Source organism: Leptinotarsa decemlineata, unplaced genomic scaffold (genome assembly GCF_025532065.1).
Source record: "Leptinotarsa decemlineata unplaced genomic scaffold, Ldec_3_MD MMD2_tig00003736_RagTag_RagTag, whole genome shotgun sequence".
Classification (NCBI taxonomy): domain Eukaryota; kingdom Metazoa; phylum Arthropoda; class Insecta; order Coleoptera; family Chrysomelidae; genus Leptinotarsa; species Leptinotarsa decemlineata.
This window is the reverse complement of record NW_027412593.1, coordinates 5969963-6098322: the sequence shown is the minus strand read 5'-3', so window position 1 is coordinate 6098322 and position 128360 is coordinate 5969963. Positions and strand designations below refer to the sequence as shown.

General features: G+C 33.6%; 6 protein-coding genes across 7 annotated transcripts; 4 read left to right on the top strand and 2 right to left on the bottom strand.

The window, feature by feature from the left end:
- The first annotated feature begins 322 nt into the window (after positions 1-322).
- Positions 323-2307, top strand: LOC141483603 (uncharacterized). The gene is made up of 2 exons (XM_074178358.1): positions 323-895; positions 2033-2307. The coding sequence occupies exons 1-2, from the start codon at positions 563-565 to the stop codon at positions 2183-2185; spliced, it is 486 nt and encodes a 161-aa protein (XP_074034459.1). The 5' UTR covers positions 323-562; the 3' UTR covers positions 2186-2307.
- Positions 2308-8953: 6646 nt separating this feature from the next.
- On the top strand, positions 8954-28261 carry Swt1 (Swt1 RNA endoribonuclease). Its single transcript, XM_023156719.2, has 6 exons — positions 8954-11085; positions 13077-13263; positions 17522-17677; positions 19690-19793; positions 22865-23216; positions 28010-28261. The coding sequence occupies exons 1-6, from the start codon at positions 9412-9414 to the stop codon at positions 28141-28143; spliced, it is 2607 nt and encodes an 868-aa protein (XP_023012487.2). The 5' UTR covers positions 8954-9411; the 3' UTR covers positions 28144-28261.
- On the bottom strand, positions 28246-49043 carry Nulp1 (Nuclear localized protein 1). The gene is made up of 8 exons (XM_023156721.2): positions 48772-49043; positions 48544-48714; positions 39280-39479; positions 34086-34502; positions 32698-33111; positions 31943-32192; positions 31723-31886; positions 28246-28542 (listed from the first exon to the last, which is right to left on the bottom strand). The coding sequence occupies exons 1-8, from the start codon at positions 48907-48909 to the stop codon at positions 28350-28352; spliced, it is 1947 nt and encodes a 648-aa protein (XP_023012489.1). The 5' UTR covers positions 48910-49043; the 3' UTR covers positions 28246-28349.
- A 758-nt stretch (positions 49044-49801) lies between these two features.
- On the top strand, positions 49802-67791 carry LOC111503597 (uncharacterized). The gene is made up of 3 exons (XM_074178356.1): positions 49802-50218; positions 61399-61703; positions 62568-67791. Exons 1-3 carry the CDS (start codon positions 49949-49951, stop codon positions 63820-63822), a joined length of 1830 nt encoding a protein of 609 aa, XP_074034457.1. The 5' UTR covers positions 49802-49948; the 3' UTR covers positions 63823-67791.
- Positions 67792-71982: 4191 nt separating this feature from the next.
- Syx7 (Syntaxin 7) lies at positions 71983-102386 on the bottom strand. Of its 2 annotated transcripts, XR_012466185.1 has the most exons (6): positions 102085-102385; positions 101961-102030; positions 94174-94421; positions 89630-89754; positions 83300-83599; positions 71983-74272 (listed from the first exon to the last, which is right to left on the bottom strand). XR_012466185.1 is itself a non-coding variant. In XM_074178357.1 (5 exons), the coding sequence occupies exons 1-5, from the start codon at positions 102191-102193 to the stop codon at positions 83351-83353; spliced, it is 801 nt and encodes a 266-aa protein (XP_074034458.1). In that variant the 5' UTR covers positions 102194-102386; the 3' UTR covers positions 83299-83350. The 2 variants fall into 2 exon arrangements, 1 of the variants encoding a protein (XP_074034458.1); XM_074178357.1 differs by lacking the exon at positions 71983-74272 and having other exon boundaries at positions 83299-83599; positions 102085-102386.
- A 6042-nt stretch (positions 102387-108428) lies between these two features.
- On the top strand, positions 108429-122961 carry Arp3 (Actin-related protein 3). The gene is made up of 6 exons (XM_023157944.2): positions 108429-108612; positions 108667-108847; positions 108907-109221; positions 114710-115246; positions 122642-122725; positions 122777-122961. The coding sequence occupies exons 1-6, from the start codon at positions 108569-108571 to the stop codon at positions 122870-122872; spliced, it is 1257 nt and encodes a 418-aa protein (XP_023013712.1). The 5' UTR covers positions 108429-108568; the 3' UTR covers positions 122873-122961.
- Positions 122962-128360: the final 5399 nt, after the last annotated feature.

Sequence of the window (128360 nt, the reverse complement as noted above, 5' to 3'; positions counted from 1 at the left end):
GATGTGCCTCCGTAGCCGATGTCATGGAACACATATGGAATGACGAGACAAGTGTGCTGTCGTCAGCAAAACAATATATTGGATTCTTGTTTTTTTCCAATAAGTCGTTGATATACAATAAAAAGAGGGTTGGAGACAATATGGATCCCTGGGGAATACCAGCGTTGATAGTGAAAGTATTCGAGAGATATCCATCGACGGCCATTTGCAGTTAACGTTCTTTCAGGAAGCTGAAGAGCCATACAAAAAATGATCCGACAAGCCATAGCATCGAAGTTTGGCCAGCAAACCCTCATGCCGCACATGGTCAAAGGCCTTAAGGCGCGTACACATCTGGCGAACACATGTGGCCGAAGCCTTTCGACCGAACGCCTTCGGTAAGTGTGTACGCCCCAACAAACGCTAATCAACGCATGCGTTTGCCTTCGCGAGAGTTCGCTCGTCGGGCGGTACATCAAAAGAAAATTGAAGAACGAATTCTTTCGTCTGGGTTTAGTGTGTACGCTTCTCATACAAGTGTCGAACGTCGTCGCGATTTTGCTTTCATTTCTATTTTGCGATAATGGAGTGGACTAATTCTGCTTGTTTAAAATTGATTAATTTATATCGAGAGCGGGAAGTTTTATGGAATCCAGTGCATAATGATTACAAAAATAAAATAAAGAAACTTGATGCCTGGAACGACATCAGCAAAATTATGAAAGGCGATACAGGGGAGGTTAAAAAGAAAATGGAATCATTATTAACGTCATTTCGACGTGAGAGACAAAAACAAGACAACTCTTTTAAAACTGGCTCAGGAACCGACACAATTTTTAAATCTAGCTGGTTCGCTTTCAAAGATATGCTTTTCTTGATGGATAAGTTTATACCAAAAGAAACTAAAAACACTGAGGTAAGTCAAAATATTTATTCTTTTATGAACTGAAATATTCCTACATATGCAAATATTATGACGTATTGTATACAGTACGACCGAAAAAAATCTCCCTTTTCTTCGTTTGAACATAAATGAGATATAAACTTGAAAAAATGAGAATTTAACTCCATACTTAGGTATTATTGGAAAAAAAATAGGGAGGGCATTTTTAAGACCGCAGTGTCTAGGCAGTAATAAGATGGAAGTTTATTATTATTCGTCGAATAATATTTATGCATATGTATTCTGCCAACTCACGCTACCTTCGCACATAAAATATGAAGCAAATTTATTTCTAATTGCTTCACAATTTACCGAACTTTTTCGTCCTATCTTAGGTATTGGAAGAAAGGACTCTGCATTTCTATTTTCGTTTCCCTGCCTCCAGAGTCCAGGAATGATCTTTCCATCTTTTTCCTCATCAAATGTCCCTGGTGGTGTGTAATTCTTGCGGGAATGTTTACTCTTTCGTAAGAAGTTGTGTAAATAGACGCAAGCTAAAACTACCAAAGTTGCTTTTTCAGGTGATAGTAGCATCACTTTTCTCAAAACTCTAAAAACAGCTGACATGATGCCGAAAACATTTTCAACAATACGCCTTGCTCTACTGAGTCTATAGTTAAAAATACGTTTCTTAGAACCTTTTTTCTGTTCTACTGGATACCCTTTCATTAAATGCTCACTAAGGCTAAAAGCATCATCTCCTACAAATACATAAGGAACTTTCACATCTCCATTAGGTAGAATGTCATCAGGTGGTAGATGAAGCTCATAGTTTTGAAGTTTTTTCCAGAACATGGAGTTTTTTAGTACACCTCCATCAGAAATCCTGCCTTGGCAGCCAACATCAGCAAACAAAAAGCAATAGTTTAGATCAGCAACTCCCAACAAAACTATACTTAAATTTGATTTATAATTAAAATAGTCACTGCCACTGTGTATTGGGGCCTGTAGTATGCAGTGTCTACCATCTATGGCACCAAGGCAGTGAGGAAAATTCCATTGAGCTTCATAATTTTCCGCAATATATCGCCATTCTTCTTCAGTTGTAGGCATCTAAAAATAAAAACAAAAACAATAGTGTAAAAAATTCTAAAACCAAAAACTTTCCAGGAGATGGTTCGACCAAGGAGTCAACATCCAGTAGAAGAGGAGGAGAAGGAAGAGACGGAAGAGGAAGAAGATACTGCTAGTAACGCAAATAATAATGACACACAAGAAACAGAAGTACCAGAACGAACAACGCTAAAAAAAAACAGATTTTAAATCTCCCAAGAAAGTCAAACGAGTACTACCTGTGTCTTCTGGGGAACGTGGGACAAGCAGTGGGACAGCTACCTCTAGAGGGCAGGAAGCATATCAAATATTACAAGAAACTATTGCAAGTAGAAAACCGAGAGACGATAGCACAATTTTTGGAGAGCATGTGGCGGCGAAGCATAGAAAATACAGCGTTCATACACAAAGCGAGGTGGAACATCTAATTGGAGATATTCTGTATAAGGCGGATAAAGGTCTTTATGAGCATCACGTGTCCCCGATCAGTTCCATTGGTCATAAACAATATTATTTCCTTCAACCCAATCAACAAACTTATACGAGTATCACGCCTAGCACAACACCCAATCCATATAATCAATATTCTTCAGACACTCAAAGCACCAGTACTCCTTTCGCATCACCTTCAGCATCAATTGGCCCATTTTCTCCTGAAAATGAGTCCGTTTTTCTGGCGAGCCCATCAAACCTGACGCTGCAGCAAACAGATAATTCGCAGACGTCCATTACACGCTTTATAAATTCATTTACAGATAGTACTTAGGGCACTTTTTGATGTTTTTTATGTAAACTCGAGACGTTTCCAATAAATACGTAAAGCATTTTAGATAACTATTTCACTTACCTTTACATATTCTTTAAGAGCCTCAATTATAGCAGAGCAAACTTCTGGTATTATTCTTGAAATGAGTTGCTTTGAAATTTTAAAGGTATACATCAAACTTGTATATGAGTCACCAGTAGCTAAATATCGCATGGTTACCATTAACCTTTCTGCCGGCGGTATCGCTTCTCTGAACTTTGTATCTTCTTTCGAGATTTTTGGACCGATTTCATGTAATAACCATTCAAAATCAGTTAAATTCATTCTACAAAAATTTTGAAACATTCCGTATTCCATTTCAGCTTTTAGATCATTAATTAAGTCTATTCCTCTGTACCGACTTCTGCTCTTGAACAATGATGTTGTCCACCAGCGCCGTTTCCGTCGTTTTTTGGGGGGTTCTTCCGCTGCTTCGGCCTCCGCCTCACTAATAATAATATACATCGCACTTGCTATAATGATATCCTCATCAGACGCCATTCTTATAACTTACATCAAACAAATAACTTTCGCGCCACGAATCGCCAACAATACCTGCGAAACTGAACGAATGACTGCAAACGAATTTGTTCGCCGTAATGTGGACGGCAGAGCAAATTTTCCGTCGAACGCCGGAATTATCGAATGAATTCGGTCGTCGAAAGGCTTCGGCCACATGTGTTCGCCAGATGTGTACGCGCCTTTAGAAATATCAAGCGCACCAGCTTTTGGTTCTCCATGTTTTTCGATTGCGTTATTCCAAATATAGGTGACATACGATAGAAGGTCGCCTGTTATTCTTTGTTCGCTCAAGATGTGAAGCCTACCAAATATTTGAGGATACCAACATTATTAAAAATACGTAGGACATTGATGGTATCAATATCTGACGCGCTCGAGTATGTCCATGCAACAGTTTTTTTTTACATATTTAATAATCTATAGCAGCTTCCCCCACCGATGAAAAGGTATATATTATATAACATTTTTTTCTTCTTATCATCTAAGCTTTGCAACCTAATAGGTCTCTATAACGCTCGAGTAAATCCCCATTTTGCATCGTGGGCTCCCCTGCTATTAGGTATAGATTCAGAAGATTAGCATATTCTCCATCACGGTCAGGAATCCTGGTTGGCTCATTTATAATCTGAGTAAGTCCGCTGCTGATTGCAAAAGCCTCAGCTTTGTGACCTCGTTCGTCGTTGATATTTGAAAATTTGAGCCATTTGATATTGTAGACATTGAAGTAACCGAATATGTGAATTTCGGCACTGGGATGATTGATTTGCAGAAATTTAATGGTGGTTGCAGGTGAAAAGAATAGTGCCCTATATTGTGTATCGCTAGGTGACCGAGAAACGCAGCATACGAATTTGGTGCTCTTCTGTGATATTATTTTGAACCACATAACATCAAAGTTTCCGGGTTCCAGCATTTCCTCTCGTTGATAGAAGAGATCGCATCTGATAAAAAGGGATATTCCAAAGTTACGTCTGAATCGTGAGTGGAAGTCATAGCCGGGATATAGAAAATTGACGGAGTTTGTTGAAGCACCGACTTTGATTTCTGTGAGTGTAAGAATATGAGGACTATTATATTGCAGATGTTGGTGTACAGAGTTTATATTTCAGTTGAGTATTCTGATGTTGCAGAAATCGATTTTGAAGTTGCTAGTGGGTCTCTTAGCAACTGCAGTTACCATACTATTTCCCTGTGGACTAATATTAGGAAGACCCTGCTGACTGTCAGAAATAGTGGTTTTCGAATAACTTCTGCAGGATGATGCTCTTGAATCAGCCCCCACCTGGAGATCGGATTGGGGAGCTATTTTACCTCTGGAGTATTTTGACCCTAGGAGCGCCATCATGCATTTTTCCTTATATTCCCACCCTTGAAACCGGAAACAATGGCACAACAACGAAACGTTAGCATCTCATATATTTAGTATCAGCATTGCACCCGTGTGGAGCCGGGGCGAGTCGCTAGTATTACATAAGTCATACCTCCTGCAGAAAGGCTGGCGGGTAGATATGCTGACAAATTAATTCACTAATTTTTTACACTCACCTGTGAACCTTAACTATTCAATAGGTGTGAGTGCTATTAGGTAAAAAATATATAAAACAACTTTCCAGTTGTAATAATTTATTATTGAAATAAAATGACAGCTAACAGAAGATAAACCATCAGCATGAAAATGTGCCGTACAAATATAAATGCTCAATGCGAAGGTTCTTGCAAATATTCGGATAAGATTGAACGAGCCTGTAAGTTGAAGCTATTTTGCCCAATTTTCGTAAATCAAAACTTCCTGGTGTACAGAATGCTGCACCACCACACAGGACCTTGCAAAGAAAATGAAATTCCACAAATTTCAAAAAATGTTGGACATCTTATTTCATCTTTAACGTCTCAAGACGGAAACAAAATAACTTATGAATCATAAAAATTGTTTTTAAACACGTCAATTCTAAAACATTCTTCATTTCAATTCACAACTTCAACACTGATTCGAAACACATCGTTTATAATTTGTAATGCATAGTCTAGATGCGGCTGTACCTGCCGGTCACCTTTACTCCCATGTGCCCCTCATAGTCTTTACGCCGGAAGATGAGTGAAATTCGAATTAAAACATGGGGATCTCGGAAAAGGTAAGAATTACATAAATGATAAATAGAAGGCATATTAGCTCAGTATAAGTTTTGCAACAACTGGGTCCATTTATTGTATATTAAAACGTAATATTTTGTAATTATATTTAAATATATTCATGAGGTGTATTTGTAGCAGATAGAAATTATGTATTTTCATTCATGTATTTTCATAAATAAATGAATTATTCATATAAATGGTTTTGTTCTTATTTGTAGCACATTTTCTGGATAGCATTAACCAAACAAAAAATGTATAAATACTCATTTTCAAAAATAGTCAGATTATCGGAAGATTTTATCATTTTATTTTTTTGATATGTAGTCATTGAATTATTTTTTAAACGTAATCAAAGATTTATCAAAAAAACATATATCGAATATTCTTGCATTAACTACTATCAAAAATAAAATAATTTCTCCAAGTGTTGATACAGTCTTGAATCGATAACAGTAGCTTTGAAAATACTCATAATATTCAGAGCGACAAACGTGGGATAAATGAAGTGAGAAGTGTAACGAGAGCTGTCGTTGAGAAAACTGATAACAGTTCATATATCATTTGTAGTGCAATAAAATAGTTGAAGCTTCCCAACTCTTTTACACTCATCTCCATTTTCTGTAAAGTACTTTATTGATTAATGGTATGGTATACTGTTACCTTCAAAATTTTGATTATTATTGTCATACTCTGACACCAAGCTCAGATATCTTTTGAGAAATCGTTTAGAATAGAGACAGGAATAGAATACAGGCCAAACCGGTATAGAAATTTTGATGTATGAACATATTCAAGAATCAAAACACGAGATAAGTAAAGATAACCTCAAAATCCTACGCCTATGTAATGACGGGAAAAAAATGAATTTTTTGGAAGCCATGGAAATCATAACAAATCAATTGAAAACCTGAAATATATACCCCTCGATTTATGTAGATCTCCACTCTTGAATTTATTTATTTAACAACCCATATAATCTTTAGTATTGAATTTTATAGTTCGTGGTTCGTTTAATTACCTGTCCTGCTATCTTACCTAAAAACTCCCGATATAACCGAGTTTTTAAATTTCACATTTTAGTTTATACTTGATACTGGAGTTAAACCCGAAACCGGCCGTGTAAATAAAATTAACTGGTGGAAATTAGACAAAAGTGTTTTTATTCATTTCATTAGTCTTTTAGAAACGATAGTTGTTGCCGACCGGTGTTTAATCCATTTTTAGTCCCCATGTAAGCTGTTACGGCAAACAACTGTCAGATCAACTACTCCCCTTTCTCGTGACATGACGGGTATTGAATTATATCAGAAGCATCCTTACGCAATGTTCCTCAAAGAACAGAAATCAAGTTACAAAGTTAAAACTAACTAGAATTTTGGCACCTATTTGTGCAATGTTCTTCAATGAGAAGATTTTTGCAGTGGTACTTGTAAAAAAGCAATGATATTCTTTATTTAGTTGAGAATAACCACCTGCGTATATGTATGTTCCAATGTTGCATCTCGAAATGACCGGCTGGGTTGGACAAGCAAACCAATTCTTTTCATTCGTTTGAAACTCTCCGACACGCTTTCTAAACTTTGTTCGATTTTATACGTTTTATATTATTTATACAGTATGCAAGAATATTGCATTTTATTCAGTTGAAAATCCCTTTAGCTTCTCGGTAACTTATTTTCAAATCGATTTCAAAATTTGAACCAGACAAGGAGCGACTTAAAACGTGGAACACTTTGAATACAAAATTTAAAGTGTTTCATAATATTCTACATTACAACAAAACACAAAAACACCCATTCATTTTCCATGAAATTTGTTTTACTGACGAGCAGTTAATATCTTATTTATTATTCAGCAGTGCATGAAATGTCAAATGCTGACAAATAATTATGGATGCGCAGAAGTCCTAAAAATTAAAATTATGAGACCCAAACATCGAAGGTTCCGACAAGGGTAAAATTACTGCTTCTTTTATACTCGTTTCGAGAGTTTCTGACAAAATATTTTACATGGAAAAGGGCATAAGAGATTCTCACAAGGGATATTCTATGAATCTCGTTGTTGGGCCTTTTTGTTGATGTCAATGTAAGCGATTATAGGTATTGTAATGAATCTGAAGCCTGCCCTGACCGGTGTCCCAGTCAGCAAACGCATGACGCATCGCGAAATACCGCGAAAACTCCGGATAGGTCCCGAAATCCGCAGAGGGATCCGGAACGTTCGTTGACGATATAAAAACGTCACTCTTCGTCCCGAAGGGTAGTCTGTACCAAGAAAGCGAATCGAGCGGTTAACAAACGGTGAAGATAAATTAAGCGTTAGTTACTGAGTGGTGTAAATAAATTAGTTGTGATAGTGAAGTATTGTTAAAATAAATTTGTTTAAGATAGTTAATTCTTTAATTCGTTACAGTATTTACATATTTTGTACATTGAAATCAACCAGACATGATAAGAGCTTTTTAAATTGATGCCTTAATACACATTCATACACTCACGGACACACTCACAATGGTGTGAGATGGTCTGGATACTCCCGGGGCCCAATGCAAATCAGTCGTATTCGAATCCTATTCGGATGCAATTTTAGAAAACTAGAAACAATGATCTTTTTATTCTCCCTAATTACTATTCTCACTATGGATACTTCTCATCCATGTCAAGATTTATGCGAGAAGCCAACCGTCTTGATTGTGACATTACAGGAATTTCACTGAATACCTTTAAAAAACAGTGTAGCAATAGAATTCATTAGTTAACCAACTGGGATGTTGATGCTAATTTTGAGTTTATATATTATTTGAATTTTAGATATTTACATTGATATATGTCTACATTTATGCATAGATTAAGGTCAAGTTAGTTTTAAGGTAATACTATTGTGGAATTAACCGCGGTGGTAGTGCGCCCGACTCAAGATCGGAAGATCGTGAGTTCGATTCCCGCCTCGACCAAATATTTTTCTCGAGAGAATTTATCTGGTTGAAGCTGGAATGATTCTGCAACCGTGTTAGGAATCACACGTTAAAAGGTAAGACGTCGTTAGTCCTTAGCTCGCACAAGTTTCTCAACTTCTGAGAGTTGTCGTTCGTATGGGGGCGACAGCTGATTAACGAAAAAACAGATTTTAAACAGATTTTTTAAACTGTATTTGTATATACATACCTGCATTTTTCGTCACATATTTAACTTTTAGAACCTGTTTAATGATGACCATTCCTCCGGAAAGAATGAACGTAATTAGCGTCGTTAATTTACCTATAGCTTGAGACTTCATTTCATAATAACTTTTATTATTATACTCAGTATATCGAACATATTACTATACAGAATACTTATAACAAGACACATTCATCTGGCGGAACTTTGATGTTGATGCTTCAAGTTTCTGTGAGCTATATTTTCTGTTTGACATTTTAAAAGTAAAAAGTATCCCTTCTGTGTATTGTGTAATATTACCTAAAGTTTCCTATATAGTGTCGAGGTTCGGTGTTTTGTTTACGGATATAATAATTGTACCCGTAAACAAAACACTATTGTGTTGGGATCTATCAAAGTTTTCAATATCAAAAGAAAATAACAGCAGACAACAAACTATTCCCATGAAAGAATATGTTGAACCAGTATGGACGCTCGGTGCGGTGGTATTTTGTATGAAGAAGACGTTAACCTTCGACTGTGGTTTAATATTCTCGCCTTTGACCCAAAAGAAATTCAGAATAATGAAGAATAATTGACAGATGACTCTGTCTGTAATTGAAAGGAGCAAAGACTATGGGAAAGAGAGAGAGAGAGATCATTATTGAAGGTTATGTCTTAGTTAAACGTCTATTGGTTATGTTTACATATTTTTTTCGAAATATTTGGAGGTACATTTTTTAAAAACATTGGAAATTTGTATTTGGGTTGATTTTCATCGCTCAATAAAATCCCCTTCTAATTTTGTATTCCCTTATGTACTGGAATCATCTGAAAAGATGTCTTCTCTTCCTGAAGACGGTAGACCAAAGCTGAAAGCAAAACGATTCAACAAATTCCACTCATCAGTGGAAACTTCAGTAACCGATACTTCAAGTCATACTGGTCAAGACCGACAAGGATTGAAAAGAAAAAATGAGGAGTCATTTCAGATACCATCACAACCTAAAAAGAAATATGAACAATCAGCTATCAAGCCCCCAATTACACAAAATTTGGCAAATAAGAGGTTACAAAACTTGAAACGATATTTAAAGAGTGATGTGAAACATGGAAATTCCAGAATTGAAGATAGATCACAGGAAGAGAAAAACCAACACAGTTCATTTCAGAGGAGAGATATTAATTCTGTGAGTGTTTCTCAAGATACTTCCTGCAATATTTATAAAAATCTCAGTCAGTGGGCAAGCCCTCCACTGGAGAGAAAAATGTCTCTTCATGAATATGACAAAGGGATCAATTCCAACAATGCAGAACAGAGTAGATCTGCTCAAGGAAAGCAAGAGTATGGCAGTTTCACTAAGCAAGTTAGACAACTTATCCATTCAGACTGTACCAATCCACAAAGTCTACCTAATAATGATACAAAATATGGAAGTGAACCTCAAAAAATGTACACTGTACATCATACCCAAGAAGATAGAAGTATTGTTCTTTCGAAACATAGCAACTCGACTAGTCCTGTTATGAACTTTAAAGATTTCAGGGAATCTAAGAGATGTGAACAAACCATCAATGATGAAAAAGAGCAAGCTGTTACTGAAGGTAGGAGTAGCAGTATTTATAAAAATCTTGGCAAGTGGGCAACCCCACCAAATACTATACCTCAAAAAAACTTAGCTGGTAGTAGGTTACAAAAACTTAAAAGTGTTCTTAAAGATGCGAAACCTGTAGTTGGAGACAAATCAACTAATTGTTCAACTGCAAACTCTCCCACTGTTGAAAATTCTGAAGAAAAATATCGATCTCCTTTACTTAGAGAAAAATACCGATCTCCTTTGTTCAAGGACACAGGTATTTCTAACAAAAGACACATAACTGATGATTTTGTTTCCGAATGTAGTCCTGCAAAAAAAATTGTTGTCAATCCTTCATTTTCAAGTCTTAGTAGATCTTATTCAAAAAATAATTCGAATGAAATAAGAGATAGAAGCACATCATCTGAAAATTTGAATAAAGATGCTGTAAATGTTTCTCAGCGAACAGTTAGAGACAATGTATCTTTAAATGAATCTAATTGTTCCACATCGTTTCAAAATATCAATTCAACAGTGGTACTGAATGACTTTCATAGGGAAAATAATGAAATACACAATTCTCCTTCAACACCGATTTCAAAGAGATTGAATTTTATTAGAAACAAACCAGACAAAAGTTACAACTTGTCAACAAATGCAAAGCCTTCTGTTTCTAATTTCAATACACCTTCCAAACTATCTCAGCCCCAAAAAGAAAATCCAACAGAATGCCTGGTCCTATCTACTGAGAATACAGATAATTTCAGTGAAAAGATGGCTATGACTGCTTTCTGGGTAAGCAATCTTAATAATGAAAACCTAACACAATCTCCGATAGAATTGAATTGCAAACAAGGTATAAACGTAGTAGAAGAAGTTAACAATAAAATTCAAGAAACTCCAGAGGATAATTCCATGGAGATGGAATGGACAAATGTAAGTAATTGATGATAAGCAATTTCCTGTTTTTTCTTTTTATTTACTTAGGTAGATTCTGATCTCAGATTTTCTTATCACATTGACTTTGTTGACGAACATTGAGCAGCCTCTAAACATTCAAACTAAAGTTGTTATCTTATGTATAAATTGAATGCTTCATCTTATAATGTTATCCAGATTGGTGTTGAAGAGGCAATAAGACAAGTGTCTTATTCTGAAACATAGATGTCCTCCTCTGAGGATATCAATGTTCCAATGAGTGACATTTTGTATCTCTTTCATATATTATATTGTGTAGCATTACTGTGAATGGTATCTGATTCAATTCCATAATGATTGGAGAATAGAAAAAAGTATTTTTGTTTAATTCAATGTCATATTAAAGTAGTTGTTTTGAAAGTATGTTTTCTTTCGTTTAATTCAATGTTAGTTAATATAAAAGTAGTTGTTTCCAGACAGGCTTTTCTCCTAGTTTGTATCTGAAAGTAACTTCTATGCATGATCTTCACATCTTTGTCAAGAGTTTATTTTGAAATTGATTTTTTCCTTCCATTGAAAGTTTCCCACATTTTTTGTATAAAGATTCTACAGAAGAAGAGAGCCAAAAACGTTCTTTTCCAAAAACTAATCTCTCCTGAAAATATACCCATTTCATCAGTTTGGACTTCCATTGTCTAATATAGTATAAATTGATTGGAAATCTCTGAAAGAATCTGTAAAAGTTAAAAAAGATTATCCGAAAAAATAACAATTTTATTAAACAAAAAACATAATAACATTCAAAAATGATATCAATTCTTTAATGCTACTCGTATTTTTGTACAATATGTTTCGTTAGTCAATGTTTAGCTAACAAAAGCAAACTGGTTGGTTTGCCCACTCGAGAGCATGCCACGTGTAATTGTGTGTGTGAAAAACATGGTGTGCTCTAATCCAAGCCACAAAAGGACATTGTTTGCCCTTGGAACTCATTAATAGTCATTACAAATGCCAATCTAATTGGAAATTGCACACTTTTAAAATTATTTGGCACATCTGTATGTATAAAAGTCTTCGGTCATACATTATTGTATGGTAAATTATTCGAGCTGGTAATGCCCATTTATAGCGAGGAAAATACTATACTTTTTCTATGGCTTACAACAGAAATATTTTCAAAAATATCAAGTTTTCAAGGATATGCCAAATGAGAGATTGTTGAAAAATGTGTTTTTCATTAACCAGCTGTCGCCCTCCAGAAGTTGAATACAATACAACTAGCCCATTAATGTTTAATGTGTACCTGAGTTTGTAATGAATGAAATGACCTGAGCTTATGTACCAGTTTCCACATTTGAAAAAATATTTAGTAATGTGGAGTTATTTAATTCTAATTGGTCATTCAGTAAATTACCAAAATTCTTTAATCTATTTATTTCTAAACATTATAAAAGACTTCAAACTTTTCTCTTCTGAATGTAACACGTCATAATCATTATTGAACTCATGTCCTTGTACTAAAAGATGGTTTGCAAATGTGACTTCAAACTTTTCTCTTCTGAATTTAACACATCATAATCATTATTGAACTCATGTCCTTGTACTAAAAGATGGTTTGCAAATGTGGAATTGGTATTTTCATTCAAGAAAATAATTCTGTGCTCTTTAATTCTTTGGGAAAAGGTTCTCCCTGTTTGACCAATATAAAGTTTTGAGCAAGAGCAAGTTATAAACGTCTCTGAGCGAGTTTATAACTCCAAGATGACACAGTGTGTCGAAACAGCTATTAGCATTAAATGTTAGTGTTGTGTGTAAATTGTGAAATATTGTTTTCACCCTACAGGTTCAATTAAAATAAATTTACACATTAGATAACAAAACTGTAGAACATGATTTTATCATTTCAACTGGTTGGATGAATGAGCAATTTCTGCCAATAAAAACATTTATCATTATTATTATTATAAATTAGTCCAATTAGTGAAGTTCAAGTGAATTATTACTTCTAGGCTGAACCAGATAATGAGATAGTACAAAATAATCATAACGAAGAAGAGACAGATAGTAATACTGTTGAACAACCAGAAACTAAAAATCAGCCAAGTAAATCAAATGATTTATGTATTGTGGTAGATACGAATATTTTTATACATGGACTATCGAAAATCAAGGACATCATCAACATGAAAATTTCAGGTGAGGCATGTTATTCACGGATATGTACTTTCATAGAAATTCTCTCACATTTGGATTATCTTTTGAAAAGTGGTAATGTCCTTTATGAAACCAATAACCCTTATCAATAAATAAATATTTTATTTTTAAAATATGAAGTCATTTGAGGAAAAACAATTTTTGAATTCTCACCTATCAATTATTTTTAAGAAAAAATTATGAGATTAAGCAAAGCAAAGCAATATATTCTAAGGAAAAAATAAGAAGTTGAGAGTGAATAAAACAAAAAAAAATAAGCAAAAAGGTCAAAGTTGAAGAGGAAAGTTTGCTCATGCTTAAAGGAGCAATGAAGCATTTTCATATACTTTCTATTATATTGAGGGCTCATTCAATAAAACATCCTTAGAGCAATACAAGCTGCTGGTAAAACATTTTTGATGAGTATGATGGGAGTGCATTCTTCTGCATCATGTAAAAATTTATTCATAAGCGTTGACATCCTAACCCTATTAGGATATCCATAACTAGAATACCAGAAATGAGGATGAGATATATCTAATCATTTTCAAGAATGACTTCAGGACACATGAATTCTTGAAGACTAAATACTATATTGAATATTTAGAGATATGTTCAGATCCAGAAAATATGAATAAATTGAAACACTTGTTTTATGCCTTCTTAAAACAATGAAAATTTTATTTTTGTATAACTGTCATTAAAAATAACATTTTCAATGGTTGTCAAGAGTATTAAATATGATGTTTACAAAGTAGCATGTTGAAAATATTTTAACAGTAGTGTTGAAAGTATTTTTAACACGATTTTTTTCGATCAAATAGCCATAAACAAAACATAATTATTAAATTTTCAAGAAAGTTTTATTATAAACAATATATATAGATACAATTAATTTCTGTTACAAATGTATTATATGCATCAATTACATTATTATCTCTTAAATGAAATGAATAAAAACACTTTTGTCTAAATACCACTGGAAAATTTTATTTTATGACTGGTTTCGGGTTTGATCCCATTATCAAGTATAAAATTGATAATATTAATAATACTTGATAATGGGATCAAACCTGAAACCGGTCATGAAATAAAATTTTCCAGTGGTATTTAGACAAAAGTGTTTTTATTCATTTCATTAAAGTGATCATGAATTACCATAAAGTAAACAAGTCATCAATCACACTTATTACATTATTATCATTATTTATGAACATTAATATGAAAAGTACAATTAGAACAACTGCTGATATTATTACCTTGCGATGTTGAGGAGGCTTGTAATACATTTGAGCTATCTGAGTTAACAATTTCATGGGCATTAACATTTAATTCTTGAAGTAAAGACGACAATGCTGTAACGCTGGAGCATTGGGATTAATCTTTCAGCAATAGTCTGATAAGAATATTATAAGAAATAGATTGATCGATGTAACCCTCAGCTATTGTTGTAGACTTCCATCCTCCATGCTTCTTAGTATCTGTTATATTTGCTCCCGATTCTGCTATCAAAGAAGTAGAAGATCTTCTGAAACAGTGACCTATATATCTTTTGGTTCCAGGACGTTCAGAAACTCAGCAATGATAGAGGGCATTTCCTCAAATATGTTTATACCAACTGGGTTGGCACTCCATTTATAATTTGAGTATTTCAGAAAAAATCGTTGATTGATAACAGAAGGGCATAATGCAACGTATTAAATAAAATAGTCAATGCAAAAAGAACGACCTATTTTCGTTTTTGTATTTGGAGTTTGAACAATCAATGATTTATCCATTAATTTAATGTCAGGCTTCATATATTCCGATAATATTTATCATCAAATATTTTTCATCTGACCCCTCATTTATAAACCTCTGGACTTGTTCAAACGTAAGAATTTTTAATTTTTTGGGCCAATAACTTTCATTTTTTCGCTTTAAATGCCCTTACCTTGATATTTGCTTGTATTAACACCATTTTTAACGAGCGCAGCAGATGGTTTCGCTTTTAAGTCTACACCAGCTAAGAAAATTAGAATATGCGATGTCGTTCTGCTGAGCCGATTTTTTTTTATTCAATTGAAGCTCTTTTTGCAACCTCTTCAATGTCGTCAGGAACACACAATTCTTCACTATTGTTCTTCATTATGCAAGACATTAAACACCAGCAAGAACTTTAAATAAAACGCTTGAGCTGTAAACAATACTGTTTGTTGGTAACCAGGTGATTCGGCGTCACCTGACACGGCCACTTCACAGCAAATGCGATAACATGAAAACAGTTAACTGACAATAGATGTCAAAATGTGTTTTTATAGAAATATTACATTTATCTATTTTGTTATGAAAACAGGACAGTTGTACAAAAAACTTTGTATGATATTTGTGTTAAAAGTAAGTTTTATTTTGTTTGTGAAATTGCTCAACTCGCTACGCTCGTTTCGCAAACTTTTTCACTCACAAAATTAAAAACCCTACTTTTAACACTCATATCATAAATAGATATTTCTGGATCTGCAAGCATAAGCGCATTCCAGTGATGAAACCTTTGTTCCCCTTCTGAGATTTCTAAATTTAATTTTAACAGCGAGTATTCAAGAAACACTTTATTGTGAGATTTTCACTAAACATTTTTACAAAAACGCAACACGTCTTTCGGTATACAACAGCATTTTCAGGCGTGTCTTTACTAACTGAAATCTACATATTCAATCCTTTATACGTTTTTACAATTTGAAGTAGGTACCTATAAGTACCTGAGTTTTACCTAGCCAGTTAATGTTAAATGTGTACCTGAGTTTGGGAATAAATCAATAAAGCTTAACTTGGTCATTCAGTAAATGATCTGAATTCTTAAATTTATTTATTTCTAAATATTCTAAAAGATTAAGTATCAAACTTTTCTCTTTTAAATGTAACACATCACTGTCATGATTGAACTCATGTCCTTCTGCTAAAAGATGGTTTGCAAATGTGGAATTGGTTTTTCCATTCGAAAACCCACGTTTATGCTCTTTAATTCTTCGGGAAAAAGTTTTCCTCGTTTGGCCAATATAAAGTTTTGGGCAAGAGCCACAAGTCAACTTATATACTCCTGATCTATCCGACACTGAAGTTTTGTCTTTTTTGTTTTTAACATATTTACTTCAACTTTTATTTTTTTCTATAAGCCACGTCCAAGCATTCCTTTTTTTTTTAAACGAACAATGTTATTTGTGGGTTCACCAAAATATGAAAATGTCCTAAAGCAGGCGCTATCGTTTCTTGAATTCGGGTAGACCTGGTCTATGGCTTGTTTTTGTAGTTTTTTCGAAAGAATGGAGTCGATAATATCTACTTTGTAACCGTTGTTCACAGCGATTTGTTTGATGAAACTCTGCTCTCTCTGAAAATTACTTTCCGACAGTGGAATATTCAATAGTCTGTGAAGCATACTATTGAATACAACTACTTTATGCTGGTAGGGGTGTGTGGAGGAATTATGTATGACAACGTCTGTGTAAGATGTTTTTTGAAAAATTGCAAAATCATGTTTATTATTGATTTTTGTTATAGTCAAGTCAAGGTGAATTATTGAATTATTTATCTCCCTTTCAGTGAGTGCCCCATTTTAATCTATTGTTTTTGAATGGATGTGAAATAAAGTACAATATTTTTGTTTTTTAGATTCAGTGCTGAGTAGTCACATAAACATCTATATCAGTATTGCTATGAATTGTATTTAGATAGATAAATAGTTTTATTAATCTCCATAAATCATTTACATGACATGAGATAAGTCCAGTGGTAGTCATAAAGATAAGATAAATATAATAGTTTGAATAGTCAGGTATTTACACATAATAACATCAAGTAATTGATGGTGCATACAATATACAAATATAAGTCCATGTTTTTCAAGTGTGTCAGAAAGTAGATATTTATTCAACACCATTGACTGAATGTATTAAAAAAAGAGACGAAAAACATCAAGTTTGCGAAGAAATTTTTACTCATTTGAAATTTGCTTTTTGTTCAATATTACGTTATATGTATATTTTCTATATTCAACATTTTTATCCCAAAACTGTATATTATGTTTGCAAATCATCAAACACTCACTTGAAATTCGTTATTATTTTTTTCTTTTAAATATTCCATGAATGTATTACTATTACGATATGTATATATTTCCTATATTCAACACTTTCATCCCAACATGTGTGGAATACATGTTGGGTCAAATTTTAAATTATTTATATTATAAATTCGTGAATAATATTAAATTACCAATTTTCAGGGCCTATTCAACTGGTATTATATATTCCTTGGATGGTTATAACAGAACTGGATTACATGAAGCATGATTGCTCACTAGACAGTCTTAAAAGAAAAGTAACCAATTCAGTAAAATTCATCAATTCACATCTGGAGGAACAAAATCCAAGATTAGTTGGTGAGTTTCAATTGAATATTATTCATTGTATGAGTATATTTTAATATTGTTAAATCTAGTAAAACAGTTTCATAAGTTCACTCACTAGGATCCATTCCAATGGATTTGGAATTTCCCCCAGACTCTATTTTTCAACAAAATCAAGAAATTGTGGTCTTTTGTGAATTTTTATCTCTAGATTCTACTGGGCTGATTAAAAAAATGTTTCTTCTAGACTTTTACACCAAGTGCAAATATATTATAACTTTTTTTTAGTAATAATTACACTAGTAACAAACTATTTCCGTTATTCAAAAATACAACTTACACACTTATACTTCACTTGTTTGCTATCGCCTGCTAATGCTATCTGAACTATATTGAAACTCTTAGCAACTTACCCATAAATTTATACAATGAAAGGCTCAAAGCTGCTCTCGCACTTTTGATCCAATCGCAGTTGACCAGGTTTACTGTCTTCGAATCCTGAACACAGATGACTGTTATTCAACCCGTGACAAATGTGGACATTACTCGTGAGAATGGAGTTTGTCAACGCGAGCTGTAGGCAAGTGTGGTACATTATTCGAGCTAGTAATGCCCATTTATGGCGAGAAAAATACAATACTTTTTCTATGGCTCATAACAAGAATGTTTTAAATAAGATCCCGAATGAGAGATTGTTGAAAAATGTGTTTTTAATTAACCAGCTGTCGCGATAGTAATATCATTAAATATCATAACAAAAAGCTTTTATTGACTGAAAAAATCTATAATCATATTTTGAACAATGTCGATGGACAGAATCATTTTTTGTTAATAAAATTAATGATGAAACTCGAACAGTTGGAAATCGTAATAGATATTAACGAGGATTCTATATCCACATAACTGGTACTGGTTGACTGTTTCATCGAATTTAAGATTTTTTTTGTAGTAACATTATTTTTCATCGAATTATCTATATATCTTTCCGCTACAGATGTTGACTTCCACCCTCCATGCCTCTTTAAAACAGTGATGCATTCACCTGTATCCACTAGCAGGATAGCATATTTATGATCTTTGAAACCAATGTCCAGTATAAATTTCTGGATTTGGAAGTTTTGAAAATGTTGCGATCTGTTTACCGATACCTCCGAGCTTATTGATTCCAATTCTTTGATTGGTGCAAATACCTTACTGATACTACAGAAAAAATGAATCTTTCAATACATTACTTGGTCGCAACTTGATATGTTAAATACAAATATGATATAAATGCTCTGTTATTATAAACTTCTGAACTATTTTCGTGTGTGATTTGACCTAGGACGCTAGCGTGCCTGTCTGGAGACCTAGCTTCTACTCCACATAAACCACCTCACAAATTGTGGTGACATAAAGCTATTTGAGTTTCTGTTTCTAAGTACTCTTATTTCATCAACCAGTGCCAAATAGAAATACATTTTCTGAAAATGAATCAATATTCTTGTTCTTTCGCCAATCCATGACAATTGTATATGAATTTTCACATTTTCTTCTTGATTTATTTGATAAAGGACATGTAGTCGTTATTTTTACCATATTACTAATTTCAGAAGGAGTACACTTGTTTTTATTTTCCAAATCCATAAAAACAATATTTTTTAAAGCAAGAATTGTTAATTCAATGATCAAATTTGACATATTAGAACAATTTTGAAGCAGGTAAATTCTCAAGGCTTACTTTGTGAATGAAATTAATTCAAACACAACTGTAAAGTTATAAATTTGCTCTATTCTGCGATTGGTCTTTAGGTAGATGAATCTGGTCAACTAGAAATTGTTCAAAGGTGAGAGTTATCTGTCTTTTTGGATATAAATACGTCAAGAAAAAGTAGCAAAATTATAGTTTTTATATAATAGTCATAAAAAAAATTATTAAAAAAAATCATACATTGATGAATACATTTTTGAAGACATCTCAGTTGAGATATAGTGTGAAAATAACCAACTTTGAACAAATTGACATAGTGAATTTTTGGAAAAATTCTTGCTTAATAATGTTTCAGGTCAAACGGTATATGAAATGGAAAAACAAAAATTTATTGGTAAAAGTCCTGATGATAAAATAATCTCTTGCTGTTTACAAGCTGCAGAAAAATATGAAACTGTGGTAAGAACTTCATTAACTTTTTCAGATCAAAAACGTTACACATTTTTTTCTATAAACATACAAATAATTAACAGTGTATAAATACCGGCAGTGAAATACAGTGACTTTATAATAGATACAACCAAAGTTTAATAATCATGGAGATATCCACAAGCTATTTTGAAATAAAGAGAGATAAGTTGTTGTTTCCAAAGAAGCTAACATAAAATTGGTACTTACCTTGGGTGTAACTTCAAAATCCTCATATAAATGGAATAACCTATCAACCCAAAATGGAAGAGGAATTCAGTAACCAAAGTAGCCATTTGAAAGACATTTTTTGTGAAGACGTCAATGTTACTTGCGGTTTTTTGTCTAACTAACCTTCTACAATCTGAAAAGTAAAGAAAGCTAAATGGAAAAAAATAAAATTAATTCTCATACTTTTTTAGATGGCTAACGTTTCATAAAGTAATCCCTTTTCGTTCCCAAAACCCAAAAATTCACTTGTAAAAATACCTGTCGAAAACAGGTATATTTCCTTTGACAAACATTAAAAAAATAAAATGTCCCAATATCATATTCGAGACTACATGAATACACATGAAGGATGTTTTTTCAAGAATCAAGTTAAGATCATGCCTCAGCAATGGACACCAGGTACGATCCATAGTTTATTCAATTTGTAGGCAAAATTTGTGAATACAAGTTACTGATTAATTGAACTCTTCAGTGTTTCATATTATGTAGTGATTTTTTGGTATGAACTTTTGAGTTTACCCTTTATTACACTTTAGCAGATTCTCCATTGATTTAGCTTTGTTTATTTTTCCGATTGTGGAAGATTAAATGCTCCAAAAAAGCAAGAACAAGTAGTTACTTTATAAACTTGTTTCTAAATGAATTATCCTATGGCCGGTTCATAATTAATATAAAAATGAATGTAAGATTTCCAAAAGTAAGCATGGATCATTTTCTCTTTCATCTTCTATGAAATCAACAGAAGGTTCAAACTATGAATAATCACCATAAATGAGGCTCTCAAAGACGGTTTGTTGCAAAGCCACGTTCCCAACATCGAACGCCAAATGAGATTTTGTCTTCTGCCAACAGGGACTTCCGAACTTTGACAATTGATAACGGTCATCTTGATTCTTCTACATCTGTCAAATTAGTAGTAATTCATTCAGTCTGTTCTGCCAAATCACCATGGACAGATGTACCATTCAACAACACATGCAAATAAAATAATTGTTTTATCAAATTGGGTTTTCTGTTCAGTTGATACATTTGAGTCCACTGGTTCAGTTAACACCCGTATGTAGACGAAATGCATGATCTTCCGAAAACATCGCGGTTATCTGCGGCGAGTGCATGAGAATCTGAATCAGTCGATTTCGCGTCGCTCGCAAGAACTCTTCCGCAAACCACAACTTGGCGAGTTATACGTCGTGACTTGGGCCTGCACCCGTACAAAATTCAACTGACCCTGGAACTGAAGATAAACGACTATAGACAACAACGTGTTCGCTGAATAGGCTCTGGAGCAGTTAGCAACTGACCCTAATGTTCATCGAAAAATCATCTTCAACGATGAGGCCCATTTCTGGATGAATGGGTACGGGAACAAACAAAATTGTCAAATTTGAGACGATACCGATCCACATGAGATCCAAAAGCGTCCAATGCCTCTGTTTGGTGTGGATTTTGGACTGGCGGCGTCATCGGTCCATATTTCTTTCAGAACGACTGTCAATGACGAGCACTATACGTCGACGATTACCAACTTCTTTTGGCCTGAATTGGATAATCTGGACACCAACATGCCACCATGACACCAGCTCATGCCACATTGAATATTTTGCACGTGCGATTTGACCCCGTTAAACTTTTTCTAGTAGGGTTTTTTCAAGTCCAACTTTGGGATCAATCAGCCGTATATTGGTTAGAAAAATGACCATTGATATTTTCCGATTCCAGAGAGGGAGCCTGAAAATCAGCTACCAAGCCCAAGGCAGTAGGCGCGCAAAGGAGGGTTATAAATGAGGCAGCAGGCGCGCGTGATAATAAAAAAAAACTTTCTTCAAATGAAGAAATACATGTAAAGTCAGTTCGAATTATATCAAGGAGGTTACGTACAGCGCCATCTGCCAGCGAATAGATCAAGCAATAATATCGATATATCAAGGGACTACGTACAGCACCATCTGCCCGCGAACAGATCAAGCAATAATGTCGATAATCCTGAAGTTACAAACTGACAAACAAACAAACATACATACGTACAGGTGAAACTAATAAAGGCATGTTAAAAATATATTGTGGGTTAACCCTAAGAGATAGACATATACCATCGCCTTTTTTTTGTAGACCTTTTCAAAGTGTACAATACTGTAGTACATCTATCTTGTAGGATTCAGTTAGCATTTGCAAATTATCAATGTTTCTCTACTATAAACATATAAACTTTCCTTTTGAATCACTCTATCTATCAAAAAAACCCGCATCAAAATCTGTTGCGTAGTTTTAAAGATCTAAGCATACATAAGGACTTTGTTTTATACTATGTAGTGATATAATTCCATCATGATAAATTGATTTCTATCCAAAATTAGATTTGAAATTACAAACTGATAATAATTTTGTTTGTCATCTGTTATGAATATTATTGATTTCTATGAAATTAATGTTTGAAATTTTTGATTTATTTGTTATTGAATGAATGAAACAACAAATGTTTTGTTTGTATTTTGTATACAAGATAAAGAAAATACTTTTGTCTATTTTATGATTTGTTATGACCGGTTTTGGTTTGTTATAATAGCTGTGTTAACAGAGTCATTTTTATCAAGTACTTTTCTTGGTTATTCACATTTTGCCTTCATTCGAGGACCGCCTGCCCGGTACTGACGATGCCCAATAGGCGATCTCGTAGAAAGATTAATTTTAATAAAATAAAAATGATGATTATAAAAAGTAGTAAATAAGGAAACAAACCAAAAGTAACAGTCACGTTTCCATGTTTCTTCAAACTTTCAATTAATGAAATTTTTTGAGTCTGTTTTCTCAAAAGAAAGTCTGACTTTTTTCAGATATTACTTTCAAATGATCTGAATTTGAAAAGTAAAGCCATGATAAACCACCTAACTGCATGTTCAGAACACGATATAATAATGAAGATTTTATCCATTACCAAGAATACTAAGGCCCAGAAGATAATGCAAAAAATGAGTATATTGTGCTCTTCTGTGATTTGTGAATTTGCCAAAGAAACTTATGGAGAGGTATGGTCGAAAATGAGTATGTTGTCCAATCCACCATGGTCGTTAGCGGAATGTTTGAAGCGCTTCAAGAAATATTGGGGGACAATATTCAAAGATAAACTCTTAAAACAGTTTACAAAAACCATAGATGATTTACTGCAGCTCTTCAATGAAAATAAATGTAAGTCATTTAATTAGTATCTGAACATATAATTAGACAATTGCCCCATAAACCATTCTTCTGTATTATAGAATAAAAGCACTTCAAAACGATAGGATTTCAAACTTAACAACTTGTATGGTTTGATATTACAGTAGAATCTCACTAATCCGGAAATATTAAAAACCAGCAGGAATATTGGAATGTTTGGATTACTGGATTATAGAGAAAAAAATATGATAAATAAAATAGTGTCTTGTGTTTCTGTTTACTTGACATTTCTAACTACACACTATTCTCACTTCAAAACATTAGGTAAATACGAACACACGTGCACATGATAAGTTTTGAGGTTGGACTGCTAAACGACGAGCGCTTAGGCATAGAGGGAGAAAGCGTGGTCAGAGGGTGCTGTTAAAATAGACGTATCAGTCTATTGCAGTGCCGGATTGGTGAGATTCTACTGTATTTTATTTTATTTTTATTCAGCTCCATTAGTTTCGATGGTTCTCTGAACTATGAAGCGGCAAAACACTTGGCTTTGTTTCTCAAACTATACAAACAGTTGTAGGTTCCCTTCAACACTGAAACCCCAAGTACGCCTTGATCAGTTGTCATGTGGTATTAGGATCAAAACCAGCACTATTGATCTAGTTCAAATAATTTTTTTATTTTTCAATTGAATCTTCAAAGTTATAACTCAAACCAATTTTAAAACTTTTATGGTCTTTAATTTTTCTATAAGTTTGGTATTTTGTAATCATTTCTTCTATAACTAGATCCTCAACCCAATAGAGAAAGAGCCACATTGTATAATTCTCTGTATTTAGCTGGACCTGTGCTTCTCAACTTGCTAAGCCTTTTTCAGTCATCTTCAATAATTTTTGAATGTGTATTCTATATTTTCTGTAAATACCATAATCGATGATTCATTAAATTTACAGTGTGAAGAAAAATTCATGCTGATGATATTATAATATGTTGGGAAACTAAGGTTTGAGGTTTCTTTTTCTCCATCTCTATACAAAAAAAAGTGAATGATGTAGTACAAACTGAATAGGAAAAAGTGTTTTTGTATAATTCAATGATCATATTAAAGTAGTTTTTTTGAAAGTATTTTTTCTTTCGTGTAATTGAAAGTAGTTGTTTCGAGAGGGTTTTTTCTTCCAGTTTGTGTCTGAAAGTTACTTCTTTGCATGAACTACACGTCTTTGTTTAGAGTTTATTTTGGAATTAATTGCTTTCTTCCTTTCTTTGAAAAATGTCCACATTTTTTTGAATAAAGAAGACAAGTGGATAGCCAAAACTTTTCTTTCCCAAAAATTGTTATCTCCTAAAAATACACTCCTTTCAATTTGAACAAGATGCGTATGGCTGGGATTAATTCAAATAAGCAAATGAAATGTCATTACATACTGTCATCTATGACATAAGTAGATTTAACTCATTCGTGACATAAAGTCATAATTTTATGAATGAATCGAGTACTTCATCTGTGATGTTAACGAGATTGGTGCTGAAGAGGCAAATGTCTTATTCCAAAACATCGAATGTCCACCATTGAGAATGACAGTGTACCATGTAACTGAAATTGTAGCTTTTTCATTTAACATTGTGCAGCAATCCTGTGAATGATATCTAATTTCGGTTTCATAACGAATGTTCAGAGTACAAAGGAGAAACCAGCAAATCTGGAATAGCAGAGCATGTTTGGACTTACCAACATAACATCAAGTGGTCCCAAGCTGAGATCATCCTTAGGTAGGAACACTGGTTTAGGAGGAAATTCAAAGAAGTTGTATATATGTTGTCTATCGACGCATTCAGTTAAGCTAGCGTAGAGATACGCAACATATAGAAACCCATAATTAAGCGGAAAACGGTCAATTTCCGCTAAACGGTTAACTCCCGCTAAACCGGAGATAGGTGAAAAACTCGAATGACCTATAAATAGTCATCTCTCGGAGATAGTTCAGTATCACCCGAAGACGATTGGATCGTGAAGTAACTTGGCTTGAAATCTTTTAGTTTTCAGTTCATTTTAGTTAATTTTTTATTTTTTGCTTAGTTTTCATTTTATTGTAATTTCATTTCAAGGTCAAGGTCATTCACTTTAATTTTCAATTTCATTTGTTCTTTCAAGGATTTCAAATCATATTATAATATATTAGACAATGAAAATCTGAACTAATGAAATTTACCATGAAACATTGTCAACCACCTTCAAACATAATTCATCTTGCCTTTACCAATCAAAATACCTACAATAAAAGTTAATAGTAAATTTAAAATTTGTTAAACTATAACAATTGATAGGCATCACAAATGTTCATCACTTTTCTTATAAGATATATGTAAATTTAAATTTTAGTAAAATATCTTGAGATGTTATATTTTTCTATTATACCGTCACGATTAAGCTATGATATTCTAGAACTCGATTATTTATATACAGAATTACTCATTCATATTTTCAAATACAGAAAATAAATTATTCATATGACACAAGAACAAAAATATTTGAACAATAAAGAATAAATTGAATAGGGGAGTAGATACGAGGAATTTTACATGCACTATATTAGGTTGTTTTTATTAGTCTACTTTAAACTATAATATTTCAGTGAATACTTATTCAATTTAATCAAAATAAGCGCCATTTGAATCAGTACACTTTTACAAATGTAACACAAGTCAATTAATTCCGTCAGAATAAAAATTGGTTGCTCGGTGTTCGATAAAGTCGACGAAGGCCTTTTGCCTGATCCTGATTGGCGAAAGTTCTACCGATGAGAAGGTTATCGAAGTTCTTGAGAAGATGATAGTCGGTTGGCGAGAGGTCTGGGGAGTATGAGGATAGGAAGTGAGGTAGAACTTCAACGTTCAATTTCTTTTAATTTTTGATCGGCGATTTGTGAAACGTGGGGATTTGTGTTGTGGAGCAGGATCGGCCATAATATTAGGTACATTCCGTCGATTTTCTCACAATAAAACTTTGCTGTGATGGTTTGGCCCAGTTGCAAAAAGTTATAGTGAATTACACCAGCCGCTGACCACCATACAGTAACCGTGGTCTTTTTTTAGTACATTCTCGCCTTTAGGAAGTGTCTGGGTGGTTCATTGGTGTCCAACGACTGTCTTGAACGTCTTTTGTTCTCGTAGAGAGTCCACTTTTCATCACACGTGACGATCCGATCGAAAAAATGATCGTTTTGGTTGGTTAAAAGCAAAGAACAGACTTCAAAACGTAACAATTTCTGTTGATTTTCAAATCGTAGGGATCCCACTTTTTAAGCTTTCTGACATTTCTAATACGTTTTAAACCATCAAAAACCGCATGAGAGCTGACGCCCAGTTTTTCCGTCATTCCACACATCGTTTGTGATGGGTCTGTTTCCACCAGAAGCCTCAAATCGTCGTCCTAGATTACTGTAGCTCGACTACGTTGGGGCTCATCTACGAGGCTAAAATTTACAGAACGAAATTTCACAAGCAAACCAACGTCGAACAGCGCATTGCTTCAATTTGAGAAAAATGTAGAGGTAATAAGCTGAAAAAAAGCAAAAAATTTCAAATTTCGAAAAAAAAAATTTACAGCATCAATATATAGAGTACATTGATGCTATCAAGCAGTACATATCACGACACAGTAAAATAAATATTTATTGAGCTACGGCGCTACAAAAAAATATTGCATTAAAACGGACAAAACTTATGAAATAAAATATATGATGTAATGCCAGATCATATTAAGGCAACCAAATCCTTTTTTTTCCTCATGAAAATGAATTGAACTAATGGATAATAAAAACCAATCGATTTTAATTTAAAAAGATAATTTTTTTATGAAAGATTATTTCTTGGGAAAAACGCTTATTGGCTTTTTTCTTCTCCATATTCATACAAAAATAGTGGAAAACTTGCAAAGGAAGAAAGAAAACAGTCAAGTTCAAAATAAATTCTTTATAAAGACGTATAGATCATACATAGAAGTTACTTTCAGATACAAACTGGAAGAAAAATCCATCTTGAAAAAACTATATCAATATCAATAACTTGAAAATCACTTTCCCATTCAGTTTATGCTACGAACATTTGTTTTGTAATATCAACAGATATCATTCATGGGGGCAACACAATGTAATATATGTCTTGATATAAAATGTCACAATGAACACTATCGTACTCAATGATATACTTTGGAGTTTTGGGACAAGACACTTGTCTTTTCACCTCATCAGCAACATATTTCAATATCAAAAATAAAGAATATTACTGGAGTTTCTTTCCCAACACCAAATCGTTATTTTTAACACCTCGACACGTGTTTCGATCACCAAGTGATCATCTTCAAGAGGAAGATTAAACTGCAGTTTAATCTTCCTCCAGTAATATTCATTACTACACCAAAGTTTCCAAACAATGCACCATAAGTATCAAAAATAAAGTTCAACTTCTCTACAAATGAATATTTTGTAGAACTAATTTTTGCGTTCATTCATGAATGAATTTATTATATTATTAATCTTGGTGTTCCTATTACACTAATGTTTGGTCTAAAAGATTTTCTGAAGCAAAAGTGCAATAGTTCAAACACAAGTGTATAGGCATCTCGGTCTCAATAATTATAATTCCAAAACTTGAGTAGACAATTATTGTTCATCATTTTACATCTTCAAACCATTTCTTTGATAATTCTCAAAATGTGTCATCGTTATACTTCAAATTTTGTATTAATATAAATTAGGAATATAGACACTAATTGTAATTAAGGCTTTGTTGATAAATGAAATTAAATTTTCATTTCCTTTCAGATTTTCCTGACGATTCAGAAGATTACATCCGTTTTGTCAAATTATGCATTAATATGTGTATATTCCTGAAGGATATTGAAGAAATCAGAGGATCAGTAGAGAATGTATTAACCGATATTAAAAAATTTGGATGAATATTCATTTGTTTTTTACCCAATCGCTGTTTTTTGTTATTCTGTTATAAATTATATTTTTGTATGAAATAGTGTATATAAAAAAATAATAAATTCAGTTCCTAATGTTTGACTTGGATATATAAAGATTTTTATTTCCTGTTACATAATCTAAACAAGTTAACAAGGTAGTGTGAATGTCACCATTAATACTGATGACACAAAATTCACGTCAAATCATCGTCGTCCACAGAATCATCGTTTCCTTCTGCGTCTGCATCATTAGGTACTTCAGGCCTAATATTATTTAATAAATCTCGCATAGCATCTACTAAAGACGCAACACTACTTCTTAAATCGCCTCCCTCATTGTTTTCTCCATCTTCAGGTAAGGCTCTAGCACCCTCTTCTTCTCTATCGCTGCAACATTTAATTGAATGAATATTTGAATATAGTTTTTGTCAAAGGAAAATCAACATTCATTAATGCTAGGCATGAAGCCTTTGAAGTATACTAATCACGTTAGAGATACTGAAAACAACATTCAGATATGTATATTCTGTTTATATTCTATTGTGGTATATGTCCAGTTTTATATCCACTTAAATTTTTTATCCAATGAACAAACTTTTGTGACTTGCTACAAATATGCAACTGTATATAAAGTGGTTAAATAAAGTACTAAAAAAAAATGATGAACATTTCAAAAAGTATGTAAACAAAATATTATATAATCGACTGCACTTTAGCTTAAAATAGTATTTCACTGATAATTTTGAATTACATTTTTAAAGTTTTTATATTACATCCAAGTGTATTTTACTTGTTAGTTATTTTTGTGCTTATGTTCTTTAATTTGTATTTGTGTCACCGTGGGTGGTACATTGTAATATCCACTTTATTTACTTTGTCTACAAGATGTTGAACATTCTTCATATTCAATAAAGTATATGATTGATTGATTGAACCAAATGTCTCTTGCAGTGCATTAAACTCAAAAGAAACATTTAATAGTTCCTAAAAGTTTCATTTGTATTTATTGAACACACTTGATCATGGTGTATAGGCTTTCAAGGCCGGTGTCTAACAAATTGTTCGATGTTTATTAGCCGTGGTCTATAGGTTATTATACCTGACGTTTTGTCTGCCGCAGTAGCAGTAGAAGACAAATGTCTGCCGCAAGAGCAGTAGAGGACAAATGTCTTCCACAGGAGCAGACGAAATGTCAGGTATTAAAACCTGCAGACCACATTTGTCTTCTGCTACTGCGCAGTGGCAGACGAAACGTCAGGTATAACATCCTGCAGACCATGGCTAATAAACTCGGAAACATTGGATAATTTGAAAACACTTTTCATCATCAGATGTTTAGTCATGTGGATGCTTAAATAGCGAAACACTATTTTGCTCAATGCAGAGAAAGTATTTTCATTAGATTCATTTCATGTCAAAGGTTCCAATGTATAAAGTTGTTCTTTATTTATTTTAACTATAATAATACACAGAATGTAATAATTATTCAAACCATCCTAAAAATCAATAAGTCAATAAAAAATTTCAACTTTTTGATCTGAGCAATAGATCAATCATCAGTGGATTTATGTTAAGTCAAAAGAGACATGGTGAAGGGTTTGTAGGGCCCAAAAAAATCTACTGGATATATGTGATGAATGCCAGACCAATTGTTAAGAACAATTGCCTGCCTGTACAGTAAAGGATTCAGACGAAGTTCTTTGGTGTTCAGAGATAGGCTTCCCAAGCCATAAGTACCACAATCCTTCAAGACCTACTTTTCTACATCTATCTGGAGAGGCTAGATTAACAATGCACAGAATTGTGCATATTGCCAATTGCACAAAACAGGCTTGTGAAGAGTGTAGCTGTCGTTTTAAAGTCACAGCATTCTGGGATTGACCTCTGATTTGATGCCTTCAACTGACAACTAGCTCTACCTTAAACAGTCCTAATCCCGAGTAGAGAAGATTGGATTATCGGAGATGAGGCCAGACAGCTGTTGGTTCACAGATGATAATGTCGAATGGTTCATTGCCTATTATTTCTTATGAATCAATCGATTTGGACAATATGAAGCACTTAATATATTTCTTCACAGCACATTGTCCGGCAGATTCTACAAATTCATTGACTCTGAATAATTTGTCAACCTATTGTTCGGAACCTCTCATATAATTGATATATTCTAGACAGACTAGTATGCAAGAATATCGAATTCACCTATGATTTGCTGGAGTATATAAATTCAGAGCATTTATACCAAAACGAACTTTGAGGAAAAAGAAATTTGTTGAATTGACAAAATTAATTCTATGTTTCAGTATAATTAAATGTGTTTTAATAAAATATCACTGACAATGAAAGTCTGAACTATGGCGAATTATATTTTCAACTAACTTCAGAAACAACGTTTGGTAAGTTTGGCTTTCTACTTCTTCATCGTTGAACAAAAAATGTGGAAAACTTACAAAACAAGGGAGAATGGAAGTAATTACAATAAAAACAATTCACAAAGATGTTTAGATCATGCATTAGATACAAACTAAAAATAAAAAACCCTTTCGGAACAATTAACTACTTTCACTTGAACATTAAACACAGAAAAACAAAAAAAAAAGAGGAACTTTTAAAAGAACTACTTTCGTAGTAATATATATGATATTAGTATGAAATTTCACTTAAATGAAACAGTATCATCTTTAATAGTGTAGTTCACAGTTTTAGGACAAGATACTAGTCTTATTTCCTCATCAGCTCTGCTCTTGTCATGACAGTTCGTATACGGTTAATTAATTCAATTCCAACCATAGGAATTTTGTTTGCATTGAAAAGAGAATATTTTTAGCAGATATTAGATTTTGGGAAAAACGTTTTTGGTTTTCTACTTTTAGAAACATTTCCTTTTCAATTCAAATGAAATTCCTATGGTTGTGATTAAATTGATTAACCGTATGTTAATACGGATTGTCATCGTGACAAGAGCAGAGTTGTCTCTTCTGGTGACAAAGTCGTAATGTTATTTAAAAAAAATAATTGATTCGTCTTCCAATGTTTTAATGTAATTCAATGTTTATGTGAAGGTAGTTTTTTTGAAAAGGTTTTTTCTTCCAGTTCATATCTGAATGAATAAACTTACATTTTTTCCCTTTTTTGTGAAGAGTTATTAATTTTTTTTCTTCCTTCCTTTGGAAGTTTCCCACATTTTTGTTCAATGATGGAGAAGAAGAAAACTAAAAAGCTATTTCCCAAAAAAATATTTGTTGAATATTTGAAAATACCAAAATCACGAATTTTCTGTAATACTAAAGATTTTTCAACACTAAAAGTCTTTCAGTAATTAATTTCATATTTGTTTATACTCTTCTAGTAGTCCTTTATGAAATATAACTGTATGTAATGAAATTATTTCCATTTATATTGATACCTTTTCTAATTTCTAGTGAAATTATTTACCCAATTATATAATTATTTTTCAATCTCCAACACACATCCAATATATTGACAGAAACTGAAAATATACAAAAGATCTGTGGAAGTGACTGCATACTCTGAAGAACGCACTACTGAAAAAAAAACTATACTTACACTTCTAATAAATTTGCATTAAAAGATGGTAGGATAGATCTAAAAAATATTCCTAAAGGGTTCGCGTTACTATTTGCTAGCACAGGCCTTCTTGTTCTCGTATAAAGATTGATAGAATCTTTGGGGGGTAAGGGGTCGAAACTCATAACAGGTCCACTGTTTTCCTGAGAAAAAAAGTGCAAGTTACTTCACTTTAAAATAAGATAAGTTCTTAACCTACATCAGTCAGGGGAGATACACCTTTTAAATCGGACAGTAATATATGGCGAGATACATTTTGTGGAAGGGGTCCCGAAAACCTTTTCATTCTTTTTGTTTCACATTCCTTAACAATTACATCATTTTTTTCTACCCTATCTAGAACTTCGTGCACATTTTTCTCCAACCAAGGTAAAAGATCACTGTCTTTCCATATATGGTAACTTCTGTTTATATATAACAGAATCAGCTGGTTGAGAGCCGGCGGTTGCCTACAACAAAAAATAGTTGAAAATTTTGATGTTTTGCTAAAATACAAATGTTACCAACTCATAAAAACTATAAAATTTGAGATTTTAGAATTTTCAAATATCTACTAAAAACGTTAATAGTATAAAGTAGACGAGCAGCACGGTTTCTCAAGAGAACACTTTTGATTTCAATTGAGATATATAATAATGTAATCAACAAATCTTCATGTCGTGATGAAGTACTTTAATATCAGCAGTCAATGCACAGTCTCGCAGATAAAAAGTTTTATTCATTAATGAAGACCTGGAGGAAAATTTATAATAGCTTAGGGCAAAAGTAACCATACAGAATCAATTCCAAAAAATCCTAGAAGTCAGTTTTCTGTAGGAAAGTAAATGCGGCAGTAAATGCAATTTATAGCAAAAAATAAAAGTAGTTTAGTAAATCAATTTAGTCAAAGTATTATAATGTATTTAGTAACTCAATTAAAAATGTATCCTATTTGGATTGTATTCATCAACTTACCTCTTTTGATCATCTGCCGTAACAAAGTAAGTATGATTAGCAACTCTATTGTCCATTTGCACTGTACACTTCTCAAGAAGAGGTAATAGTACTCCAGGGAACATAAGCAAAGCATCCTGCAGCAAAAGATCTGCTTTTGCACTATCACCTAAGTAAAAATAAGTAACGGCTAGAGAATAAGCAAAATTAGGTAACTGTAAAAGATTTTTAGTACTGTCCCACTCTGCAACGAAATCAATAAACCATTGATACTCTCTTGAGCGAAGAGCATAAAAATCGATGGCAAGTATCACTCCTAGAGGATCTCCATCTGGGTCAAGAGCCAAGAGTAATTTGCAAAATTCCAACGATGTTCGATAACACGCCTTCCCACCAAGGAATAGTAAATGCTTGAACATCGTTATGTACAAGGCCCTGAAAAAATTAATTTGTATCACAAGATTCAATTGCATTTAATTTAATATTCAAAAACTTTTGAAAAGGTCTTTGGCATGGCGAACCTTGGATAACTAGTAAATATGCTGGAAAATTATGACGTTTGAAGTGCGGGATATGAAATCATTGTCGCGACCTGGTATTGTAATGTTGGTGATTTAAATTAAGCAGATTAAGCAGACTGTCGTATTGAAGAAAAGTTCGTTGTGTTCTAGAGGAAAAGAACATTTCCAAACATAGACAATTAATTTTTATTACTATCAATATTATGGCACATAAGTTTTGATTTGTGTCTAGACTGGATGAAACAACTGTTAGAACTAGAATTAATATCAGAAATAGAATGAATATCAGCTGTACATTGAATCATGCTAAATGCTTCCAGTAAACTTCTCCTACTTTATTTAGTCAAGGCAGAGCCACGAAATCTTGATTTTATGGTCGTATGATCATTCTTAGGACGTGTGGTCTTATTGATCGAAAAGAATACTGGAATTAGATACTTGAATGCTTTTATTAACTCATCTATGGGTAACCTCGTACACATATTTTATAAGTCAACATTATTACTGATTAATTCCAATTAGCTATTAACGTATTAATAGAACGGATTCAAAAAAACACTTTATTGTGAGATTTTCACTTAACGATTTTACGTTGTGAAATCGTTGAGTGAAAATCTCAAAAGTGTTTTTTTGAGTATGTTAGTTATGGATTTTCATCAAGTATCGGCCAATTCCATCATATGTATCAATAGAAACTTTAAACATTTAATGTCTTTATCCTGTAATTTGCCTGCAAATTTTTATGGAGTACTTTTACTGGATACTCAAGTATTTATGTTTGACTCTGCTATGTTTGACTCTAGAAAAAGTGTAATACTACTAGGAGAGATTACTTTTTGTATAGTGTTCGTAAATATCGATAAAAGCGTGATTGTTTCCTGGTCTTACCTATTTTCTTGTCTCCTGTAGTCTAGTCTGCAGTTGCCTTGTGCTACATTGAACAGTGGATGATAAGCATATTCCAAGATATACAAGGCACGCTCTATCAAGTCAGCCGCCATTGCTAAATCTTCGCTCAACTTACATAAATCGGAAAGCTGAATCAATGCATCTACATGGCACTGATGGTCATTTATGATGGCAACAATGTTATCTGGATTCAAACTTTCAACTGCATCTAAAAATTTATTCTGTACTTGTCTGTAGCTCTGGCTGTGTTCGTAGCTGAAATACTGGATTCCATTTTTGTTTTCGATATAGTTCATAGATAGACCCGACTTCCCAGCATTTGGGTAACTGTCTCTACAGTTTACCATTGTTATCGGTTTGGCGTGACCTCTACCGCCAGATCTGTTTTTACGTTTGCTGGAAATTTAAACTGAATCAGTGTTTTGAGAAACCTCACTTGTCTACAAACTAAAACTTGGGGCAAAACCAAAAGATGTTTCAAATCCTGAAAAATGTTAATAACAAGAACATTCTCAGGTTTGCAATGCTTTCTTAGCCAAAACAGTTAGAGTAAGTAGATCTGCATTAACATTATACAACATAATTAAAAAAAATAAAAATCGATTTTTTTCGGACAAGAGGTGTTTCTCAAACAACTGATTCATTTTTCGTACCTAACAAGTTCCTAAAATTATACAGCTTATCACAAAGTTTATCAACAATTTTTCGGAAAATATATATAATAGTAATATTATAAGTGAAAACAAATATATCTTCTCTAGATAAATCATCAAAATCTGATTTATACACACATCGGAAAAGTCTAGGGATATTTTTATAACATACTAAATATCATAAAAATAAATGCATGAGGTCGTTTAATTTCGATTAAATTGGTACACTCGACCACCCTGTAGATTTCTATGGGTTGAACAAAGCCTGCAAAAACGGCAACTAATCTTTTATCAAGTTTTTTACAAACTGTAGGTTTTCGGCTAAAATGAATAATCTGAAAGTGTCGAGTTTGTACATTCTATTCAGTTCTTGCTCAGCAATTAAACTGGAAATATTGTGCTTTAACATGGAACGCCATCACTTACCATTGGCTGAGATGAATAGAGCTGTAGGGCTTCTTCAAAGTGGCATGCGACAAAATGATGTAGCTCTTCGTTTGGGGGTCTCCCAAAGTGTAATCAGTCGATTGTGGCGGCGTTTCCGTGAAACTGGCAGTCCAGCCGAACAACATCCAGGGCGAGGACGCGCTACAACTGCAGTTCAAGACCGATGTTTGGTCTTAACCGCAAGAAGACAACCGACAATCACAGCACCTGAGTTGGTTAACGTGTTGCAGCAGACGCACCAGGTAACCATTGGTCGTGATACTGTCAGAAATCGACTGCATGAAGCAGATCTCCACAACAGAAGGCCACTTAGATGTCCACCTTTGTCGAGAGGCAATCGCGGTAGAAGATTAGAGTGGTGTCAAGAACATCAAAACTGGGATGCAAATGATTGGGCCACAGTTTTGTTTGCAGACGAATCCAGATTTGGATTTCATCCAGATTCTCGTCGAGTAAGACTGTGGAGACGACCTGGAAATAATGAACGTTTGAGACACGTCCAGGAAGTCCACACATACAGAGGTGGTACAGTAATGCTATGGGGCGGAATCATGATCGGCGGCAGAACCGATCTCGTTTTTCCAAATCGCTCCCTCATAGCTCGACAGTACCTCGACACCATTCTTCTACCTATCGTCCGTCCGTTTGATGGTGCTGTTGGTGAAATCTTCCACCTAATGCACGATAATGCTCGTCCACATGTCGCGCGTCTAGTGACTGACTGGCTCACCAACGAAGGAGTTGATGTATTGCCATGGCCAGCACAATCACCGTACCTGAATCCCATCGAGCATGTGTGGGACATGCTTCAACGAAGAATTACTCCGCATATGGGGAACATTCACACAACATTTCAATTGAGAGAGCTTTTAATCGCTGAATGGGCAAATGTACCTCTACAAGACATTGACAATCTCATTTTGTCGATGCACGATAGATGTAGGGCCGTAATAAACCAGCGTGGAGGCCATACTTTGTACTGATTCCAATTTTTTTTGTATTATGATTTTTTTTCAGGGTGCCAAAGAAGAGCCATATTTTTTTTTAGTTTTGCTTATATGCGCACTCAGTATTTTTGACCATTTAATAAATTTTGTTGTAAGTTACATTCGTTTAATAATCACCCGTCAACTTTATTTTCCCTAAAGCGACCTAAAAAAAAATTATTACCATTTTTAAAAATATCCCTAGACTTTTCCGATGTGTATATATTAGTATTGAAGAACTTTTGATAAGTTTTTGTCAAACATACAATGTGTCCTAGGTAGGTAGGGCCTGCATAGGAAAATATGAAACTTTAAGAGTTACAAAGTCGGTTGAATAAGGAAGCTTATGCAAATAACTTTTTTAAACGATTATAGTGATCAGTGAAGTTGTCGGCAAAAGAGCTATTTACTATTTTGTCTAGACCACGAAACATCAGATTACAAATCTGTGAATGCCATCATCATTAATTGACAAGATGGCTGCCGATAATGCACCTATGTTCCTGATTAAAATTTGGAACATAATGAAAAATCAAGTGAAAATATAAATTGATGGATGTAGCTGTTACTACGTGGTAGGAAATCATAATGGAGAAAAAAAGAATTAAAACTTTCTATGTTTTTTACCACTTTTATTTGTAACTAACGTTATTGTAGTTTCATCCTATAAGGACATTTTCAAACTTATACATTTAATGATCACTGGATTATATGGTTCACAGCATTTGCCAACTAGTCTGTTATATTCCTGTATGTAGTGTACCCTTATCACCCAGAAAAATTTTTGTAGAACAAAAAAGAAAGTTGTGAAAGCGGTGAATTTCAGAAAACATACTTGCCCTATTTTCTTTGAAATGGAGTATCTACTGACACTTGCATCTATCTACATGATATTGCATGTCCATGAGAATATAAATAAACTAGTAGTTCTGAAATTCATGAAATAGAAATCAGAAAAAAAGGTTTGTTACGTTCACCAAAGATTAAAATGTCAATAACAAACCACCAAACAGAATATCTTCCATTAAAAATATACAACAGCCTACCAACATAATGAAGATTCCATTGTGGTAAAAAATAAAGCTAAAGTAAAACGTCCGTTGATAAACCAGGCCTTCTATGACATTATTGATGTGTTTCAACATGATTCATTAGTTGAATTGTGAATTGTTTACATATCGGATTGTATGAACAGAAATATGTTATGTACCTAAGATTTTATGCATGCATCTTTGCATTAATTTATATTTTTGATATGCCTACCCAAATTATGTCGCTTCTTTAATAGAAATTTGTATTTGAAGGTAAATGAAAGCGGCAATGAGAAAGTGTTTTTTGTTTTATAATATCTTCATAAATAATGCCAGAAAAAATTGTAACAATATTGGTGAATTTTATTCTTTTCCAATATCTCCAGAACTGATTGTAATTTCCTAAATTTCTATATGCCCTTCAAATAAGTTCTGAAATGGGTGCCTTTTAAGCTACTTCCTATCTCTCATGATTTCCGATTTTCCCATGTTGGCCCTTTCTAGATTGGACACAGAGTAGATCAATGTTTATCCTGATCACAGTCATCTAAAGAAATTCCTGTTTTTAAATCTGATTAAATTTTACCATCAACATATAAAGGTATAGCTTTTGAAATTAAGTTTTAATATTAAATTGCCCAACTCAAAAACTTTTACAAAACTAATACATTTAACAGTCATACAAACAAGAGACTACACACACACACACATTCTAAAAGTATTATTAGATGCTTTCCCAGTTTTCAATTTGAGTATAGATAATGAAATATTTCCAATAAGACAAAAAATAATAAATTGATGAATGTAGCTGTCACTACGTGGTAAGGGATCATCGTGAAAAATAAGAAATAAAACTTTCTATAGAAACATGGAAAGTTTCAATTCTCTTTTCTTCATTATGTAATTTGTAATTGCTACATCCATCAATTTATTGAAAACTTTCTATGTTTTTTTACCACTTTCATTTTTAACTAAAGTTACTGCAGTTTCTTCCTATAAAGACATTTTCAAATGTTTCTAACTTTTATTATATTCGTTAGAAATGTGGAATAAAACATAAGAAACTTAAATTCTCATTTTTCACGAAAAATAATGTTGGTTAGATTTTTATACTATATTCAAATTAATCAACTAGTTACTAATAAAATGACCGAAAAACTAGTAGGCTAAGAAAGTCCACAATACAAACAGAAATCAGAAACAGATTAATACATCTTGATATGCTTTTCTGCAGATAAAATCACGAACTCTACCATGGTGAAAAATCAACCAACTGAAATTCTATTTGATTTCATCATCATAAATGCTTTCACAAAAAGTATAAATTTCTACTGATATGTAAAAAGATCATCCTGTTAGGAATAAACAAAATTCCTGTCTTTGAGTATATGTGGTTGGTTTCTATATGACTTTTTCTGTCAGATGGATTTTGATGTTTGTGGTCATTTGGTAGTAAAATAGTGACAAGTGAGCGTGACAATTTCTCTTATGAGAAGGCCATCTATGGGATCAATAAAAAACTCAAATTTAGCATATTTAAGGAGAATAAAACACTTGGAATTTTTGACCTGGCCTCACAAAAGAGATCGTAACTTTTAGAGAGTTTGAAGATTTTATTTTAACTTTTATACCACGTAAAAATAAAACTGGCATGGATTTTTTATTTCAGCCTGGGATGACACAATTACAAATCTAGAAAAGAGTAACAAACTTTTTTTGTGGGGGACTCAATATTTTCTACTGTTTTTTGGGGTTTATAGCCTACCACAATCTGAAAAAATTAAAGCTAACTTTTCAGTTTGCTTATATTTTCACTTCAGCAGATTCTCTATCGATTTAACTTTAATTTTTTCAGATTGTGGAAGGTAATAAACCCAAAAAAACAGTAGAAAATTACAACATATTCGGAAACAGATCGGTTATAGAAAAATAGGGATTAGAAGAATAGGGGTCGAATCAACTTTTAGTACAGGACTTTTACTGCTGAAGAAATTGCTGCCAGATTTGCTCCGGCAAATACGAATAAATCGGAGTTATTTAAATCAGGTAAACTCACTGGTCAGTTGGAATTACTTTAGATCCAAATATTCTCTTCAGCTCGTTGTTTGGGTTGAGGTGCTTATGTTGAACAGATAAAGTGTTTTTACGATAACTTGTTTTATCCTGTTTCACATTTGTGTGGGAGGTAACTTTAGGTACATAATTCTCGCCTAGCAGCCTATTCACTTCTCGCACTGATCTCTCAACTTCATCAATCTGAAAAATTAAAATTATTCAAAGGCTTGTAAATTACAGAATTAAAGTTATATCTGAGAAAGATTCTCATTATTATCGTTTTTCAAACATAATCAAGTTGTTAACAATATGCAGGGTGTCCAAAAGTCAATGATTAAACAAGATGGGGAGATAGAGGTGGCCTTATCTGATCTATAACAACTCATGACATTAACCCTATTTTTAAACCACTCAACTCCAAAAGTCAAAGTTGTCAACTGTGTAATTCACATTTATAGATGAACTAACCATATTTATATCCTTCAAATTATTTGATTTTCACTATTGAACACTTACATCATCATTATTTCCATTAATAATTTAGTACAAACTTAAAGAACACACTGGCATCATTACCCACATTCCTGCAGTAAGTAATAATTGGATCCGAAAGTCATGCATGTGCTCTTAACATATCTAACAATCCGAAAAACAATGTGCAACAATCCTGCAAACTAGAGTGAAACAAGAGCTCATTCTACTCAAACCTCCAATTGATCAGAACTATCATTCTTTTAGAATGTTAATATTATTAATATTCCTGACAATGTTGTCATTCAAACTCTCTAAGAAGTTCCTACACATTGCACATTGGCGTTATTGGAAACTTATTATCGTACTGCTATTATTGTTAGTACTATCATTATCACTTTCATCTGTTTGTCCATTATCAGAAATTATGGATTTTTCCCAATATTTTGGAAGGTACGTTAACCCTTCAGAAAAACTTTGATTTTCTAAAAATCAAGATTTTTTCTTCTGATCCAGTTTGTTAGGTGTAAATGAAAATATTAACGTGATTTTTGCTATAGATATGTCTAGAGAGTGATCCCTATAGGGACCAGTAATCATTAATGTCATAGAATGTCATATACGATTATAATGAAGACTACTTGTGAAGTCCAGGAAAAACTGTATTGTTTTTACAAATATCTCATTCATTTATCATGGGATGGTTTGAAACATAAAACACAAAGTTCAATATCGCTCTGAGAATACATCATTATCGTCCCTTTGACAGTTTTTGGTGCCACAATATGCAGCACTTTAGTGCATATGAAATATTGAAGATCTTCTGCTTCGACAAGTTTGTCTTCTATTTCATGGATACCATCTTTTTCAACAGTTTCTCTATATTCCTCTAAGTTAGTTTCTATATTCAGAAGGACGCTGAACTTGCTGTTCTAATGAAGGACAAAATGTTGGATCATCTGAATCTTCCTGATTATCATAAAGTTCATCTTCATTTTGGAACAAGAAATAGATATGTTCATGAAAGAGCTTTGCCTTTAAAAAAAAAGTGAACAAATTAAACTTAATAATAATAAAGCCATCCCTAATGCATATGTTTCTGGAACCTGTAATACATCTGTGGAGCAAAGAATCATGAATCCAGATCATAGAATCCCTAAAAATAATATAAATCTTGTTTTAACAGATGATGCCCTCAACAAACCCAAACCAAAAATTGTAACCATCGCAGGGTACCATGGTAGAGACCTTGCTATCCTTGCTATCAACGATGTCGAATAATTTTGTGGTTGAGGCAATAATGAAACCAAATGCAACTGATACTGAATTAGTGAAAACTGCACTTGAGAATTCCACAAACCTAGCCATGCAAGACTTTGTTGTTTTATGGCCAAGTAAACCACATGTGAAGTTGATTGAGGAAGTTATTCAAAAGCTAATGCATACGGTCCCAGTAGTTCTCACAGATCTTATCTCTATTTTAAAAAAACTTCATGCGAGAGTCATACATTTTAGACATGTTATAGATTGCAATCAGGTACTAGGCAGAGGTGTTTTTGACAGATATGGTCGTATAAATAATAAAGGAAAAATAATCTTAGCATCAGCTCTATACAAACATTTTCAAGAATATACAATTATCACTAATTATGAAGACGAAAGTACAGTTAAACTTGTCCAATCCGCTTCTAAGTTAGAAGTAGCCAAGGTAGTGAAAAGCTTATCAACTCCAACTCCTTCTCTTGAAAGTTCTTTTTTATGAATAATAACGGATCTAGCTTCACCTTTTCTAAAATTTCCATATATCATCAGAACATCCGATGTTTAGGTAATAAGAACTTACAATTATATTTAATTTTTGACAAAGACTATAGTTGTGATTTTCTTCTTATGTCTGAACATTGGTAAAATGAGGATGACTTGATGTTTTAAAGATGAATAATTTTTCAATCTGTACAGCTTATTGTAGAAAAACATTAGCTCGTGGTGGCGTAGCTTTGTATAAAAATGATAAGTTTGCCTCAACTTATGAAGTTTTAGATTTAACCGCATTTTGTGTTGAACATGTTCTGGAATGTTGTGGTATATGGGGCTTTAGTTTTTTCTTAATATCTTGAAAAATTTTCAAAATTTTGGAAATTTTAAAAAAGATTTGAAAAGATCAATGAATTTGCGTAAAAAAAGTCCAGACTCCCGAAACTGTATCTCGATTATTTATAATTTTTACAGAGCTCTGAAAATAGAGCCAAAAGCGGGTAGTCTGGCTTCCGCGCGCCTTTCGTCACTCTGACATAAAAACAAAAAAAATTATTTAAACATATTAAATGTAAATATTAAGGAATGAAAAAACTCATGTAATGTTGGGATACATCAATAAACAATAATCCGCAGTCAAAAAATGTTTATCCCAATTTTAACGTTAATTATAAATTTGTTAATTAATAACTTTTTCTGAATTTAAAGTTAATATAAAAATCCCTATAATTATTAAACTAAAACCCTGGCATTTTTTTTCTTTGAGGAAGTTATCCTTAATAGGCAATAAAATAGATTACCGTTGCCAAAATAAAAAAATTATAATTTTATAAAAAATACATTACAATTTTTTTTCTATTTTCTTATTGTTTCAATGTCTCATGGCTAAAAACTAATTAATATTTTTTTTTTAATTTTTATAGCTATTGTTAATAAATTTATTATAAACAAATACATTGTTTATAAGCAATTCGAAATTTTTTTTTTGCATTATGGTAATGGAAAAAATCATGATTTTTAGAAAAAAAAAATGGTTTAAAAAAAAATTATATGTTGCTAAAAAATGCGTTTGTTAATTAACAATCGTTTTTTGCAACTAAATATTGAAATTAAGGAACCGTTTTTTTTTAATCATAAATTCTATTGTTCTTTAAGGTTTTGAAAAAACACTTTTTGTCTTTTTTTAATTGATTTGAAAAAAATTGTTAAAAACAAATTTTTTTTATTTTATTTTTTTCAATACTTTGTTCTATAATAAAAGTAACTATGTGTTTTTTTTAATTTATTCTATTTTTTTTAAAACTTTCAATATTGTGACACAATTGTGAAAAATCAAAATCCTCGGAGCCACGTGGGATGTATCCCAACATTACATGAATTTTTTCAATGTCTCATGGCTAAAAACTAATTAATATTTTTTTTTCAATTTTTTATAGCTATTGTTAATAAATTTATTATAAACAAATACATTGTTTATAAGCAATTCGAAAATTTTTTTTTTGCATTATGTTAATGGAAAAAATCATGATTTTTAGAAAAAAAAAAGGTTTTAAAAAAAATTATATGTTGCTAAAAAATGCGTTTGTTAATTAAAAATCGTTTTTTGCAACTAAATATTGAAATTAAGGAACCGTTTTTTTTTAATCATAAATTCTATTGTTCTTTAAGGTTTTGAAAAAACACTTTTTGTCTTTTTTTAATTGATTTGAAAAAAATTGTTATAAACGATTTTTTTTTATTTTTTTCAATACTTTGTTCTATAATAAAAGTAACTATGTGTTTTTTTAATTTATTCTATTTTTTTTAAAACTTTCAATATTGTGACACAATTGTGAAAAATCAAAATCCTCGGAGCCACGTGGGATGTATCCCAACATTACATGAATTTTTTCATTCCTTAATATTTACATTTGATATGTTTGAATAATTTTTTTTGTTTTTATGTCAGAGTGACGAAAGGCGCGCGGAAGCCAGACTACCCGCTTTTGGCTCTATTTTCAGGGCTCTGTAAAAATTATAAATAATCGAGATACAGTTTCGGGAGTCAATACTTTTTTTACGCAAATTCATTGATCTTTTCAAATCTTTTTTCAAATTTTCCGAGATATTATGAAAAAACTAAAGCCCCATTTTTTTTTCACTTAATTGTTTATAACTTTTGTAATTTTTATCGGCGCGGTTTCCTTAAACTTTCTAGGCAAAAATACGAATCGAATGACACCTTGGTCGTAATTTTTGAATAGGGCTGAAAAATGTCACCAAAAAGAGCTAACCAGTCTAATATAGAGATATCAGCCAGCAATTAACAAAAAGATACAGGCAACAATTGCATGATTGGATACCTAATAATATTATCGAGTAATGTAGTCATGAACTAAGTTTTCTCCTGGCTTATCTAATAAATTTGTCAGTAGAAAAGGGGATTTTCCCAGACAAACTCAAGGCTGGGCTTATAAACCCAGTATATAAAAAAGGTGACCTCCCACTCAACTGAAAACTATAGAGAAATAAGTATTTTATCAAGCTTTAGCAAGCTTCATCAGTTGAATATAAGAAATCAACTGCTTTCATTTTTAACTATGAATAAGCTGCTATCTTCAAGTCAGCATGGTTTCACGAATGGCAGAAGTACTGAAACTGCTTTATATAGTTTTCAAGAAAATGTAATAACAGCCTTGGATGGAAAAGTCCAGATTTGTGGGCTATATATTGACTTTTCTCGGGCCTTTGATTGTGTTAATCATGGCCTCTTATTAATTAAGCTTGAGCGTTATGGTATAAGGGATGTAGCCTTAAATTTATTGAAATCATACTTAACTGATCGATCCCAGAGTGTAATCATCAACACATCTCAGAACCAATCTCTCATTGCTAAGCAGGGCTCAAGGCTCAATTCTTGGACCTTTGTTATTTTTAATCTATGCTAATGATCGCATTAATTTTCTTCTTGACATCTCTAAAGTCCAAGTAATATCATATGCTGATGATACAAATCTACTCATAACTGGTGAAGACACTACTGAACTTGTGATAACATCAGAAATGATATACAATAAAGTAATGGAGTGGTCCGAAATGAATCTTCTAACGGTAAATGTATCTAAAACCTCTTGATGAAATTAACTTTGAGGGGAACTATGGAACAGTTTCAAATTTTTAAGGACAATGACATGAATGTATATGCTAGTGAAATGACTAAGTTGCTTGGACTAACAATCGACTATAAATTGTGTTGGGAACCACACGTCGATATACTTTGTAAAAAGTTAAGAAAAAATTGTTATGCGTTAAAGTTCTTATCAAATCATTGTCACGAAAACATGCTTTTAATCGTTTATTATGCAAACATCAACTGTCATCTGCGATATGGTATTGTTAACTGGAGTACTTGTACCTCTTGGTCACGTGTTTTCGCTCTGCAAAAATTTGCTGTGAGAATTGCTGCAGGACTAAATTGGAGGCAGTCATGTAGAGAGGCTCTTAAGCGACTAAAGATCTTAACTTTGACAGGCTTGTATCTGTATATATATATACAAACATAAAGATACATTTTTCAATAGAACAGATCATCAATATGGCACTAGATCCAGAAATCTTCTTGGCCTGCTTGGCACAGAACTAACCTATATCCAAAAAGTCATTTATATTTGGGATGCAAAGTTTTCAATCACATGTCTCTATCCAAACATTTCCAAATATTATTATTTTTAAATTCAGACTTAAATTATTACTTATTGAGAAAAACTGTTACAGTATTAGTGAATTTATGACATAATACTATATTTTATAACGATGTTTTATTTTTAACAATTAAATGTTTCATTTGTGCTGTTGTTTTGAAATAACATTTGTTATTCGTACTATGATACTTTTAACCTGTTTCTAATATGTTCTTGTTGTGTCTTTTTTAATTTAATTTTTTAATAACTTAAGACTGTGTTCATATCATTCGAATTATTTTCTATATTAATTATGACGTTTTTGTCAGTTACTGCTTGAATGTATTTATACACTTATGCTTTTTAACTGAAAAATAAAGATTTTTTTATTATTATTATTATTATTTTGGTTTCAAATCATATTCTAAATTATAAAAGAAATACAAGACCTCTTATTAATGTGAGAAACTAAACCGACAGTCTCAAGACTGGCTCAAGCCAGTTTTTTATAGTTTGGTTCTCGATAGGAACAGCAAATTCGAAGTGTGTCTTCTAGGTGAGCCTCTGTTAATCTCGAACAATATTTGTATGTATGTTGAGCCAAACACAGTGGCCAAATTGATAGCTAGTCTTTTACAATTTTCATATTTTTCTTGGACATGTTTGCCCCAAAATTCTTCAGTGGATACCGTACTATACATTTGCAAAGACACATCTTTTTGCAAACCAATTATTTCCATTTGAAGTGACGGCTTTGACAGATTAAACAACTTGGCAGTCACATCTGTCCATTTTGCCGCTGCATCAATTTCAAATGGAGATTTAAGAAACAGTTTAGCTTACCTATCTCTGCAGTCTTACAATCTTATAGCAAATTCGTTCTTAAGATCGGCCAGAAATTTTACAAACTCTGCAATGTATTCTTCGGAGGTCTCCTTTTTAAAGTCAAGAATTGTCGGAAAATTAATAAATTCTTGTTTAATGATATCTTCATCAAAGATATCCAGCTTACGAGGAAAAGCAGACACGCTTTGTATCAGATCACATATTAATTTTCCATTTACTTGTAACTCTGTATTGACCGCATTCAAATATTTTAAAATATCTTTCAGAAAAGCCACAACCAGCATATTGAATTTTTTTTTATAAAATCAAAGTGCTTTCTGCCTCCCTGTGTATCCAAGTTTTGCAAGAAGGGGGATACTTGTTCTTTTATTAACCAGAAACGTTCAATAACTTGATCTTTACTTAGCCAACGAACATTGTTGTGTTGTAGTAAGTCAGAAAACGCAGAATCTTATTCAGAAAGGAACTCTTTGAAATGCCGGTGCTGAAAAGCAGAATGGGATCTCATAAAATTAATCAACGTAACCAAGTTGTCTATCACTTCGTTGAGTGTAGCACTAAGTTTTCCACAAAGGGCCGCCTGGTGAATTATGCACTGATACGATATTAGACCTAAATTTTTATCTCTGATTCCCATTACTACACCTTTTTCTTTGCCAATCATTGCTGAAGCCCCGTCAGTTGAAAGCGAAACCATTTTATATTAACTGATGTTATATTTCGTAAAAAAATCATCAATGGCCTTGAATAAGTCTTCTCCTCGAGTGTTAACCTTCCAAGGGCAATATTGCTAGCAACTCTTCCCTAAAAATCTGACACTCAATGTCAAAAAATCTTACGAAAATTGATATTTGTTCATCATCAACAATGTCACATGATTCATCAATTGCTATGGCTTAGCAAGGTGCCTTTTGCAGGAGTTCAAGAAGAGTATTTTTAATGTCCGCAGCTAAAATTTCAGTTCTTCGTGTATTACTTCTCGCTGACAATAGAATACTTTGAATTGCAGAGACATTTTTTTTTTCTTCAAAAAGTGACGTAACTACTGCCAACATACATTCCTTCACTATCTCAGAATCTGAAAATGGTTTCTGGTGTTTATTAAGTGTCCAGCACACTCGTAACGCTGCTTCACTAGTAAGTTTGTACTCTTTTCGTAAGAACTGAGATATGCCTGAATTTTTTCTTTACGAGCCTAACTGCCAAGAGGAAAGTTTTTGTGGAATGCTGATAACTTGTTTCGTAGTGTCATTTCAAATTTCGACTTTTAACAATAGCGACAGTTTTATTGCATATAAGGCACCCTGGAACTGCTTGAGGCCTATCAGGCAGCGTAAAACCATATTGTTCAATCTATTCTGTGACATTTTTGACTAACAACTCTTATAAAAAATATATATTCCAAATAAGTTATGTGTTTATAATATATTTTTAGGGCAATTAACTTTCATAAATTACTTATAGCACATTGCAAATAAGGGAGATTTGAATAAAATATTGGTTGTTGGTAGGTGAAAACATTGTTCAGTTCTACCACTGATTCTTAGCACAATATAAAAAAATCTACAACATTCAAATCAATTGCACAAAATTAATAGCGACCAACATGCTCATTTAACCAGAGTCTCAAAGATTCTCTGAATTTGAAGATCTTATATCAATCTGAGGACTTTTTCAATAGGTGCTTATTTACAATGACTGTTGGGATTATTGAATTTTTTTGGTTACTGTTCAATAGACGATATTGAAGAAATATTTCATTTGGAGCACATTTCTGATTCTCTATTTAATCATTTTTGTGTCAGCTATCAGCAACGTTTGTAGTATTCATTTTTGAGATTTACTTGTGGTTAAAAGTCATTTTCCAATAAAAACACCATATAAATGATTATTTTGTTAGCAGCACACATATTTTTTTCTGAATTGTCTACTCAACTCTGTGTATTTGTCATGAGTGGCAGTTGTCATATATGAAGTTGATGTTTATTTTATTCATTTCTGAGTATTATTTAAGTACTGTTTTCATTGTAATTATTTTCCAATTAGTATTCTTATTTGGTGGATATCGATATCATCTATTGATATAGTGAAAAAATACAGGGATATTTTCAATCCTTTATTCAAACACAAGTTCAAGCGGATCAAAGATGTTAGTTAAATGTAACCAATGATTTGCCTTTGTTCAAGGGCAGCACACCCTATACAACAATGTATTCAACAAAAAACTAATGTGATTAAATCCAGATGGGCAAGGGTCAAATGAAAATATTTTTTAAATTGAAAGGGGTATATTTTTTGAGGGATTAATTTTTGGGAAAGAAAGGTTTTAAAATCGATTCCCACATTTTTCTATATAAAGATGGAGAATTAGAAAACCTTTCTTTCCTGAAAGTAGTTATTTAATGTGAAACTTATTGCTTATTCTATGCTAGTTCTGGCCTGAGAAAGAAGATTAGCAGATACATTTCTAGCAATCAATCTACTTTTTTGTAATTTAATGCTAAGGGAATTAATAAAAAGAGTATAATACTCACATCAGCATTGTCTTCACTGCTTCGTTGAGTACTGACATGTTTGCCAGATTTTTTCTTCTTTTTCTTCTTTTTTCTCTTGATCTCATGAGGTTCTCCTTCACAAGACTTAGCAGCCTCTGTTTCATTATCGTCTTCCTTCACTTCACTTTCTGAATGAGACTGTTGATTCAACTGAAAAACAAAATATCAACATAAGTTAACATAGTTATATGACTAAATCAAATATACCAAATCATAACGATTGATATTCAGTTGCTTTTTTCGAGCACCTCCTGTAACAGGAGTATCTGTCTCAGTATCTGACACCTCCTCAGCAAATTCTTTTTCTTTGTCTCCTTGAAGTTTTCTTAACACTCTAGATGACATATCGATGCAAAGTTCGGAACTAAACAATACAATTCAATTACTCAATTTACGATTACAAATAATCGGCATTAGTACTTAAAAAATATTTAAATGACATATTATGAGTTTTGACGTTTTAGTTCAGATTGAAAAGAAACAAAAGATTATTTGACATTGACATAAAACATATGGGCATTAAAATTCTGTGATTGCTTGCGCCCATCAGCTTTCAGCTAAAAATATGGGAGTTCAAAAATTCAAAAGGAATTTTCTGATTGCGTCAACCAGTAGGAACGCCCTAACTTTTCGAATGAATCAATTGATGAATTCATCAGATCAATAAGTGGACTCGTCGATGAATTAAAGAATTGGTCTAATGTGGTAGACTCTAATTGTTGAATCCAAACTAGGTTCAGACACTAGATAATAATTGGAACAGTAATCTAAGATAGTGTCTAAATATTGAAGACGATATCTAAGAGAACACCTCTTACAATTAGAAAACAAAAAGTTTGATTTTTATTTTTATAAGACCACCCTTCATTCGTTACATGTTTAAATTTAATAATTTAGTTGTTTGGGGGGCAAATTTAAACAAATCATACAATTTTGCTTTCATTTCGAAAAAACTTCTTAAAAGTATCTTTTACTGACAAATTGAACATCTTATTCTCCGAAAAAGTGAAAACTTTAAAAGAATGTTAAAGAAATATACATTTATTTCAAAAATAAAATAAAAACCGGAGCGACAATTAATTTTTATTGTTGTTTTTATGTTAAAATATTTGTTGATGTTTGCTATAATTTTTCATGTTCCATGTTTGTTTCATGTTCCGTGTCTGTTCCATGTTCCGTGTTTGTTCCATGTTCCGTGTTTGTTCCATGTTCCATGTCAGCAAAATCTAGGCATTCCGAATTTTGATTAAAAAATGACAGACGACGTAACCTAACTATAATTTTAATAATTTTATTCAGTCTTCTTGTTTACATTAATTTGTATCAGTAATTCTATTAGGATTTGGAATGAAATTTTTTTGTTCCTAACACATATTTTAGAATCATGAGGCTAAAACATAAAAAAAGAAGGATGATGAGAATCGAAAATAAAATATCCTCTTGTGAAAAGGAAGATGTAAATGTAACTGAAGAAACAGAAGAAATGAAACCTGAAGCTTCCACGAGTGAACATGGTGAATCCGTAGAAGGTGAATGTGTCGAAATAGCAGAAAAACAAATAAAAATATGCAGACTTTGTCTTGTCTTTATTGATGATAGTTTCACCCCATTGGATAATATTCTTGCCATGCTTCAAATTGTACTTCCAGAAGTGGTATGTATTACATTCATTTGATCAAATATCGAAACTAGAAATTAGGTACAAACAATTTACTCGTTACTAAACTCAAAGATGAAGTTGCAAGAAATTACATGATGTATGAATTGAAGAGGTTATTTTGTATAATGTTTACTGAAGAGCCTTGGGACAAGTGTCTTAAGGCGAAACATCTATGTATACCAGTGAGGATGACAGTGTTCCATGTAAGTGCAATTTGTTACCATTTATTTAAAGTAGAACTCATGTGAATGATATCTGATTTTTATTCCACAACGAATGTTTGAAATACAAATTGAGTAGAGAAAAGTATCTTCTGTATAATTCAGTGTTCATATAGAAGTATTTGTTTTGAAAGAATTTTTTTCTTTCGTATAATTCAATGTTTATATGAAAGTAGCTGTTTCAGGAGGACTTTCTTTCAGTTTGTGTCTGAAAGTTACTTCTTTGCATGATCTACACATCCATGTATAGAGTTACTTATTTTCAAATTGATTACTTCCTTCCTTTCTTTGGAAGATTCCCTCATCCTTTTTTTTTGCATCAAGATGAAGTAGTAGAAAGTCAAAAACTTTCTTTCCCAAAAATACATGATGTTTATTTTATTTGAATGATGCAACTAATTTTCCTTTATTTTCACTATTTTAATATTAATGTAAGTCACAAAAAGGATTTGAAGCTTTATAACTTCTATTTAATTATATGCGAGCGCTTTCGACAGCTGGTCGTGCTATCATCATCTAGGCTCTACTCAAACTGAAAGTGTCATCCTATTGTATGTCCTTTTATACGGTCCGAACGCCTCAATGCAGGTACTCCAGGTTCTTTAGGTAAATTTGCCTGTATTAGATAAATTAGAAAACAGAATCAAACAAAAAATACGGAACAAGGATCAAGCCACCCCAACAGACAAAACAACACATGATGGACAGCATTTACGTACGTAGGATACCAAATCAAAAAACTAACAAACGTCTTCAAGCCATTGAACATCAACAAGCCAAACACGAAAATAACACAAAAAATAAACAGCTATGAAAAAGAAGAAGACAAAAACCAAAACGGGGTATACAGCATACAATGCTCAGACTGCAACAAATTCTATATCGACCAAACCAAGAAAAAATGATCCAAAGGTACGATGAGCACAAAAAGGCATACATAAACCCAATAGTATATAAATCAAACCTCGCAAACAAAACGAACATAATTTCCCCCCACCAGAGAACATAAAACTCATAAAACAAGTCAATAAGGGAAACCGTATGGACATTTGGGAAAAGTTAAACATCCAGAAATTTAACAGTCATAAATCACTTATCGAGGAACAAGTACAAATCAAAACACAACAAGACCTAACATTCAATGTATTAAACAAATCAATACACACTCCTAGAAACAGTAAACCTAGAGAAGATCCAACACAAAGAATAGTACCTGATGTAACCCAAATACAGGCAAATTTACCTAAAGAACCTGGAGTACCTGCATTGAGGCGTTCGGACCGTAGATAGATAGATCTTTATTTAAAAATAGGTAACCCTAATATACATATATATCCCAATTAAATCAACGGTGTATATATACAACATTAGACAAACACAAAAAAAGAAATACAATGCAACAATAATATACGAAAATCACAATTTTAAAAATAGAATTAATAGAATTAGTAGAATTACAAAAATTACAAGAATTGCTTTCAGTACGATATCTATTTCATCTTAATAAGTTCTTTCAATTGTTTTTTAAACAAATTCAACGATGATGTTTTAATGAAGTCTGGTAGTTTATTAAATTCTTGGAAACCTTTGAAAAATAAAGAGTTCATAGTACTGCGATAAGCAGTGCTGCTAATGTGAATGTCATTTTTACCCCGAGTGTTATAAGTGTGAATGTCTCTATTCAATATTATTAATGTATGAAAGTAAGCAGGAGCCAGGTTATTCAATATTTTATATACAAAAATCATTGTGAAATAATACAATCTTTTTTCGACTGAGAACCAATCAAGCGTTGCTAACATAGATCTTATGGGGGTGAGACGATTAGTTCTCAGAATTATTCTCATGCCACGATTTTGAAGTTTTTGTAGCATATTCAGCTTAGTAAGATCAAACAAAAACAGGGCTGATGAGCAATAATCAAAATGCGGCTGAATAATTGAATTATATACCGTGATTTTTGTTTCGGTTGATAATTCCTGGGCTATACGAGAGAAAAAATAAAGTTTTTTTGAAATTTTTTTATGAATATAATTGAAATGGGTATTGAAGTTCAGAAAGTTATCCAACTGGAAGCCCAAATACTTGATATTCGATACAATTTCAATTTGTTCATTATTGATGTTTAGGTTAAGGCTATTAATATTAATGGTATCATATCTGTATTTACTTGTGAATATCATAGCCTGACTTTTAGACACATTCAATTTCAATTTATTCAAACTCAAATACTTGCTAATTGATTGTAAAACATTATTCATTTTTTGAATAGCCGTATCTAGGCAGACGTCACTACAAGCAATTAAGGTATCATCAGCAAAGAGGTTAATGAATTCGCATTCCACAAAGAGGTTAATATCATTAATGTATAATAGAAACAATAATGGGCCCAAAACACTTCCCTGTGGAATGCCAACATCATTATCTAACTCAGACGAAACTTCAGACTTGAAATGTACCCTTTGGCTACGTTGCTGGAGGTAGTTATTTAGCCATTGGTATACCTTGCCCCTTATCCCATATTGCTTGAGTTTATTCAACAATATTTTACGATCAATGGTTTCGAATGCTCTCTTCAGATCAAGGAACACAGTAATTACATATTTCTTATTATCCAATTGAGTTTTTATATGGCATAAAGTTAATTGTAACGCGGACTCGCATGAAAACTGTTTTCGAAATCCTGACTGATTATTCATTAAAATACAATTTGACTCAACATGATGTAATAACTGATCGTATACAGCCACTTCGAGTAATTTTTCGATAGGTGGTAATGTATTGATTGGGCGAAATTCATCAGCTTTATTGGTATTAGGAACTTTTTGAATTGGTACAATAGTGCTAATTTTCAAACTTTGTGGAATTTCACCAGTAGTTAACGATGTATTAACGAAATTTAGAATAGCATGTCCTATAGTTTCAAATATCTCCTTTAACATCCTACAGTTCAATATTTCATGAATAGAAAATTTATTGTTCATGCCGCGGATTATTTTTCGTAAGTGAGGCATTGTGAGTACTTCAAATTTATCGAATGGCATGTATAAATTATTATTTAAGTTGGTCCAGTCTTCATTAATATTTATACTATGAACTATACTGTGAATGCTTTCAATAAAGTAGTGATTAAAACTTTGTGCTATTTCTAAGTTGTCTTTTATAGTTTTTTGCCCATCTGATGTATCAAAAATTATATTGAGTGGAGTGTTCAGATCATTTTTATTAACTATTTTTTTTAGTGTTTTCCACATTTCTTTTGGATTGTTTCTGAATATATCAATCTTATCAAAATAGTACTGCCTTTTCTTTACTTTCAGAAGGTTTGTCACCTCATTTCTAAACCGTTTGAAAATTTGCCATTTACTTTGAGTTTCATTATTAGAGTTATTTCGGAAATCTCTGTAAGCTCTGTCCCTTAATTGAATTTTATCAAATACTTCATAATCGAACCATGGAATATTTGACTTATATCGACACTGTTCTATAGGCGCCATATCGTTGATTACTTTTTCACATTTTTCCAAGAGATCACGATAAATAATTTCAACATTAGCGGAGTCCAAATTGAAAGTTTGCATCATAAGACTAATTTTAATATTATCTAAATTTTTAACATTAAGTTTTCTGAATTGCTTCACATCAACTTCAAATTTGATGCTATTAATTGAATTGACTGATATTATCGAGTGATCAGTGATTTTGGGGCAATTATGAACTTCAGTTTTTAAATTATTAATATTACTCAAGACATAATCAACTAGTGTTTCGCTAGTATTTGTAACTCGGGTGGGATCATTTACACATTGTTCAATTCCATATGATAGTAGAAGGTTTTTCATTTTCTCACCATAAAAAGAATTAGTAAGCAGATCTATATTAAAATCTCCAACTACAATGCAATTTTTATTCGAAGTAAACAGACTATCGCAAATAGATTCCAAATCCTCAATAAATTTTGCATTAGAACTTGGTGGTGAATGATACAAACATCCAACAAAATAAATTTTCGTAATGAAATCAATTCTTAATATTGTGCACCAATAGTTATCTTGTAGTTTGAATGTTTTGAATACAGAATAATGAATGTCATTTCTAATATACAAAATAACACCACCCGTAAATCTACTATTAGAGTCACAGCGAACATAATTATAATTATTAATGCAAATTTCGTTATCTTCAATATCTATGGTAGTTCTGGTTTCACTCAGTAAAATGAGCTTAGGATAGTAGCACGCAATACATTCTTGAATTTGATCACGATTTTTTACAATGCTTTGAGCATTAAAATAGATAATATCTGAATTATATAGTATATTAGGGCTTACTGACCATTTTTTAGATCCTGTTTATCCACAATAGTTGGTTTATTGTTTATAAATTTAATTGTTTTATTATTGTAACCATTTTCAATCATATTTTTCAGATTTTCCTTAATAAGTTGAAAATATGCACGCTGTGCCTTAGTTTGATCCCCATATATTCTGATACTGGGAATATCACAAAAATGTTTATTTTTCAAGATGAACTTTGCATCATCTGATGATTTTAAAATAACTTTTATGGGTCTAATTTTATTAGCAGTATACTTTCCCAGCCTGAACATTTTCAACTGGCTCTTATCAATATTGTTATAATTTTTCAGAACATTTTCCACAGATTTGATATCTTCAGACATTCTTTCCGGTTGAGTTTTCAATTTTGATTCATTAATATTGAAGATAATAATGTTTGAAGTGCGCGATTGTCGGTCCACCATCTCACAAATCCAGTCTTCTCTACTTTGCATTTCTTCCGTAACAGGTTTTACTGAAACTGCTGAATTTTTCAATTTCTCTATCTTAGCTTCCAAGTTGTCTATTTTAACAATTAATTTGGGAATGAGTCGAATTCCGTTTTGACAATCCTCTCAGTAGAACTTGAGAATTCTTTTACCCTTTAGGTCCATCACCTTCATCTCACTAGCGTTCAGGCCCGAACATTCTCTATGAGTGGGTCTTTGACAGCTATCACATGCTAGAGTCGGTTCAGCAGAAGTTTCTTTACAGGTGACACATTCCATAATTTATAGTTAAAATAATCCTAAAGCACCTGGACTATGAAATTCGTCCGTATAAAAAAATGGAAGATAAGCGAATAACTTTTTATTTTGAATACTTATCACAATTGTCCTTTTTTTTATACACTTTTTGTAGGCACTGCAATAAATTAAATGTTAATGCAGTTCATTTAAACTCTTTTAGCAAACTTCATCCACTAGTTTCAAATAAACAGCATAAAATTCTGTATCATTTAATATTAAATATTGTATTCTTCCTTCACTTTGAACTACACTTTGAAGAGAAAATCACATACGGCATCACATACACAAGGTTAACCTTAGCGTAAAAGACATTTAATAGTATAAAAGGACATACAACAGGATGACACGTTCAGTTTGAGTAGAGCCTAAATGATGATAGCAAAACCAGCTGTCGAAAGCGCTCGCATATAATTAAATAGAAGTTATATAGCTTCAAATCCTTTTTGTGACTTACATTACTAATAAAATATGTATATTTGAATTTATGAAATGTTTGGAACATATTACAATTCAAAAAATTAATATCAGTTAAAATAATAAAAATGGTTAATTTTTCCATTTTCATAACAATGATCTGTATCTGTAGAGTAGGAAGGGTGAGTGTAGGCCCGCAGCACTTAGGCCACATGTGACCAATTGTACATCCTCCCAAGGAGGATGTACAATTGGTCACATGGAAGTAATATTGCGTTTTATTAGTATTCAATTAATTTATTATTTGTCAGCCATCTATTAGCATTCGATTCTGCTACTTTCGTTTCTTTAACTATAGCCTCGTAATTTGTATTTTGGAGCGTTAATGTCATCATTTTTTTTGTTTATACTCAATTCATTACAATCAACGAAATCCCAATTCTGACCCAGAGGGGTCAGACCAGTAATTAATTCCATTGCGCGGTTGGTGTTGTTCTCATGGCTCATGTGATGTTTAAATGAATCAATCGCTGTATTTGATATAATTTTTAGATAGCCCTTGCTTGTAGAACTTTCGGTCCCCATGCAATGGCTCCGTACGTTAACAGACGGGGTGAAATACCCCATGGGCGTCCCATTGTCCTCCGACATTGCTCATAAGCCACATATGCTCTTTTTGCTCCACTCTGTGGGTGAGAGTTCCATGTTAGCTTCCTGTCGAGGATAGTACCAAGGTATTTCACCTCTTCAGAGAAGTTTAGTTTGCTTTTGAAGATTTCGGAAGGATTTAAGCCTGATGAACTTCTTTTCCTGGTGAAAAGGACCATCTCAGTCTTCTTGGGATTGATCAACAATGAGTGTTCCTTACACCATGTTTCTATAAATTTGAGCCAATCCTGCGCTCTATCGCACAGTGTGTTCACAAATTTGCTGGTATGCATGATAACTATGTCATCTACATATGCAATGGGCTCATTTACCAAATTTTTCATTTCATTATTTGAAAGTTTATACTTCAAATAATACATCTGCAAAAAATCCGAATTTTCACTCTTTATCTTCCCCTTCAAATTAATAGTTGAATGTGGCGTTCACCGAAGCGGTGCGTGGTCAAACTTGACGTCACATCAGCCGCCAGTGCTGGCGGATAAGCGAAATACATACGTATACTGAAGCCGTAGAGAGCAAGTTGTGTGTTGTTTACTGCAGTGTATCAGCTGCGTGAATATGTAACAGTGGTGTTTTCAAACCAGTCAGCAAATGAAACAAAATCCGACGATGGCAGCGATTCATAATCTCCTACTAAAGGCCCGATTGCCACCGCTCGAAGCTCATTGCTTGTTGTGACGTCAGGATGTACCGCGGGCGATATCACATTTTCAATTGCTCTTGCTCAGTTGTTAATTGACATAAAAACCGGAAAATTTTGTGGGATATTTGGGAGATGATTTACTTTTATAATATATAATTTTCAATAAATAACTAAATTAGCCTGAATGAGCCCATTGTGTAGTATCCATTATTGTTAAAGTGATTAATCAGGGTATCCAGAACTATATTCCAAAGAAGGGGTTATAAGACCCCTCCCTGTGGACATCCCCTCATGACCAGTCCTCTCACTGTGATGTTTTCTACATTGATACTTATTGCTCTACTAGAGAGTATCTTGAGTATCCATTCTCCTACTACCAGAGATACATTCCTGGAGTGTAGTTGCTGGGTAATTGTTGGAAAGGTTGTTTTATCAAACGCTCCCTCGATATCTATGAATATACCCAGGGTGGATAACATTTGATAAATAACTTACCTACTAAATTTTAACTCTGAATTTCATTCAGTTGAAGGTTTTAAAGAGTTCTTGTGTCGATAGGACGTGCCAGGAAATGCACGTGAGAGGTGAGACTTCGTTAATCCTCTTCTTGCACAATTTTCGACTTTTGAAGGTTGTTATTCGTAGGGGGAGACAGCTGGTTAATGGTAAAACAGATTTTTTTTAACAAATAGTTTTATTTTTTTCAATAGTTGGTCTGTTTTCTAGTTTTTAAATTTTTCTTGAAGTATTTTTGCGAAGAACAGTGAAGTAGTTTATACTTCTGGTATAATGTTCTGTTTCCTGAACTATGTTGAGGATATCTTAATCTATTTAAAATATCTTTCCGTTAAGCAGCTGAACAACAACTCTCAAAAGTCAAAACTTGTGCGAGCTAAGGACTAACTAAGTCTTATCTTTTAACGTGTGATTCCCAACACGGAATATAATTTGTAAAATTATAAAAATATATCTGGATTACAAGGAATAGTTTTTGTAGATGTTTCAGCTTGAACTGAGATGCTTTCAGAATTCCTTTTCATCCAATGATCTGGGAGTTATCAAACTTTCATGAAGGATAATTTGGGCTCGTCATTGGAGAAAGCTTCTAGTACATTAAACAAGATGTTTTACTGACCTCAAATTTTTCAAAAGGTTTACATAAGACCAAGTTATTGTTTGTCACTCTATTTTAATCTTTTATTTGCAAAACATAATTTGGGATACTAGTTTTCTCTGAGGTTTCTGGCAATCTTTCACAACAATTATTATATTATACAGTATTTTGTTTCTCACTTCAAGTTATTTGAGAATATTTCAATAGATAACATCATAGCGCCGCATTTTGAAAGGAAATGATCATTTGTATTATATTGTTTGAAAAGATAATTTCATATCCTGTTAAATGGTCTAAAAATATGCAGGTTTCTTTCAAATACTTGAGTTTATTTTTGGTTAAAGAGGAAAAGGTATTCATTAGAAATATCAGTTAGAAGGAACTATATATTCGTACCAAATTTCAAATTTCTCACCCCAGAAAAAACTGAATGGCGCGGCATACAATGAATTTTTGTTGTACCCAATATAAATACTTGGTAATATAATGAGATCATTATTTTGAAAATATGTTCTACATGAAACTCTGGGCTTGATGAGTATTGCCGACTGTATAACATTTTAGGATAATTGAGAATAAATAAGGACATATTAAACGCTAAGCAATTATGAGATATAGATGGTACTTCCTGTTCACATTTTTGAGATAAAATCAATATTGGTTTTTCAGCTCACATTTGAAACCAAATATGATTCCAATAAAAATTTGGTCGTTTCAGACAAACTGATCACATCCTTATAAATTTTTATATGAAATAAAGCATTTATTACATTTATAGGTCATGTAGAAAATTGCATACATACTGATTTAGCGTTATTTAGAATCAAAGAGTTTTTAGCATACCATTCGCTAAATTCTTCAGATGATATACTTGAGTAATTTTAGTTGAATTTCCATCGATAGCTTGTTGTATAATCCACGTAAAGTGTAATATTTAATTTAATCAGATGTAGTGGTAGTTCATTAATGATTAATAAAAATATGGGAAGACCAAGGATCAAGCCCTGAGGAACTTTTGTATTATTATTGTATTGTAAGCGTAGTTGGTGAAAATGATTTTTTCAAAATCAAAAATTGATTCTATGATCTGAATAAAGAAAAACGATTTTTTGGATTTTTAAATGAATTATGTAATAACTAATTCTGTATTTTTCCAATAATTTTTTAAGATTATATTGCTTTCGTAACTTTCAATTATCCATTTTGTTTGGCAACAAAAATAACTTATTGATTCTGAAGTCTGATCGAGAGATATAAAATAGGTAGGAAATTAAATTATATAAAATAATTATTTCGTTCTCCTGATACAACAAATCCTGTTTCAAATTTGTTGTATTTTTTTTTTGTAGATGTTGACTGTAGTCATATGGTTGTGTCTTCCAACCAATTTTCATCAGTTTTTCTACTTTAGAATCTGTTTTTCCGTTAACCAGCTGTCGCAACCCTACGAACGACAACCCTCAAAGGTCGAAACTTGTTCGAGCTAAGGATTAACGAGGTCTTACCTTTTGACGTGTGATTCCTAACACGGGTTGGACGATAGCAAGTTAAAATCGATAGTTCAGACTAGGGCTTGAACCACCGACCAACACGGCAGTCAATTCGAGTGAGTGAACAAAGCACCCGCGTCGAACCGCCTGGCCACCGACCGACCTTTGAAGTTGATTATCTTGATAACATGGTTTTGAACGGTATCCATAGCTTCTTGAGATGAAAATCCCTCTTTGTTTGACGTAGGAAAAAGGTCATTAGGCGTTATGAAAGCCTTTATCATGATGAAGGGTAATATGACATTTTGATTGAAGGTGATTGACAATGTTTCGTGATGAATTTCACTAGTTCGGACTTCCATTGTCTACTATATAAAATGATTTGAAATCCCTGAAACAAGTAAAAAAGAATAATTAAAAAAAGAATAGTTGAAAATAACAATTATATTAAGCAACAATAAACCTGAAATGAAATGGTAGTGAAATAACCTACAAGTAAAAATATAATAATTGAATAAATAAAAATTGAAGGAATGAAAAAAGAAAATAATAAAAATAAAAAATGTAGAGATTCCAAGTCACGTTAGTTCACGACGTTTCGATTGTTGGTATTTACAATCGTCTTCGGGTGATGACTGGACTGATTCCTTCAACTTTTATTTATTCAATTATTATATTTTTACTTGTAGGTTATTTCACTATCATTTCATTTCAGGTTTATTGTTGCTTAATATAATTGTTATTTTCAACTATTCTTTTTTTAATTATTCTTTTTTACTTGTTTCAGGGATTTCAAATCATTTTATATAGTAGACAATGGAAGTCCGAACTAGTGAAATTCATGACATTTTGAGTTGTATTCTCAAATTTTTTTGAATCCAGTTGGCAAACAAATTGGTTTATACCTTTCAACATTACCTGTTTTTTGATTCTCCAAAGGATTGTTGGTGACATTTCCAATGGAGTCAAAAAAAAGCCATGATCTTTTCATTAGAAGTACTTCATGAAAAAAACTTGTGGATATCGGTTCAACCTAAAAATCCCCAAACTATTCAACTGTTTACATTCATTTTCATCATCATCACTAAATATATTGTGCTTGAGTTAAAATTCAATCACTCTTTCATAAAAAGTGTTTTCTAAGAGTTTACAGAGAGAAGATAACATGGAAATGGATTTATAGATATTTATAATACCAGGGTCACCTTTTTTTCTAAAGTGGTAAAACTTCAGCTGTTTCAAATATCTTTGAAAATATTTATTGATGAGTAAAGTTAATGGTTTGATTATGAAATAAATAACAAGTATCCGCATAATACAGCTGATTTGGTCGTTTCTGCAAGAGTTAATTTTCAGGTCGATTGTTGCAGCCTTATTTGTGAGCCTTGGAAAACCTTTTTTGGTCAACATTCTTGATTATGGCATTAACGAGTACCACAAAATTTGTTTTCATCATTACATACTTGAGTTTAAGTTTCAGATTCTGCAATTGAGGAAAGTCATGTCGAAACAAATATATTTTTAATTTTGTTTCTAGGATCCGAAAATTACCAAAGAACCAGTTGTGTGTCAAATGTGCTTCAACTTTCTAGAAAAAGCCTCCACCTTCATGGTGAACAGTTTGAATGTCGAACAGAAAATTAAAAATTACTATGAGGAAACAAAATCAGAAGATCAAATTGATCTGTTCAACGTTTTGGAATTTGCTTTTCCAAAAATAGAAATGGATGGTGAAGTCAATGGAGACCATAATGAAGATATGGGTAATTCCGATTTTGTACCTACTGATTTACTTGAATTGAATCAGCCTAAAGAAGTTGTGGAACAGAAGAAACCTTTAACGTAAGTAATATTTTGCAAAGGCAATTTTGGATTGAAAAATGAGAATTGAAACTTTCTTTGTTTTATAACGCTTTTATTTGTAACTAACATTTTCAAACTTATACATTAAACAAAAAATAATTGAAAACATTAGCACTTACATAACCCCACTGTAGGTAATAACAGAGGTACATAACTTTGAGTAACTGAATTTCGTTTACCTGTGACAATATGGATACGCTAATTTGAAACCCAGTGAGTAAACTAGATTGATTTGATCATTCAACAGGTTGCACCCGCAATGTTTATGCTTATGAATTTATATTTGAATTTGCAACCCTTCCTTGCGTAGTGCAAAATTTCCGTATCGTTTAGATTCGGGAACTTGTAGTTGCATTCCAAGAAATAGTTTGAAAACGTCGAATCATTATTACCTAGTCAGAAGGACCTTTCATGTTCAACATACCGTTTTGAGAAATTTCGACCACATTGTCCCACATAAACACTAAAACACTCCAGACCATTAAACTTATAAATTCCAGATTTCTCCAACTTGTCCAATTTATCTTTGGTTCCAACTCTGTAATATGTTTGACATTACAATTATAAGCAGTGACAGAAAAAATAAAATACTTATACGTTTTCCTATGACTAATAACAGGAATATTTTAAAATTGAACTAACTTGAAAGAAAAAATTAGTTTTACCCCTTTTAAAACCCTGCAATCTGTGAGCGCCAGACTGTACTGCTATATATGTTTAATCTTCAGTAGAGCTATTAATATGTTTATTAAATTTTATGTCATGTTTGATTGTAGCAATCTAGAATACTTATCCAAAGTTCGCTATTAACGAAAATCTTTATTCACTCTTTGTATTTTGCAGAAAACTGCAGGTTCGTGCTGATGCTGACGGTGTAACGTATTACCACTGTCCACTGTGCACCTTCACGACTAAGTACAAATACAGCATAAAAATTCACAAAAACATGATGCACACGGATCCAAATGAGATAATGATGTATTCTTGTGCCATGTGTATGTTCAAGACAAAACACAAACGATATCTTGAAACCCACATGCTGGTTCACAAAGATCCAGATGATTGTGAGATGCACCAATGCAAAGTTTGTGATTTCAAAACCAAATTCAAGAGCTACATGAAGACTCACATGTTGATACACAAAAGCCCAGATGAGATTAAAATGCACAAATGCGAGTTCTGTATTTTTCAAACAAAGCATAAAAAGTACTTAGAAACCCACGTGAAGATTCATATGAATCCTGGTGACATTCCAATGCACCGTTGCGCCATTTGTGATTTTCAAACAAAATCTAAGTCCTATTTGAAAACCCATATGTTAACCCATAAGAATCCAGGTGAAATACCAATGCATAAATGCAACGAATGCAGTTTCAAAACCAAATTCAAGTATTATCTCACCAAGCACATGATAATCCACAAGAATCCTGATGAGATACCCATGTACCAGTGTGAGCAGTGCTCCTTTCGTACCAGACATAAGAAATACTTGGAAACTCATAGCATGGTCCACAAAAACCCTGATGAACTGGTAATGTACTCTTGTAATCAGTGCGAGTTCCAAACCAAGTCAAAGGCTTACCTCTTCAAGACTCACATGCAAATACACAAAAACCCGGACGAGTTGGTTTTGCACAAATGCGACTTGTGTCCCTTCAAAACCAGACACAAAAGTTACTTGGAAACTCATATGCTCACACACAAGAGTCCAGACGAGGTAACGATGCACAGGTGTACGGAATGCGATTTCCAAACAAAATTCAAACACTACCTGAAGCGTCATATGTTGGTTCATATGGCTCCTGAAGACTGCGTCATGTACAAGTGCTGGGAGTGTAACTTCGAGACTAAACATAAAAACTATTTGGACACCCATATATTGTATGTGCATAAAAGCAAAGACGAAGTTCAAATGTATTCTTGTTCACAGTGCGAATTCCAGACAAAATCCAAAGGGTATCTGAAGACGCACATGATGCTGCATAGGAATCCGAATGAGGTAACAATGTATAAGTGTAAAAAGTGTAGGTTTAAAACTAGGCATAAAAGTTATCTCAAAACTCATATGATCCACATGCACAATACCAAATGGATGTAGGGCCATTCATTCCAACAAGGAAGAGTGATATTCAAAATGCTGCAAGTTTGTAAAACTTGAAATGAGTTTAGAAAAGTGTCGAAATGTTTGACACCAGTGTTATGCCAAAGCTATGAGTACTTTGTTTTCACAGTAACTTTAAGTTGTCAAATCAAACTTGATATACCAAAGCATCACACCTTGATTTTTATTAGACAGATTGATCCAATCTGATGACAAACAATTCACTCATTTGCATTCAACTATATAAATTGAAAAAGAGAGAGTGTTCTATTGTCTTTCTTATGTCGACCAGAAAACAAATTTTTTTTTATATGTGCCAATAAACTTATCAAAATAAAATCGGCATGCTGTTCATTTTCAGATAAATGAATAAAGTAAAATCAATTTCTGGTAAACAATCTGTATATAAAAAAATCTTCTAAATATTTTATTAACGAAACTAATTTTCAGTTTTGAAAAAATTGTGTAGACAAAATGGTTCAGGCTTTCGCAGCCTAGGTTTTCAGTGTCATTATTTTTATTCGGGTTTGAAAGCCGTCGATTTTTGAAATTTCTTCTAGACGTTTCACTGGCTAGCTTCTTCAGAGGTTCATACATCTTGATTTTATTGGAGATAAAACTCAATATGTATGAACCTCTGAGGAAGCTGGCTTTCGACGGCCTTCAAACCCGAATAAAAATAGCGACACTGATTATCTATTTTATATTTTTACTTGAGTGAATCTTTTTACTGATTCTTAAGTTATAATTTACTATATGTTTTTATATATTGTATTTTGTACATTACTTCTTTGAACATATATGGCTTTTCCATTTCTGAATCAGTTTGTGTAAAATTCTTTTTTTTTTAATTTTACTCTGTTTATGAGGAAGAGTGAGATATTGGCGTTATTTTGTTATATCAAGCTGTAAAAACGGTCTACGAAATTCCACAAGGACGAGGGTTTCCTTATGAAAAGGTTCTAAAAAAGTGAGTTCGAAGTTTATTCTACTGAACCTCATAACAAAAGGCACCTATAGTTTGCCAGGTACTTCTGATATATTCTACTGTCAGTAGGTATGTAAACCTCAACTGATTAGAACTTTCTAGTTTGAAATGCTGTTCCAAGGTGCTAGGAAGCGAAAGGATTATGTGAAACCTTTTAATAATTATTATATTTTAAATTAATTTTAAAGTTTAACAGTGAAAGGGCTACTGCAACATCTAAGATCGAAACTCTATTCAATTAATTTCAACCTATAAACTGTCCGAATTGGCTATTATTTGAATTTTATATTCGAAGATTGAGTTCTCTGTCGATCCCATAGATGGCGTCTTCGTAAGGAGAGATATACTGGAATTGAATAGGCCTTTTCATCACAATTTTTTTGTGCGCATGCGTCAGTATCAGCCATCTTTTTCGTACTGTTTTTTGTAAACAACCATGTTAAAGAGCCCGCAACTCATGTTTTAAAAATCAAAATATAAATGGAAGTTCATTAATTGTAAAAAAAGTGAAAAAAAAAAGTAGTAAGTCAATATAATCAGAAGAAAAATTTTATACTTCATTATAATTATGTTATCTGTACGAAAAGGAACAACAAAACGGAGTTGTTATGCAGTATGTAAAAGTGATACATGATACGAATCATTCAAAACCAACACATACTATTTTATAAATTTTCCAAAGCCTTGTCTTGAATATCGCTAAAAAATAATCAAATCATCAAACAAATTACATAATAAAGCATGTGCGAAATGTGAATTATGGGTGAAAAAATGTGGCAGGAGTGACCAAGGCTTTAAATTTATTGATGATGTTACCAAGGATACTTTTATTTGCTCACTACATTTCATTGAAGAAAGTGGTCCAACTGAACAAAACCCTGATCCTTTAAGCTATCAGAAATTTCAACATACGTACCTTATTCCTTATTGCGTTTTTGACTGTAAATTTCATATATATTTTGTTGTATTAAAATATTCCCTCTAATAAAAATTACTAAACATATTCAATTCAGTATTTACATATTTGTCTAATTAATAATGTCATATGTACAGACTCAAAATATTAATAGCTTGATTTATTTATTAGTTCCATAAGTAATACTCTTGTCAACTGAAATATATTTTCAATTACATCAAATAAATTGACATTATTAATAAGAATAAAACTGTAGATACTATTTTTTTTATATATGTTTATAGATAGTAAACAAATGCTGATACCTAACCTCTAAATCAGCTCACTTTTTTCCTTTTTGCGGACGCCCATGACGTTTTAACCACCTTTTTAATTGTTCACAATTATGAGCCTCAACTGAATTATAAACAAGTGAAGCACCATCAATTGTTTTTTCCAATAATTTATTTGTTTGTAGAGATAATATTCCTTGCCCAGCCATTGTCGATTAAAACAGTAGGAATGTTTTGAACTACCGCCATTTGAATATGACAGCTACGCTTGCGCTCGTCTTATGGTGAAAAGGCCTATTATGAAACGAAATGAAACCAACTCTTTTAGTAGATTCACATCTTAGATTTACTATGTATGTGCGTATTTCCAAAACGTTATCTTTGACATTCGAAGAAATCGTGAAATGCAGTGGCCTCGTTCAGAAATTCCAGTAATGAAAAAGACAATAAACGGATTGAATTGAAAAGGTCAGCTTCACAAGAATATGCACTATCTTATATTTATTTAGAGATAGGGGACTGTGGATATTCTGACAAGACACTGAATAATAAATTCAAAAGCGTAAATTTGCGCAGTGGTAGTGCGTGCGCTTGACTCACGATCAAAAGTTGTGAGTTCAATTCCCACCTGGACTAGACATTTTCCTCTAGAGATTTTACCTAGTTGAAGTTGGGATAATTCTGCAAAGTTACATGACTGACAGACTGCGAATTACCATGATGCTCCCTAGGTGGCTCAGGGAGTTATTAACATTGCCAACCCAGAACACAAAGCTAATGACCAAAGTAGTCGATGCCGTTGACACAAAAAAAAACATTAGGTTTCAGAGTTTACATGTAACGCTTCAATATACATCTTCATAACGACAATTTTTTTTATAACTATTTTTTGCGAAACAAACATTTTCTGGTAGATTCAATCACTAGTATACTTTGAAATAATAATAAAATGTGGAAACGTGCAATGAGATGAATAATTGGACTCAAAAAAGGTGTGTTTATTTGTAAAATACGTACCTAATGGTTAATGTTTGGATGGTAACTATAAAATGTAATATAGACACTTTGTATATGCATAATTATTTATGCTATATTAATATAGGAGGTAGCTAAAAAAAATCTCTATGTAATGCAATTTATCTTTGTTTGTGATATATTATCGGTTTTTGGTCTGTTTTTCGAACCAGTAAACTCAATTTTGTTTATTTGCCATATAACTTTAATGTTGCCATATTAGATAAGGAAAATGAACCTATACGTTTTTATATGTGGTTAATGATTTAAACTAAGTATGTTATTATGAATTAATAAATATACGAAATTGTTAAATACAATTAATGCATCCCACTTAAGAAGAATTGTCTAATTTGAAGTCCAAGCACCTTAGAGTGTTTTCGTGATATTTCAAAATCCTGTTGAAAGATGAAGACATTTGATTTTTCAATGCTGCTTTTTTTCGAGAAAATGATTTCCAAGCAATTCAGGATGTTATTGAAATATTTTTTCAACATTCGATTATAAAGGTCGGGTGAACTCACTAATCTTGTTATTTGAAATCAGCACAAATCTCTAAAATAGTACTTTTCTGATTTTACAATAACAAATTTCTTCGAGAGCATGAAACTTCATATGATATAAACACTGTATTCATAAAGTGGGATACACATTGCCATCAGTTTTATTTCATTATCATTTTAGGAAAAACAGCTATATTTTTTGTTTTCATATACATTGTTTATATTTTGTTATCTGTATGTTTTGTTTTTGAAATAAATGAGTAATGAAAGGAATTGCATTCATTTATCATCATACATGTAAATGAGAGAAAATATTCTCATTAAATAGTGGGTTGTGGAAAACTTCATAGAAGAGAAATGTGATTTAGGAGAAAAAATAAGTTTGAGGTATAGAAAACAAGGGAATGAGCATTCAAATCGCCGAGTGACGACTGAAGTATGGTAAACTTATAGAAAGATAAATCAAAGCGTATTAGTCGTGATTCAGTATTCGTAGGGTTCGCTTCTTTTAAAAAGGCATTCAATGTTCAGTTTTCTAAATCAAATTGGTTGTGTTCTGTTTTAGTGTGTTTCAGTATTAGTGCAAATAAAGTTTTTTTTTTCGGTGTGACATTTCTAATGTAAGTTGATAAAATATTCGTATGTTTACGTTCGAAACCATGAAAAGTTACAGAATAGTATGGACCGTATTCGCCAGTTTGTTTGAAGTTGGCAAGCAAGTTATTATTTATAAAATGCTATTTATAGTAAAAAGTCTGTTTAAACTTTTATATTGTCATCAGCAGTTCATTGATACCTTGTTTTCTAATGAAATTCTATTTATGCTCCATCCCTGGATCTCTGAACCGAAAGGGAAGACCTGAACTTCATGATGATGACCAGGTATTTATTCAAATTGAGAGGACCCTACACACAGTATATGACCACATCCAGTATTTGTGCTAGCACTGTTGTCGGCAAACTACCCCCAACAAGTTCGATTTTGTAGAGAAATGTTTCAAAGAATTAGAGTAGATCCATTTTTTTCAAATATATATATTGTGGACTGACGAGCCGAATTTTAGATGCATTGGAATATTAAATGCTCATAACTGGCATTATTGGACAGTAGAAAACCCAAGTATAAGAAGGTAGATTCCAACTTTAATTTGGCATAAATTTATAGGCTGGGATGGTAAATGGCTTATTAATTGGGCTATTTCAGTTTCCAGCTACACTAAATGATTCTCAGTTGAAAAAAAATAGACATATACTGTAGAATTTTAATGGAATTGACAGTGTGCAGAGAGTTGAAACACAGTATTTCACTTATGGGTTGTAATTAGATTGTAGTTCGACTTGCATAAAAAAGTAGTTTGTTACGAATTATATACTTGAAGCGTCCAAATGGAACAACAAAATTATCACATTCTGAATAGAAACTATTATAAATTTTACAGATGTTATAAACTGGGGATTTTATCAACACGTTTATCCTAGGCAAAAGCAAATAGAAAAATATTTCGTTTCTACTACTTCGTCTCGGTACGTGAAAATCTAGTTGAGATAACAAATCTGGGCAGTCAACCAGATTATGAATCAATTTATATATGAAGATACAGGCATATGTTCTTCTGTTTTCTAAGGATAAGAGGGCAAATCTATTTAGCAACACTCTATTATCAATTCCTTGGGATGGGCAAGCTCCATCCAGTTTGTAAGCCATGTATTTCATAAAAGATTCTTTGACAAGATTCAAGTTGCTGAATATGCACCTTGTATATAGGCGACCAGATTAGGGAGCCATATTCCAGACGAGATCGGACATATGCATTAAAAAGTGTTATAAAACATTCTTGGTTTTGAAAGTCTCTACACGTTCTGAAGATGAGGCCAAGCATTTTTTGCAGAAGATGTGATTTGATTAATTTGTGATGTGAAGCTAAGTTTCTTATCGAATATGATGCCCAGATCTTAGTTTCTGTGCTTTGTTCTAATATGACGTAATTTATTGCATAGTCAAACTGTAGTATATTGTTGTGCTTGAGGGTGTATTTCATAAATTTACATTTTTGAATATTCAGTAGAAGCTTTTTTCATGTATCGAATTAACTTCCTTCTGCAGAATAAGACAGTCAGTCCTCGGTTGATTCAATGGATCTGAAAATCTTCAAGTCATCAGCAAGGAGTAATATGTTACTAGAGATATTTGAAACAATATCATTTATAAACAAAGAAAATAGAATAGGAGCTAGATTACTTTCTTGAGGAGCACCACTGGTTGAAGAGAATTCTGTTGATTTGTGTCCTTTGTATTCTATAGCATACGATTCTGAAGATAAGACTGTAGTAAATTCAACAGTTGACTATCGAACCCAACAGAAAAAAGTTTATTAAGTAGAATTTGATGGTTCAATTTATCAAAGGCCTTTGAGAAGTCTGTATAGATTGTATCCACCTGTAGCGGTTTATATAGCGCAGTTCTGACCATTTGTGTAAAACACATGAGATTAGTTATTGTTGAACGTTTATTGATAAAACCGTGCTGATATAAAGTTATACTATTTCTCACTTTAGGAAAAATTTTGTTATACAGACATCTCAAAGACCTTTGCAAAGTTGGACAGAATGGGTGGATAGTTCAGAATGTTATTTGGAGCCCCTGATTTCAGTATTGGACATATTTTAGATACTTTCCATCTACTGGGAAAACACGCAGTCTTTAAGCCCAAGTTAAAAATTGATTGAAGTGGCTTTGCAAAAATGTATGCAGTCTTTTACTAGAAATCTGACTATTTTCGAAGGCATATGTGTTTTTAGTTAGATGGCTACCTCACTCTCTCTAAGTAAAGTATCTTCTTAACTATTTATCTTCGAAAGAGGTGGATAAAAAGAGGAGGAATTCCATGGTAACAGTGCTTATCGGATCCATTGGACTTTTTGTGAGCTACATTAAAGAGTCTACCAAGAATTGAAAATCTGATTGAAGCATTATGAAATAATTCACGATCTTTAAGAAATCTTGGAAGAAATTTCATCAAGCGTTGCTGGCAGTGTATTGAATCTGAAGGACTGAATTTAAAAATGATCATAACTAAAAAATTACATTATTCAGTTTCTACACACATTTTACTCCTAGATTTGCGCGTGTTGCGTATGGCATTTTAGTGATTGTGGAATGTGAGCTGAGGATTGCATAAAAAATTTCGAACTGGTGGGTCATTTTTTTGTTTTTTGCTGTTTGTAATTCTAAATCGGACAGAATTATACCATCTATTAACAAAACTGCCACATAAAAATATTGGCAATTTTTTTTATTATCATTTGATATGAGAACACATTCCAATAAATAAAAATTGAAGTACTGCAGTTTTTTTGTACGTGGTCAAAATGGTAGATCAACAACTCTACTACTTACTTTCGAATGAAAGTGTGCCAAAATGTCCTTGACTTTTTACAATAATTTTTGTTCTTTCTAAAAACAGATTTTCTTATTAAAAAAACAAAATAATAGAAATCTGCGAGGAATCGGAACCTACGTGGTAAGAACTTTTTTGATTGATAAATATAATATTTGACCACGTACTTTTTTGATTGATAAATATAATATTTGACCACGTATATGTATAAAACATTTGTAGCAAGAAAATGACTTCCTCTATCATCATACTTTTGAACTAGATTTGAGATTATTCTTGAATCATAATTAAATTACATTAGTTACGTTTTTTGAGGTTATTTGACACCCTATCACTTCACTTGCTCATATTGAGTATTATTCAATTTTTATTTCATTTCTAAAACCATTGCTTTTATTTTCATTCTATTCCATTTCAGTTCATTTGTTCTTAAAAATAACTGTTAGATTTCAGAACTTTCATAGTAACCGTAAACAAAAATGTTGGAATCGTTGTCACTCAATATATTTTTACTAGATATCAGAGCCTTAACGTGTTGTCTACGATCCAATATCAGCACTGTTACGATCTCATCAGTGATACTAGTCAGGCTCATGAATGTTCAGTTTTTACTGTAAGCAGGTAACTACATGAATTGAAAGCTCATACACATTGCATCTATAATTCAATATCAAACACGCTGCCAGAGGTGTAATCAGTAGTGGCCTATGATGGGAGCCATTGCAGGTCAAAACAACCGTCTGATCAAGATAATCGATTAGGCTCTGATGTCTAATTGTGCGTTTGTGGTGAAAGCTACAGAGAAAAACATAAATTGATGTCTAATTCGGCAGTCGATGTCCTAGAATGGCTTTGCACTGAACCGACGTTTGGACAATTGTTTGTCTTTTATTTTCATAGAAAATTATCAATTCAATGAAAATGGAATACTTCTGGATTTCACCTGGTTTTATTGAGTATGATTGTTTTATTGTTTGATATAATTTGTTATCCTCTTTTAGAACCTCTCTAAACATGTATTGGGGCTAAATATCCTCTTTGCTTAATCTTCAAACAGAATCTGAAAACAGTTTTTTAGCAGATTTTATTTGTGATAGTTCATACATTTCTTTATATACAGTTAAAATATGAATAAATGAGTACAATAAAATCTATTCATTGGACAGAAACCTAAAACTAAAAAACAAATATCACCACAAATCAATTCAATAATTAAATATATCAATACTTATAGTTACATATTTGTATAAGGCAAATGCAGAATCAGTGCCAAGTAGAAAGGTGAATAGGTTGAAATTTGCAATACCCGAGAGTTTGGCACTACTCAAAAAATTTCTGGATAGAATCAAAGAATAAATAAAATTATAATATATACAGTATAACGATGGAATATATTTTTAAATATTTATATTGCCAACATATCTTAAATACTATGATACAGAAATAGAACAATGGAGGTCCTGATATCATTACATGGTATGCCTACAGTGAATTTTTAAAATCAACAAATCATCAATAGAAACTAATCATTGACTGTAATTTGAATAACGGCAGTAAAAAAAATAAGGATCAGGAAGAACGTGTCACTGCAAGAATCATAATTGCAAAGTATAACTCTATACTTGAGGACCAACTAGTCATTTGAAAAAGAAACGTTATTCTATATCCAGAACCAATTTCAGTAAAATTCAGTTTTTTTGGGCTCTTGCTAGTTTAAAAACAAATCAATCAGACCGATCACTAAACATAATTCAAAACTTGGCGCTCTGGTCTCTACTTTCAAAGATATGGCCACTGTCAAAAAGACAAAAATCATCTTATTCTGGAACTCACTTCCGGTGAATAAGTTGATGCTTTTTTCATGATCGCATGCTGCGAATCTTTATGCACTTGCCATTTCCATGATGAAAATTATGGAATTTTCACTGGTAAAGCTACCGTGTACACTTATACAAGAGACTTTTTGTTGTCTACTGGCAATAAACTAAAAATGAATATGACGTCAAATATATTAGAAATATAATTGATAATGAAACAAAACCTAACCTAAAACCTAACCTATAACCTAATAAAGATAGATTCAACTATAGTGCAACTTGTTGAGAACGAGTACATTTATATTTTATGTTTGTTATTCAAGTGTCATTAGTTGAGTATTCATTCTGTGAGTTAGTAGTAAAAAATTGTTCTTTGGTCTTATAATATTGATAGTGAGATGTTTTTCCTACAAGGAAAAAAAGTTCGATGAACGCGACATGTAATATGAGTTGTGCAGTTTGTTGGTGTTATTGAATAAATATATTAATAATTATCCACGCCTCAATCATTCAATACAACTCGTACATGAAAATATGCATTCCTAATAAATTTGCAAAAAATTATTTGTTTTTTTAAGTTGCAGTTTAGATTTCGTATCATAGAAAATTAAGTGAAATTTTCGAAATTTGAAAACATAATTTTCATTTCTGTACTTTGACCTTTCGTGATATTACCAAGAAAATAATTACAAAAACTTTGATAAAGCGATTTTATCATTTATGGTGCGAACGTATCATTTTGAGAGTTTTTACTACCAAAATTGAGCTCCTTAAATATAGTCGATTTTTCGACTTTTGAATGGCTGCATCTCCGGAAGTAAAGTGAAATGCTAATACTTCAGATTCATGATCAGCGAAAAAAATACTATGGTCCAATTGATTTTTCAAAAACTAGTGCAACACAAGAATTTTATAAGATTATTGGTTATTGTTTTTGACACTTGTCCTTAATTTGATTGGAAAACTTTTTTATTTATAAAAAACCTTGCTAGTACCTATAGTTTAAATACATAGAACTTTCAAGTCCATTTCGAAAGGAACGAAAAAATAATCGGTGTATGGACTTGTGATTGGACATTTTTAATAAACTATGCTTGAAAATCAATATTGTTAATATTAATATTAGTAAATGATCGATACAGTTGAGAAGTTCAAGATAATTACTTTATGTTACCATAACCACACAAACCATAAAAAATCAGTCAATTTATTTAACCCACCTGGAAAAAAAACAAAAAAAGTTTAAGCGACATAAAAAAAATAAATTCTAAGTTGATCAAACTGTAGACATTACGTTAGTTGTGGTCTAATCAGCAGATGAACATAATATGAATTGTTCCCCAAAAGAAATTACTACTAAAACTATTGTGAAGCCATAACTTCATTATTTGGGTATTCCAAAGAGGCAATTGATATCAGAAATAAGGGAAATCCTTGCAGATATAAACTTTCCATGAGTGATGATGGTTGGACACAATTTGAATGACAGTATCGATGCAGTTCCATCAGTCCATTTAAAAACGCAGTCTCCTTTGTATCCTAAAAATATAAGTTTTTTAACATGAATTCACAAAAAATGTAGGAAACATTTAGATATGCCAAAAATACTCAGGTTATAGAGAAATTTTTTCTCTAGTCAGAATTAGCAGGAAATTTCTTGAAATTAAATTATAAATGAATATTAACCTATCACATATTACTAAATTTTATAAATTTCATCGACATATTACATACATATTACTTCGTAATATACATATATTTATATATATATATATATATATATATATATATATATATATATATATATATATATATATATATATATAGAGATTTTATCGAGTGTGCATGATATAAATCAAAAATTAAACAATTTGTGGACACAACACTCAAAAAAGGGGGGCAAACCGCGGACACGTGTTTCTGGCTATTGGCCTCTTCAGCGCGGTGCAGCCAAGTGTAAAGATGGGAAACACTTGTTTGCCGAAATCAGGAAACAACACAAACACACAGAGTCAACAACAGGAACCAACCGCACATTTGTGGTTCCATTTAGAAAACCTGGAATTCCCAGGCTACATCTAACATGACCACGGAGGCAGCTATAGCTACCTGCGTGAAATCCGGGTCCAGGATAAATACAAATAGAGATTTTATCGAGTGTGCATGATATAAATCAAAAATTAAACAATTTGTGGACACAACACTCAAAAAAGGGGGACAAACCGCGGACACGTGTTTCTGGCTATTGGCCTCATCAGCGTGGTGCTCCTGTTGTTGACTCCGTGGGTTTGTGTTGTTTCCTGATTTCGGCAACACATGTTTCCCATCTTTACACTTGGCTGCACCGCGCTGATGAGGCCAATAGCCAGAAACACGTGTCCGCGGTTTGCCCCCCTTTTTTGAGTGTTGTGTCCACAAATTGTTTAATTTTTAATTTATATATATATATATATATATATATATATATATATATATATATTACTTCGTAATATGTGTCGATGAAATTTAGTAATCATGTTGATGGATGTTGTGAAAATAGACAGATGAATATACTTTATTGCCAAAAAACGATTCTTCTTTTTGAGAAAGTAAGAGAAAAACAAAATGTATAACAATTAAAATATTTCAATCACACTGTATACAATTGAACATAACAAATATACTCATATAAAGATGCCTGCCTATACATGGTATAACATAAGTACGTTAAAATATTCAAGTGACGTACTCCTGAGACTGTACGGTTTGAGTTCATTTAATTCATATTTTCTTCACTTTTTTCTTTTCTTATGTCTCGTACCACCCTGTACAGGCAAGTGGTTGCATTCCAGAACACTTGAACCTCTCACGGTTCATCCCGATCGAGAGAGCGTTGATCGATTCAATGTATATTAGTAAGTTTTAGTTCTATCATAAACGGTAATAGTTAAAACATCTGTTTGTTCTCTTTCATATTCACGCACTGTAAAAATATTCCAATACCTGCTATCGAAGTAAATAGTTAAATGTTGAAGTAGTGTTTTATTAACAAGGTTAACGCTATAAAATTCAGTTTGATCATACAAACAAAACAGAGACAATTTCAACAAAAAAGTTTATATAAACTTGTGTCCAGAAATTCTTCGTTTCGGAGATACAGGGTGTTAAAATGAATTTTTTTGCTAGTTTTTGAAAACTAAGTTTTGTAAAAAATAAGTTATTTGCACAAAATTTGGTACCCAGGGTTCTTTTGACATGGGAAATCATAATTTCGTATTAATTTTCATGTTACATCTAGAGGGCGCTTCGTACGCTGTCATTATTTATTTAAAATTGGCCTAAATTTTTTGACAGTGAACTTTTATTACTTTTCATGAAAAAAGCTAATTTCCACATCTTTTCCAAGTAAAAAAGGTACACTTTCTCAACAACGCTGGAGGTTATCGTTTTTGACATATTTACATATCTTTCTATATTCTATATCGATGCACATTACTTAGCTCCTAGAGCGCTAAGTGAAGTTACTGAGAACATTACAAAAACTAAGTATATGGTGGATCTCGTCAAAATGAACAACTTTTTCCTTTAAAATGTTTGATGAAAATAACTAAAATTGCAATAAACTTATGACAAAAACCAACCATGTTTTGAAAAATTTCAACAATCACAAAACAAATGATTTTTCGATAAATATTGAATTTTTACATCATTTTATCACTCTGTTGAAGTCCCTAGCAATAGTTTCTAGGCTATTTGAGATATTTTTGTCATGCCAAAGAAGGGCTGTATCATCCGCGAAATTAATGAAACTACCTAGAATCAGAATGGCAGGAAGGTCGTTCAGATATATAAGAAAAAATATAGGAATCTTGAAGGACATCGCAGAATATGTAGAAAAATAATTAAGATGTCACAATGAAAATTTGAGTTAGATCTTGAAATATATTCAATTTTATATAACAATGTTCTGCCTTCGAGAAGTTCGGAAAAGCTTAATACATTTGAAAATGACATGAGAAGCAATGTTAGTTCACACATGTACCTGCCATGGGGAAAAAAGTCAAGTTCTGACAGATATCTACTGGAAAATGTTGATTTCCCATAAATAAACGCCTTCAAACGAAAAATTCTTTCATTTTAGACTCACTCAGACTATAAGTAATATTATACTAAAAGTAATCAATGACAATAAACGTAATCTCATTTCCAGCACTCACTCTCTTATTTATTCTTCTATTCTCTACCACAAATATGTTTTGTGGAGTTTCGAAATTTGAAGTGTGTAGGCTTAATTTTAATGCCAGTGGATAATTGATTTTAAATTCTTACACCTGTTGAGAGTGGTCCATTTGATGTTATTTGGAGATTGCTATGATTTGGATAGATTAGCTGATGTGTTTTTGTAGCTCCATACCTCAATAAATATTGATCCTACTGTATCGTAGTATATACTGATCGATTTATACATTGATGTGGTTTATTTTTTTTAAATTTTGATTGTTTGTCTCCTTTCAGCTTATTAGTATATGATGTCATTAAGCGATTTTTTTGACTAATTTTTCTCGACGAATTCAAATTGAACCAAAGCGCTACTGAAACAGCCCAAAAATTAACCATGTATTTGGCAGTGATAGTGTTAATTACTGCACTGTTTGACCATGGTTTGCAAAATTTCGTTCCGGAGGTTTGAGTCTCGAAGATTAGCCCCGAAGTGGTCGATCTACAATAATCCAGGACGAGGATTTGAGGACCCTGGTGGAGACTGACCCATCGCAAACTGTGCGTGGGACGGTGAAAGAACTGGGCGTCAGCTCCCATGCCGTTTTTGATGGTTTAAATGAAAGGTCGAAATGCTCGAAAAGTGGATGCCGCACAATTTGAACGATTGACAGAAATTGTCACGTTTCGTGATCCTCTACGACAGCAGGAGACATTCAGGATAGTGGTTGGACACTAATGAACCACAAAAGGTCGTGGTTAGTGTATGGTGGTCAGCAGCTGGTGTGATTCACTATAACTTTCTGCAACCGAGTCAAACCATCACAGCAGAGTCCTATTGTGAAGAAATCAGCAAAATGTACCAGCTGCCACACCCACCATACTCCCCAGACCTCTTGCCAACCAACTACCATCTTATCTAGCACTTCGATAACTTTCTCATCGGCAGAACCTTCGCCAATTGAAATCAATCGAAAATGGCCTTTGGCTACTCTATCGAATCCCGTTTACACAATTAGGGTAGACTATTAAAATCTAGCCAGAGACAAGAACATTTGAGCACTTAATGAACCATCAGTTTTTTTAGGAATATTTTCAAGAAGGTTGTTTGAAGGTGTTTGACAATGTTTCGTGGTGTATTTCATCAGTTCGGACTTCCATTGTCTAATATAATATGAATTGATTTGAAATTCCTGAAAAAATATTACGAAGATTAACCGAAAATAACAATTTTATTTGAACAAAAAAACTGAAATAACAAAGAAATAACATAAAACCAAACAACAACCAAAAAATAAAAATTGAAATATTATTAAAAGCTGAAAATTAAAAATGATTATCAACAATAAATGAAAAATTAAAAGATTTCGAAGCAAATTATGTCACGACGTCTCAATTGTTAGTATCCACAATCGTCTTCGGGTGATAACTGTTCAAATAAAATTATTATTTTCGGTTAATCTTTTTAATATTTTTTCAGCAATTTCAAATCAATTTATATTATATTAGACAATGGAAGTCCGAACTGATGAAAGAATTTTATATGCCATGTTGGAATTTGATAGCTTTAAAAACATATGAAACATATATTTGTGGAATTCAAGAAAACATTCAAAGTTCAATACCCTGTTAAATCATAAACGAGGCGTTTTACAATGAGGATTCATTAGTTTTCATTCCCGAATTCACTATAAAATTACTCCTTTGAATATTTATAGTACATTTAAGAACACCCTGTAGTTAATGCTTCATCTAAATTGTTGAATTATATGAGGCACCATAATTACTGAGACTCACAGAACCGCAAAAGGACCACATATATTTATCAAATCAAAATACGCTTTATTACCCAAGATCTGAACATCTTATTAGCAAAGTCTAGTAAAGTAAAACGTGTATATGGGACAATTAACAAATATAAACTATAAAATAATGCTTAGAGACAAGAGCAGAGTATATGGACAGAACAATATTAAGCCCAGTTGAACAGATACAAATATAAGTACATGAACATATGAATTTTGAGTAAATATAAATATATAATGCTATGTAATGAACATTGATAGCCATTTCGTGTTGATTTCAATAACTTGTTTACACAAAGCTACATGCCAATTACTCGATAGAGCCTTGGTAGAATTCGTCCACGCTATAATAGGGCCTTCCTTCCAACAAGGAATTCTTTTACTTTCTTTCTGAATTTTTTCTCATTATATATTCACCTTAAATTAATGGGAAGGTGATTAAATAACTTCTTGCTATTGAAAATAATAGAATTTTGTGTAAGGGCTAGAGTAGGTGTTGGAAGAGAAATGAAGTAAGACTGACGTGTACTATAAGTTGAGGTGGTATTAAATTGATTTTTATATTTTTTGTGGATAAGACACACTGTTTCCAAAATAAATAGACATACTAAGGTCAGAATTTTTTGCTTCACAAATAATGAGCGGCATGAACCCTTGTAGCTAGCCTTGCATAAATATCTGATGGATCTTTTTTGTAGAGAGAATACCAAACGAAATTGTGCACAATTTCCCCAGAAACAAATTCCATAATGTAAATATGACTCAATTTGTGCAAAATAAACTGATCTTGTGATAGTAGTGTCTAACTCTCTTGAAACAACTCTCACTGCATGACATCCTGCTGCTAGTCTATTACATAAGTAGTCGATATGGGAATCAAATTTTAGATTTCCATCAATGAAGAGCCCTAAAAAGTTGTTTTTCTCCAAATTTTCAATTTTAACATTTTCCAAGTGTACTTGCCCTATGTTACATCTAAACGTGACCACATTTGTTTTGTCGAAGTTGAATGATAAAAGATTGGAATCACACCACTCTTTCACCCTCCTTATGTCGACAATGATTTGATCAAGTAAATTTGAAGTGGTATTGCTATGCCAGAGGATAGTGGTGTAGTCAGCGAAAAATGTGAATTTACCACTTATGTCAACATGGACTAAGTCATTGACATCAATGAGAAATAACACCGGTCCCAAAACGGAACCTTGTGGGACCCCACTGCAAATGAAACGTTCCTCTGATGAAATTCCATCTAATAGAACATTCTGCCGCCGATGAGAAAGGTACGTCTCAAACCAATGTAATGCAGATCCTCTAAATCCGTTAACTTCTAGCTTGCAAAGAAATAGCATGTGGTCTACACCATTGAAGGCTTTGGTTAGGTCACAAAACATGGCCACCGCAAATTCTCTGTGATTAAGATTGGTGTACAGGTTTTTCAGGAGTGAAAATATGGCGTCTTGTGTACTTTTTGAAGACTGAAAGCCAAACTGGAATACATTTATTATACTATTATTTGTTTCTTGCAAATTTTGACTTTAGTCTCGAAATTTCGAGGTTGAAGTCAAAATTTTGAGATTAAAGTCAAAATTTCGAGTTTAATTCTGCAGTGGTCGCATCGGGTCTATCAGGCCCAAGCAATCATAATTGCTTGTGACATTTTCACATAAAAGCACGTATGGTGCTACGAGCCTCAGTACCTTCGAGCTAGCCTGTAGATTTTAGAGCAGATTTTCTCGTCTTGCAGACCCGACGCGTTCCTTTATGTAAGTATTTTTTTATTAATCTGAAATAATTTCATTCCTATTTTTGTAATCAAAGCTTCAATTTTATTTTAAAAAATCTATATTTCTTACAGAATAATGGAAGAAAAAGAAGTGGAAAGATTGACTCGGTTGTTCGAAGAAGTTTCATCTGATCTGTTTGCTTTGTTTACCATTGTCAAAATCTAGGAGAAATGTTACAATGGATAATTGATTCACTTCTGTTGATGTGGCCAATAATTTACTAAAAAAACATCAGATGACAATTGTGGGAACACTTAGAAAAAATAAGAGACGAATTCCCAATGATTTTTTTTACTAAACGATCAGAAAAGTCCAGCATGTTTGGTTTTACAGAAGATATGACTATCGTTTCATATATACCGAAAAAAAAATAAGCAGGTTATTTTATTATCAACCCTTCATCACGATGATTCTTCTATTGATGAGGCATCTGGTGCAGAGGCGAAACCAGAGATAATTATTGGGAAAGAAAGCTTTTGGCTTTCTACTACTTCATCTTGATACAAAAAAAAAGGATGAGGGAATCTTCCAAAGAAAGGAAGGAAGTAATCAATTTGAAAATAAGTAACTCTATACATGTGTAGATCATGCAAAGAAGTAACTTTCAGACATAATCAGATCAAGCTTATTCCGTGACATTAAAAAATCGTAATTCATGAATGAATTGTGTGTATTTTCTATAATGTTATCCAATTTGGTACTGAAGAGCCTTGGGGCAAGTGTCTTAAGGCGAAACATCGGTGTATACCAGTGAGGATGACAGTGTTCCATGTAAGTGCAATTTATTACCATTAATTCAAAGTAAAACTCATGTGAATGATATCTGGTTTTTATTCCACAACGAATGTTTGAAATACAAACTGAGTAGAGAAAAATATCTTCTATATAATTCAGTGTTCATATAGAAGTATTTGTTTCGAAAGAATTTTTTCTTTCGTATAATTCAATGTTTATATAAAAGTAGATGTTTCAGGAGGACTTTCTTTCAGTTTGTGTCTGAAAGTTACTTCTTTGCATGTTCTAAACATCCATGTATAGAGTTACTCATTTTCAAATTGATTACTTCCTTCCTTTCTTTGGAAGATTCCCTCATCCCTTTTTTTGTATCAAGATGGAGTAGTGGCAAGCCAAAAACTTTCTTTCCGAAAAATTAATCGCTTCTAAAAATATAACCCCTTCAATTCAAACAGAGATAAATACTTTTTACAATTCGACCAAAAGCGGATTTGATACAGTTGACCAACTTTCTACAAAATATAATGTTTTGAGAAATACACGTAGGTGGCCTATGGTAGTTATATATGGGCTCTTCAATGTTGTTGGTATAAACGCCATGGTTATATACAGAAGTGATACAAATGGAAACAATTCAAATATCTGACAAGAGAAATTCGACGGCTTGCATCTAGAATTAGCGCTACTGTGTTGGTTGAGCAAGTCGAAATGGAACAAAATAAACGTGAAAGATGTGCCTTCTGTAAAGATCGGAAAACAAACTATAAATGCCGGTTTTTGTAAAAATATATATGCCTAGAACATTCTGTATCTGTTTTTCAAGCATGTACGGCAAATTTTTCGGAATAATTGTTATACCTGGTGTTTAGTGCAACTATACCAAAAATTCATAGTTTTTATTTTAATTCGATTTTTTTTAATAGGACATGGTTTCCCGTTCTTTTCATAATTATTTGTCCATATAAATGATTTATGTAACACCTTCTCATAAATAAAAATTTAATTTCGAGTGAGGGCGATGACATCTTCCCTTACAAAGTGAAAGCTGTAGTGAAAGACAAAGGACGAATTTTGTTGGCGGTCGACGTCAAAGCTTGGCTTTGCAACTGACCGCCTTGAGGTACCTCGCTTATCTTTGACTAGCGATTCGCCCTGGCTCCGCACGGGTGCAATGCTGATTCTAAATATACTACAGAATATCTTTAAATTATTGTTATTTTTTCGCTATAGAGCTCCAATAAATGCGTGCGATGGCTGCTAATCATATAGGGAGAAGTGCGGCCTTCAACACGTCCCTGCGTTTTAAACCTGTAATATCTTCGAAAATATTCATTTAAATTACATGAAGTAATTTATATATTTATATATTAAATGCACTTAATTGGATAAGGATTAATGCTGTATTGCTCAAAATCGCTTCGTAAAAAAATGAAGGATAAAAACTTGTTATTGTGGTTTATTCCTAAGAGATAGACATATACCATTGCGGATTTTTTTGTAGACCTTTTTAAGGTGTACAATACTGTAGTACATTATTTTGATCTATCTCATAAAGTTCAGCCAGCGTTTGCAGTGTAAGCGCAAAAAAAATGTGTTCATTTACAACATCACATTAGAAACCTCTAAAATTGTCAGTGTTTCTCTACTATACTATGCATGCTATAGACATATCAACCTTCCTCTTGAATCACTCTATCTATTAAAAAAATCCGTTGGGTAGTTTTGAAGATCTAAGCAAACATAGAGACAGACAGCTAGAAGTGACTTTGTTTTATACTATGTTGTGATAGTGATATTCAAGAATTGAGTTCTCTGTCGATCCTATGAATGGCGTCTTCGTAAGGGGAGATGTCATCGCCCTTGAAATTTTGAGATTAATGTCATCGCCCTTGAAATTTCGAGATTAAAGTCAGAATTTCCAAGAAACATAATAAAAATATGTGGCCCTTCTGTGCTTCTGTAGAGACAAGCACCTATATTCCTTTCAATATTCATTTTCTTACTTGTACTTTCGTACTAAATATTGTAAATAAATACATTACCTCCAAAGATCCAATCAAGTTTCGGACTAACATATTTCTACCAACTTCAATTTATTTCAACTGACAAATGATTATTACTATGATAATGATCAATATAATAGCACCAATGATGGCCAAAATGAGCTTCTTTCTTCTGACTTTATTCTTATAAGTACCAGCTTCACGTAACTGCTGAGCCCCTTGACTAACAAAATCACTGGTCCTTTCCACACTAGCCTCGATGCTGTCAATAGTTTCGCCTTGTTCGTGGACCAGTGCACCTAATTCCTTGAATATCTGATTCACATCATTTATGTCACTCTAAAAAAAATATAAGTGATAATATTGGAAATGAAATAGCATTACTATAGAACAAAAACTGAAACTAATATAATGAATGTCATGATCAATCACCAATTTTTTACAATTGTAATCATTTCAACATCATATCTAATTCACGTGATATCAACTTTGATTCTTTACAATATATCGTTAAAACTGCATCTCAGAGTATCACTAAGAATCGGTAATTTCAGTCTGTAGTATTTTAGTGTAGCACCTGTATTTATAGTATTTAATCTCGTGATAAAAACAGTTTTCTCAATTTAATACGTTTCACTTTGGTACAGAAAAATGTTCCTTTTCTTTGTCATATATTTCATTAGTATATTCCAAAATTCAATATCTAATATCAGTATGGGGAATGGCAAAAAATTCCTTATTGAAACCAATTACAAAACTTCAGAACAAAATTGTATAAGTTGAACTACAGGTAGCCTAGTCAACTTGTGCGAACCAAAAAAAATTTTGATTTGTCATCCTTACATAAATTTGTTTTTCTGATTGACTCGGACGTTTCTTGATGAAGATCCATAGACGAAGATCCAAACTACACCGGAAACGATTTGATCTTCACAAACTTTAATTTCAAAATTTCACGACATTTCTCGCTATCACAGTAGCTTTTTCGTAGTGAATAAAATACTAAAAAAAGCAGATACTAAATACTAAAGAAAGCAGATTTTATCTTCGGAAACAAACAAAAAATCGCACGGTGCCAAATCTGGTGAGTGCAAAATCCACGAGTTGTTCTTCCACAACTCGGGCCCTTTCTTACTAACTCGTTCTCGCAGCGTTGCCAAAACTGACAAATACTAAGTCTGGTTGACAGTCTGACCCTCTGGAACCCATTCAGTCATCACAATACCGTTAATGTCGAAAAAAAAGATCAACATTGCCTTGAATTTTGATTTGATTTTTTTTATTCTGGGCGATTCAGGAGTCTTCCAATGCGTCGATTAATAATAATGATGATAATAATCATAATAATGTGTTTATTCCTTTGAAATGATAATTTAATAACAATGATATAGGAAACGTCAAGTAAAAAAAACATGTAGATTTTTAATACGGAGTTAATAAATAACAGAGATTACAGTACATTGATCACAATTATTTGGAAGTATACTCAAAATACTTATTAATGAAATAAAAAAACCCCTCTAAAAGGTATTCTTTAACTTTCCGTGTTAAAGTAGACATTAATGAGATACTCTTTTTATTTGAAGGCAGACAATTGAATAGCTTGGAGCCTGCTAGATACGGTGATTTTTGAAACAATCTCGTACGATGTTGCTGCAGTTTAGATTTCCGCTTTGTTTCAACATCGTATTGAAAAATCCACGTTTCGTCGCAAGTAATACTGTTTTTCATCAGTCCGGGATCTTCTTCTGACCTTTCAAGGAAATCTGAGCAGACCTGTTGACGCAAGAGCTTTTGTTCAGGAGACAGGTTTTTTGGCACCAATTTCGCACAGACTTTTGTCATGTGTAATTCCTCATGTAAAATTTTTCTAACCATTTCTTTATCGGCGTTTACAGCCTCGGCCATTATTCAGATGCTCATTCGACGATCTGCACGCACAATTTTATTGATTTTGGTCACTGTTTCCGGAGTTGAAATAGTGACAGTGCGACATGGGCGCTGGTCATCTTCAGTGCTCTCTCGGCCCTCGCTGAAGCTCTTACACCACTCATAAACACGCGCATGAGATAAAGAATTGTCCCAGTAGGCCTCTTGCAACAATTTATAGCACTCAGTCGAAGTTTTTTCAATTTAACGAGAACTTTTAGATTGATAGGTTGTTCCTGTTTTTCGTCACACATGGTTTTCGGCACGAGAAAAAAACACGTTCGTTTCAAATCGCTACTGCACAAATACTATAATAGTGACGAAAACGTGTTTTGGTACTATGAATATGTACCTGAGTACATAATCAATGAATATTCCAAAATTTTAAGATAAAAATGTTTTATATTCTATATAGAAACAATAAAGTTGCTTTGGAATTTGTGGTAGTTTGTTTTGTAATAATATATTTTCTGAAAGAATAAAAAGAAATATATTTATTCCACTAAATAAAAAGGCGATTAAAATGAAAAAATTATACAGTGTAAAACATTTAAGGAGGTGATTCCTCATCGAAAAAAAGATAGGATCTTTCATATAAAGAAATTTCATTGGAGCATCCCTTGTTAAGATACAGCCCCTTAAAGGGGGTACATAAAATTTGTATAACAATTTTTTTCACAAGCACTAAAAAAGTTACAATATTGAAATTAACCTGACGATTTGTACTACCAAAAAGACACTTAGCCAGAAATTTATTCGGTTTACCCCATGGTTGTAAGGGGTGGAAAACGCAACCCCTAAAATGTATTTCCAATGTAACTTTTTGTCTTATTTGTCTTATTTAAAAATGTATTTCCGCCTGTTTCATTCAAAACAAAAAATGTCTCTTTGGTTTTTTGCCCAAAGAGAAAATTATTTTAGGAACAACTACAGATATACATCGTCATAAATGCTAAAATACGAAACTAATCTATCTAGTAGGTCGCTATTAGCGATAGTGAAAATTAAATTGGTATGACGCTGTCAGTTTGTGAATTTTCGAAATTGAATTAATACTAAGTGTGTGTTGTTGTTCTGTTCTCAATTTGTTACTTTAATAATTCACTTGTTATTAAAATGGCAAATACACAAATGAGGAAATGGCTGATATGCATTACGTTTACGGTCTGTCGCAGGGGAATGGATTAGAAGCTTCTTAAAGGTATGCTGAAATGTATCCTCAATGGCAGCATCCTTTACATAGAATATTTGCTCGACTTCATCAACGATTACGAGAATATGGTTCATTCGACAAAAGAACGCAGGATTGTGGTCACCATCGAAAAGTACGAACACCACAGCTTGAGGAAGCAGTACTTAATTTGATTGAAGAACAACCTACTACCAGTACTAGAAAGATTGCTTTCCAGCTAAATGTTGATCATATGACGGTATTTCGAATTTTAAAGGAACAACTCTTATACCCTTACCATCTGCAACGAGTACAGGCACTGTTACCGCGAGACTTTCCGAACCGTCTTGAATTTTGCAATTGGATGCTGGAAATGATTAGAAGAAATTGTGACTTTCTGAAGACGATATAATTCACAGACGAATTTAGTTTTTCTCGGGGCAAGATTCATAATTTTCATAATTACCACATACGGCGTGATGAAAACCCTCACGCTATTGTCAAAACTAACCATCAAGAACAGTTTTCTCTTAACGTGTGGCTCGGAGTTATTGTGGATGATTTAATTGGGCCTCATTTTCTACCTTCTTGATTGAATGGTGAGGCATACGTTCAATTTTTAAGAGAAGTGCGTCCAGTACTGCTGGAGGAAGTTCCTTTGGGCGTCAGAAGGGATATGTTTTTTATGCATGATAAGGCTCCCGCCCATTTTAGTCAAGTAGCACGTCAGCATTTAACTGAAACATATGCAAATCAGTGGATAGGTCGAGGAGGATCACAGAACTGGCCCGCTCGATTCCCGGATTTCAATCCTCTCGATTTCTCTATTTGGGGCCATTTACAGCATTTGGTTTATCGTACTCCTGTTCGCAATGTAGAGGACTTGAGAAACCGCATCATTGATGCGTGCAGGGTAATCACAGAGACTCCAGGAATATTTGAGCGAATACGTGGCTCAATGCGCCGAAGTCTAGACGCATGCGTAATGTCTGAAGGTAGACATATTGACCATTTACTATGATTTCTACATGTTGTGTGTTTTGTTATTAATAAATTAGTTTTGTTTATTACCCTTTAATCGTTTAATGCAGGTACTAACTACAAAATAACAATAAATCCAGTTTGCATTTTATGACGATGTATCTCTGTAGCTGTTCGTAAAATAATTTTTTGCTATGAACTGGTTTATTTTTGGGCAAAAAATCCAAGAGACGTTATTTGTTTAGAATGAAACAAATAATTAAACAAAAAGTTACATTGGAAATAAATTTTAGGGGTTGCGTTTTCCACCCCTTACAACCATGGGGTAAACCAAATAAATTACTGGCTAAGTGTCTTTTTGGTAGTACCAAATGTCAGGTTAATTTCAATATTGTAACTTTTTCAGTGCTTGTGAAAAAAATTGTTATACAAATTTTATGTACCCCCTTCAAGGGGCTGTATCTTAACAATATTTTACACTTATTCAGTTACATCCTGTATAGATACTCGTCTCCTTTAAGAGAACAATATCGTAATAATACTTTTTTAAGGTTTGTATTTCAATTTCGAAATAGACAAATGTTTCCAAATTTTCAGTTGTTTCAAATGTTTTGTCCGTTTTAATGTCATATGTTTTTGTAGCTCTAAATCTCAATAAATATCTATTCTACTGTGTAATATTCTACTGTTCATTTGGACCAATTTTTTTCTACGAATTTAAATTGAACGAGGATTTGAGGACCGTGCTAGAGACCACGTGCCATCTCACAGCGTGAGGGATGGTGGAAGAACTGGGCATCATGTGATGAAAAGTGAATCCTCTACAACAGGAGACGTCCAGGACAGTGGTTAGACACCGATGAGCACCCCGGTCGAAACAAGCACCTGCTCTATAACAACGCCCGTCCGCACGTTTCACAAGTCACCGTACAAAAATTAAAGAACTGAGCGTCGAAGTTCTGCTTCACACACCATACTCCCCAGACCTCTCGCCAACCGACTACCATCTTTTCAAGCACTTCGATAACTTCCTCACCAGTAAAATCTTTGCCACTCAGGACCAGACATAATCCCGATCACCCAATTTTTATGCCAAAGGAAATTACCAACTTGTGCTACGTTGGCAAAAGTACACTGATTCAAATGGCGCTTATTTCAATTAAATTGAATGAGTATTCACATATTACAGTTTCAAGTTATCTCATAAAAACGGACAAAACTTTTGAAACAACCTAATAATAATGGTCCACCAAAGTGCCATTTTCTAAAATTGTGGAATATGCATATATGAATCAACCACTGCTTGAATGTTACGAGTTCAGGTCCATTGTCTAAAAAACAAAGATGTTAACAGATTTGAAATCTATGAAAGAACATATAAAATAAAAAATGAATGAAATGTTAAAATTATTGATAATACTGTTGTAAATCATGCCTGAAAGAAAATAACGCCGGCTGCCGCTGGTAGCCATAAACCAGGTGTGACGTGGCTTAGAGCGCGCGAGTGCACGATGATTCCCCGCTAATCGAGAAACAGCGAGAACAATGTTACCGACTTCGACAGAACTTCGGAGAAATTTCGACAACATTCGATTACGATATTTAAAGTGCGGTACGCAAAGTAATCTAGTGAGGCGACAGACATTAAAATAATAGTTGGAATTTTTAGTTGAAGTATTTGTGTATTTAAAGTGAAATAAAGTTAAGTTTGATTATTCAGTGTAGTCAATTATTGGTGAACCCACGGAAAATCACCAGGCAAAATATTTCTAAGTATCTATCATAGTTTGATAACCCTTCGAATTGGGAAGCTCCCTGCATGAAACTTGTTTGAATTCTCAACTCACAGAATAACCAATTCAAAAATTTATGAGGCATTTTGGAAAACGTCAACTTCGAAATATTTGCTAAGCTCAAGTGAAATTAGGCTTGTATTTTTAGGATTGGTTCTCACATGCAAGTGGTACTTCTGTTGCTCAAAAAATAATTATAAGGGCTATTTTTGATCTTTTTTAAAAATCCAATGGTAAGGAATATTTTAAAAAGCCTGGACTTAAGACTCTACCAGCACTCTATATTTTTTAATTATGTGTGTACATTTTCAAAAATAATAATGTTGGTGAAAGCACTAATCTTTATAATAATACAAGTTTTAAAAATTATTTTCAAATTTCATTAAAAAATATAACCAGATCCCAAATAGTACTGATGACAATATCTGAACTACCAAAAAATCTAAAATAAAAAAAATTGGCAGATTATCTCTTGTGTCCTTTTGGTAAACTCACCTCTAACTGCCTAATTGACTGTTCCTGTTCCTCTAAGGATCTCAAATCAGCTTCATCTTGCAACTGCAACTGTTGTCTTGAATCTTGCAATTCAATGAGTTGTCGATCTTTATTCATATATCCAGCTGAAAACAATTATTCATATAAGGAAAAAAATTATATTTCATTTGGGAAATTTCACAAGAATAATAAAAACCTAGAAGGCAGTTTGATCGTATGAAAAAGCTTATAATGTAGAGAAAATGTAATGAACGTTTAAAGTTTCTAATGGGTGGACTTTCGACAATTTTCACTATTGTGAATTTACTTCTTTATCATTTGTTAAAATTACAATTTTGAAAAAAATTTTTATTCATTCTATAAAATATGAGATTAGTAAAATTGTTTACTGGAAATATTTGTTTACAATTCGTTTTCAGATTTTCACTCTATTACCGGTATTATAACATAAGTGTGACAATCTAACTTTACCTTTCTCATCATTGATAATCATTTGAAAAATTTATCAGAAGTTTGCCGTTCGATTTCAATTTCTTCAGGACATTCACTAATGCTTTAATTTATTATTATATATATATATATATATATATATATATACTTTGACTATTTCAGATATACTTTGTTGACGTATCGATAAACTGTATGTGTTTCTAAAGATTAAATAAAGATTAATTTAATTAATTTAATTTAATTAATCCTTCAGATTGATAGGCATAACTTTTTGATTGAGTTAGTATTTTTGTAAATTTATGGTCACTACGACCATTCCAAACTCTTAAAAATATATAAGGTTTAAAACTTGTTGGATCCTATACAGGGTGTTCCTTAAACACATGCTAATATTTAAGGAGGTAATTCTTAGACCCATTTTAAGAAAAAACCTTCCTATGAACGTATGTCCTAAACGCCTTAACTTTTGAGATACAGGGTGGCAAAGTTTTCAAAAATAATCAGTTTTTTAATAATAACTGAGATAATTTTGTAAACATCTTTGGCATATTTGGTACATATGTTCCATGCCTCAAGGCGCATTTTCTGATGTACACAAATTTGTATTTTTTCAAACAGTGGCATCCCTACGGGTTTCGCATTGAATATTTTTGGGGAAAAAGTACTACGCCAATGCTTTCTTTTCAAAATAAAATCATTTTTAAAATCCTCATTTATTTTTGAGAAAATTTGATCTCCTGCTATTTCTTTGTCCGACGCATGATTTTCACTCAAAAAAATAAAAATCGACAGAAAGCAAATTAAGAAATTAGATCAATTCAAAAATGAATGAGAATCTGAAAATTGCTTCTTAACGCATTATCAATTCCCTAATAATATTTGAAAACATAATCTGCAAAAAATAAATTTTTCACAAAAACGAGTTTTATTTTATTTTGTGACAGTAAGTCTAAACGAATAGCACAAATTTGTTAATTAGTAATAATACCAAAACGGATTATAAAAATTGTTGGAAGTGGCCACCTGCACTTAGTATGCATGCTTCCGCCCTTCTACGCATGGAATTACGCACCCGTTCAAATATTCCCGGCGTATTTCGTATAGTTTCACACGAGGCAACTATTCGCTCTCTTAAATCTTCTAAAGTATTAACGGGAGTTTTATACACAAGAGTTTTAAGGTGACCCCATAAAAAAAATCTAAACTGTTGAGATCGGGGGATCTTGCTGGCCATTGCTGAGGTCCTTCGCGACCTATCCAACGATTAGGATAAACTGTATTTAAATGGTTTCGGACAATTACACTGAAATGAGCAGGGACGCCATCGTGCATGTACCATATTCGATTCCTTAACGCAAGTGGCACATCTTCCAATAACCCAGGTAAGTCTTCTTCGAGAAAGTGTAAATAAGAACGACCATCAAGGCGTCCTGGTAGAAAAAATGGGCCTATTAGATGATCACCTATAATTCCTGCCCATACATTAACCGAAAATTGGTGTTGGAAATGGGTTTCGGTTATTGCATGGGGATTTTCTTCAGCCCACACATGATTGTTATGGAAATTTTGAATGGCATTTCGAGAAAAATTTGCTTCGTCTGTGAACAAAATTTGTGTCTCAAACTGCGGATTTAATGCAATACTTTGTAGATACCACTGACTGAAGTTCACACGCTGTGGAATATCTCTGGGGAGTAATGCCTGCACTCTTGAAATATGGTATGGGTATAACAAAAAATCAACCAAAATACGCCAAACAATTTGATGACAAATATCCAGAGTTCTAGCGATCTTCCTCGTACTCGTCTTAGGATGTTCCTCAATTTCTTGCAGCACCGCTTCCTCAATTTCAGGAGTTCTTACTACACGAGGTCTACCTTCCGGAGTCCCTTTCTTGAAACTACCAGTTTACCCAAGTCGACGATGAATATTTGAAAAGGTTCGGCTATCTGGTAAGGCATGATTAGGATATCTTTCCTGATAAATGCGCCTGGCTTCTGTTGCATTACCATCGGCAAGTCCATATACGTAATGCATTTGCGCCATTTCCGCATTCGTATAATTTACCACATTTACTGATATTCAGAAAAACCGCGGACTACCAAAATAACTTCAATAACACTTCAAAATCAATCAAAACGCGCTGTGACAGTTTTTAACACCAACACCTTACTTTAAACCAACATCAATATTAGCTACTGACGTTTGTACATACAGAGAATTCGTTTTTTATTGCTATGGTGGGTACGCTGTTTTTTCTGCTTTTAATCTTTAAAAGAAATCACATATCGACAAACTCCATATTTCCAAGAGGTGCAGTAAATTAATTTTGCTACACGTCATTTATTCCAGGATAACTAAATTTATGTTTTCAAAAATTATTAAGCGGTGCTGCGTTATCACGTAATTTTAATTGAGAACAGTGCATCTGACAACAAACAAATACCTTTTAGATCCTCAATTATTTTGCAACAAATCTGATCTCTTAGTTTGCTTTCAGTCGATGCACGTTACCGCATCAGATTTTTAAAGAATTTATCCTTAAGTAAAGCGATTTTTAATTTTTTGAGCGAAAACCATGCGTCGGACAAAGAAAACCCAGCAATGCTCAAAAATGTATGGAGATTTTAAAAATAATTTTTAATTCAAGATAAAGCAGTGGCGTAGTATTTTTTTCGCCAAAAATATACATTTCAAAACTCGTACGTACGCCACTGGCAGAGAAAATTAAGAAAATTGTACATCAGAAAATGCGCCTTGAGGCATGGAACATATGTACCAAATATGCCAAAGATGTTTACAAAATTATCTCAGTTATTATTAAAAAACTGATTATTTTTGAAAACTTAGCCACCCTGTATCTCAAAAGTTAAGGCGCTTAGGACATACGTCCATAGGACGTTTTTTCCTTAAAATGGGTCTAAGAATTACCTCCTTAAATATTAGCATGTGTTTAATGAACACCCTGTATATGTGTCTTCATGAGGGACAATGTTAAAAATGTTTCAGATAGATAGATAGAAACTCGAAGAACAGTGAATTCTTCTGACAGTTAGGAAATTAATTATTATATGCAAACCTATATATAGCAATCAATTTTCAACAAAATACAATCAAGTAAACATATGCAAATTATATAAAATACAATAAAGGCAAAACTATCTTCATAAAACTCGACAAGTGCATAATGAATTTTATCTAGCCATAAAGATTTCACCGTTTTCCTGAATTTCTATGTAAAGATATACTGGCAGGTAATTGCATATTTTTTGGCATAATATATAATAGATTTGAGGTTAGAGTACTTTTAGGTCTTATCAATGATATCGTGGTTATCCTGTATTGTGTTATAGATTAGATGTGGAAACAATCTCGGTACCATATTTTGTGTACAATACATATATTTCTGAAATGTTATTGTTTAAAAACATCCAAATAACTTCTTGCATAAATTCAAAATTTGTACATCAAACAGAAAGGGGTATATTTTTAGAAGAGATTAATTTTTGGGAAGGAAATGTTTTGGCTTTCTATTTCTCCATCTTTATACAAAAATATGAAAGAAAGATTCCCACACTTTTTATATGAAGATGGAGAAGAAGAAAGCCAAAGCCTTTCTTTCCCAAAAACGTTTTTTTTTAATATTTTCATATTTTCACTTGATAGTGGACTTGTGATGCACAACATCGACACCAAGTGCTTATCTTCAAGATCACTTGGAGATCGAAACACGTGTCGAGGTGTTAAAATAACGGTTTGGTGTTGGGATAAAACTTGGTGATCCAAACACGTGTCAAGGTGTTAAAATAACTCTTTGGTGTTGGAATAAAACTCCAGAAATATTCGTTATTAAAGGAGTCATTACTTTTTAGAGCTTCCAAGTAATATCGATTTTGGGATTTTTCATGACTAAAATATTAAAAAAACCTGATATGATTTCCAGAACTCCCATGAAGTTCAGCAACATTCAACAGTAAACAAAAACGTCCCTTATCTGTGACATATCGTTCATAGCATCGTTAGTAATTGAGTTACCGAATGACAGAGCTCACTGTGACAGACTTCTATTTAGTGGAAATAGTAATATAACATACCGAGATGGGGTTCACCATAGACTTGAGCCTTAGCTTTATTAACTTGTTCCTTCTCTTTGGAAGCTGTGCTCCTCTGTACTTGCTGAAACATATTCAAAGCACTTGTGAATTCATCTTGTAATCTCTCTCTCTGCATTTTCCTCTGCCTTTGCTCGGACTGAGATAACGAAGGCTGAATTGTGCTGAGATCTTTGATGTATCCATTTGTATCTTTCACCAGCTGTTGAGTATAGTGTTGAATTGAATGCCTGGAATCAATAGTTATTAGTAATTTAAAAAATCAAGACTGATCATAGAAATCAAGAAGAACAATTACTTTATTCAAACGAGATGTACGTGGAGACCCTAAAATAGCTCAGAAAAACCACTAGTATTGTTTAAATAGAAATTATTAGAAAAGTAGAAATACAGACTTTTGCCGCCATCTTTTGGAACTTTTTTAAGTTTCGGGTTTTCAGGTCATCTATTATTACAAATTTCATCCTGACGTTTCGCCAGTGCTAGTGACTGGTTTCTCCAGAGGTCTGCATTACTGCTTCCAAGGTTGAAGATACACTGGCGCTCTCATAGATTTAGGCTATATTTATGAGTGGCTATGGAGGGAGTGGCACCCCTAAGGATATATTTGAGAGTGGCCGGATAGGAAGAGAGGGGCACCCATGACTGAACACCTACGTGAGGGTTGCTCAGCTGGTGCGATCTACTGAATTGGTTCAGTTTGCTCAGGTATTCCTGCTATACTGGTGTTTTTGTAAAGCTGGTATGCCAATATTGTTAATCTTTGTCGTTTCTTCCTTCCAGATGAAACTGTCATATTTGTAGATTTCACTTGTCTCTTAAGTTAACCGGTTGTGAAGTCCGGCAGGTAGATAAGAAGTGGAGGGGTCCTTGAAGTTTGTTCTGTGCTCTCCAGTATTTCGTACATGCTCTGCTACACAGATTTTTCTTGTCTGCAGTATCTTTTATTATCTGCAGACTTTAGCACAACCATGCTTTCAATCAGAAAAAAGATTGAGGAACACAAAAAAGTGCAGACTAGGACAGCTGTGACAGAGCATGAACTAAGCACAGGATATGCTTCAAGAACCTCAACTTCTCGAGCACAAATAAATCTTTTACAACTGGTTAGTTCAACGAAGCAACAATTTCAACCGAAAAAAAACAATGAAAGAAAGAAAGAAATTTTACTGACCTCAAATTACAATTTCTGTTACATTCGATAATATCTGCAATAACAAAATTTGCTTAGGTACGTCATACTAAAAATATAAAAAATATACATAGAGTACATAAAAAAAAATCACAATACAATATTTATGACTCACAATATAAATACACATATATACACACATACCCACATATACACACACATATAGGTACATATACAGCGTGACTCACGGTCGATGGTAGGTTAGACGTTTCTTGGAAACGCAAAGCATGATTTTTCTGAAAATTTCACCTCTCACATTTCCTTACCTGTTCTATCGATCTAAAATATTTTCAGCATTGCGGCGTTGACACTTCCATCAAAAAGTCTTAGCAACTTTATTTTTTTAAATAGAACACCCCGTATATTAATACATTTTTGGAATCGCTCTGGTATTTTAATACTTTTTTGTTAATAATGTCCTATACCTATATCTATCTGTTTTCGAGATAAAAAATAAATTGTGCTAAATATGGTCCAAAACATAGCCTTAATTGAAATTAAGTACATCAGTACTCTCAATTCACGAAAAGTTGATATTTCGATGATAGTTTGGACAAACTCGAGATATTCAAATAACACCAAGAAATCGACTCCATATCATACAGGGCGTGGTAAAATTACTATTATTTCCATAGTTTTTAAATGGCTACTATACTTCGTTATAGTCTTCTCATTGTTTTTTGTCTTTCAGTCTATTTTATGTCATTTGCATATTGTTATATGTTTAGTTAATTGTACTTTGTTGTTATACGTAGCTTCAAATATAATAATCAATCTTCCTAACTTCAGCAGCAAGAATGTACTGTTCTTTAGACATTAAAATTCTCATATTTTTTATCTCTAACAGTCTTCTGAAGATGTCAGACACTCACGCCAACAGACAACAGCCTAAAGACCCGAAACCACAGTTTCATAGAAATGTTTTCCATCAGAACGTCAGAGAACTAAATACAAAAATTAATCATTTCAGAATCTGAAAAAAAATTTTCAGGAATTCAGGAACCAATGAAGTTGATTGTGGTGGTCGGGTTTTGATAGGCATCAGACATGATTGACTCCTCGATCTAAATTGGTCACAAAATTAATCACTGTGGTATTCTCTTAAAAATTAGTTTTTTCATCTTTCAACAACCCTTTGTGAAAGTTAATAAAAATCCAAGGTTTTAACAATACAAAGTACGTTACTTTTGAATGAATTTTCAGCTCTGTACATTTATAGTATTTGTATTCTTAATCGCATTTATAGTTTTATTTATTCATTTATTCACGGGTTCAAAACCCATTCCACTCAATACAATAAAAAAATACAAAATTAATGAAATATAATCAGTATATAATAAAAATATTATAGAATAAAACTCTAGTGTTTGAAAAAGTTATTGCCAAAAATTTCAACTGAAAATGATGTTATCCTCAGCTTCAATATAATAAATTGCAAATATGAGCTTTCCAAACCATTTTAAACCTTATTTATTATTTCTTTTACAAAAAAAAAAAACAGTGAAAAATTTGTCTATATTCCCTACAGAATCCAAATATTCCAATAGAAACAAATTTAATTATCGAAAAAATCCAATTCAACTTGAATTTTGAAAAAAAAACTGTTGTTATGTACAAAAGTTAATGTGAATTTCCAGAAAGGAAACTCAATAACTGCAGAACAGTTCAATATAGAAAAAATGCAGGTCACTACATACAAGTTGAAGAGCTTGAAAGTCTCAAAATAGTTAGTTTTTCACGTGCAACAAGACTACCAATTACGATTTTTTTTTCAATTGTAGATATACTTTGAAGTTAAAACCCCAATCCATCATTAAAAATAAATTGAATTCAAACAGCTAAAGCTATAATTGAATACAAATGATGTGAATACTTCCACCACACATCAAGGTTGATTTTTGAGGATTTCACAAATCCTCCAGACTTCCAAATCCGGCTCTGCAATTGGCTATATGAAAAATTTCAATATTTCAACTTCTTTTAAAATTATTTGATTGACAATATTGTTCGAAAAAATGCCAGATAAATTGATTTTCTATTTTCCGATGTCCCTTAATGATTACTGAAAATTTTAAATCAATATCTTATTTCTTTCAATGCTTATCCATCACTAAAAAGTGTAAGATCGTTAGACAAATAACAGAATTTTTACAAAAATGTTCATTTTCGATGTTGATCAGGGTTCTATCTCTTCAAATAAAAAAATATGGGGTCCATATGATATGCATATGGTTTTGGCTTTCTACTTCTCCATGTTTATACAATGTGTAATTTAATATTTATATGAAAGAAGTTGTTTTGAGAGGGTTTTCTCTTCCAGTTTGAATATGGAAGTAACTTCTATACATAATCTACAGATCTGTGTAGAGAGTTTATTTTGAAATTAATTGTTTTCTTCCTACCTTTGAAAGTTTTCCACATTTTTTGTATGAAGAAGCCGAAACCTTCTCAAAACTTATCTCTCCTGAAAATATCCCCCTTTCAATTTGAACAAGATTCCTATGGCTGGGATTAAATCAAATGAGAGTATGCATGTCATTACGTAGTGTCATCATGACATAAGTATATTAAAGTTATTCGTGACATAAAGTGGTAATTTTATGAATGAATTGAGTGTTTCATCTTGTAATGTTATCCAGAATGGTGCTAGAGGCAATAAGACAGGTGTCTTATTATGAAACATCGATGTTCGCCAGTGGGATGACGGTATTCCAGGTTTGTGAAATTTTATCTATTATATAGTGTAGTATTCCCTGAATGATATGTACAATTTCATAACAAGTATTTGGCAGCACAAGAGTTGACATGATTCCTTCTAGAGAGCCAACTTATGAAATTGGGCCTCTTAAACAACCCGATGTAACATTCACGACTTCTAATAAATAAACGTTAGAGCTTCTGATAGAAAACCACTTTCCTGGAAGTCTGACCCTTGATAACAATAGACCATTCCTCTTTGAGAGTGCCAAACGCCAGAGGCTACTCTCAAGGAGGGGTACTATCTCCCCTTCTGTGATCGCTCCTGATGGATAGTCTGTTTGATGCCTTCGACAAAAGAAAAGTAGATCTGCAAGCTTATGCAGATGACTTTTTCATCTTGGCAAGGTCCACGTCAGGAAGGGTAGCTTGTAATATCCTCCAAAGTATGATGGACGTTGTTCACAGTTGGTGTCTGAGAGAGCAAGCTACCCAGCAAAACTGTGATAATCGCCTTCACAAAGAGGAGAAAACTGGACAATTTAACGTCCCTCAATGGCGAGGTTATTCCATTTGCAAGGGAGGTGAAATATCTTGGCATTGTCCTTGATAAAAAACTCACCTGGAACGCTCACTTGGAAAAAGTTTTACACAAAGCCAGACTGTTTCTATGGACATTTCGAAGGATTTGTGGTAAAACTAGGGGTTTAGGTGATCACTTATAGAGCAATTGCAATTGCCTGGTGGCCAAAGGCTTTATAGAAAACAGCTCAGGCGAGGCTCTCTGGCTTACAGAGACAGGATTTTCTGGCCATCATCTGTGCCATCAGTACCACACCATCAGCAGCCATGGAGATTCTTCTAGATCTACCTCCTCTCCACATTTTTCTGGAGAGGTTAGATCAGAGGTTCTAAAACTTATTTTGTCTACCGCCCTCTTCGAGAATTAATTATTTTCTAGCGCCCCAAAATTTTTTTACTTCACTACATCTTAAGAATCACAATCGCAGTCATTATTGTAATAATCAAATTATGTGTATCATGTGGAAATAAGACTTTCTGATGAGGGTAATGTAAAACACAATTTTGTAATATTAGGAAAACTTTTATTTATGTTATAAAAACAAACATTCCAATTTGAATTTTAAAACTAATCTAATGTGAAGGATGAATTTGATGATTTTTAACAAGTTTGTTAATATCAGGCTCGAATTTACTCAAAAACAGCCGTAAGTCACCGCGTTCAGTAATCTGCAACCAATTTCTGTTTTTAATTGACAACGTTCACACAAATACGATGATGGGAATGCTATCAAAAATCGTTGAACGATGGACCACAATCCAGAGTACAATTGCGGGTTTGGCTTTGGTAGCCAAAATTCTTGGTATCCATTTTTGAATTCTATTTCTATTTTCTCGTTTGTTATCAGTTCTATGAGTTATTCTTCCAGCTGGGGTGATCCTGCTGGGTTGATATTTGAAAAAGGATCCAACACCCAGTGCGGTATTTCCAATTTCAAAATGTCCTGGAATTGTTCTGCGAAATCACTGTGGAGGTTCTCCAAATGTTGGCAGTAAACAAGCAAGTCGTCGTTGTTGAAGGATACTGCTGACAAATTAGGGAAATTGCGAAACTCACGTCTGACGATATTATTCTTTTATAAGAGCAATTAGTGTGAGGTTTACCTGTTTGAGCAATTAGCAATGAGATATTGTAAAAATCTCGGAGTCCGTCGTCGTCTTGCTTAGAAGCCGCTGAAATAAGTTGTGACACAGTTGGCTGAGCTGAGTGTTTTTTTTTTCAGTTCTTGAAAATAAGTCAAACTTTTGTCTTTTTTATCTGAATGCATTTTATTCAAATTATCTTGTAGCCTTGAGGGTTTCATCGCTTCTTTCGAAAATGTTTTTTGACAAAGAAGGCACATGGGCGAAGATGGATTTGTGGGATTTTCAATAAATCCATATCTTATATATTCCGCGCTATACTGCCGTTTCTTCTTATTTGCTTCCGACATAATTTCATCTTCAAAAATGCCGATGTAAAGAATCGAGTATAAAAAACTTGCTACCTAGTTAGTCGCTAACTGAATTCACTTGTTTTCATTATATAGTCGACTGACAATACAGGCTGGATGGCGCGCGCGCTTTTATACGTGGCAGCAGGCGGGCCTAGTACTTTCGAGAATGGAAACTAGAAATTTCTCGATTCGCATTGAAGCTTACCGCCATCTATTGTACAGTTTGACAGCTATTGGACAGGAAATAGTTACTGTCTAGTCCCCTAGATAGCTTTACACGAGGAAAAGCGCGTTAAGCGTAAATGAGCGGTAAAGTTTGTGTTAAAAGCAAAAAAACATTTTTAAATTAGCCATCGCCCCCCTAAACTGCTTCAAAGCTCCCCAATTTTCTCTGTGCCCTTTACTGCCCCCCTATAGGCCTCCAACGCCCGCAAGGGGGCGTTATCGCCCACTTTGAGAAAGACTAGGTTAGATGGACTGCATAAGACTTTTGCATATTGCAAATTGCACAAATCAATACAATGCAGAATACAATAGACTGCTGATTGACACCGGAAGTCATAGCATACTTGGAATGACCTCTGACATTATGCATCCAACTGTCAACTACAAACTGTCTTATAAAGTATTGTTCCAGAGCAGAGAGGATTAGATCCTCCGGGAAATAATAAGAGCAGATAGTTATTGGTTCACAGATGGATCAAAAACACCTTCAGATTCTGATGTAGGTGTTTTCAGTCGCAGACCCAGACCCTTGCCTAGGGACCTATGCAACTGTATTTCAAATGGAAATACAGTCGCATAGGTCAACAAATTGTCTCTGCTCTGGATTCTTGGCTATACTTGCCTGGAAGGCAATGAGGCTGCTGACTCTCTTGCAAAAGAGATTGCTACAAGCAGCTTCATTAGACCAGAACCTGTCATGGCAAGAAGATTTATGGACTTCTGGCAAAATCTTGCAGGATTGGTTCACTCTAAGGCGTTCATTCACCTTTCGAAGCTTGATACCAAACAGTTGTTGGAACACAGTAGGGATAGTAGGGATGAACTACGATGTCTAACAAGTCTTCTCACAGGTCATCGTCATCTGAATCATCATATGCAGAGACTCGGACTGTCAGAAGACAATGTGTGTAGCCTCGGTTTAGAAAATGATGAAACAGCATAACACATTCTTTATGCCTACTCTTCTGGGGGCCGAGTCAGGTTTTCAGACCACTCACCATATAAACTAATCGGCTTCGTTAAGAAACTGGGTTTATTTGGTCAAGTGTGAATAGGTGTGAGCCACAATAAACCCTTGTGGGTTGCGATGGAGGGTTGATTAGACCTACTCACTTTTAACCTAACATAACAAGTGTTTGGAGTACAAAATGATTACGAAAAAATGATTTTTCATATAATTCGGTGTGCATAAAAAAATTAGTTGTTTCAACAGTACTTTTTCTTTCATGTAATTCAATGTTTATATGGAAGTAGTTTCAAGGGGGCTATTTCTTCCAGTTTGTATCTGAAAGTACCTTCTGTACATGATCTAAAGATCTTTGTATTGAGTTCATTTTGAAATTATTTGCTTTCTTCCCTCCTTTGGAAGTTTTCCTCCTTTATTTTATAAACATGGAGAAGTAGAAATCCAAAATCTTTCTTTCCCAAAACTAATCTCTCCTAATAATATACCCCTTCCAATTCACCCTATAGCCTATCCATAAAAATCCCCTTAATGGGAGAATCAGTCTGAACCCCATCTTCTTTGTCAGGTTCATTAAATACTGTGGCAGTTTTTAGCGAATAATTCCTATAGGATCTTCAGAAAAGATAGAACTTTAATCTTTACTCAAATTTGATTTTATTACATAACTTACAGTTGTTTTCTCAACTCAGGAGAGTCCTGATGAGTGCCAATCTGATTAACCATCCTTTGCATTGATGAAACTAAAATAAACATTAGAATTGCAAAGGGACTGCAAATTATCATAAAACTCTTACCATTTTGTGATATTTTTTGGATACTGGTTCCAATTGTTTGTGTGAGTTTTTGAAAATCCTGTTCCTTAACTTGTCCCCCATTCTGATAGGAGAGATAATTACTTTCCATTTTTATCCAATTTTCGAGTTTTGTCGAGAATGTATTAGGTATCTTATAAGAATCAACACCTACTTCTAGTTTAAACGCAATTTCTTACAATGAATTAGTAGGTTTACACTAATTAATTTTAACAACAATCGATTTTTCTGAGGAATTGGTGAATCATCTCATTTTCTACTCGACTCGTCCTTTAAAAAAATAAAAACAATTCTATGTCACTTTTGGCAGCTGTCTGATATAAATCCTAGAGGGTACGTTCCAAAACTTAATTTTAGCTTAGGGTTCGTTCCAATGATTTCCCCTAGTCCCTAGTAAATGAAACATTACTATCTTATTACACAGGAACAGTGTATTCTAAAACAACAGTAAACAAATGACTTCTCTCTCCCAAAGAATAGGCAGATATTAGTAACTATACTCTTTGGAATAGCCTTTAATAATCAGTAAATCATTCATCTCTCTAATTTCTTGAAAAATGACATATTGAAAATGTAAATATAGAAATTGAAATTCACAAAAACAATTAATTTTCTACTAAATAAATATTCTCATAGTTAGAAATGTGTATTACCTTGAATACCAACTTTTGCGAAAGTTGACATTCCACAATGAACAAGAATTAGATGTAATATCGATTGTCAAATTTGTATAACAAATCATGTCTATTTTTCTAAAAATAAAATATTTCTTACACACTAAAAGTACTGATATCACCAGTAGCACATTGGTGATATCAGGTATGATATCACCAGGCTATAATAATATAACTTCTGATATACAATAATTGAATAAATTTGTTTATTTCCAAATCAGCTGTCGGTCATTGTGTCATGTATGCGTTGAGGTGAGGTTGAGTGGAAAACAATGCCACCATATCCTTAAATATTTGGAGGGTGCAACATCTTGAGTAATAAACAATATGACTTTCGGAAACAAAGATCAACAGGCGACCTTCTATCGTATGTCACCCATACTTGGAATAACGCCATCAAGAAACATGGAGAGTCAAGAGCTTGATATTTCTAAGGCCTTTGACCGTATGTGGCATGAGGGTTTGCTGGCCAAACTTCGATGCTATAGCTTGACGAATCATTTCTGTGTGTGGCTCTCCAGCTTCCTGAAAGAACGTTCCCTGCAAGTGGCCGTCGACGGATACCTCTCGAATACTTTTACCATCTACGCTAGTGTTCTCCAGGGATCTATTTTGTCTCCAACCTTCTTTCTATTGTATATCAACGACTTATTGGAAAAAACCAAGAATTCAATATATTGCTTTGCTGCATTTGAATTCCAGGACATATGCGGCGTATGTACATCTTCACCGGCAGCAGGAGGTTGAATATCTGTATGCATATCTTTAAAAAACCCAGGTATAGGTCAGGTCAGACAATTCCACCTTATGCTTCGATAAGTTTGTTGAGGGTGTAAATAGACACAATATGTCTTCGCACACTAATGTCGCTGGAATTGCGAAATTCGCTTCTTAAAAGCTTGGAACACTGTTCCGAACCAGAAAACTGTACACATCTTGCTTTATAAAGCTCAGATAACCTACATCTGAATATAGGTAAATGTAAAGTCATGTCATATACTACAAAAAATATACATATTGAACATCCATACAATATTCAAGGTAGTTTGCTAACCCGTTGTGTGGAGACTAAGGATTTAGGTGTATTTTTTGACTTTAAAATGGCATTTGCCAATCACATAAACAAAAAAGTTTCTGAAGCCAATAAAATGTTAGGATTTATCACACGTTAAAACTTCACAAACATAAACGCCTTGAAGATATTATATTTCTCATATGTCAGATCCAAGCTTGAATACTGCTCAATTATTTGGAGCCCCTACTATTTCTGTCATGAGTACTCAGTTGAAAAAGTTCAAAGAAAATTTTGGAAATTCGTGTACTTCAAAAACACTGGAATTTATCCAGCTAAGGGTTCTGACCACTATAGTCTTCTCAATCACTTTCAATTGATTTCTTTAGAAAAAAGGAGAAAATGTGCTTCAATAACATTTTTGCATAAACTACTGCACAGCCAAGTAGACTGCCATTTGCTCCTGTCAGAACTGAACTTTAGAGTGCCAAGACCTCAGTCATGGCTGAATCTCACATTTTACTGCTCTGCAGCACGAACAAACATAATATCGCATTCTCCAATTAAATTTATGTGTGAAAACTACAACTCGATATGCAGATTTTGCGATATTAATACTTGCTCGGCGAAACATAAAAAAAGTTGCAATGGAAATCTTAAAGTGATATCAAAACTGTTTTTTCTTTTTTGTGTTGTGAGAGAGTCAGTTATTATAATCACTCTTACCAAGTAGCGAAATGAATAGTTATTCTATCAGTTTTTTCTTTTGTTTTGGTTTTCTTTCTTTTGTTTTCTATTCGATGTTATATATCATTGTTATGTTATATTCATATAGCATAAAATAAATTAACATGATTTGTTAATTTATTTTATCTATTATCAGTACTGATGTATTTAATTATGTCCTGTAATTGGGTGTTACCTGTTGGGCAATAAATGATATTATTATTATTATTATTATTATCATCGTAGTGTGCGCTGGTCAGGCCCTATCCCCCGAAGCCCCGATACATTCGGGAGGGCGCGCCAGCATAATCAACCAATGACCACTCCCCACACCGTGGGGTAAGTGATCATTGGGTCCGAGGATTATGTGCCCTGAGCAAACGCAGTGAGCCAACAATGACAGTCTTCTGCATCTGTGCGGCTAAGATTTCTGCCTTAGTGCGGCAAGTCGGTATGATTTTGAGATTCGAGAGTAGAGAAAACATCATTCCACCAAGGACTCCAATAATCAGAACGACCATCTTGACAGAGTGATCTGGATAGAGTCTGCGGAGTTCGAAGAGAAAATCTCGATATTTTATCCGTTTTTCCTCCTCTTTTCTGACGGTATTCATCTCGCCTGGAGCTGAAAACTCCACGACAAATATCGTTTTGGTTTGGTGGTCGAGAAGGACTACATCAGGCTTATTAGCTTGTATGAGCCTGAGGGTGGGGAACGAATAGTTCCAATAAATTCAGCACTTCTCGTTCCCCACAACGGATTCAATATCCCCCGGAGCGTAGGGCAACACCGGTGTTTCGTCAATACCGTAAGAGTGCCGTAGATGGTAATATAGCATTCTTAGGGCCGCGTTATGTCGATGGATATAGGCCGAGACCGCATATGCTGGACATGCTGATAGCCAGTGCATTAGGGTCTCGGGCGCCTCGCGGCAGACCCTGTCCTTGTGTCAGGAACCTCTATACCCATCACGCGACTGCGGTAGACTAAGGTGTTGAAGACACCATCTTGGCAAGCCATGATGAACCCCTCAGTTTCCGACTTCAGCCCACTCGACCTGAGAAAAGCGAACGTCAGGCGCTTTGATAAGCCAAGGTCTTCAATGTTATTGAAGAAGACACCATGCATAGGCTTATCCCTGTGTCTCCGCAGAAGTAAGGTGATCTATGCGGCTTTTATCTGAGCTTTTTGCTGAACGGGTTCCAACTCGGTGACAGAGTTGTAGTCACCTCGTTCAGAGTCGAAAACTATACCGAGTTCATCAGCTGCTCGAGCAGCTGTCCTAAGGAGAAATGCTCCAATTCCTGCTCTCTCATGGTCACGGACCATGCAGAGAAGGGGATCCGAACTCCTGACGACTTTACAGGCTCTATCCAGTACCATTCTGTCATGTAGACACTCCAAACTCAAAAGTCCACGACCTCCCTGTTGTCGGGGGAAGTACAACCGTGGAACGAACGATTTGGGATGCAAACTCCTATAGAGATGCATAATTTTTCGGGTCCTTACGTCGAGTTGATACAGCTCCTCCCGAGTCCACTTCACTACTCCAAACGAGTAGAGTAAGATTGGAACGGCGAAAAGAGCCAACCGCTTGATTGGAGACGCGAACATCATTTGCAATCTCGATCGAAGAAGGGTTACATATTTGTCTGTCTTCTATAGATACTTTCAAGGAAAGTGTTCAAGTGACTTGGCACATTTGATTCTACCAAGAGCTGTACATATCAGAAATACGCGACGGACTGTGGCTGCTCATCGTTTTTAGGTTCAACTCAGTACACCTCGAACCTGACAGTTCAAGAACTCTTCAATTTGGAGAACTGCGTTTATGTGGAATAAACTTCCTGAGAACGTTTTTCCAAATGAATTTAATCTCCAGCTATTCAAATCCAATGAGAATCACTACTTTCGCACAGGCACCACTTTTAGAGCGTCTTAAGGATTTTCCTGTAGTGCTTGTGTATTAGAGTTTATCAATCCTCTGTTTGTTTGTGCCGTTTTGTTTACGTTATACTATGATCACGTTTATATGGCATCTCAACAACCGATGTTACTGAAACTAAAGATAATGCATGTGTAAACACTATTTTTTTCGAGCGTTTTCAAACCGGTTTAATAACGCCGAACCTTTCGAAATTAGGATTACCGTTTGGAAACCGGATTTATTGAGTTGTGTATAACTCAGTGACATAAAAGTTCTCTAATATGTCGGAATATCAATGTTCTTTCAAAATGATATAATTGTACGGGATGGGATATCACTGCTAAGATACGGTAATCAAATATTTTTCCAATCAGTAGATCCTGTGAAGTCAAAGGTCGAAGAGAAATTGTACAATATAATTCTCACTATGACCATGCATGTTCAAACTTCACAAAAAAAAAACGGAACTGAAGAAAGCAAAATTGCGTGGATGTCAGATATCTGGTGAATGTCAAACATCCGCCGATGTTTATAGGATTCAATGCTCCTGTGGCTCTGTTTACATCGGAACTACCGAACTCAGCATCAAGACCAGAATAAAAGACCACAAGCATAGCTGCTGTATCTTGTACTATTTAGGGCTTCCATTGAGATTTATAAGCATCCTGACAATTTCAACAGAAAAGCAAAAGATATACAGGCCAACAGAATGTAGTATACATTAGTCAAGAAGGCCAACAATAGACAATACAATATAATTCCATTTCGTGGACATACTATCAAAATATAATTGAATAATGACGCAATCCTGATAACATCAATCATGCTCTACCTCCCCATCACCTATTGTTGGGTACACCTCGTATGCATTTATATGATAGATTGCTTGCTAAAGTGATTGTCGGGCTTCCTAAACATTTTTTGAGGAAATCATATAGAGGGTGTTTTTTAAACATGCGACAAAAAATTTAGGGACTATTCCTTGGACTATTTTAAGGATATTTTGTCCCTTGATGATTTTTAATAGGGTACTTTGTTTTGAAGATAGGGGGCGAAAAAAATGTTTACTATAACAATTTTGGTAATTTTAAAATTATTAACGTAGCCGAAATAAAAATATAGCGTACTACACTGGACCTACCAAGTAATGAAAAATGTAACAATTCATTAGTTTATACCACTTCAGTGGATAATATGGAAGATTTGAGATATCCGATAATTGCTGGGTGTAACGCAATCAGAAACGATCCTGATGTTTTTGAAAGAGTTCGGTAATTGATGAGGGGACGATTGGATTAAATCTATTTTTGCTTCAACGAATAGTCCTAGGAAACTCACTTTTTCACTGCACACGTAATTATTCTTAGAATATTTCACGCATGTTATTCATTGTTATAAGTTATAACTGAATTCTTATTCTTACTAAAAACAGCAAAAGCCAAAAAATAACAGTCAACAATGACGAAATTACTAAATTTAGTCGAATAAAAGACGAGTCTTGAACTAATGAACGACCTATGGAATCTGTTTAAAAAAAATATGTTTTTCCGTTAATCAGCTGTCGCCTCCATACGAACGACAACTTTCAGAAGTTATGAAACTTGTGCGAGCTAAGGACTAACGATGTCTTACCTTTTAACGTGTGATTCCTAACACGGTTGCAGAATTATTCCAGCTTCAACCAGATAAATTCTCTCGAGAAAAATATCTGGTCGAGGCGGGAATCGAACTCACGGCTTTCCGATCGTGAGTCGGCGGTCTACCACCGCGGCCAATTCCACAACCATCATCTATTGGTTCATTCTGAATGTTAGCGCGTTTCTTTTGGTTGAAGCATTCCATTAGAAATTTTCTGTTGAAATAAAAAACTCACCTGAAAAAATGCGTGGCGTCATTGGTGGAATACGGTTTTTCCCTTATCTCAAGTACCACCCAATATCAAAAGTCGGTTATAAATTTCGTAACCCCCCTAGTATGTGGTCTGATGATGTCATTCTGTCAAATGTTTGTTGACATTTGTGGTTTTGATAAAATAAAAAGTTTTTAGTTTTGGTAGGTGTGGTTATAAATCTTTCAAAAGTTCACTCAAATTCTCGGTAAAAGGACTAAATTATTGAGTCATAAAAATGGATGGAAGACTACCGGCGTGTGTTATCGATGTAGGAACGGGGTGAGAGAAAAAATCCTAACCAAAATTTGTTTATCATAATGTTTTTCTATTTAGTTACACCAAACTAGGTTTTGCGGCAAACAAGGAGCCACAGTTCATAATCCCTTCTGCTATTGCGATAAAGGAGAGTGCAAAAGTGGGTGAGACAACTTCTAGGAGATTGAATAAAGGCGTTGAAGATCTCGACTTTTTTATTGGAGATGAAGCATTCGATGCCACCGGATATTCAGTTAAGGTGAATATTATTGAGATGTTTTGAATCTACAGTAGAAACATGAATGTCTACCGTTCTAGTATCCAGTGAGACACGGACTTGTTGAAGACTGGGACTTGATGGAAAAGTTTCTGGAGCAGTGTATTTTCAAATATCTCCGAGCTGAACCAGAAGATCATTACTTTTTGCTCACCGAACCTCCTTTGAACACGCCAGAAAATAGAGAATACATTGCTGAAATAATGTTTGAATCTTTCAATGTTCCCGGCTTGTACATAGCAGTTCAAGCTGTTTTAGCTTTGGCTGCGAGTTGGGCTAGCAGAAGTAGAGAGGAAAGAACCCTCACGGGAATTGTAATTGATAGTGGAGATGGTGTAACTCATGTTATTCCTGTTGTAAGTATTCAGAATATAATGTATAATTGGTAAATATTAGAGATGAAATGGATATCTGGTATCCGGCCTATCCAGCGGCCTAAATACTAGTTGTTTGCTTTAAAAATGGTATCGCAGCAAATGGGATCCTCTGCTTCAAAAATAGCTCACGATGCATAAATCGAATCCCATCTGAGATACGGCTCGCTATTTGGGGAGTATGCAATAATAATGTCATGCAAGGCATCTTGATTACACAAAAAAGAGCAATTAGATACATTTCTAAAGCAATGGCACATGATCGATGCAAACGACTTTGTGTCTTGCATAAGATACATACTGTTGTTGCCATATTCATAGCATTGACAGTTTGTCTTATTGAAAAACATCTAAATAAATTCAATACAGCTAACTGATATCCTACAGACAAGCAAAACAGTATTAACTTACCCAGACCGATCTCTACTTTAATGAAGGACTCAATTATTTATAATGTTTGCAAGATGTTCAATCATTTACCTGATTTCATAAGAGAAATTTATGCCTTAGATAATTTTAAAAAGGCTGTTTACTTCTTGCTGTGTAGTCGTCCGTATCATACTTTGGAAGAATTTTGTGCCGACACCTTTTAATTTTTTTTTTATTGTTAGGATTTTAAACTTGATTCTCCTTTATACGAAAGTTCCAGAATTCTTTGTTTTACTTGTTTTTTTGTTTCATATATGTTGAGTGACTGATTGTAGCTTTTAGTATTTAATGTTTTTATTTATATGAGTGCTTTGTCCACAAGAACTTTATGTTCTTTATGACAAAGTATTTATTGATTGATTGATTGGTTCAATTATGATTTTGTTTATGGCTTGATACTATGATACCTATTTTTTATAGTCTATATTAATGATTTACCACATATTCTGGTGTTAAAACAAAACATTAGTATTAATAGAGAAGATTAAAAGAAGCTGCAATACCTCTATTGCAACTTGAACACAAAATGATTTTTTTTATTCTTGGAAATAGAATCTCTAATAACGCACTGTATAATCTAGATACACACACTAGCTTTATAAGCATCGAATGTAGATATGTGAGGCTCTTGTGAAATATACATATATATGTTCTATTTGTGGTAGAGTAAAGAGTACAGTATTTTTACAAGAAAAAATTTAGAATTTGTGACTCATTTGCGAATCATTTAAATCTGTAGATGAGACAAATTCATTTATACTTTTGTACATGGTATATTATCATCCAAAAAAGGACTGTTGTAGGTTCATACTAAACCTTATTAAACCTACTAACAAAGATAATTTATATAAGTTTCCTGTACTTATACCAACTTATGGTGCATGGCGTTTTTTTCTTTAACTCGAATTGTAGACCGTCAACTTCCAGGCATTTTCGAGCTCGTTTTGCGGTATTTTGAATACCACTAGGCTTATTGTTGATGCGTTATACTCTGAGTGGCTTGTTTTACTTGTACTTTTAGGTCCTCTTGGGTTGTTGGGGAAGTTGTGTAGACAATGATTTTCAAGTGATCCCAAATGAAAAGTATTAAAGGGGTTAAGTTGGGTGATCTTACAGGCCACCTGATAGGACAATGTGTTCCAATCTATTGCTTCCCAAATCTATCATGAAGGTAGTCTGTCACTATCCTACTATTATGGGAAAAACAGTCAATTCGCCAGATTAGGTGGTGAATATTCTAAATATCCTTCAATTTCATTTCTGAAAAACCCAGCACCACTCAAAGGTCCATCAAATATTACGGAGCTAATTATTCTTACCCCTACTATTTCTAGCCAGACATTGAATTCAAAACGTTCTTGGAAATTTTCCTGTCAAAATAAATTATTATTTTCTAGCCATCAATATTGGGTAATCTGTCTATCAATTAAACAGCGATTGGTGAATCTTGACTCACCTGAGAATACAATTTCAAAAATTCATTATTTGGCTGCACATTGTTATGTAGAACCCATCTGCAATTTTTCACCCCTCCTACGCTATCAACATCATACAGGTGGAGTGAAGTTGATATTTGAAAGATCAATACTTGCGTTTTTTTTACAATTTTTCCAACAGTTTCAAGACTGATATCCAACTCAAAAGCCAGCTGCCTAAGAGATACTGTTTTATCGATTTTCAGCCTCATGAGAACATTTATTTCCATTTCCTCAAAAATAATATGTTCATTACTCTCATTATAATCAGGCTCACTTAACTCTTCAAGAAGTTTGACGTAATTTGTAGCAGGACATTGTGCGAGATATCGCTCCGAGTACAACTGGCAACTGCATTTTGCTGACATTTCCCATGGATTAATAGCATATCCACCTGCTCGTTTCTGTTATAGACTTGTGACATTTTCAACTTATTTCAGTTTAGAAATATGTTCGACAACAATGCGTTCGGTAACTAACTGACAATAACAGTTCAATGAAATGCCAAAAGTTGTTTGTGTTTCATAGCAACCTTACTAACTTCCTTTCATTGCTAAATTACTTATTAATTTTCGTGGCTCTCTAGATTAAAAAATAAACCCAGCATTTTGGCAATTAAAATATCAACTATGGGGTATCATTGGATTAAAAAACTATGCAGATTTACGAAATGTAATATTATATAGGATAATTCATTCATGGTTTCTAATTTCGAAAAAATAGCTATCGAAATAAAGAACTAGCAAGGGGTGTACTATAAGTCAAAACTCCGCCCTTCGAGGCGCTTGAAGTAATTTCTATCCCAACATTATCAGGTGAAATATCGTTTTGCGTATAACTGGTGATAAGTAACTGCAATTTGCCAACTTTCCCTATAAACTAACTGTATATCCACTTTCTCATTAATGTTAAAAACAAGTGGCATCTTCAAATTATTTCTGTTGGCAATACAATCTCTAACAGTTGTTTTTTGTTTCATAATAACTTCCCCGACGACCCCTGAGACCTAGACAGAGTCTGAAGGGGCAAGTCAGGTAGACTTGCATATAGAGATAGCTGCAAAGAGGCTTTTCGTCAACATAGAATCCTCACAATTCCCAATGCATATATATATAGTTGTCTAAAATATGTTCACGCAAATCCAGAGATGTTCTCAAAAAATGTACTCAATCATTCATATGATACCAGAAATGAAGATTTACTTCAAGTTCCTCTTCATCGATTGAAGAAAACACAGCAAGGATGCGATTATTGGGGCGCAAAATCATATAATAAAATTCCAGACTTTGCAAAAAAAAAACACTCGAATGAATTCTCCATCTGGCTGAAAAATGTCCTAATAGAAAAATGTTTTTTATTCAATAGAAGATTTTATAAATGAATAATACATGTACTACATCTCTTGTAGGTTTACATGTGCATGATAATTTTGTATATATTTATTTTATTTTGATCTGTGCATCTCTGTGTATATGTATTTTAATTTTAATACTAAGGAAATAACGACGTTGTAATGTTTCATTTACAATGAATAAATTGATCGATTGATTGATTGATTGATACTGTTAATGAACGCTCTGTTCGACGTTGGTTTGTGAAATTTCGTCCCGGAGATTTTAACCTCGAAGATGAGCTCCGAAGTGGTCGACTTACAGTTATACATGACGAGGATTTGAGGACCCTGGTGGAGACTGACCCATCACAAACGGTATGTGGGATGGCGGAAGAACTGGGCGTCAGCTCCCATGCGATTTTTGATGGTATTGAAGGTATTAAAATGGACACCAATATGTCTTGGCACAATGATGTTGCTGGAATTGCAAAGGCTGCTTCTCAAAAGCTTGGAACACTGTTCCAAACCAGAAAACTGTACACACCTCAGCAATTTTTAATGCTTTATAAAGCTCAGATCAGACATACTTTGGAGTATTGTTCTCATGTATGAAGCTCTGCTCCCAAACATACCCTGAAATTGCTGGATTCTGCCTGATTGGAGACGCGAACATCACTTGCAAACTTGATAGCCTGGAACATCAAAGAAAGGTTGAAGATTTGTCTCTCTTCTATAGATACTTTCACGGGAAGTGTTCAAGTGACTTGGCACATTTGATTCCACCAAGAGCGGTCCATATGAGAAATTCGTGACGAACTGTGGCTGCCCATCGTTTTGAGGTTCACTGTTTAAAAACTCTTCCATCTGAAGAAATGCGTTTATGTGGAATAAACTTCTTGAGAACGTTTTTCCAAATGGATTTAATCTCCAGCGATTCAAATCCAATGTAAATCGCTACTTTCGCACAGGCACCTCTTTGGGAGCACCTTAGGGATTTTTCTGTAGTGCTTGTGTTTTGACATAACAAAAAAGGAAAGATCATAAAACTCGAAATGTAGGTGCCCCACGATTTGAACTATCGACAGAAATTGTCACGTTTCGAGGTGTGTTCTTCTTTGCTTTTCCGATACAAAACGACAATTTTTAGATCGGATCATCACGTGTGCTGAAAATTTGATCCTCTATGACAGCAGGAGACGTTAAGGACAATGGTTGGACATCGATGAGCCATTCAGGTACTTTCTAAAGGCGTGGAACCACCAGACCATGGTTATTGTGTGGTGATCAACTGCTGGTGTGATTCACTATAGCTGCAAGCAGGCTAAACCATCACATCAGAGTACTACTGTGAGGAAATTATGAAAATGTACTGAACAGTGCATCAGCAGCAGCTGGCACTGGTCAACCCAAGAGGTCCGATCCTGCTCCACGACAACGCCCGTCCGCACGTTACACAAATCATCATCCGAAAATTAAAAAAATTGACCGTCGAAGCTCTGCCTCAACCACCATACTTCCCAGACCTCTCGCCAACCGACTACCATCTTCTCAAGCACTGCGATTTTTTTTCTCACTGGCAGAACCATCGTCAATCAGTACCAGACAAAAACAGCCTTCGTTGACTGCATCGAATCCATTGCACCCAATTTTCATACCGACGGAATTAATCGACTTGTGGGAAAGTTTTTGGCTTTCTACTACTCCATCTTGATACAAAAAAATGTGGGAATCTTCCAAAGAAATGAAAGAAGCAATCAATTTTAAAAGTAGTAACACTTTACTTTTTTCCTTTCTTTGGAAGATACCCACATTTTTTCGTATCAAGATGGAGTAGTAGAAAACCAAAAACTTTCCCAAAAATTAATCACTCCTAAAAATATAACCCTTTCAATATAATCAACTTGTGTTACGTTGGCAAAAGTGCACTGATTCAAATGGTGCTTATTTTGATTAAATTGAATGAGCATTCATTGAGATATTACAGTTTAAAGTAGACTCATAAAAACGGGCAAAACTTTTGAAACAACCTTAATGACTAACTGTCATGATACCTAATATTTACCTAGTTTCTACTGTGATTATTACGTAAACAATGGGCTATTGGAACTCAGTCTCAACAATTGTTGAGTAACACTAGACTTCTGGTCTATTCTCAGAAACTGAATATGTTTTAAGATTTTTTAGAATATACTATTTATTTGTATTAACTGATCGACTGAATAATCTTTTTCAGGCAGAAGGATATGTCATTGGGAGTTGTATAAAGCACATTCCCATAGCTGGTCGCAACATCACCTATTTTATACAGTCACTTCTACGAGAGCGAGAGATAGGTATTCCTCCAGAACAATCCTTAGAGACTGCTAAAGCAATAAAAGAAAAATACTGTTACATTTGTCCTGATATAGCCAAAGAATTTGCCAAGTATGACACGGATCCGGGAAAATGGATGAAGAAATTTGAAGGAATCAATTCTGTAACAAAGCAATTATTTAATGTAGATGTAGGGTATGAGCGGTTCTTAGGGCCCGAGATATTCTTTCATCCTGAGTTTTCGAATCCAGATTTCACAATACCTATCTCCCAAATTGTTGACGATGTTATTCAGAATTGTCCGATTGATGTTCGTAGACCATTATATGACAATATTGTTCTTTCTGGTGGTTCAACCATGTTCAAGGATTTCAGCAGGAGGCTACAGAGAGATATTAAAAGAACTGTTGATGCTAGACTCAAACTTAGTGAAACGCTTGGAGGAGGACGGTTGAAGGTTAGTAAATTCTTAGGCATACTGAAAATATTGATCTCACATACATTTTTTTGTTCATTGAAATTTTCAGTTGTGTACAATATCAATTAGTACAAAACTTTCTCCTACTACTGGCTTTGGCAAATGCCTGCCGGAAAACAACTATTTGCCTAGCTAATACCATGACGTACAAGAAGTTGTATATCTTTCCTTTCTGAAAAAAAGTCTTTACATGATAAGAAGTTGTCTTTCTTTCTAATGCCTCAACATACATTGGATTATATCTGACATTTGTGGAAGTTTACTTGCAGAGGAAATTATTCCAAATTTTTCTCGTTCATCCATTAGAAGGACCTCCCTGAAATAATTGTGTGATCACCTGCAGACCGATTTCTGTGTCATTACTACTCGTCAGTGCAGAACACAGTCTGGATAATTATTTCCCGCTTGGGGCTTTGTTCACAAGATAGAACTGTTACTACTTCACTGTGGTTAAAACAAATCCCATCTCAGAAGAAGGTTTCGTATATGTGGTGTAGCATCATTGAAATTAGGCGAGAACCAGATATCACTGCCGTCTGTCCTGCATCGATGAGGAGTATTAGTCGCAAAAAGCTAATGAATTTATTGATTTCAGTGAAGTCCTGCTGCTGGATGACAAGAAGCATCTGTATGTCCATTGTGATATGGGATAGAAAAATTATTGTTTTCTGGCAGGTAGAGCCTTATAAGAACGTTGGAAAGAGTTACTGTTTCGAATTTCAGTTCCAAATATTTATTTTTTTAGTATGTATGTATCTTTCCCACTCATCAGATTGATTCGATTTTTGAACACGGTAATATCAATGTTAAATATTAAGTTGAAATTACGATGCATAGAATGAAAATTCTGTACAATTATGGATAGGCCGCACCCTCCGATTTTGAAAAAAAAATTGTGTCTACTTACGTCTTTTAACGTGTAGATTATGAATCTGAAAGAGAAAATCGGTGCTCTCCATTTTTTTCAGAGTTACATTCCTCCAAAGTTCTGAAAATTGCAATTTTTCTGCCTTTTTTTGCGCAGAAGTGTTTTGCACAGAAGTGTTCATTCACCACATTACCTCCACATTTTATTTCACCTCCTTTGACACGTTCCAGTTCAATAATCAACATTTTTCCTTCAAAAACTTTATCAATATAATGGAGCTGCTTTTTGGTGATGAATTTCCTCATTTTATGTTTTTGAGGTTAACGTCACAGTTGGCATCAATGATCACGATCAACATTTCAAATTCAAATAGTGTTTTGTCTTCATTTGTGAGATCTTTTATTGTGTTTTAAAAAAGATTTTAGGAAATTGGCTGATAGTTTAGTTTTGTCGATGATTCATTTATGGATGACGCAGGATGTCGGAACTGCAAGAGAATGGCAGAAATATATTATGTAGGTTTTGCCATCAAATACTTTCAAACATATTGAAGCACTAAAAATATACTCGGTTATCTTTTCAAACGGGAGAAGAGATCTAATGCTTTTTGTCAGCTATTTAGTTCGGATCAAAGAAATGCACCTTATTTATAACTGTAGCGCTCAAAATTCTCCTTAATTTTTTTTTTTTTTCAAATCAAACAATGAACATAATTTTTAAAAAACAACTCGTTACCTCGTAGATTGATTACTAATTAATTGGACAATTGCCGCTAACCTTTAACAAGTGGAAAAGGGAGTGATGCAATCACACATTTATAATGGGTGCCACATGATTTTCAATTGTCCAAAAAAAGTTCTCAAAAGTACATCAAGTGGTATATGATATTGAAAAATAAAAGTTTATATTCTCACATCTAACAGCAAAATCTCAAATATTATAGTTAGCAGAGATCAACCATCATTTATTATGGATGGCTTTTATCTTTCTACCGAAGCTTAAGCGCAGGGGAAGTTATGGGGTAAAGTTGAAAATTCTATTAAAGAGGAAATATCCGCTTTCCATAGAATTAAAAAAAAATAAAAAAAGGTATCGCATAAATAAAAAATTAATGATAATAAAAAAAATCCCGCTTATCACTAGTAGGTACTTGCGTTCCAGCTTGCCGGGTCCTATGGTGCCTGTGGTTTCCTAAATACCAAACTTGCCAATCACGTCAATAATTTGTATATTCGGCCAGTAAAACCAAATCAGGCTAGGCAGATCAGGTTAGGGTTTTCTAATTAGTTGACGAGTTTTAAACCCAACCATAAAACCCTTCAAAAAGAATATAATTCGCTAATATTTCATTAAATAATAACATGAATTATTGAATTTATCTCACAAACAAAATTTCTGATTGTGTGCGTGAATTTATTTTATTAATTTCATAACATATCATTGTCAGACTTCAATTAGATATTTCATCCTGTGCTATTACACTAACTAACTAAAAAACACATCCTGTGCTATTACACTAACTAACTAAAAAACACTTTTATTTATATTATCCCCCAGTATATCTTAGACATTCGGCAAATGAAAACTGAACACAAAAATATCAATCAGTATCAAAAATGAAATCAGCCACCCCATATTTTATTATCATTTATTTCCCGAAGTCTCCCTCAAAAGAGTAAAATAAAATCATATCACCATATGACATGACCCCAAAATTGATACTCCCTGTATAAAGTGAAAAATTAAAAACAATAAATATCACACCACCATCAAATTATTTTATTTTCAAATAATTGTAGTACGAAATAGTTATTTCCTTTGACATATTTTGTAAAGATTATTATTACTTTTATATTCTCCAAAAAATAGTTTAGACCCCCAGTATATAAAAATGTGCTTCATGACATCATTTAGAATTAAAGGCAATAAAGTAATAAAAAAAAATGTTTCTAGATAGTCAGGTTTCACAAAACAATTTAATCAACTGTACTACTCCATCCTGAGTACTAAAAGAAAACGAACTCCACTGTAGTTTTTGAAAAAGATCATGTTAAAAACATAATTATTTCAATTTTGAAGCTCCATCCTCTATAAGCATGATTTATTTCTGAACTTGGCAATAGAAGGAAATATATTGCATTTTACAGATCAATAAAATTTTTGCAAATATCACGAATTGAATTTATACTAATTTCCAAGTAAAATGAAGGAAATTATAGCTAATCAATAAAGTCAAATAAAGTCATTCCTACCTTCAGAAAACGGTTTTCTGCCGGTAAATCCCCATGTTTGCTCCCTGGACTGGTAAAATCCTCTGAAATCGTGAAACATCGCCTAAGGGACGAAAATTCTAGAATTGCTCAAAAAACAGTTCGAATAAAAACTGGATATGAAATTAAAAATAAAACGTTCTGTACTATCCACAGGAACGTCGTTTCTCCTTTAAAACCACCATTTACCGTTAGCGATAGATGTGACTTGAAACTGCATAAGAAAAAGATGATTGCGTGAATTCTTGAACATTAAAAAAAATATCTGACACAACTCTCCGATTCAGGCCCCTTGAAACCCCATTAAAGGACGTGATTAACCTCTAGTAGATTCTCAAGAAACAATAGAAGGTATTGTAATCACTACTTAACTTTTGAAAATGCTGATCCCCACTCTAGGGTAGTAATGTCAATTACTTAACCACTTTCGAAAATTGGGCCCGATGTGTTTCTTTCAAATACTAGGTACAAAATGGCTTCTTTCCTCTCTTCACTTCCAAGAAACTATGAGAAGAAACATCGGTAATGAACATCGGTAATCGATTTCAAAAATCGCTACTAGACAGTTCCTGCAACAGCTAGCAGAAAATAGTTGAGGAATTATTGTCCAGACAGTAATAGCAAAAAATCAATGTATTTCTATAACAATTGTACATCTTCCATTATTGAAGGTTTTATATAACAAAGTCAGCCTAATTATTCCACATAACAATGACTAACGGTAATAATAACCGTGAAAAGTAGAATAAAACCAGCAAGGAAACGCCCTCAGAAAGCAGGAGAAATTATCAGGGGAACTTGGCAATAGTGCTGGTTCTCTTAATATAGGAAACCTTTCACCTTGATTGCCTACGAATACCTATTCTCGACAGGGAATATGGACTGCATTCATTCATTTCTGTTTCTCCGTACTGCTAAGTCCCAGGAAGCTAAAATTTGGTATATAGGTGCTTCATGGGTCTTAGATGCGCACTAAGACAGGATTTTCAAATATTCCAACTGGGGCGCCCCCCGTGGGGGAAAAGTTGCGCGTTTACATATGAAAATTACCTTTTCATCACTGTTTCTCCGTACCGCTATATTATTGGATGCTGAAATTTTGTATTTAGGTTCGTTTTATGTTGTAGATGTGCAATAAGGAAATATTTTTAAATATTCCAACTGGGGCGCTAGCCGCGGGGGAAAAAGGCGCGTTCATAAAATAAAGTTAACTTTTCATCACTTTCTCCATACCCTTAAATTTCCGGTGGGTGAATTTATATTTAGTATCGGCATTGCACCCGTGCGAAGCCGGGGCGGATCTCTAGTTAATAATATACACATAATCAGGATCAAATCGAGTTGAGTTAGTACATGAATTGAAATATACGATTTTGAGTCACAAAAAACTAAAAATAAAATGTGTTACGAAAATCTGTACAATTATTGGTTAGATGAGATTTTGCCAAAGGAAGAAGGTATTTTAGTAGGTGTAATTTACATGAAGAATGAAAATTAAAGCTTGCTATGTTTTTTTACCACTTGTATTTCAAATCAAAATTCAATATATACTTTATTGTCCCAAGAATAAATTATTTTTGACAAAGCCTTGTGAGAAATATGAATAACATATAAATGAAATCACAAAAGGTAAGTGATAACATGAACTGAAAAGAGACATGCAAATAACAAATAACAAAAAAACGTTTAGGATATAAGAACATGGTCAATAAAATGAAATAAATCAATTTAAATTAAATCAAATCAATAAAATACATAGATTACAGTTAGTCATACTCAATTAAAATTATCATTGTAGAATTCTGCTAAGCTATAATAAGGTCTCACAGCTCTTTCAACCCTTTCTTAAGAGCGCTAAGGTCATTTATGGTTCTCATAACTTGAGGAAGGTGATTGAGCATTTTGAGACCGCTGTAAATAGTGGAATGTTTAACTAGGGTTGAAGAAGGCAGCGGTAATTTGAAGCTGAATCTTTGCCTGGTTTGATACATTGGCTTGTCCAAGTTGTTAAACAAGTTTCTATTTTCACAGAGAAAGCAGATCGTTTCATATATAAATAAGGAGACCACAGTCAGAATTCTGTTAGAGACGAAAAGTGGCCGAAAAGACTCCCTAGGCTTGGCTTTACATATGCATCGTATTGCACGTTTTTGTATCAGTAATACTGATTGAAGGCATGTTGTAGAACACACACCCCAAAAGCAAATGCCATATCAAAGATGGGATTCAAAAAGGGAATGATAAACCATTCTAGCTACGTCAGATCTGAGCTGTAATGCAGTTACTCGTATGGCATAACATCCAGAGGAGAGCTTGGATTTTGAACTATTACATGTTTGTTGAATTTTAAATTATTGTCAATGAACATGCCAAGGAATTTAGAAGTTGTTATGTTGTCAATTTGAATATTATTCAGATGTACAGCTGGAATCTGGCAACGATAGTACACTACTTTTGTTTTTGATAAATTCAAGCTCAAGATATTTGAGTCAAACTAGTCTTTCACTTTCGTGATGTCACTCTCAATAACTTCATACACCATATGGTTCTTAGGGGGATGCCATAAAATTGTGGTATTTGTAACTAATGTTACTGCAGTTTCGTCCTACAAAGACATTTTGAAACGAATACAATAAACTGAAATAAATAATAATATGCACCATTATATATATATATATATATATATATATATATATATATATATATATATATATATATATATATACCTATACAACCACAGTAGTTAATAACAGACAGTCCTTAACGACTTTATTACCTGAATTTTGTTAACCTGTGACAATGTGGGTACGCCAATCTGAACACCACCAAATTTATGAATATTTGAATGGGAATCTAAGAAAAAGATAATTAATGGGAAAGAAAGTTTTTGGCTTTCTACTACTCCATCTTGATACAAAAAACAAGGATGGGGGAATCTTTCAAGGAAAGGAAGGAAGTAATCAATTTTAAAATAAGTAACTCTATACATGGATGTGTAGATCATGCAAAGAAGTAACTTTCCGACACAAACTGAAAGAAAGTCCTCCTGAAACAGCTACTTTCATATAAACATTGAATTACACGTAAGATTTTTTTTTTCTTTCGTGTAATTCAATGAAACAGTCCCCCAACTGAATACTGAACATTTTGTCGCGTTAACCTTTTCAGTCCACAACTAACTCACTGATTTTGGACGATTAGAAACAGTAAAACTGAGAACCAGAACAAACATTATACATACATTGTCACATGATTACAAGTCATGTCTTTTGTCTACATAGCTTTGATACCTTGAGTTGTGGCTTCCCTCCTTCGACGAACCCTCCTTCGCCGAGCATGCCGAGAATCCTGCTGACACAAGATAGCAACGCCGCGGTTGTTGGTTGTGTTTTAGTTACTGTTATGTGTTCTACAGTGTAATTCGCCGCGACAATATTATTTATTTCGGTTGAAGTAAGGAGCAATTTAATTCTCTTTTCACTCCAAGTCGGAGCAACAATACATTTCACCAACTGCATCAAAGAATGCAAATTGAAATATGATACTTTGCTGCACATATGTCACAAAAAGAGAAAAGACGAAATCATCATTTGCAATTTCACACAAACTGCTTGAAAAACCTCCTTTTTGGGATGTAACAATGCATTACAAAAATGTTGAAAAAGAATTTGCACAGCTAACCAGTATGAGGATCAACAAAATTCCCTCTACTACTCTTTTCCAAGCGAACCTAAAATGAATGTAATATTATTAATCTTTATTTTCCCAAGAAACTATTACAGGTTATGTCAGGAAAATACAATCTATAGTGACTTAAACTAATCAAGAAAAGAAACTTACACACACGCACACATATTTTTCAAAATCGGAGGGTGAAGCCTATTCGAAATTTTACCGAAAATTTTATCCCAAATAAAATTTTCAATATGTTAACACTTGAGCAATAGTTTTGAATAAATCGACTATAACGAATATTTAATGTCACGATCAAGTATTGTGATGAATTAGATATTTACTAATTTATATATCCAATGGCAGACTGTTTCTAGATAGGAAAATCAAAATTACTAGGTGTTATATATATATTTCACCCAGGGCCCATTTGCTTGTATTCCTTTTCCGTTTTTTGGCAGACAACAAAATTTGTTATTCTCCATATTTATCAACAATTGAAGGAAAAGGATTTTCTGTAGTCATATTTGAAATCATCCCTGAACTTTTTTTTTCAATTTTTAGCCCAAACCTATTGATGTACAAGTTGTGTCACATCATATGCAGCGGTATGCCGTCTGGTTTGGTGGTAGTATGTTGGCTTCTACAGTAAGTTTTCAATTTATCCGTAATTCATATTCTAATCCAATCTTATTGCAGCCTGAGTTTTATACAGTGTGCCACACGAAGGAAGATTATGAAGAATATGGACCTAGTATCTGTAGGCATAATCCAGTATTTGGAACAATGACGTAACTCGTTCCTTTTCCTTTTTTTTTACCTAATATAGATTGAAAAACTGTCTCCAAGATATACTGTTGAATATAAGCTTTAATTTATCTGAATATTTGAGATCATTTCAATCCCATTATAAAACATGTTTTTCATGGGAACTATGTTACCAAAGCCACTGTCTAGACATCTTCTTGAATCGATAAATACAGTATGATAAACAATTATAATATAATTCCAGTTATAACAACTTTCACTATGACGGTGATTGAATGTAGGATGAAATATGTTTAGGTAAACAGTAAAAAGTACTCAGTGACGGTTTAACACTTTTTTTTATAATAATATAAGAGCATTTATTAATATAGGAATCCTAATATACATAATACTGTTATAACAATCGCATTTTGAAAATACAAGCAAAAGTATAACAAGAATAATAAAAATAAATAAAATCAGAGGATGGAGTGTACAACTCCCGATAGACCAATGAACTGAAAAGCTGATATAAATGTGGAAGATATGTTAAACTCAAACATATTTTTCTTTCAGAAATTTAGTTAGACGGTTTTTAAAAATTAAAATGGAGTCACTACATTTAATATCATTGGGAAGTTTATTGTAGTCCAAGAGACCCTTGTGGAAAAGAGAATTCATTGTCATGGTATATTTTGTTCGGGTAACATATAAGTTCTTATTCCCTCATGTAGGGTAATCATGGATTCGTGACATTCGGCTCCCTCGGCGACACAACCGCCCCCCGCGCTTTCATTTTGGCCAGACACTCTTAGTGAATCATCGTCATTCGTTCCCGCACCGCATTCCAAATAAGACTACCAACACAAATACGTATAAAATAAGTATTAGTAGATTGACAAACGTCAAATTTCCCACTTTGACAGGTTCAGTTAAGTTGTGAAATCTAATGATATTTAGGTATTCATTTATTTTTCATTTCTGTAAAACAAAACAAAATTTTAACACAAATTTGCCGCCGCCTAAAATCCGCCGCCCTAGGCTTAAGCCTACTCAGCCTGCTGGTAAATCCACCACTGAAAGTACTACTAAATTGCTTGATAGGTAGAATTAGAACCTCTGACATAAAATGAATCTGATGAAAACAGTTTTCCAACATTAGAACTAGAGAAATTTATCTCAAAGTGGGCTTCACTAACCAAGTTAGTAACTTTATAACTACAAAAAAACAAATAACCAAAATAGAGGGGCCGTTTTGGATAATTAATTTTTAATGAAATGTATGTAGGGAAAATGAATTGCAAACAATTGCTGAAGATTATAATTAGTGTTTTTACAATCTTGAAACATTGTTTGCTTGTTACAATAATTAACAGTTACAAAAATAGTATATTGAAAAGAACGATGTGATTTTTTTTTTTTTTCATGAACCGTTACAACTAAATTGTAGTTTTTGTACCATTGAACCATTTTTCGGTCAAATAGTAATTTCAGTCAAATAATTAAGTTCTGGGCGGGTCATTTGAATGACGCAGAAAAAAATTCGCTTACACTTCAATATTTTTGAAAATCAATGTTGATGATGATTGTTCCTCGAATGATATCTTTTTTCTTTGATTCTTCAAATGAAACTCATCATATTTTGCATAAAGAATTATTTCGTGATAATTTTGTTTGTCCTCATCAAAAACCCTTTACTTCACATCAAAATACTACTGAAATAATAGAATTTGTTTCTAGAGAAACGCATCAGAAATTCTAGCGAAAGCTGAATTGTGTGACCCTTACAATTGGATATATTTGTAAGGTGAAAGCCAGATAATATTGAAAACTATTGTTTATTGGCCAAAAGTTGATATTGATAATGAAAATGTGGTGCCGAGGATGTTTTGACATAAAAGTATAAACAAGACAGTATAACAACATGAATCTATTATAATCTATCCAAATTCGTGTGTCTGTAAATGGTAAGAGATTAGTTAAATTATGGTAAAGTGGCCTATTGATCGTTCTGTGGAAAACTGACGGAATAACTATTGTTTTGGCAAATGATAATCGATGAAATGCTGATCTCTTTCAGAGGCAGGTGTAGGTTCTTTCAGTATAACCAAAAAAACCGACAAAATACAGACTGAAAGTATTCATTCATTCATTAATTTTTTAGTTTGTTGTGCTCACCAGCAAGATGAACCAAAAAAAAACAAGCCACATCACTCATTTGATTCAACCTTGGAAAAAATATTTGACCTGTGATAATTGGTACACAACTTATCCATTAACCAAAGAACTTTTGAAAGATAAAGTAACAATTTTTGGTACCCTTATAATTCATACCGGCTTCCAAAAAGATATGACCATTGTGTCTCATTCACCAAAAAAGAACAGACCTGTAATCTTGCTTTCTACCATGCACAACGATTCGGCAGCATTCTTGGAACTAATAATACAGAAATCATTATGGATTATAATTGTTATAAAAGAGTTGATACTGTGGATAAAATGTGTGGCACATTCTCCGTTTACAGACAAACTAGAAGATGGCATTTATCAGTATTTTTTCAGTTTTTGATTAAAGCAGGAATAAAAAGTCAAATTTTGTATAATTTCACACATTTGAGAGAATTATCTGAATCGAAGACATCACTGACAGACAAATATTTTTAGCTAAATAGAAACCTGAAGATCAAGAGAATGAAGAACCATCAACTAAAATAAGAGGGGGACGTTTCTACTGTGGAATAAAGACAATAATTTCGTGTCATGGGTTCATTTCTGGTTAGTCCACAATATCAAATTTGATGTGCTACCAGCAATTTATATCGCAGGCTCTCTAGAGGTCTGTGTAAGTTGATTCTCTTCACGCAGACTTCTGGAAAGCGTTAGATAGGGTTCCACCTAGTTTATTACTTGATGAATTGGGTGCACTCGGTATCACTGGTAACATGCTCAAATGGTGAACTGGTTATTTAATTGGTCGTTTTCAGTTAGTTCACATACAGAACTTCTGAAACTATACTTGTGAAATCAGAAATATCACAGGAATCACATTGTGGACCACTCCTGTTCTGCCAATTTATCAATGATATTAACTCTAATGTTCATAATTCATATCTATTCTATTTGCCAATGATTTAAAAAATTTCAATATAGTGAAATGTCCAGAAGATGCACGTCTTCTCCAAAAGAACCTGAATGAATTCATTAGTTCGGACTTTCATTGTCTAATATATATTGATTTGAAATCCCCGAAAGAATCTGTAAAAAATTAAAAAGATCAGCTGAAAAAACAATTATATTAGTCTAAAAAACTGAAATTACAATGAAATAAAATATCGAGACCTTTATACAACAGTACCCGAAAGCACGGTCTATCATCAAGACTCTAGTAGACTGTGCGTTCGGGTTCTGTAATACAAAGGAATGTCTCGAGAAGGAACTAGGCATCATCAAAAATGACCTTCAACGGAATGGTTACTCCAAAGTGATGGTGGAACATACTTCAGCTAGAAGACAGCAAGAGCCTCACAAGGAAGAGAAGCCGCTACAACCAGTACTTGTACTTCCCTACATCAGAGGATTGTCGGAAAGGATAAGAAGAATTGGGTCCAAGTGTAACATCAGAACCTGCTTCAGATCTGGGAACACTATCCGTAGCAGCCTCACGAAAACCAGGCCACCAAAAACGCGGACTGCGATTCCAAGAATTGCATTTACCGGATACCCTGCGAGTGCGGAGAATCATACATCGGTGAAATTGAGAGGCCATTGAAACTTCGCATTGCCGAGCACAAGAAATACACACAGCGAGGAGAAACCGGCAAATCAGGAATAGCAGAGCATGTTTGGACTCATCAACATAACATCAAGTGGGCTCAACTTATCCAACAACGCATTTAGCCAAGCTAGGGTAGAGATACGCAACATATGGAAACCTCTAATCAAGCGGAACATGACCGACTCCCGCCAAACGATCAGCTACCGCTAAAACCGTAGAAGCGGAGAGAGGGAAGAGGGGATAGGTGAAAGCACTCGAATGACCTATAATTAGTCAGATCTCGGAGGAATAAGTCCAGAGCTCCGGGGGTCGACTCAATAACCAACAAGTTGTTGAAGAGGCTCCCGGACAACTGCGTTGAATGCCTTTTGCAAATCATAAACAGTTCGCTGACCCTCAGACACTCCCCCAGAAGGTGGAAGCATGCGATCGTCGTCATAATCCCAAAATAGGGTCAGAACCCGCTGTTCCCACAGAACTATCGCCCGATCAGTCTACTGTCGTCGGCGGCTAAGCGGGCTGAAAGAATTGTTCTCCAAAGGCTCAACGAAGAAGTTGAGGACCGAAATGTTCTGCCTGATGAACAATTTGGTTTCAGGAGAGAACACTCCACTGAGTTACAGGCTCTAAGGCTGGTCGAAAACACCATCCAAGAGCTAAATAATAACAAAAAAGTGCACATTGTACTGTTAGATATCTCAAAGGTCTTCGACCGTGTATGACACGAAGGCCTTCTGCACAAATTAATCGCGTTCGACCTGCCTCGGGGCCTGATCCAGAGGTTTGGGTCTTTCCTTAAAGACAGAACATTTCAGGTTAGAGTAGAGGGCCACAGGGGGCCGTGTTCTCTCCGACGTTATATTCACTTTACACCAGTGACCTTCCGAGGCCCCAGCGTGTGAAGATATCCCTATACGCCGATGACACGGCTCTCCTCTCGTCTTCCATGGGTCGAGAGTTCGGCGTCGTCTATATGCAACGTGCATTGGACGACCTCGAGCGCTGATACCTCGATTGGAAGATCCGAGTGAACCCGGACAAGACTCAGGCGATAAGATAAGAAGATTGCTATCTTCTCCGGCCAGAAAAGTGAGAATCCCTGGAAGGGATATTGACTGGCAAGCGCGGATAAAGTACCTCGGCCTTCTAATAGACCGTAGGCACACTTGGAAACCGCACATATATGTGCGTTAAGTCAAAGAAGTCAAGCGGCGAAATATAATATCTCCATTCTGGAGGTATTGCAAAATAAACTAATGAGGGTGATTGTGAATGCTCCTTGGTTCGTGCGGAATGAAGCCATCCGCAGAGATTTGAAGCTGCCTTCCATTCGGCAGTCTATTCAGACGAGGAATCGGCGAGTGAAGGTGCGGAAACTCACGAAAATCCGTTAGTCAGGGAAGCTATAGATTATGCTGTAGACGACCCCTCCCGATATAGAAGGCCCCGACACTCTGTCGAATGAGACCCTCATGTCCCCCGTTAAAGGATGAACAGATCTTTCATCCATCCCACCCCAACCAGGTAGGGGTACCCCGTGAAGGGCGGCACTGATGTCTGAGGACTTCATGCCGTCAACATCCTCTCAGTCATGAACCCATTTGCCCTTCTTCGACAAATATCAGCCAAAAGGGTAAGGGAACTGGGCTCCAACCTGAACAAACTCAAGACGACGTGCAGAATAAGTCCAGTCATCATCCGAAGATGATTGTGGATACTAACAATCGAAACGTCGTGAAGTAACTTGGTTTGGAATCTTTT

Excerpts from the sequence above, each read along its gene's own strand:
- LOC141483603 (XM_074178358.1), top strand. The coding sequence starts at position 563 with ATGGAGTGGACTAATTCTGCTTGTTTAAAATTGATTAATTTATATCGA. Across the intron at positions 896-2,032 it reads AAGAAACTAAAAACACTGAG|GAGATGGTTCGACCAAGGAG; the intron begins GTAAGTCAAAAT and ends AAAACTTTCCAG.
- Swt1 (XM_023156719.2), top strand. The coding sequence starts at position 9,412 with ATGTCTTCTCTTCCTGAAGACGGTAGACCAAAGCTGAAAGCAAAACGA. Across the intron at positions 13,264-17,521 it reads CATCAACATGAAAATTTCAG|GGCCTATTCAACTGGTATTA; the intron begins GTGAGGCATGTT and ends ACCAATTTTCAG. Across the intron at positions 17,678-19,689 it reads ACAAAATCCAAGATTAGTTG|GTCAAACGGTATATGAAATG; the intron begins GTGAGTTTCAAT and ends ATAATGTTTCAG.
- Nulp1 (XM_023156721.2), bottom strand. The coding sequence starts at position 48,909 with ATGTCATCTAGAGTGTTAAGAAAACTTCAAGGAGACAAAGAAAAAGAA. Across the intron at positions 48,715-48,771 it reads ATATCAATCGTTATGATTTG|TTGAATCAACAGTCTCATTC; the intron begins GTATATTTGATT and ends TTTGTTTTTCAG. Across the intron at positions 39,480-48,543 it reads GCAGTGAAGACAATGCTGAT|ATTGATGAAGTTGAGAGATC; the intron begins GTGAGTATTATA and ends TTAATTTTTCAG.
- LOC111503597 (XM_074178356.1), top strand. The coding sequence starts at position 49,949 with ATGAGGCTAAAACATAAAAAAAGAAGGATGATGAGAATCGAAAATAAA. Across the intron at positions 50,219-61,398 it reads AAATTGTACTTCCAGAAGTG|GATCCGAAAATTACCAAAGA; the intron begins GTATGTATTACA and ends TTTTGTTTCTAG. Across the intron at positions 61,704-62,567 it reads GAACAGAAGAAACCTTTAAC|AAAACTGCAGGTTCGTGCTG; the intron begins GTAAGTAATATT and ends TGTATTTTGCAG.
- Syx7 (XM_074178357.1), bottom strand. The coding sequence starts at position 102,193 with ATGGAAAGTAATTATCTCTCCTATCAGAATGGGGGACAAGTTAAGGAA. Across the intron at positions 102,031-102,084 it reads CCAAAAAATATCACAAAATG|TTTCATCAATGCAAAGGATG; the intron begins GTAAGAGTTTTA and ends TGTTTATTTTAG. Across the intron at positions 89,755-94,173 it reads CTATGGTGAACCCCATCTCG|CTGGATATATGAATAAAGAT; the intron begins GTATGTTATATT and ends AATTGTTTTCAG.
- Arp3 (XM_023157944.2), top strand. The coding sequence starts at position 108,569 with ATGGATGGAAGACTACCGGCGTGTGTTATCGATGTAGGAACGGG. Across the intron at positions 108,848-108,906 it reads CCACCGGATATTCAGTTAAG|TATCCAGTGAGACACGGACT; the intron begins GTGAATATTATT and ends CTACCGTTCTAG. Across the intron at positions 109,222-114,709 it reads TAACTCATGTTATTCCTGTT|GCAGAAGGATATGTCATTGG; the intron begins GTAAGTATTCAG and ends AATCTTTTTCAG.